The following is a 121,911-nucleotide window of genomic DNA, read 5'->3' as shown; positions in this document are numbered from 1 at the left end:
ACTAAATATTTTGGACAGACGTCTCTTACGAAAGAGAAGTCTTTCCAAAATTTTTAGTGTCGACGAATCTCGCTGAGATTACTCTGTGACAAGTTTACTTGAAACTGACCCTGTTGTTTATTGAAATGATTACCCAGCAAACTTGAAGAAGAACAGACGACGGACAATCAAAGAAATTCCCACCAAGTCCAGTTCAAAGACTATTAATTTTCTACCTACGTAGCTATTAATAGCTTCTTAGGTATTTAAACCTACTAGAGGTAGCTATTTTTACCTACTGTTTGCTTCATTTTCATTTCTTGGCCATGCAAACTCTGGAACGGCGCAATATGGTGAGCATCAAATTTCTTAATACAGTCACACTGATGATGAATACGACAAAAGTTTTGGCCAAAAATGATAACTTATTAACTTACCGATTTTGCATTAAAACTGCATCCAGTTTCATTTTCTGGTAGCTAGGGATCAAAACTAAGTACAAATGTACAGTATATTACAAATCTGTATCAGTTTTAAAAAACTATCTTCATGCATTCATAGATTAAATGTTTTTGGGATGATTTTTCATGCATTTCCTCTCCATTCTCCCCTGTCGTAAAGTTTTCAAATTAACATCCTGAATTTTGCTGTGTAAGTGCACAAGATGATAAACAACAAGCTTGACCTGTTTTAAAGATGCCCCTTATAATTTTTATTTAATCTTATTTTCAAAGATAGGTAAAAGTAGGTAGAAGTAGCTACTTCAAGTAGGTTTAAATACCTAGGTAGTTATTAATAGCTACGTAGGTAGAAACAGTCTTTGGACTGATCCTGTCCACACATCTACCTTTAGATAACTAGAGTGACTAAAAGTACCGGCATTTGGACTGAAGTAGAAATGAGAATGAGTCGATTTTCATTAGATCGTGGTACACTGTAAAAATGATGTTTAACTTGTGTTTAATTTTTAAACAGTCGTGTTTTACAATTAAACATAGTGTGTTTAAACACAAAACATTAGCGTTTTACATATAAACACGACTATTTAAACTGGTGTTCAATAAGTAGGATGTTTAATCATCCATCTTAAACACGTAATGTTCATATGCATCAAATCAAAAAATAAATTAGGTGTTGCTTCTCAGTATTATCTGTGTGCATTTGCCATTTGTACAATGTCTTAATTTATGAAGTAATTCCGCACATAATAGTAGATATTTTTCGACACAGAAAAAAATACGAATAGCCAGGCAATACGTTGACTTTAGATCATACTTAAAGCAATTACAATTAACATTAATTTATAGTAATTTTGTGCCAAAAATTCAATTTGTTTATAAACTGTTAAAGGGGAAAGAGAAACAAATATCATGATGATTTTTATAATTGTATCAATATTTTAATCACCGGTGTTTAACACGAGTGTTCATTTCTTAACCATATATATCTATAAATTAAACGCATGGTATTTATATAGAAGTTGCAAATTAAACACCAGTGTTTAAAACGTTATGATAGAAAATGACGCAGTTGATTATGTCATAAAATGCCATTTGAACGCAGAAGATGCAGAATCACGCATATACTGACAAGAAACACCATATCTAACAAGGAACACAGGAGGTATTTATACATTTCTTTATATAAAATCTGATAAAAAAGAATGTAAAATACGTTAATTAGAGATCTATAATGCTTTTCATTTATGTTTCCAATCGTTAGTAATCGTCTGAGTGCAATGCGGCCATGCGCAGCTGTATAGACGATAAAATACTGTAGTCTTTTTAATACTTTGTGATATCTAATTAATTTGCAGGGACATTCATCTATTATTGTGAATCCTGAGAAGCATACATTACCTGATAAAGGAAAGGGATTTTATACGAAGATCATACATAACCTTGATAGGTGAGTTTAAAAAGCATTTCAAAGAAAAGGGGTCCCCCCCCCCCCCACACACATACACCAACACCATTGATTCCTGGTAAGTAAATGTAATCGAATTACCCGCCCTTGGTAAACCTTATGCTCCCCATCACGCATTGTTATGATTATTTGCTGACCATACACAACACATAAACGTTAACAACATGCAATGATACTATAATCGCGCATATACCAACAATAATTTTCACCTCCAGCCCGCGCACGTACATGTATTCTTTAAGGAAACTTTACATTTTTTGGGTGTGTCTTGTTTACATAATAGAAAACCTTGGGTAGCCCCCCCCTTAATTGTTGCCGTTGGGCTGCACCTTCAGGTACATGAATATTTAAATTTTTTAGTGTATACACTGTTTGTACGCTTATATGATTTATTTGTATTGCAGATTTTTATTCCAAACTTGTTTCTCAGTATGTATTATATAAATAAAATTGGCTCAAAGAATAACAAATTACTTTTTTTTTTTATCTCAATGTATTCTTTTACAGATAATTTTTTGAATTTGCATAGTGAATATTTTTTCATCTTTCTATTTTTCAGGATATTTCTGATGAGAATAAGGAACTAAAACTACTTGGGTGAATACAGTTTTGGGGAATGGAAAGCTAGAGATCATCATCCGTTGCAGAAGAACCTGAATTTTCCACACAACCAGAAGAGCTATAGACTGTTTAACTTGGTTAGAATATTACATGAAATTTAGTGAGTGATACCCCGGCAGCTCCTGTCTAGTTGCAAGAATATTTAATGAATTAGTCCTTTATAGGTCAAAACTGGAAAATTTCTTCATTTGGTTAAAACTCTGAATATTAACATTTACAACTGGATTTATTAGTGTAATACATATATATCCCATACCCAGACAACAAATAACATTTTCAGTCTTTTTGCATTATATTTATTTATGAATTTGTTTGTTTTATTTAAAAAACAAAAGGATGTAAAGGACGACCTGGCCCTTTTTAAATAATGTTTCAAAATTTTACTCTTGAAAAATATTTCATTTTACTAAGCGATAATGTATGTTTTTTTCCTATTTCAAAGACCCCCCCCCCTTCCCACCACCAATTTTATTGGATTTTAGTTAATATGCAGGTTTTACATGTTCATGCTAGTCTGTTTTGATATCATAATTCTGTTTTTCAACTTGAATTGAATTATGTATCTATGTGTTAGCAAATGCGTTGATTAATGTTATAATTGTTTATAAAGTTTGAATACCTATTCAGCATCAATTCATTTATTAATTAAGCTTTATGTACATGTTCATCATCAAGCACAGTGTGTTTTGTACTATTTTATGTTTGTTTCAAATAAAAATCTGAAAACTAATAAACACGTTTAAGTGTTTATTAATTTGGTAAATTAAACACTTTGAAGTGTTTAAAAATTGACGTATAAACATGTTTAAGTGATTATTATCTGTTGCATGGAATAAACATGTTTAAGTGTTTAAGTGTTTAGGTTGAATGTGTTTATTTATAAAACATGAAATGTTTAAATTTTAAACACGTACAGTGTTTATTTAGTAAACTCTTTGTGTTTATTCAGTGTTTAATCTTTAAACATATTGTGTTTTTGAAGTGTTTAGTATTTAAACAGAATGAGAAGGAAGTATTTAAATATTAAACCTCATGTGTTTAGAATTTAAACATTTTAATGTGTTTATTTCTTAAACATTTCACGAGGTGTTTAAATTTTAAACGTGTTGAAGTGTTTATTATCTGTGGCAATTTGGTGTTTATTTTTAAAACACTTATTTTTTACAGTGTAATCATAACTTTGTTTTATGTCCCTAAATTCTTTGAAAAAATGTCCTCCAGTCCCACCTAGAAACAAAAACGTACATACTGGATTACAATTTTTCTGTAAAATACAGTCTCTGGAAAAATTGTTCGTCAAAATATGATAAACCTGTGTTTGCTTTTTTTTTGAAAACCTACCCGCCCAGGGACGTAAAACAAAGCGTCAATTTACTGCGGCCTTTCTAAGCCCGTAGTGTCGTTTTTGACGGGGGGGGGGGGGGGGGGGCAGAAAAAAATATTTGACAACTTACCTGAAATTTTTTTTTGACAAATAAAAAAGGGGGATGTCCAAACTCAAAAATCCTAATTCGGGGGGGGGGGGGGGGGGGATTCCAACTTTTTTCACAAACAAATTTTACCATGGGACGATTTGACTGTACTGAAACAAAAAAGTAGAGAGGTGGAACCGGGCTTTCAAAGAACATTTTCAACAGTAAAACGTTACCTTTGAAAAAAAAGCCCCCCTCCTTTTCCAGATACTAGCGCCTGATTACTACTAAGTTCTATTTGTTCATCTTGGCATAGTGTTGGTGTAAGGAGAGTGCATCGTATGTATAACTGATGACCCCAAACCATCCCAATAACATGATCAAACCGCCCAGCTGAAAATGAATCCATCCATAATGGGTTTTTTTGTGTGTCCCATTCTTGGACAACAAGAAGAAAAATAGTTCACACCAAATCCTAATTCGTAAAAAATTAGCTTGTTCTCAAATCTAGTATACTTTCAGTTTACTGAAATGATCGAAAGGGATCCCCCTTCTGTTTTGAATTAGTTTAAAAACATTATTTTTATTGTATCGGATTGAGTGTATATTTATGTAAAGCATCTTAACGAAAAGCTTGCAATTTCACTTGTTAACATTATTCATGCGTAAATAATTTTTAATTAAGACATTTGACTAAAACAAAAGCCAAGTAAAAATTTTGAGATTTTTTTTTTTTTTTTAAATTTTGGAAAGTCTATAAGGAAATGAGTTATTTTATTGTTTTCAAATATTACATCAGCTGTAAATCCAGGAGAAAATTTTTAAGATTCTTCACACCGTGGATGTCGTCAGGGAGACCCACTGCCACCATACTTGTTCTTGATATGTGCTGAAATCCTTGCTTTTAAAAGAGGAAATTAAATAATATCAAAGGGATTCATTTCATTGATGGGGAAAAGAAATGCTGTTGATGATACTTCTCTTATATTGGATGGCAGTGAAAAAATCAAGTTCATGTACCTTTATAAGTATTTGCAAAAATGTTAGGTTTACATATAAACTACAACAAACACAAGTGATATGAATAGGAAGCAATAAAAGTGATGGTATTTTATGTACAAATGAAACTCTTGAGTGGAGAAAGAAAATTTTCAAGTCACTGGGCATTGAATTTGATACAGATTTGCAATATACACTGTATATATATATATACAAGGAATTTTAGTTCAAAGCTCGAAAATATAAAGAAAACAATAAGACGTTGGAAACGTAGGAATCTCACAACACTATAGATCTTTTAACAGTTTTGAAAACTCTTATTGTCAACATTAAACCGTATTTTTACCTCTCTTCCAAATCCCTCTGATTCACAGCTAAAAGATTTAGAAAACACCTTTTATATTCTTTTGTGATGGGAAGACTGAAAAAAAGGTGTTATTACTTAGGATTTCAAATATGGCTTTTTTCAAGATGATTAGTATTAGAGTTTATTATGTAATTAAAACATGTATTGATGAAAACTATTATACTACAACGTAAAATTTCACATTTAGCCTTACAGTTAGTTATAAAGAAAATTGTCTTATGTCAAAAAGAATACACCCTGAGGAAAATAAGAGACATAGAAATATGTTTTGGGAAAATGTTTTAATGGCCTGGTATCCTAAGATATTTTCCTTTCTTCAGACTAATGTGTTACTGTATAAATCAGAAATATGACTGAGTTGATTGTCTTATCAAAGAGGTTTAAGAAAATTTATTCATTATAATGTTTGACAACGCATTTTTGTAGGAATTAAGATATAGCAGTTGCAAAGGTGTGAGAGAGAAATTGTACATGCTCAGTGCAATTAAAAACTAAACACACAACATGTTGTGAAGAATTTTTAACTATATTTACGTCACCAGTAATAACAAGTCCAGCAGGACTATAGATATAGAGCGGCGAAGAACATGAACACAATGAAGGATTATGTTTCAGATATGTGATATCAAGACCCTGTAAAGTTTTCTTGTAAATACAAAGTTTGAAAGCAATAGTCGATGTATATTTGTAGGAAATTCAAGGTATCGTCTTTAACTTGAAATATGGTTGAATACAAGACTGGACCCTTTTGTGATTAAGAATATTACTTATATTAACCGCTTCAATTCCATTGTTTGCATATTGAAGTATAAGGAAAAAACGGATTGTTTTAGCTGCATTTTCTTCAGTAAACTTGGGGGTTTAAAAAGCCTATGATTTGCAATATCCATATTAACAAATCCGAGCTTATACTCTGGTGTCGAGGAATCAAAAATGGACTTTTCTTGACCATCTATATAAGTAAAGATGTAAGCCCTATATTGACCAAACTTGCATGGATGATATACCTAAGGATGCACACTACTAGTTCTTACTTACTCCTCTAAGAATACACTTGATACAAGATGATGTCCGTAAACTATATTTAGATTTCACTCGCATAGTAAGTATCGCACATTAAATTTAAAGTCTACTTTCATTTTCAATAAACAGCCATGAAATAGTAAAAACGTGAGTACGGTGGCGGTTCCGGTTGGAGGATGTAGATCTAAGTTACTGGCAATTTTCAATGAAACTGACAACAAGTAGTCGTTTATTTATTTCATAAAACGTCATCAGTTAATTATTCAATCAACAATGTTAACAGGAAAAAACGAGGCGATTATAGCTGCATAAACATAAAAAAAAAGCTTTTGTGTAAATGGTCATTGAAATAATGGTAAATCATTGATAACACTATAAGTTGTGAAAATATTGATATATCAAAAGACAATTAGTAGGTTTTTTCTAATAAATTTCTCGGTAAAATTTGTATATTCCTCACTTAGACCATCGTGGCAACGACCCCAAAGTACAATTTGTACTTCGTAATAAACTTGCTTACACGAAAAGAGAAAATTAATGAATAGAGTATTGTTCAAATACAATTAAAGCTGTTAAAATTTTGTGCTTTAATCAATACTTTTCAGTTTTTTTTCTGAAAACAGTCTTTTGTATCAAATACGCATCCTATTCATAGGGCATTAAAATTTAAATTAAAATTCTAAAATGACGGGATGAGAAAATTTCAAAAAGAAAAAAATACCGTGTCCTGAAGGTTAAAAAAAGTTTTTGAGGCGGGCCATTTTTAGCCAGTCTGTCGGGAGAGGGCAAACAAACGATTTTTTAAAAATGGACCCATTAAAAAGAATATGAGGTGTTTAAGTTATTCAGAAAATAAATGATTACAGTGTTGATGAGGTCTGAGATTGTTGATAACTTATCAAACTTCACGCAGAAATTCCGCAAAAGTTAAGATTTTAAGTGTCAGTAGTGCCTTTGACGAATTGCAAATTATCAATGAATGGGTTGTCCAACATGTATCTTTTGAACATCCTATCTAGAATACTTCGGTAAGATGTACCTAAAGAGGACGGAGTTTCTATGAACTCAAGGTAAACAATATTTTTAAATGTGTCATGCGATTGAAAAAATTAATTGTAACTGAAATGAAATCGGAATAGAAAATTGAATGTTAACAGTCTATATGATTTCTCTGATCAGTGTACCTATTAAAATTAATAACTGTGTGTAGTGGCCTGAGCTTTGTCATTAACGTTTCTTTGAGTTTGATTAAAATCTGTGATTTTGATTATTGTACGTATTAAGTGGTTAATTTAAAGCTTTAAAATCTGCATTAGCTTTATTCTATCTTTGTTAACCTTCAATGATTGCACGTTAGGTTAATTTTATTTACAACAGTCTGTCGAAAGAGGAGGAGCAAAGATACAGTCATGTTTATTTGAAATCACTCAATATTAATATGTTTAGAAAAGGTTTATATCTAAGAAACAAGATGTTAGAATCTGATACAAGACAAATTTATTTTGCCTTCATCCAGTAAGAAACATGATCAACAGCAGCAAAAATAGTAATAAACTGCTAATTTCATTATGCTTTTTATAAATGAGTTTTCAGTTTTCATTCATCGATAAAGATTTCAGAAAATTTAACATAATTATCGCAAGAAAATAACTTCAAGGTATTTTAAAGGAAGAGACATAAAGATAGTGCAAGATGATAAAAAGTAAATATCGCAATTTTCAGGCAACACTTGGAAATTGGATTTAAATCAATTTCTACTTACGGAATTACTAAAAATAAAAATGTGCAATTAGGTGGTTATTTTTGAGCTACCATAATCAATGAAATGTGAAGATAACAAAAAGTCATCCTGCTCAAAATCTTTTGCAACAACCTTAAACAGTAATTTGACATACACCTCTCATTTATTGGTTTTTCTTCGCGTTGTATTTCTTAATCAGCTTTTAACAGACATTATTCCTATATGTACCAAATGAAAGACAGTGCAAATCAGAAAAATAAACACAAATTTGAATGGTTGCCATCAATACAATACATTTCAGTTTTACCATGAAAATGCTATAACACTTTTAAGGTAATACGAAACACCCATGAAATCTGTTTTAACTTATTTCTTATACGTATACTTGAAAAAAAAGAATAGTATTACTATAATGCAATAATTAATGACCTTGTTAGAAAATTAATAATTTGTGACATGTTTTTCGCCATACTTTGTAAAAAAAAAAAAAAATAAGAGAATCTTATATATTGGTCATTCGAGAGCCTACATTTTAGGATGTGTTTATGCCATCTACATGCAATATGACAGTCTGTTAAGTAACTTTTGATCCATTTTTAGTAGAGACCTGATATTTGGAAATATTTATAAGAAGTCTCCATTCTTTCTACACAACAAAGGTCAAAGTCATATTTGGAGGTCAATGGTCAAATATTGTGACGTCATCTACTGATTCTTTTAATTTTTTGCATTAAATATTTTTTTTAAATCGCCAAAATATCTGAAACTGTCGGTTCAATGTTATTCATTTTGACTCATTTTAATTTGGGTTCTATTTAAATCATTCTGTTGATTTTTTGTAAAAAATTGAATTATACGTTTTCTCTTAAGAGAACTTAAAGTGTATCATACTTACATGTGAATTTTCAATTCCTTGGCTTTATATGTTCTTTTTTTTTTTTTATCACATTTTACTCAGATATACTAGTATCACTATAATTTACTGAAATTTAGTTACAGAAAGGTTGTATTTATAAAAAGCATCACTCAAATTTGCAATAGATCGATCTGTATTTTTTTTTTTTTTAAAAAGCTGCATATTCTAGAGTGCAATGTCTGATTTCACAATCTTTACTGGGGGCTGATAGGCCATATTTCAAGCTACGTGGGCAAAGATTGTTCGGTTGAATTTCTTTCAAATTACATATAAAGAGAAATTTTGTATCCTAGAACAAAATTTCAAAGTTCCCAAAAAATTGAATTTGAGGAAAGATTTGGCCTATCGATTGTGTACTACCTTAAGTAATTGCTCTAAATAATTAAAGTTTCAGTTGCATTTATTGCAATTTTCTTTTATTCCTTTTGTCGATTTTGTTGGTTTTTTAAAGATTGAAAATAAATTGTTAAGTCGTACGAAAATATGACCACCAGAAAATTATATCCCTTGCATTGATCAGCATTTTAACCAATGAAATAATTGAAAATTTTCACATCATGCATTTTCTACCAAAGGCAAAAGATTGAAAGAGCATAAGCCGAAGACTGTAAATACTTCAACTCTGTATATACCGTCTTCCAAGGAAGATGGTTATAAGAAATTTGCAATCACTTTAAGGTCTGACTCATCATGTTTTTAGGGGGTGGGTTCAGGGTGAGTACAGTGCATATTAACTGATAATTTAAAAAGGAATCAAAGAAAATCAAAAACCAACCACAATAACCAATATTTGGCTTCGACCATACAAATATATAACAGCGTCGACCTAGTGGCACATCGGTTAGAGTATTTCGTTCTAGAATTGCGGAAGGAGTTGATCCTCAAGTCGTGGATTCGCAATTCCATTGCGTGACATGGAAACCTCTGATAAGACCTTATAACCCTAGGCTCCGTGTCACAGGAGATGCTAATACAAAAAGATTCCTCATTGATGAACGGCTATAAACTACCGTGTACAGGTCTAAATTTGCACCTCTCTAGTGTAAAATTCACGAAGAGACGTTAAACAAGCAGACAGGCATACATACAAACATTTGTGTGTGTGTGTGTGTGAGGGTGTGTGTGGATCAACATATTAATATATCACACAATATCTTAAATTACTAGAATCATATTTTTGGAGGAGCTCGGTAACTCTGATAAATAAATTGTACCGTTGCTTTACATACGTGGCCATGGGGAAACTCAAAAGTACAACGCCAATTTTAATCTAACTAGTTTCCTCTGTACATTTTAAACATCCGATTTGAAAAGCATGGATATATATTAGGGATGGCAATCGAATACAGAATTGCTAATCGAATAACCACAAGACGTTCTGACCGATTAACCGGTTAATCGTATCAAAATACATATTTTCTTGACATATTTTTTTTCAAGTACATGTAGCTCTATTCATATAAATAAGAGGACTAAAAAAGACTTTAAAAGTTAAAAACATTTTGTTTATCTTGATCAGGAAATTACACTTACATATAGTTTATTTCAATTTCAATAGACAAGAAAAAGTTAAGAAAACCATTAATTAGATATTGATAATTTTTCAGAGCAGATGTCACACACGTTCGTTCTGAATTGTCACCATAATCAAAACTAAAGTATGTCTGATCTTTCACGTAATGCACAATTTTTATCTGATAAAATAATTTAATAGGTAACAGCATAAAACGAGACATACCAATTCACAGTGCTCAACGGTGATTATCAAAATATCGTTTAAAAGAATTACAGGACAGTGGGGGAAACAACATGTGTTTTTAAAAACAGCAATTAAGACAATCATCCCGCGATCTCAATCTGAAGAGCCATAATTACCTATAAATTGGCTTAAATAGATATATGAAGACAGTAAATTATTAACTTTTATGCAGAAGTTTCTTTTTAGAAAGAAATTTTAAGAAAATTGCGTTCAAATTTACATACATGTATATTTTATTTTTTCCAGCTAACCGATTACAAATTTCCTAACCGAACCATCGTTCCGACCGAGTAATCGGTTAACCGGTTACAAATTGCCATCCCTAATATATATATATATATATATATATATATATATATATATATATATATATATATATATATATATATATATATATATATAAACGCATACTTCAAAACTATGTATTCTTAACACATAAGTTTTCACTGAATCGTTACATAAAAACCCAGAGGGGACATCTTTATCATTGATAGGCCTATCAGTATAAAATAAATGTATGGTTAAACAAGTTAAATAGGTTATTAAACACCCGCGCAAAGAGGAAGGAGTGTTTGTATCATAGTTGTTTATTAGAACCATTAATTTTTTGTAGCAATTGTTCAGCTGTTTGGTAAAGAGTAAGATTAGATTTCTATTTCAGAGAAAGACAAATGAAGACTTTTTTGTTGCTTGTACTGATCCAAAACGTAAGTAAAAAATAAAAAATGGGGGAAGGGCTACTTTATACTATATTATGTCAATTGTTGAAACACACAAAAATTTAATATACTTGAAAACAAAATGCATGATTGCTATGTGTATACGGAGACGGGAACGGACTATATAAAGGACGTGAGTTACACATAACTTGTGCGAATTATTACTTGCATATTTTTCAGGGGTAAATATAAGATTACAAGAACAGGATTTTAGATACAACTTTTTTCACCTTTTTGGTACTGGCATTTGATATCTTACTCGTGTTAACCGCTACGTTAACGCCTCAAAAAACGTCTGACGATATGCGATTGATCTTGTCTTAATATCTTTGCATAACACACTTGCATCATTCTCTTCATTTACTATCCCAAACTTAGATAGAATCATTATGTGGTGGGAATGTGACAATATGTTCTCATGTATGCGTGCAATTATTATATCAATGGTGTCAAACGTCATTGAAAGTCATTTCGACGCACTAGAATAAAATATTTCTTAGTAATTTTAAGTTTTTGATAATGAAAATTGTTCCTTTAAAATTTTATGCATTTAGTTTAATTCTGTTTCACTTTTTTTCAATTTCAATCAAAATTTTTTTTTCAATTTTAAAAAAGAGGGAGGCTTAAATCGCTTGCATAAAGAACAAGATTTCCGCACCTATCATTTCCTATCATATCTAATGCATCTCATCTGAAGGACAGATGATACAAACAAGCTTTTATCAAAAATCTTGAAATGAACAACTTAAGTCATGTTTATAGTAGTAAAATGAATAAGTTTAACCGCACAGATTTTAACTTTTTTATTCCAAGTTTCACAATGATGGGATTTAAAGTGTCAAAAAATTGTATAAAGTAATACGGATGGTTACAGAAAGGTGGAATTTTTAAAATCCTAGAAAGTTTACAATTTCTTAATATTTTAGAAATTTATTATTCTAATCATTTACAACCAAATTACATGTAGGTCCAAAATATATACTAATCCAGGAATCAAGTTTTTGGTTTGTATCATTTGTCCTTGATCAGTTCGTTCCTTTTCGGACTTTTACAAACGATAAATTATATATCGGTTCAAAATATACGGATTTCCAAAAGTATGTTGAAAGATCTGGTCTCCAAAGACTACATAAATGTTGTGACCGTGGAACTAAAGCATCCTTTTAATATCAACTTCAGAGTACTTGTCTGTAGAATCAGAGTGATTTTAACAAAGTAATTTTGTCAATGACTAATCACAGATATGTACATGTAGTTCCGTTTTTGTTGAAGAAGCAGTTGTCTACGATATTAAGATGCCTTGTTTTTAATTTATCGTGAAGAATAGTTGTATATAGAAGTTATTTGTTTTGATGTTGCTGACCCTTGAAAAGGAATTTTTATGAAGTTTAGGAATCAAGGATAGGTAGAGTAGATCGAACCCACCTTCGTTAACTAGAATGTTAAAACTATTAAAGACTAAAATGTAATTTTAGAGACTTTTATCCTTTGAAATTGAACTTTAGGATTTCCAGACATAGAATTTAAACAAGTTCCTTTAAAATACAGTTGTAATAATGATCCTTACAAAGACGACATTGTTACAAGCTTAGTCTGCTGGAACCATAACATGTTGTTCAAGTAGTTTTTCTGATTCTTTTAGCACCTCCGATTAATATTTAGTGAATACGGAAGGAAAGGGGGTTCACGTATTGCCTTTTGACTTTTGAACACAATTCTTTAATATATTTTTAATCGCTTAATGCATTCTGACAAAGTGTTCAGATCTTCTCCTTCATATTTCACCAAACGTCTGTTACATGTATCAGAGACCGTCATTTCTTGCTATTTATTAAGACTAATTTAAAATCTGTCATTTTCTTATCTCACTTTATAACTGAATATATAGTTTTATAAACAGAATGTAATATCTTTGTGATGTACTATATAAAAAGGTACACATATAAGCATTTTGCTATGAACCAAAGGATTAATTGTTATCTACACAAATTGTTTTATTTTCATTATTTGATGAATTTCAATGAAATCAGTTAACTCTAAGCATCTACAACATATTATATAAATGTACTGTAACAAAAATAAAAATTTTAATAAAAGTAACGTACTCTACAAAAAAGAATGTTGGGGCATGTTTTTAATCACTTGTAATTTTCTAGTTTGTTTATTTAATTGAAGATGCTTAGGGCAAAGAAAGTGAAAAAGAAAGTATATCAAATGACTAGAAGCTGATCCTAGCAAGGCTAATAATATGAAACCCAGCTGAGGATAAAGTGAGATTCAATGGACAAATTGCGGCAATTGAAGTAAATAGACAAAGACCTTCTTGAAAGAGACTCAAAATCTTGAAATTATCAAATTATTATATCCAAAAGATGATTAGGCTTCTGCGCAAAACGTAAGGAGAGGTTTGGAAACCAGAGACATTTTGTATTTAAAAAAACGTAATTTTCCGACCCCCCTGTGACCCCGAGGGTGAAAATGGAAATTCCGAAAACCTTATTGCACATTTAAGAGGAGTTTTGGGAACTAAAGGCTTTTTGTATTTAATAAATCATTTTTGACCACCCTTTGACCCCCAGGGTGAAAATGAAAATTCCGAAACCTTATTGCACATCTACAGCACACCACCAATCACATTCCAAAAGGTGATTAGGCTACTGCGTAAAATGTAAGAGAAGTTCTGGGAGCCACGGGTTTTTGGTATTAAAAATAAACGTTATTTTTCGATCCCCATGTGACCTCGCGGGTGAAAATGAAAATTCCGAAACCTTATTGCACATCTATACGACACCCCCAATCATCTTCCAAAAGATTATTAGGCTACTGCTTAAAATGTAGGAGGGGTTTTTGAAACCACGGGCATTTTGTATTTAAAAAAATGGTTTTTGAGATTGTCCCCAATGAAGCAAATATTAATTAGCATAATTCTAATTGATTTGAAATCGAATATATGCAAGTCTACTGTAAAGATCTTATAATATCTTTTATTAATAAAAATCAATCTCTTTTTGAAATAAAAATTATATGTTTGCATAATATACATAATACTGTAATGACAACAGAACCCCCCTCCCCATGGTTTCAATGTTCTATTTATAAATGTATGTAGTACAAGCTCTATTCGTGGATGCATCGAAAATAACAATATTATAAAAGTGACAATTGCTATGTAAACTATGTAAATTTTTTATGTTTTGTCACCATGTGGTTAACATAGGATCCGCCACATAAACATGAATCCCACACTGTTGACAGCCCCTCCCCACTCAAAAATATAAACAGTGAATCATGAAAGAATATCAGATAGAATGTCAATATCTAACTTCTTATTACTTATAATGATATAATAGCATAGGTTTTGTGTCTTAATCCCGAGTGAAGTGACGGTTCATTAGAATTCCCGCTCCCGTGAACTTAATTCAGGAATAATATTTTGTCACTTTTTTCCCAGAAGTTTTAATAAATTTTTATCGACAACAATACACACACCCAAATATATATATATATATATATAAATAATTTAATTTTAGTTGTAACAAGTTATTTGATTGGATAAAAGATTTCGTTTATATCGCATAACATAAGTTGCCTACGTCACAATGAGTTAAATCAAAAACGTATTACTCCGCTTGACGTTACATTTAAAATATGCTCAATTACAAGCCATTTTTGGAGGAAAAAATGTCTTATTGTCTACATTGAAATTAAATTATAAGGAATAAAGCTTATTTTAAGCTATGTTATACGATATAACATAACTTGGGGCAGTTGACGCTTTTTTATAAACCGCTTCGCGTTTTATAAAGGTAAAATAAGCTTCATTCCTTATATATATATATATATATATATATATATATATATATATATATATATATATATATATATATATATATATATATATATATATATAATATATATATATATATATAGCTACATAACGACTTAACATTTAATCTCTTGATTTGATCAAAATTTTCAAATCAATACTTTTTAAAGTCAATATAATTTATAGCAATAAAATCAATCAAATAAAAGAAAGTGCCTAAAATCATAATCAAACACCTAGATACAATTCAAAATATGTGTTATGAGTTTTAACACTTTATTTGTTGATAAAACATAAATATGTTTTACATATTAACGTCATAAGGTTACCTCTTATTTGTTATCTATATTATATACAGATATCCTGTAGTGACTATGCATTATTTTTGTCCTGACTACATGTATCTCATCTTGTCGAGAGTGTTATCGCAACAAAATGCACTTTTCTTGACTAGATAGACGAAATAGATATTGAAGTTATCTTGACTTGACTTTACAAAAAATTTATTATCTGGATAACATAAATATGCCACCTAATTTTCATATTTATTATATACTGGTACTATTTACATTAACATAACTGTGTAATTTAAGTTTACACATGTATAAACTAGAATTGTATGGCAACTTTTGGTTAAAAATTTTGTTTAGGAAATCATTACTAAGTAGGCGAAAATGCCTTTCAAATGCCTTTCAAATGCGCTATGGCTCTGTAGTAATTTTTCACTTTTTTGTCCAACTCTAGGCAATTTTCTCTCTTAAAAATAAAATATCAAAAATGACATCGATTCTGTTGCAGAAATTACACTTGTCTTTGGCGGATTGGGAGCACCCTCACTACAGCTACAGTTATGTATCATTATAATTCAGCATAATTTTTCTCTTTTGTATGTTTGTAAATGTACATGTATTTCTTTGTGTGTTTTTTGCACATCGGCTTTCATCAATATATAGCGAGGCAATGTTCAAATCATTAATTTAACTTTAACTTGTTGGATTTTTTATAGGATGTTTAGAGAACGACGGAGTGGAATTTTTTGGAGTGCATTATGATAACGTTAGCAGCATAGGTGTAGAGGGAAAAAACTGCAGTTCAATGAGAGGAAATCATAATGCTGCCTACCATTTTATCCCATACACTTGTATGGTATGCCATCGCAACGCATCTAAAATAATTAAGCGTTTTATATTTTTACATATTAAACTTTATGTCCTAAAAATGAGCACATGTATGTACACATGTAACAAGCAACAATGATAAAATACAGGTATACTAATAGTTCAATTTGCATTGATTTTCTAGATTATTTTGCAATTACAGAATGTTACAATAATGAAATGACAAATACTTGTATATATTTAATGAAATAGATTTTATTTGTTATATATATTAGTGTCTCATTTCACTTCTCATTCAATTTTTATCTGTACAGTTACTGCACAAAAAATATAAACAATCATTTAATCAGGAACGCTCACACTCACATAGTGTAAGATACTGAGAACTCAACAATAATTTTTCAATAAAACTTTTCTGAATGTTTTTATTATATCTTTGCTCTTGAAAATAGATTCTTCGTAGACAAGATAGCCGTGAGTGAATATGTTGTCATGTAAAGTTGTAAAATTAAATTCATTTAAAAATACTTCGGTAACAAAAAAAATAATAGTAATAAATTGGATCTCTCCAATGCTTTGCTGTTATTCTTAGAATAAAACTGATGATGATCTTACCGCAACGATAATGGTTTACGACAAAGAATTTGACGGTACTCAAAATCCTGTGCCTACACCTAAACCTAACCCTAAAACGACATCTACTCCTTCCATATTTCAAGGAGGACTAGGTTTACATAAATACGTCATTACGTGTCACAATATTCCAGACGAAGGAATAAATAAAACTGTCGCACACGTATTTCAAGAAAAGTAAGTACTTCTTTTTATTCCTAGTGACCGATTTATTACTTTTGATTGTTCGTTCAAAACTCTTCCGCAGGATAATGTTCGTATGTTGTCTTTAAGTTACAAGATTTGGCTGCAAAGCTTAAGGAGGTTGGATCCTGTTTTCAAAAGTATTGAGAATTTTTTATCAAGTATATTTTTTAAATCTATACATATAGCTTAACTAAAATTCAAAACCAAAAGTTGGGGTCAATGTGCTTCTTTTGGCGCTTCTGAGCAATTAATTTGAACTTTATGCACTGTAATTACGTCTAACACATAAATCAATGTTTCAAAGTTTTTTCTCTCATATTTTTTATCCAAATAAATTATGGGAACAAAGACAGTCTTTTTTCATCTTGAATAGACTCTTTAAAATTTGTGACAACAAAAAAAATTTCAAATTACTTTGCATAGTCAATTGTTTGACCTTTTTGCACTCAAAAAATGTCATTTTTCTGGCAGTAAAAATTTAACAAGCAATAAAATCATTTGAAAGTAATGACATTTTTCTGAATTTAAGCAGAATGGTAAAAATTATCTTGTATATTCAGAAAAGAAAATTAAAGGTTGGGGTCTGTGATGTTAATTTTTAGATATAACTAAAATAGTGTTAATTTAGTGCTACTTTTTCCCCAGGACTTTCACAATATATTTGCTATATTTGTCCAATATGATGAGAGAATTCATGATGGTCAATTTAATATATTATTTAGGACCAGCATAAAGCATTTCACTGTGCAAAATGACTCTGTGTGCAGGCTGCATGTAAAAATAGGAATCCAAACTTAACAACTCTGTAAATATTTCGAAAGAGAAAAATTGGTCATTTTCTTCTAAAAAAAACCTTCCGCCACGAAATATAGTTCCTCGCTTAATGCTTTCGATATTTCGATATTAATCATGTGGTTTTAATTGAATATAGTTTAATTAGCATTGTAGAATCCAAATCTATTGTAAGAACTAAAACATTATGCAGACTTCTTTAAACAGAGGTCAAGACAAAAATCTGCTCAAAAGCTCAGGAACGAACCTCGTTAAGATTTTTTTTAACGTTTGAATTCTCATTATAATCTGTAATTTTCTTCTCCTTATTTTAAAGAAACAATTCAAGTCAGAATATATATTTGTCTGTGTTCTTATCTTATATAAAAATTTTCTTCAGTGGATATCACTAAATTATCAAAATTAAATTTTATATTCCACGTGTTCATTCGAAAGTTGGCATTAGATCGTGTAAATATTAATGTTTTCATTTGTTCTTGCATTGATAATACATTTGATAAAATTACTTTTAAGTGAAATATAGTAAATAAAATAGCATTTATTCATATCTAAGTGAAAATTTTTTTTAACATTGTAGAGGAAGTTTAAAGTCTAATTACAAACTACACCTAACCAAAATTTATTTGAATTTGTAATGTAAATACACATGTATCTTAAAGGCATAATTTTAGTAATCATGTAAAAAGTTTACTGAAGTTGAATTCAGGAAATTCTTATTAGTGGTAAATATTGGTGAGTAATATTTTATATCCAAATACATGTTTTTCCTTACTCACAAAAAACGTACTTTCTTACCACTGCCTGCCGCGTTTTTATCGTTTTCCAAAGTTGTTCAGCCTTAGATATGTTAACATTTATTTGATTTTGTAAAAAAAAAAAAAAAAAAAAAAAAAAAAAAAAAAAAAGGGGGGGGGGAGAGAGTTTGTTGTGGTTTAAAATGTCATCATGCTTAAAAATCACAAACATTTTTAACATTCATATTGAAAGACAATGATACCGAAAGCCATAATATCAAATACAGTAAATTACACGTATGTATATGTATTTGATATCAGAATATGAAAAGTATGAATATACTTCAGAGAGTACAAGGAACTTCCAATAAACTATAAAGAAGTTGAATCTGTTGAGATGCGCTTTAAAGCAATCAATGATTTTGCTGCTCCCGACATCAGTTCTGTGTACATTGGAGACGAATTCTACATGTTCATCAAATACATGGGAGGTAAGGAAAATAGACAATTGATTAATAAATAAATAACTTAAAAGAATCCTAAAAGGGGTATTCTGTTAAAATTTTATTTCAATTTTGAAAATTCAAATAAACTTTACTGAACACTGCTCTGAGATTAAGATTGTAGGAACAATATAAATTAATCTCTCTGTACAGATTTATACACTATACATTAGAAAACTGAACTTGTGCTTGATTGACTTGAGCACAATTCAAATTAAGGTTCCTAAATTTTTGGCATATTTATCTGACATTTTCTGCATTTGTTCTATAATGTACGGATATTGGAATTTTTTTTGAATAGCATCTTAATTTTTTCCATAGAGCAGAATTATTCAGTAATTCCTGAGATGTGTACAGCCTTTGGGGAAACGTGGATTTCAAAAGGATTCAAAACAGACCCAAAAAATTCAGTGGAGTTGTGGAACATTAATAAAAACAAGTAAGATTTCGATTAGGAATGTGGTTTAATTTTATTAAGGCATTAAAAAAAACTTCTTATATAACATGGATGGGGTCGATTACTTTTAAAAGTAATCGATTAAATTACGATTACTTTGGATTTTAAAAGTAATCGATTACAAGCTGATTACAGCCATTTCTTAAGTAATCAATTACATCTGATTACTTTTTCAATCCTGTAATCATGATTACTTATGATTATGAGAGATAACATTATTTTTAAAAAGTTTTTCTTATAAGTTCTTTGTTTAATGTTCAGGAAAGAAACCTTTTTTTAACAGGGCATTATATTCTAAAATCAATACTCATTTTACATACTTTTTAATTGCATTTAATCATCATTTACATTTTAAAACTGAGTTCAGATCCGACTCGTCCGATTCTCTTGAAATTTTACCGTCTGACAGTAAAAATCTATCGATCTTTGTTTCTATCTTGTTTCAGACGTCTTGGTGGATTGTTTACTCATTCCTTGCACTAATTATTCAACTCTGGCATCTATCAAATATTTCATAAAATTCTCTTGATACCCTAGCCACTGAGCTTCTAAATTCCCCAGCATAAAGGGTAAGCCACCCATTTGTGGAGGGAAAAACGTGTGCCAAGTCATCAAGTTATGCTTGTATATATTGATTCACGTCCGCCCGTTTTTCCTTGAATATGCAAATAAAGAGAACCCTTTTGTAGTAGTCCAAAACGTATTCAATTTCTTGATTTCAGCAATTTTAATTAAGTACGTATATTGAGGCTTAATGTCAAACTCCCATATTGTAGTTGTGTCTTGCAGAAGTTTTACCATTTTTTATAAAACTTTGACCCCATTTGAGTCCCATCCTAGGCACAAAGTCATGATTTGAGGCATGGGGACCACGATTTAAACAAACTTAATTTTTTTACGACATAAGGATGCCTTCGTTTAAGTTTCTTCTCTAGTAATTCATGGATTCTTAAAAAAAATCTTAAAATGACTCACCTTATTTTTATTTATTGATTGCATGTATCTCTTCCTGGAATTCAATTTTTATCTACAAATAATTATAATAATAGATATGAAACTCTTAATTTCAGATGCACATGCAGTTATTTTTTTTTTTCGCTGTTTTAATAAAATTTTGAAGAGACAGGAACTCGTTTCAATGAAATTAGTTTTGTGATCAACACTGACAGAGGGAATTTTACCCAAAATATTCTCCAAAGTGTATACCATGCCTTAAAATTATAATTTAGTAAATTAAAACAATTGGTCAATTTGACCATATTAAAGGTAGATTCTGGGAAAAAGGACAATGTTTATCTAAACTATTTTTACTACACATACTAGTATCTTGAATGACAGATCGGTCAATATGTTCATCTTTTGTAGACATAAGGGATGATAATCACGTCAGGTGGTAAGAGCTGTCAATAGGTATTTGATAAGTTATCTTGACTTGTTATAAAAATGGATTATTCTTTGATAAGTTATCTTCACTTGTTATGAAAAAGTGATTTTCAGGTCACCGAAATGTATTGTTTTTGTCTGTCCTTGTCCCTCGAAAATATTTTTCTCTCGCATTTTCAAGCTCTTCTTTACAACCAATCTAAGTTGCCACAAAACAGGCGTTGGTGATTAAGTTTCAAATTTGCTCAGATGTAGGGCCATGCCATTTTTCGAAGTGAGATAATTAATAAATAATGAAAATAAGGTCGAGCAATTAAAATCTATCGAATCATATATGTTCAAATTTATATGGAAGCTTTCATATGGTGAAGACTGAAAGTTATTCAAACCATGTACCTGGGAGAGTCCCAAATTTTGCATTAAAATCGGAAAAAGCCTTTTAATATCAAGTCCGCAGGAAATGCATGACTGATATTCTCCAACTCATTTGCAAGCATTCCCATGGGGCCTAGAAGTAAGATCAAACCATTGGCTCCTTGGGTAGGTATGGGAGTTTGAAATTTAACATAGAAAAAAAGAAGAAAAAATCTTTGAAAATCTTTTCTCAAGAAGTACACGCCCTACCCTATAAATCTTCATGCACTGTGGATCAAATAATGGCCTATCGGGAATGAAGATGGCCAGTCTATTTAAAACCAGCCCCCCTTCTCAGTCCTGACGAGTGAAAGGAGAAGAGGGGCTGGTTTTAATCAGACTGAGGAATTCCCAAATTTTTACAAAGAAATGTAAAAGGAAAAAACTTAAAAAAAAATTTAAATCTCAAGGGCTAAAAACCATATATTGTCAAAATAGGTCCCTAGGAAAGGGATGCGCCACAAAATGCTTCCAAAATTATGCTTAAAATGAAAAGGGAAGAAATCTTCAAGTATTATGAGGCTATTATGCTGTTCCTGAGAAAAAATATTTTCCCTTTATATATGCATTACATGTATATAAAATTTGATCCCCGATTTTAGTCTAAATCCACGCCCAGATCCTTCTTTTTTTAAAAGAGCCTATACAACTTAAGAATGTTTGTGTATCAAAATGATTTATTGTGGCCCTGCTACTTCAATTTCCTCTAACGTCGTTTTACCAAGAGAAAATCTTAATTCCTCTTTTAACACCATCCTCACCCAGAGGTTCTTCATATGAATAAATATGAGCTTTCTCTACATTTTGATACTCGCAGATTAATAAATAAGTTCTCACTACACATTTTCATGTAAAACTTTTATCTCCTATTGAGTTCCTCCTTCTATATTTCATTAGGCCATTGTTTTAAAGGGAAAAAATAAGCAGCATTGCCAGAGGATGCTTGAATATTAATGTAATTAATGGTCCAATGGATCTTGAGATTTTTCCAGGCATACCATTAACATGGAATTAATTTGTAAAACTTTGATTACATGTTGCTGCCGCACCCTAGACCCTTGATTAAAACAAACTTGTATCTGCACTACCTGAGGATATGATTAATCATAATTTGTAATTTTCAAAAATTATTTCTTAGATTTTCCCAAGTACAATTTTGATCCCTTTGTGGTCCCACTTTACCCACTTGGGCCATGATTCAAACAAAATTGAACCTGCACTACATGGGGATGCTTGCATATTAAGAATATGGCATACATTTTCTGGGTAAATTTTGACCTATAAATGGATATGTAACATTTCTTGGTAAATTTTTACCTATAAATCAAAATGTAAAATATTTATCCCATATTGTTGCCGCACCCTATCTAAAGGGCCATGATTCCAATAAAATTGCGTTTGCATTATCTGAGGATGATTGCATACCTAAGACCATATTCATCAATCGATTTTTAAAGAAATTTCCTTTATATTGAATATTCTAACTTTGATTGATTAATTGTGACGTATCCTTAATTGTGACCCAACTTAAACCCCCAACCCACCTCCAATACGTCCTGATTTGAACAAACTAAAAAATGCACTACCTTTGAAGGTTTGCATATCAATATGATTAATGATGGCAATGCAGTTCTTGGGAATAAGAATTTAAAAGGATTTTTCCAATAAAGATTTTTTTTCTAAATAAAATATTGTTATCCCTATTGTAACCCCATCCTGCCCTCGAGGTCATGATTTGAAGGAATCTTAATCTATACTAAATAAAGAAGCTTCCATATAAGTTTTGTCTTTTTCTGGCCCATTTGTTCATGATAAAAATATAAATATCCTATTATACGAGGGCCGTTCAAAAATTACGCGGACTTGTTGCACAGAAAATATATTTGACGACATAATCAAGCAAAAAGTCGCAAACAATATAAAAGAATCTTTGCATATATGGACATCAAAATTTCATATCAAAATATTGTAAATTGGTATCAGTTTTAAGTTATTTAACAGGACATCCCAAGAAGTCACGGCGCAGTAGAACTTTCAACGTCACGGGCATTTTAAAAAATGGGAGCTTTTATTTTCTCAATATTTGCCCTTAGTATTTGATACTGTATAGTTTTGGTTACCTTATCCACTCCGAATAAACATCCATATACCATTTCCGATTCAGCTTAAAAACTATAAAACTATCATTGTGTGTTTTAGTTTGTGTTAAACCCCAAAACTGCAGATATTTTTGAAGTGAAATTTGACATCAGTCGATCTCAATCACATTCTTAACAGCCCAGATCAGTGTTTTGTCGATGAACTTCTTTCATTCCTCCCGGATTCCCTTTTGACTAAGGTCTATCACTATCAGTCTAAAATTCTTTTTTTTACATTTTGTAGAGATGTGTCGGATATTCCGCTGGTTTACTACATGTCTCATTAGGATTATTTTGGGTCTCTATTGGCGTTTTCCCAGCATGATTCATGATTTGATAAAAGTCCGCTGCTCCGTCAAATCACGAGACGTCATTTTTGCAGTTGATTTCGTAGGGTCACATAGGAGAAAAATTACAATATTTCTGTTAGTACTTCAAATATTACGCCAGAAATCTAAATATTAAATGATAAAACAATAAAAAGAAATTTAGAGAAAATTGTTGAATAATATCGTGAAATATGGAAAATAAATGAATAAATTTTTGGATACCGCATGTTTGTTTTTTCAACATTTATGTCGTGCTCCGTATATCACCATCAGCAGTATCAAAACGGCAATAATTTTATAACATATTAAATAAAATCAAAAGAATTTATTGGAATTTTTAAGAAATATGTTCCTGTGAAATTTCAGTTCTATATGACGTCTGTAAGAGTAAATAATAACAGAGTCCGCGTAATTTTTGAACGGCCTTCGTATATATATATATATATATATATATATATATATATATATATATATATATATATATATATATATATATATATATATATTCCTTTTTAAAAGAGGACATGATTTTAACTTTGTACAAACTTCAATTCCCTTCACCATTGAATGCTTTGTGACAAGGTTGGTTGAAATCGATTCCACGTTTCTGGAGAAGATGTTGAAAATGTATAAATTAACCATGTTAACAGACAGACGAAGAATATACAAATGTTGATCAGAAAAACTCATTTGACTCCGGAGAGCTAAAACAGTTTCTTTGCTCGTTTCCAGATGCAAAAAACAACAACAATATTTTGCTGTAAAATTATATAATGACAAACAATATCGAAAGGGCAAGTGGGTGACCGGTAAAGGCTGTCAGGCTTAACACTAAACATGATATCCAAAAATTTCTGTTTGTTATTCGTGAGACTGACAGTCAAAAGGTTTGTGCCTCAGTATAGCAAACTGTCTGTTGACAGGTTTTAGACTCTGGGGCATGAATATTTGCCGAAGTTGAGGTTTAGCCACACAAATAACAATAACCATTAACTTCTAAAATTCTTTCTTAAGAACAGCATTGCCATGTTTAATGATATTGATATGCAAACCTCTACAGGTAGTGTTTTTAGTTTGTTAAAAATCAGGGTGGGTTGGGTTGGATGGGGATTTAATTAAGGATAGGTCACAATCAAAGTTAGAATATTCAATATATAGGTAATTTCATAAAAATCGTTTGATGAATATGGCTAAGATATGCAAAAATCCTCAGATAATGCAGACGCAATTTTATTAGAATCATGGCTCATGTTAATGCATAAACACAAAGTGTGGTCCAAAACAAACTTGCATTCTCACAGATGACCATAAAGGCCCATAGAAATCTTGTTTGTCGGCTTAACTTGAAAATTGTGTTGATTTGTATTTGTGATATCTATAGCGTTTTGACGAGAAAGTTACTTGACCTAAATTAATTGGTGGATGAAAAAATTGCACTACCATAGCTGAGAGATTGTCACACCTGTCTATTTAATTCAACTGGTCTAAGGTCAAAATAAAAAATGCTCATTTTATGTAATATTTATATACTTACATTGAATTCACACCCAAACTTTAGAAAGAACCTCTTTGACCAGGGAGTATCAAGATTTCAACAAAATTCTTTAACACTGCTCATTTTCTTTGTACATGTCAATTTGGCAAAGTGTAACCTCTTTCTTCTTTGAAGCTTACGATTTTATTCTATACACATGATGTGTAAAACTTGATTGCTTGATCTTATAGTTGATCCTTAATTTTGGGTCTTGATTAGGACAAGCTTGAATCTTCAGTACTTACGGAAATTTAGGTAATTTAACAAATCATGCGTTTTTGCAATTTATGCGAAACTTAAAACTCACATGTGCCCAATCTTTCTACACATTTTCGTTGATTTGGTTCTTTGTTAATTAAAAAAAATACCTTAAAATACATAAGATATATAAAATAAGATGCCTTAAAATATATTTATTCGTGGTATTACAGTGACCAAAGCTGTGCTGAACACGTAGATCTCTTAGAAGGATTTAGCAGGTACAATCAAACCCTTGTTTATGCAAAAATGTATGGGTTCCGATTTGCAGGAAAAGACAAAGACTATGTAACCATTGCATGTCACGTGAAGATTTTCAATAGTATCACCGTTAGTAGAAAAACAGTAAGTACCTATTATAAAACTACTTTTTAATTTGAAGAAAAAAGAAAGAAAATGATGCAATAGTATTATATTTAAAAAAAATGTTTATTTAGAATTTGTGTACGAACATTCGCAAAAAACGACACATTGAAAATGAACCATTCCAAACTAAATCTTTGACCAAGAAACTTCGGGTGTTCGACAATAAAGATGTATATCTTGCTGAAAATACCAGCCAGCGAATTAAATGTAAGTATCAGCATTTCATTGTCGAAATGATGATTTTTGTCTAATAAAAAAGAAGTTCACACGACAATCTAAAACTTGATTCATGCAATGTGGTGTTATTTTTTTCGCAGGGGAAACTTCGCTTTGGATGACGATTTTTGCCATAGTTACCCAGCATGCCTGGTTGACCTAGTCAGGACGCTGTTTTTTAAGAGCCATTCTCTGTAATGACTTGAACTTTTATATAGGAGCTGTGGCACGCATAGTCTCAGAATTTTTCCGAACTCTCTATGATAAGAGTCTTTGATACCACAAACTCAAATCAGGCAAAAATTGGTTGCTATGTGTCATGGTTAACATAGCAACATGTCCTAAAGTTTGAAAAATGGCGTTTTTCAACATGTTCAGAGTCCCACAGTTAACGTTTGCAGCAAAGCAAACAAGTGGCAATGACTGTTTCTGAAAGTTGAAGGCCTGATGTCTTAAATGCATGATAAACATGTTTGGTAAATCAACTGTTATATACGTTACTATGGAAACAAAGTATTCAAAAGTAATAATTTTGTTCATTTAATTTTAAAAAGTCATACACTTGAGAATAAAAACAATTATAGGTTGAAATGCAAGCAAATAATAGACAAAAGATCCTTGTAACATACCAAGGAAGAAATATGATATTTCTTGTAGGTTGGTAATGGTTGCCATGGTTTTAATACCACGAAGGGATTTTAATTTAACTCACTTAGTGTTTTAGGACCGTTCACGGTAGCTCAGTCGGTAGAGCGCTCCCTCCGTGATCGGGAGGTCGTGGGTTCGAATCTCGGCCGCGACAGACCTAAGTCGATAAAAAATAGGTAGCAACTGTTCCTTCGCCATGCGCTCGGCACTTTGAAGTGAAAGTTGCGGGTCCTTCGGATGAGACCTTAAAAACCGAGGCCCCGTGTCACGGCAGGCGTTGGCACGATAAAGATCCCTCACTGCTCAATGGCCCTGAGTGCCGAGTAAAGGTCAAAATTTGAAGCCCTTCACCGGTATATGGTGACGTCTCTATATGAGTGAAAAATTCTCGAATGGGACGTAAAACAGTATACAATCAATCAATCTTAGTGTTTTAGTCTTATCTTATCTTTTTAAAAAGCGTATTTTTATATATATCTGGTGATCAATTTTTAAAGGCGTTGGTGTGACCCTAATTTTCAAATTTCAAAAAATTCAAATTCAACTCTTTAAATAGAGCGTTGCTATGGAAATTAACCGAAAAAATATGCATAAAAATCTGAAAAATATTCTGTTTCCTTGGATACGTACCCTTGTATGTAGATTTCCAAAACTTTTATGATTGATATTTATGAAAAACTAACCTGACTTCCAATTTGGACTATCACCCAATCTCTAACTGGATGCAATAAACTGGCACATAGGGTTTAATATTGATATAAAATCAACAAAATCGAACACGTTCGCTTCTTGGTTACCATAGCAACAGTGTTGTATTTTTCAACAAACTTTATCAATATATGATATTCAACTTTAGTTCTACCAGATAAGTACTATTCAAGGTGAGTCAAATAATATGTTTCTTGATTAGAAGGTAAGTATATTCCTAAGGCAGCATAAAAATATCACTTTAAACAACTGGTACGTTGTTTCCATGGTTACACTGCGAAGTAACAATTCATCCCAATTTTTCTTATAGTGTGGGTGTTGCAAGGTCCTAAGGATGTATATGTGCCAGTCATGAATTTTATTGCTTTTCCTCAAGATAGTGGCATTAACCCAATCTTAGCAACAAATTTTGCATGGTTACACTGTATGAAATTTATTTTTAGAATAATATTGCCAATACCTAATTACTTAAGGTCAATAATTTTTACTGTTTTTCTTAGGTTGTTGATTGAGTTTGATCATGTAACACCTATCATTAGTGAATATTGAGCGTTTTTCAGCATCTAAAATGTATTCCAAATGTACCCATGGTTACCACTTACTTAGAGATAAATTCTAAATAGTTTCTTTATGCATAAGTGGCAACAAAGTGTCACGTTTTTGTGAGAATGGTTTGCTTGTTTTTCTTAGTCTTCATTAAGGCTTAATAAAGATTCAAAGTAGCTGAAAATCTCCATTTTTCCAACTTTTCTGGCTGTTGCCATGGCAACCAAGACACATAGCAACAAAATTTTATGTGATATATGTTTCTGGTGTCAAGTTGTAATAATGGGCAAAGTTTCAACAAAACGGTGACCATGCGTGGCAAAGAAGTTTAAGTGGTTACAGAGAATCGTTATTAATACTTTCAAATTATTATAGTCTCCTACTAATGAAGCTTGGATGGGACTATAGGTTTCCTCTTCGTCTGTCTGTCATTTATATTCAATAATAAATAAGATCTTCAGACTAATCAAAAATAATATGGAAGTTTATATCTATTTATTCTGAATTGCTGGGATGTGTTGCTCTCTCTCTCTCTCTCTCTCTCTCTCTCTCTCTCTCTCTGACTTCATTCTCAAAATTTTGCCTTATTCCAAACAAATAAATGTATACATGTGCACAGAATTAAATTAATTTGTTCTAGAAAGAACATGACAAATGTCGAGTGATATCAACTCCCTTTAAGTAGGAATACCACACCAAAATTTTATTTCCTAGATCTTTAATACATCCCTGTTAAGTTATGGTTTCAGCATTGAAAGACCAATATTAGCTCTTAATTATTTTATAAGAATTCTTTCCTATTTTTTTTTTAATAGAAAATGAAAAAAATGTTTTATTTGCAAATAAGATCTTTTAGAATTTAAAAAATTGCTGTTAATAAATTCATAATATGAATATCTAATAAAATATGTAAAAGAAAAACCAGATAGACATTTTAATGTTTTTTTTACTAAAAAATTCTTTATGAAAATAAAACACATTATTTGTGAATATTTTCAAAACCTATGGATAACATATTCAAAAACAAGTCACAGAAACAATGGATATGTTAGACAATCATATTTTAAAAAGAAATTGAAACGAAACTGCTAAATTTTAGAGAAATTAAAATTTTTAATTTTGGCCAATCAAGATCGAAAATAAACTGATCCCAACAAGAATTTTAAATTAATTGGAAATAGATAAAATTTTTACAATATTACCAGTGTGTTTTGTGTAATTCGTGTTAAAAAGTAAATGAACTTGACAATTCAATAGATTTCTTAGTAGTAAATACATAAAGAAGGCAATAAATTATAATTTAATTTAATTTGTGTTAACTTTGATCGAGATCAGTTTAATTTTTATCGGGATTGGTCCAAATATTCAAATAATTATTCTCCCTGAAATTTCGCAATTTCATTTCAATTTCTTTTTAAAATATGATTGAATCATATGTTCTCCCTAGTTGTGACTAGTTTTATGAAGCTTTTATCCAAAGGTAAAAAAAAATATTTACAAATAATGTGTTTTATTTTCATAATTTTTTTTATTTAAAAAATTAAAATGTACATGTATATCCAGCCTTTCTTTACATATTTGATTAGACATTCATATTATGCATTTATTAACAGCAAATTTTAAAAGCATAAAACATCTTATTTGCAAATAAAACTTTTTTTTTCATTTTCTCTGAAAAAGTAAAAAAAAAAATCATATAAAATAATTAAGAGTTATTACCATAATTTAAAAGGGATGTCCTAAAGATCTATTAAATAAAATTCTGGTGTGGCATTCCTCCTTAAAACAATTCGAAACAAAACTAGGGGGTCCTTTCGGTCCTGTAACGGAAATGCATTGCAATGTATCTAATATCCATGCAGAAATACAATGAGAGTTATCTTTGAAAATTCATTGATCTTAATAAATCAAGGGAGTCGGTAAGAGCTCTCATGCTTTCGGAAAGCGGTAAACGGTTACTGGTCACATGATGACTAGAGGTAAGCTCACAAGAGTTACTTTTCAAAGACTACAACAATGACGTTGTATTAAATTCTTCAAAACAGAAAGAAATCGGGAATTTTTTTGTGTGTTTAGTTTTTAATTGCACTGAGCATGTACAATTTCTCTCTCACAACTTACTTTGCAATTGCTCTATCTTAAAACTACAAAAATGCGTTGTCAATCATTATAATGAATAAGTTTTGATCCAAGACAATCAACTCAGTCAATTCTGATTTATACGTGTAGCACATTAGACTGAAGAAAGGAAAATATCTTAGGATTGATATATCAGAAGTTTAAGCTTAAAAAATCTTAGCAATATGTGAAACTGAAAAGTGAGTACAACTAAATTGGTGCACATATACACGGGTTTCATTGTGCAGATACATGTACGTGCATGTGTCTTTAATACTTGAGCATTCAGCCACCTTTAAAATAATGTTTGTTTGCCCTCTCCCGACTCAAGATGAAAATATTGGGTCGGTAGGTAGGTAAGAAAAATTTTTTTCTCAGAAAATTTCAATTTCAATGCTTATTTTTTTTTAATCTATTGTCCAGAATACATAAAAAAAAACTTACTGCTTCCTGGAGGTCAAAAAATGTTTTGAGTCGGGCCATTTTAAGCCAGTCGGTCGGGAGAGGGCAACCAAACATTTTTTTAAAGATGGCCCTAGCAGAAGATGATTTAAGCCCTGATATATATATATATATATATATATATATATATATATATATATATATATATATATATATATATATATATACTAGCAGCATTCTGTAGAAATCTCGAATTTATACTTATCTCTCAAAAGCTTAGACGTATTCTTGTGAAATTTGCATAAGGTAACTCTGGACAAACTCAAATGATCTACCTTTGAACGACGTAAGTACAACGATCAATGGAATAAAGCTAATATATTTATTCAAGGGCTCAGTGAAGAAATATCGAGAGTTCATCTTGCAAAACAAAACAAATGTTGTTCAAAGACTACAAAACTTACCTGATATCAAACCTTCCATAACGGATAGAGATAAGGTACTTTATTCTTGGCGGAAAAAAATTAATCCATTCTATTAATGCAATTTAGTTTCTACAGTTTAATGATACGTTGTCACTAAAGATAAACAACACGATTTTAAAAATTAAATTTTACGATAAGCTTAGGGCAATCATTAAAAATTTGTTTTCCCTAACCCGACCCTAAAATCTCAAGTTGGGTAATATTTTTTTTCCTGACAGCAGCTTTGAAAATACATTCTGCAATTTAATGGAATATTACCTTTATATATAAAAAAGTACAAAAGAGAGTAATTTGTAGACAGAATATCAAACAATTGCCGTTTAAAAGCAAAAATTTAAGGTAAATTTATTCACAACCATTCTTTTGAACTTGTAAAATATCTCAAGCTAGTGTAAATTTATTGAAATCAAATGTTTAAAAAGACTTTAAAGATACTTAGATACACAAAGACTGGACATCCGAGTATATTTTTCAAATCTATTCTATCAGCTTCAAGTGCTTACATATGCCAAGTACTTTTTCAAGGGCATCGAATTGTGCAGTTGTTCTAGAGAATTTTAATTTGGAGTCCCGAAGTAAGGAGCTAATTCTAAGACGCAGGTTCAAATCACACTGCGGGACGTTGAGAACGGTCAGACTGTAAAATTTAGGTCCAGTGTTGCAGTAGATGCTGGTACAAAAATGATCCATCATTGCTCGATGGTAAAAAGTGTCTAAATTTGGAGCCCTTCACAGGGCAAATGTTCAAACAATTCTCAAAGGAATTCAAAGCAAAGAAACAACCTATCATCAAGGGCCTAATTAAAGAAAAATACACTGGACGTATCAGGAAGCTGTATCACAATTTCAAAACTATTTGGAAAGAGTTTGTAAGCAATATTCAATTGAACCAAACCATTATCTAAAATGATAAAATGTCATACACAATGTCATAATCATGAAGCTTAACCCGTGAATAAAAGGCATGAAGAAAGAACGTCCGAATTCTATTTATCAGAATGAAATATCATATGCACACAACTCCTATAGTCCCATATAGTAAACATAAGAACTTAATTCGAACTGTCTCAGATTAAATAAAATTTAAAATTGATTGATGAGTTCAGAAGGTGGGACCCTTGTCTGCTTATGAGGCGACTACTACGTACCTTAATTTTAAAAGATAGGTTTGAAAATATCACCAAACCACAATCAGCCAAAGTGTAATTTATTAACGAAATGTTACAAGTGAGTAGGATTCTAATAAGCTACAGACAAAAAGTGAATACGTCGCCGGTGTTTCATAACAAGAACCCACTGTGACCACAGTGTTATGGGCACCATTTTGTTTCCAACAAAAGCTTGAAAATCACAGTTAAACAAAATCGGTCATTCTGATTCAAACCGGATTTTGATGAAATTGTATTTTATAAAAAGTTGATGAACAATAAAAAAAAATTTTGAATAATTTTATTTAAAAAAACTTTTCAATCGGCGCGATTAAATTGGGTCGGTCGAGTTAGGGGAAACAACATATTTTTTTTTTATTTTGGCCTAGTCAGAAATCTTATTTTCAATAATAATAAGATCTTCTGACTAGTCAAAAAATGTACGGAATTTTATTCTGAATCGCCAAGATGTATTAAATTCTCTCTCTCTCTCTCTCTGACTTCTCGAAATTTTGCCTTGTACCAAACAAATAAATGTATATATGTGCACAAAATTAAATTTATTTGTTATAGAATGAATATGACAAATGTCAAGTGATATCAAATCCCTACAAAATGAAGTTTGAGTATAATGCCGCATTGAGTTTTGGCAATTCAAGATTTTTACTAGGCTTTGCTTTATGTCTAAAGTATAGTTTCTGGATTTTAAAAATATTTACGCACGAATGATGTGGACAAGTGAAATCGCAAGCTTTTCGTTAAGATGCTCTCCAACTTTCATGAATATACGTACACTCGATCAGATACATCGAAAATAAATTTTAAAACAATTCGAAACAAAACTAGGCGGTCCTTTCGATCATGGGACGGCAATGCATCTAATTTCATGCAGAAAAGAGTCGGTAAGAGCTCTCACGATTTCGATTGAAAGCGGTAAACGGTTACTTGTCACATGATGATTAGAGGTAAGCTCACAAGAGTTACTTTTCAAAGACTACAACAATGACTTTGTATTTTAAAGTACAGCTATTTATAAGAACCAGGCAGGGGGTGATTCATGACCATCTCAGATTTTTTGGAAATTTGGATATGTTGCTTTATGGACCAATGGAACATCATTGGATGCTATGATTTTATTGGCCAACCTTTGTTGCCATGGAAACCAGACGCCATGTTATAGTAAAAGGCTAGCAAGCAACAAATAGCAAAACTGGTCAATTTAGCTATAATTTAATGAAGGAACAGTGCTTCTTCGATGAAAATAACACAAATGAATCTTTTTTCCCAGGAAGTAACATAAAAAATATTCAATTATTACCATATTGTTAATCATTTCTAAAAAGTGTTAAATTTGAGTTCATTTTGCTGTGTTTCATGAAATTCACCTTTTACATTTTTTCTTAAAATCTTGCACATTTTAACAGAATATTATGAAAAAATCCCACAAATTCAGAAATTCTGATTATATATGTTAGAAAGTGCACATTATGAACAATTAAAAAATTAAATAAAAACCCATGGGTTTTCTTAATATATTTTGTTACCATGGCAACAAAATCTCCCGAAAAATTCATTTTTTGACAAAAAAAGCATAAACCATCTCATTTTTGTTGTATGTTAAAGAAGATATACCACTTATCCAAGAATTTTGGGAATATAAAATAGGGAGTACACATCTTATATATTGCAAAATTAAGTTAAACCAATTAGTTTTATAGATAATTTGCTACCATGGTAACGGAATATGTCTAAAATGCATTTTTATTGAAAATAACAAAGATATATCCATACAATGCCAGAAAAAAGAATAACCGCTGTATATGTCACCTAGCACATTTAAATAAGCATAATTAAAAATTCATCTTAAATAATCATTATATATGTCAAAAACAATCTTTGGTTACCATGACAACGGACTATAATTTACTTTTAAATATATATAAAGCAATGTTTGATAACCATATATAACAAACATGATTTTTGATGAATCTTTTTTTTTTTAAATAAAAGAACACATCATCTTTTTTCTGTACCAGAACTACTTTTTTAAACAAATATTTTTGTTATCATAGTAGTTGATAATATCTATTCATTGCAATAAACTTAATAAATTTATGCTATAACATTGTTTTTAAAACAAAAAATTCATTGAGTCTTTTATTTATTTGGACATAATTTTTTCCCCTTCCAAAATCAAACAAAGCTACATGCTTAAACAATTATGTTTCCCTAAAATCAAACTTTGTACAAAAAATTGCCTTTTTCTTCCGAATTCAAGCTTTACAAAATTTGTTTTTCAAAGTTTTAGGCCATCCAAAGTTTTTTATATGTTTAGCATCCTCATGTGCTTTGGTTTCAAAAATCAAGATCAGAAAAAAAAACAAAAGCAGGAGTCCTGAAATTGATTCTTTTGGTATAAACCTTTGAATTCTGTCAATTTCTTTATATATTTTCTATAATCTGTCAAATTAGGTATATAATAATCATTTAATACATTGATTTTCCTACAGAATAATTCAATGAGAAAAATAGATTAATATATCATATCCTTTAAATGCGTCATTTTTCCAACTTTAAAATCTGTGGTTAATTTTAGACTGCATTTTTTTGTAAATAGGTAGGTAAGTTTTTGAAAGATGGGTGGATGCTAAACAGAGAAAAAACTTGGAATGACCTTATGCAGCATCACAAATTGTTACCATGACAAACTTGAAAAAAAACCTTCAGCAATAAATTATTTGATTGGTACAAAAAGTTTAAACATCATAAAATTTATGAATATTTTTTGCACACGCACAGACACATAATATACATGTATATTCCCTAAAATGCTAACAATCTCAATATACAGACGTCTTTACCTGTATGCAGTTATATCATTCACATCACACAGTGCTGCTATTCTCAAACAAAAGTGTATTTCTTATGTTTTCTCTTTCTTCTTCCTCTTCTATTGACTGCAAGATTTCTCTCAGGTGTTCATCATTCTCTAGTTCCTCCTTGAAACCACTGACCTTTCCATTCAGAGAAAGTCTACCAAAATAAGAGTTAATTTGAGAAGGCTGCAGCCATTCTTCAGAACTGAAAAACTTCTCACCATTGCTATCTCTCAGAGATCTCATACGCTGAGCTACTTCAATCGGAATTGCTTTCCTTCCAGATTCTTCACCTTCATGATACACTCTTTGGAGAAATTCTTTTACTCTGGTAGAGAAGCGAGCAAATTTTCTTGCTTTTTTTAGTGCCCATCCTTGTGGAAGCTTTTTTCCTGATAAATTGGAATCTTCCAAGGAGTGGTACTCTGCACCTATTTGATGCAACTGTTTAGACTTGAACAAATTTGAATGACATGTCTCTGACCAAAGATGTCGAATTTCATCGAATGTAGAGGTTTTTTCTTGCACATGTCCATCTAGATCCATATGTTCTTGCAGAAGCTCATAAGAGGAGAACTGCTGATTACAGCCTAATTCGGAACAGTGGAAAATCCTGGTTTCGGGTCTCTGTGGATCTGAACAGTTTTCTTTTCTCTGAGAGGAGATCATACCATACTTGGTTGGTGGCTCTTCAAAGTCTGACAGTATGATGAGTCCTGTGTCAAGTTGTTCAGATTTCAAGACATCTTCTCTCTTTATCTTCATACCAATGCCCACATTGAAACTGTGCCATGCAAAGATTTCTTCTCCATCAAAAGCAAGATTACTGATGGAAGTAACTCCTTTGATGCAATGACTCATCATAGTCTGTTTTTTTCTTGTCAACTTCCACAACTGCACACTGGCATCCTGCCACACCACTTCCATCCATTATTGCCTTCTTCATGTCAAATGGTGTTGTTACATTCTTCCCTGATGAAACAAACATCCTTAATTTGGAGCGCATGTGTGCAATTTTGGCATCACAATAGCTTTTACCTGCCTGAGCTTCACTGAAGTCATAGCGTACTATGCTGATACCTAAAAAAAGAAAAAAAATAATGCATCAAATAGGAATATCAACGAATCCATAAAACAAAATCTTTGAGTAGCACTTCATCATGCAATTTTGAATAAGCATTATTGTCATAGACATATTCAGTTAGTAGCATTTAATGTTCTAACTAGCTATTTTAAAATACACTATGTGCAATGCAAATTGAGGACCATCAATCAAAACAAGAAATCCACGGGCAACATTGCTCACCTGAACCAAACAAGAAGCCCATGTGCCACAACACTCACCTGAGTCACTATGGCCCTGCTGTTCTTAATCAGAAGATTTTTCCCAACTTAATTAGTATTTACTAGTACTGTAGATTCCTTATTTTTCGTGAGTACTTATTATCGCGAAATGGCTCTTTCACGTCAAATCGCGAGAACAATTATTCGTGAGTGGACGGTTGATCAAAGGATTTTACATTGATTTCAGCACCATAAAGAAAAGCGAGTAATTTTATTTCACGAGTGGTGCTTCTCACGTAATTACGCGAAAATTAATTCCTCGCGTATATTTAGGAATCTACAGTATGTAAAACTTTAATATCCAATTGTGGCCCCACCTTAACTAAAAGGCAAGCGGCCATAATTTGATCAAACTTGAGCCTACACTACCCGAGGATTCTTCCATATTAACATGACTGATCAGGGCTTTTCTTTGCCCCTTCACCCTTGTTGGAAGTGATAGAACTTTAACTGTTTACAGGGCAAATTCAAAGATGACAGAATTATATTTTTAACACAACTGCGTCTAGGCAAATTTAAGGCAGGACAAAATTGTTTGTAAGTGTGATATGACAAAAATAATACGAATGAAAAACTGTAAACAGTTTATAGGAAAGAACAATTCATGCAGGCAATCGATCGTCAACTCACCTGTTCTTTCACTAATTCCATGTAAACTCAGCCACAGGCACCCGCAGTGGTAGCAGCCAGCATTGTCGCTCCTTAAAAACACCTCTTCTACTCCAGGCAATTGTACCCTTACACTCTGAAGGGTATGCTCAAGAACTGATGCAACAGCAAACCAATCTTGTTTGACTGTCCCAAAAATATGAGTGAATGTCTTGTGCTAAAAAAAATAAGATCAAACATTTTTATACAAATTCACTTATTAATATATGACAATATAGAATTCTAAAAACAGAGTCTGGAATGTATGATGTAAAAATTATCTAAATATTTTTGAAAAACTAGATAAAAATTTATAGTTAGTTTTTTTTAGAAATATTTCATCAATCAGCAACCTTGTGATATTTTGCCATCAATAAACCCACAGCCACTGTGTAGATTTTGGTTCTTAAAGTTGTAAACCATTAAACCATAAGTCTACTAAAAAAGCTTTAACCTTTGATGCAGACTCAGATGCCCAAGGTACATAAGCCCTCCCCCCCCTCCAACTATGTGATCAACTTTCAGTTCATTTAAAATAAATGAACAATTTATTCAAATTTAAAATGTGCATATTGTCCTCTTATCTTAATTAAGTTTATGAGTATTAGTCGTCATCTTCTTGAAATGTTCCAAAATAAATACATTCACAAAGTAAAATATGTGTCTGGCTAATACAAATACCTTCAAAGATCCATCTTCTGCTCTGAATACAGCAACAGAGATGTGCCAGCTCATGCCTTTTTGACCAAAAAAGTCCGACTGTTTTTCTCTGTACATGGCTGGCAGAAACTTCATGGCCCAGTCCATGATAATCAGAAGTTGGTGAGGCTGAAGCTCTTCCAATATCTTGTATTTTCCCTCTTCTTGATTCTGTGTTCTAAGAATGTGAGCTTTCCAATCAGAAATTTTTTCAATTGCCTTCTACACTCTTACTGATGATTCTTCCACTATTTCTGATGCTGTAATTCAAAAATGGCAAACCATCAAAATGACATTTGATAATCAAACTTGATGTTTAAAATTTATAGAAACCCATGCAAAGATAAACAGTTTTACAGAAATTTTCTATTAAAAACTTACATCTGACTTTCTGGAGTTCGTCAAAAAAGGCACTGCTTATTTCTTCAAGGATGTCGCATTTTCTACAGTGTTCCTCATGTAAATGATCACACTCTTCTTGCAGCAAGACATTGCTTGGATGGCTAAGAGCGAATTTCATACAGTGATCTTGGCATCCACGGGACAGTCCCACACTAAATTTATACTCTGATTTCAAGTACATCTTTAGATTTTTTAAATCAGAGGTTAAACTGGTAACTGTGTTTATTTCAGATCCTAATTCTTTTAAATGCTCACACATGTGTATTAGGTCATCAATGGCTGCTGCACCATCAGTGGCAATGTTATCTAGACCACATAAGCTCGTTCTTTTACTAGCAGAGCAGGTAGACATAATTTTGTACAATGTGGAATCAGATAATGGAACAAAATCCATCTCAGAGCAGTATGATTTACACATACTTAGTAAAGAAGAATGACAGGTTGTTCTCACTACCTGTGGTATTGTGATTGTCTTTCCATTGTCACAATGCAGATCTCTTGTTCCATATGAACAAATTTGAAAGAATTTGGGATCTAAAAAAAATGACAATGCATGTTCCAGTTTTTCTCTATTCATGCGGTGTCTAATAGCTGGTCCCACACTGACTGGTAAGGTGCCTGCTCCATGAGATGCTGCATGCAATCGACTTTGATCAATTTCCCACTTTATTAGTCCAGGAATAAGTTTCTGGAGTTCAGATTTACTGTGTGCATTTGGTAAAGATAATAGAGACAGGAGTTGACGCTTAAGGGCATTATTTTCAGCCTCACAGTAGAGTTGTAGAATTGAATCTGTTATTTCAAGTTCCGTTTTAGTATTTTGTTCATTCTCCTCCGGATGGTTTTTTCTAGGAGTAATCCAAGCAGTTCTCTCGATTGTCCAGGGGCCATCTGATCTAGAATCGTGTGCACTGCATCTGTAGCCTTCCTTTTCAAATATCTCCTTGTGCTGGCTTGTACTTCATTCAAGGGTGTTTGCAGCTGATACTTAATTGGACTCATTTGGCCACCATTTAGAGATGTAAGAGCTTTGTTGAGGTTATCTATTCCATCAGTTAGATGTATATGACCCTCTAAAGTGGTGCTCCAATTTGATTCCTGTGACAAACTGCAGGTGGTTGATTCGTCTGTCTAGAAATACAAAATTTAAAATTTGAAATCATTCATAAAAAATAAATCCTATTCTTTTTTCAAAACAATTAGTGTTTTTCATTGTTTCATGAAGAACATATGTGTTACTTTTTTATGGTCTCTTGGGTGGTAAAGCTTGTTTCACATCACCCATTGTAGTCTCTGGCGAGTCCCAAAGGTAATGATTCAAACAAACTTGAATCTACACTATCTGTGGATGATTTTTTATGAATATGACTAATCATGACTTCCTGAGAAAAAGATTTTTAAAGATAATTTTCCATGAATTTCTATATAAAACTTTGATTGCCCATTGTGGCCACACCCTACCACCGGGTGCATGATGTGAAAAAAACTGAATTTACACTATGTCAGAAAGCTTTCACATAATTTTTATCTTTACTGGTCCAGTGGTTCTTGAAGAGAAGAAGATTTTTAAATGATCCCACACAATTTTTACTTTTCTTTATTATCTCCCCTTGAAAAAGGATGTGGCCCTTCATTTGAACAAGAGTGAATTCCCCTTAATCAAGGACACTGTGTGCCATGTTTGGTTGAAATTGGCCCAGTGGTTCTGGAGATGAAGACGAAATTGTAAAAAGTTGATGACAATGATGACGATGACAGACAATGGATAAATTTTAATCAGAAAGCTCACTTGAGCCTTCAGCTCAGCCAGGTGAGCTTAAAAAAAATGAATCAGAATATTCACATCTTCTCAGATGTCTACACATAATGTCCTTATATAATTAATACAAAGTTTTATGAAATTCTTTTGAGTAAGTAGTTTCATAGGAGTTGCACTGAAAAAAACAGATGATCTGACAGACTGATGGACGGGTGCAAGCCTGTAACAATGTTTCAATTCAAAGACGGAGGGGGGAGGGGGTCTAAAAAAATGAAAAGTAAAATAATACTTATTAAATAGAATTAAATTTTAAAAAATACACTACTGTTTAAAATAAACCAGAGGTCTGGTATGAGACTGTAGCTCTACTGGTCTGTACATATAACAAAGGAAAAGTAGCACTTGGATTTGAAACTTTACAACAAGCAGTAATAAATAGAATTATGTATCTTAATGTAGTCTACTTGTGTGCCAAGTTATATTGAAATCAAGGAAAAACTGTAGGAGGAGTAGTGTTTTGAAAGTATTTCACAGAAATTTCTATTTTTAGTAACCATGGAAACACCATTTACTAAAATCAAAATCTGATATAAACTATCATGTATCATAGTGTAGTCTAATTGTGTGCCAGATTAGATTGAAATCAGACCAAAACTGTAGCCGGAGTAATGTTTAAAAAGAGTTTTACAAAAAATTTCTATGTTAAGTAACCATGGCAAAACCATTCATCAAAATCAAAAACCAATTCATCAAATTATGTATCTTAGTGTAGTCTACTTGTATGCCAAGTTATATTTAAATCAGACTAAAACTGTAGGAGTAATTGCGTTTTAAGGAATTTCACAGATATTTCTATTTTTAGTAACCACGGAAACACCGTTCATCGAAATCAAAAAAATGATGCATTGAATTATGTATCTTTGTGTAGTCTACTTGTGTGCCAAGTTTTAAATCAGACCAAAACTGTACGAGGAGTAGCGTTTTGAAAAATTGTTTACATATAGACAGACAGACGACGGACACCTTACTATCGCATAGGCTCTTCTGGTCTCTGACCAGTAGAGCTAAAAATTCTATTGGGTGGAGAGGAGGGAGAGGAGGGTTGTTGTACCTTTTTCTATTCCTTACATTTTTTTTAAATGCTGGAATTTGCCAGCGATCCACTGTAACATACAGAAATGGGGGGGGGGGCAGCTTCCAAATGAAAATTTACATAGTTAAACTACATCAAAAAATTATCCTCAAAAAAAAAAATAGAGACCAGCAGCCCCTTTTGCAGAGAATCAATCTTCAAAATAAATACCTGTGACAAAGTCTCTGAATGGCAATTTTCATCATAATTCTCTGCCCTTGGCCGGAGGCTCCTGAATTGCTGAAAAAACGTTTATTATGATGATAGATAATAAAGATATTAGAACCATTTCAAATGAATGCCAAGTCATCAGCATTTTACATGGAAATATAAAGTACATATGCATTAATGTTTGAATATTGAGATGTAAATTGAGAGTAAATTGATAAATATTTTACTTTGTAAAAAATCCTGTATTTTAATTAACATTACCTCCGCTGTGTCATTCAGGGTCATTTTGCAGTTAGAAGGTACTTTTTGACAACACTGAAAATATATCATTATACTATGTTTATGTCATTTTACGAAAGAATGGTACATAGTTAAATGACTTAATGCTTTTAAACTGATAAATATATCCTAAATAAATTAAATATTTGAATAATGAAACATATTTCATTGACAGTTCATGTCAAAGGTATTAGACAGAAGTTCCAAATACTTAGATAATCCTCTCCCCAACTGATTCAGATAAGTAATTCTCATTCCATTATATTTCCTTCAAGTATCATGCAGTTACATAAACAGATAAAATGGACATCATTGGTAATCAAGATTAATAGATTTATGTTTTGTATGATGATGAGGATGATCTGTATGTATATGGGTAGGGTCAGATTAATGGTATACATTGTACATCCACTCTCATATGAATTTTCTCTTTGACACACTCCATCTTATAATAAAAATAAACAATGATAGAAACAAACACAGCATGATATCTCCACATTCTATGCTTATTTTGAAAATTGTTGAATATATAAGACTTCAAATCTATGAATGTTACTGCAATGTGATTATTAAGTAAATTTTAAGTGAATGCTTAAAACTAAGCAGTGTACTTGGGAGGCACAATATTTATAACTAGTAGATGTACCATTTACATGTATTAGACATCTGTTATATTCCAATGTGCTGAATTCAAGGCTTGGCATAGATGAACGTGCAGGGGTAGTTGACGTACTGACACTTGTAAATTTAATTTGTTTATCATTAGATACAATTTTATAGTATGAATGTGTATAAAATACAGTGATTGATGATTGAATTTTCATGAATGATAACTTACTAAAAATTTGACAGTTCAGAATTTAAGAAACAACATATGACATGTAAAAAGGGAAACATTAAGAATTGCAATGTACAGTGTTTGAGATAAAAGTTTCAGATCAATTAATTTCATATGTAGAAAAATGGATTGATACACAAATTTTCCATCTAACAAATTGTGAATTTATACGTGTATAGATTTTTAAACATGATCACCCTCCATATGAACCAAGGGAGTTTAAATTATTTAAACTCAGATATTTTTTTACCCTGCAGACTTTATTTAGTACTTAAATGGAGAACGCCTTGAAAAAGATGCCTTGTGTAAATCTTACCTCACATGATTTCATTTCATCACTGATACTTTTTCTGCATTTACTGCATAAACCTATTTAAATGAAATGTAACAGACATCTAGAGTTACATGTAAAATATATATCTGCTGAAAATAAAAATTACCCAGTCAATAAACAAAAAACGTAAAATAATCATAAAATTTCGAGGGGGGGGGGTGTTAAAAAAGTTCATACATTTATAATTAATTATATAAAAAAATAATTCATTGTTTTATGAATTATATTTGATATATTTCATATCACACCTTGTATCAGCCTGAGACAACAGTATGACCCTAGGCTGATAATGGTTGTCAATGAGATCTGATACACGGTGTGGCATGAAAAAGGGTATGTTTTGTTTTGTCGTATGTACATGTAGTACATACATGTATAAGTTATATACCACGTGTACAGCATGAAGCTACTAGAATTATCAAAGACTAGCTTTATTATATATCAAATACCAGTATTTTAAAATTAAACACAATAATTTTTACAGAGAATCATCATCGGAACCCACGGGTTTTCTCTCCGTTACACTACATGTTGAATGTAGTGTAACGGAGAGAAAACCTGTGGTTCCGACGATGACAGAGAATGTGAACAAACAATAGCCTATTGAATAGGTGTATGATCACAGGTACTGTTCTTAAAGGTTTAGTCTACAAGGGATGCAATTCTAAATGTAATACCTGAGCCGACAGGAACAACACTTCCATACACTGTATGGAGGTGCCGTGACATAGATAGCGTGATGCTCCTCCCAACCTCTGCTTTGGCCTTTGAATGGTGAGTGTGACTTAGGTGTGAGCAGGATGTTTTCTTCTTCCATCTTACACCAAGGGAGTATCGGTGGAAGGGACAGATAGAATAATCCCCTGCTAGTGTAAAAATACCAGCTCGAAGGCATATTAAGTGCCCCTCAGAAGGTATATCTCCGATGTTCAATGATTTTAGGTAGTTTTTAATGTCTTTATTACAGTTTTTTTATGAGAATCAAACTGTCTTCATTTGGGTAATAAGGTGAAGCTCCACACTTGTTTTTCTCAGACAAAAAAGAAGAAAAACTGCAGGAAAGGTGGTTTTCCATATAAAAGTCCTATTTTTGTTGGAATATTTTGCTTTACCTGTCCTAAGTATATATGAGAATCAACAAAACTTCAAAAATGGACTGCAACAATTCATTTTTCATAAATCCTCACCTTCTTAACAGAAGAGTGAAATGCTGCCTTTTCGACTCCTTCACAGAAGAGTGTCAAGGGAGATAACTAAAATTTCATGAAGTTTCATGTTTTATTATCATAATATTTATTCATAATTAAAATAACCCATGGGTTTTTCGATTGATTTATATTCTGTTATATAAGCTCTTCAAAGGCTTATAATTCAAATTCATTAAACATGTAGGATTTTTTAAAAAAATCGCCAGCACATATAAGCACCCTCTAAAGGATACTACTGATTGTTTCAGCACAGTTGGGCATTTATAAAATTCAATTTTTAATTACCCATGCAAAAAACCCATTTATATTTGTATTAAAACATTTATTTTGATGTTTTTTAATAAAATTGTGTTAATTAAAAAAAAAACTATTACTATCATGAATCATTTATTTTTACTTCTGCCTGGTTCTTATAAATAGCTGTACTTTAAAATACAAAGTCATTGTTGTAGTCTTTGAAAAGTAACTCTTGTGAGCTTACCTCTAATCATCATGTGACAAGTAACCGTTTACCGCTTTCAATCGAAATCGTGAGAGCTCTTACCGACTCTTTTCTGCATGAAATTAGATGCATTGCCGTCCCATGATCGAAAGGACCGCCTAGTTTTGTTTCGAATTGTTTTAAAATTTATTTTCGATGTATCTGATCGAGTGTACGTATATTCATGAAAGTTGGAGAGCATCTTAACGAAAAGCTTGCGATTTCACTTGTCCACATCATTCGTGCGTAAATATTTTTAAAATCCAGAAACTATACTTTAGACATAAATCAAAGCCTAGTAAAAATCTTGAATTGCCAAAACTCAATGCGGCATTATACTCAAACTTCATTTTGTAGGGATTTGATATCACTTGACATTTGTCATATTCATTCTATAACAAATAAATTTAATTTTGTGCACATATATACATTTATTTGTTTGGTACAAGGCAAAATTTCGAGAAGTCAGAGAGAGAGAGAGAGAGAATTTAATACATCTTAGCGATTCAGAATAAAATTCCGTACATTTTTTGACTAGTCAGAAGATCTTATTATTATTGAAAATAAGATTTCTGACTAGGCCAAAATAAAAAAAAATATGTTGTTTCCCCTAACTCGACCGACCCAATTTAATCGCGCCGATTGAAAAGTTTTTTTAAATAAAATTATTCAAAATTTTTTTTTTATTGTTCATCAACTTTTTATAAAATACAATTTCATCAAAATCCGGTTTGAATCAGAATGACCGATTTTGTTTAACTGTGATTTTCAAGCTTTTGTTGGAAACAAAATGGTGCCCATAACATTGTGGTCACAGTGGGTTCTTGTTATGAAACACCGGCGACGTATTCACTTTTTGTCTGTAGCTTATTAGAATCCTACTCACTTGTAACATTTCGTTAATAAATTACACTTTGGCTGATTGTGGTTTGGTGATATTTTCAAACCTATCTTTTAAAATTAAGGTACGTAGTAGTCGCCTCATAAGCAGACAAGGGTCCCACCTTCTGAACTCATCAATCAATTTTAAATTTTATTTAATCTGAGACAGTTCGAATTAAGTTCTTATGTTTACTATATGGGACTATAGGAGTTGTGTGCATATGATATTTCATTCTGATAAATAGAATTCGGACGTTCTTTCTTCATGCCTTTTATTCACGGGTTAAGCTTCATGATTATGACATTGTGTATGACATTTTATCATTTTAGATAATGGTTTGGTTCAATTGAATATTGCTTACAAACTCTTTCCAAATAGTTTTGAAATTGTGATACAGCTTCCTGATACGTCCAGTGTATTTTTCTTTAATTAGGCCCTTGATGATAGGTTGTTTCTTTGCTTTGAATTCCTTTGAGAATTGTTTGAACATTTGCCCTGTGAAGGGCTCCAAATTTAGACACTTTTTACCATCGAGCAATGATGGATCATTTTTGTACCAGCATCTACTGCAACACTGGACCTAAATTTTACAGTCTGACCGTTCTCAACGTCCCGCAGTGTGATTTGAACCTGCGTCTTAGAATTAGCTCCTTACTTCGGGACTCCAAATTAAAATTCTCTAGAACAACTGCACAATTCGATGCCCTTGAAAAAGTACTTGGCATATGTAAGCACTTGAAGCTGATAGAATAGATTTGAAAAATATACTCGGATGTCCAGTCTTTGTGTATCTAAGTATCTTTAAAGTCTTTTTAAACATTTGATTTCAATAAATTTACACTAGCTTGAGATATTTTACAAGTTCAAAAGAATGGTTGTGAATAAATTTACCTTAAATTTTTGCTTTTAAACGGCAATTGTTTGATATTCTGTCTACAAATTACTCTCTTTTGTACTTTTTTATATATAAAGGTAATATTCCATTAAATTGCAGAATGTATTTTCAAAGCTGCTGTCAGGAAAAAAAAATATTACCCAACTTGAGATTTTAGGGTCGGGTTAGGGGAAACAAAGTTATTTTTAATGATTGCCCTAAGCTTATCGTAAAATTTAATTTTTAAAATCGTGTTGTTTATCTTTAGTGACAACGTATCATTAAACTGTAGAAACTAAATTGCATTAATAGAATGGATTAATTTTTTTCCGCCAAGAATAAAGTACCTTATCTCTATCCGTTATGGAAGGTTTGATATCAGGTAAGTTTTGTAGTCTTTGAACAACATTTGTTTTGTTTTGCAAGATGAACTCTCGATATTTCTTCACTGAGCCCTTGAATAAATATATTAGCTTTATACCATTGATCGTTGTACTTACGTCGTTCAAAGGTAGATCATTTGAGTTTGTCCAGAGTTACCTTATGCAAATTTCACAAGAATACGTCTAAGTTTTTGAGAGATAAGTATAAATTCGAGATTTCTACAGAATGCTGCTAGTATATATATATATATATATATATATATATATATATATATATATATCAGGGCTTAAATCATCTTCTGCTAGGGCCATCTTTAAAAAAATGTTTGGTTGCCCTCTCCCGACCGACTGGCTTAAAATGGCCCGACTCAAAACATTTTTTGACCTCCAGGAAGCAGTTAGTTTTTTTTATGTATTCTGGACAATAGATTAAAAAAAAATAAGCATTGAAATTGAAATTTTCTGAGAAAAAAATTTTTCTTACCTACCTACCGACCCAATATTTTCATCTTGAGTCGGGAGAGGGCAAACAAACATTATTTTAAAGGTGGCTGAATGCTCAAGTATTAAAGACACATGCACGTACATGTATCTGCACAATGAAACCCGTGTATACGTGCACCAATTTAGTTGTACTCACTTTTCAGTTTCACATATTGCTAAGATTTTTTAAGCTTAAACTTCTGATATATCAATCCTAAGATATTTTCCTTTCTTCAGTCTAATGTGCTACACGTATAAATCAGAATTGACTGAGTTGATTGTCTTGGATCAAAACTTATTCATTATAATGATTGACAACGCATTTTTGTAGTTTTAAGATAGAGCAATTGCAAAGTAAGTTGTGAGAGAGAAATTGTACATGCTCAGTGCAATTAAAAACTAAACACACAAAAAAATTCCCGATTTCTTTCTGTTTTGAAGAATTTAATACAACGTCATTGTTGTAGTCTTTGAAAAGTAACTCTTGTGAGCTTACCTCTAGTCATCATGTGACCAGTAACCGTTTACCGCTTTGCGAAAGCATGAGAGCTCTTACCGACTCCCTTGATTTATTAAGATCAATGAATTTTCAAAGATAACTCTCATTGTATTTCTGCATGGATATTAGATACATTGCAATGCATTTCCGGTACAGGACCGAAAGGACCCCCTAGTTTTGTTTCGAATTGTTTTAAGGAGGAATGCCACACCAGAATTTTATTTAATAGATCTTTAGGACATCCCTTTTAAATTATGGTAATAACTCTTAATTATTTTATATGATTTTTTTTTAACTTTTTCAGAGAAAATGAAAAAAAAAGTTTTATTTGCAAATAAGATGTTTTATGCTTTTAAAATTTGCTGTTAATAAATGCATAATATGAATGTCTAATCAAATATGTAAAGAAAGGCTGGATATACATGTACATTTTAATTTTTTAAATAAAAAAAAATTATGAAAATAAAACACATTATTTGTAAATATTTTTTTTTACCTTTGGATAAAAGCTTCATAAAACTAGTCACAACTAGTGAGAACATATGATTCAATCATATTTTAAAAAGAAATTGAAATGAAATTGCGAAATTTCAGGGAGAATAATTATTTGAATATTTGGACCAATCCCGATAAAAATTAAACTGATCCCGATCAAAGTTAACACAAATTAAATTAAATTATAATTTATTGCCTTCTTTATGTATTTACTACTAAGAAATCTATTGAATTGTCAAGTTCATTTACTTTTTAACACGAATTACACAAAACACACTGGTAATATTGTAAAAATTTTATCTATTTCCAATTAATTTAAAATTCTTGTTGGGATCAGTTTATTTTCGATCTTGATTGGCCAAAATTAAAAATTTTAATTTCTCTAAAATTTAGCAGTTTCGTTTCAATTTCTTTTTAAAATATGATTGTCTAACATATCCATTGTTTCTGTGACTTGTTTTTGAATATGTTATCCATAGGTTTTGAAAATATTCACAAATAATGTGTTTTATTTTCATAAAGAATTTTTTAGTAAAAAAACATTAAAATGTCTATCTGGCTTTTCTTTACATATTTTATTAGATATTCATATTATGAATTTATTAACAGCAATTTTTTAAATTCTAAAAGATCTTATTTGCAAATAAAACATTTTTTTCATTTTCTATTAAAAAAAAAATAGGAAAGAATTCTTATAAAATAATTAAGAGCTAATATTGGTCTTTCAATGCTGAAACCATAACTTAACAGGGATGTATTAAAGATCTAGGAAATAAAATTTTGGTGTGGTATTCCTACTTAAAGGGAGTTGATATCACTCGACATTTGTCATGTTCTTTCTAGAACAAATTAATTTAATTCTGTGCACATGTATACATTTATTTGTTTGGAATAAGGCAAAATTTTGAGAATGAAGTCAGAGAGAGAGAGAGAGAGAGAGCAACACATCCCAGCAATTCAGAATAAATAGATATAAACTTCCATATTATTTTTGATTAGTCTGAAGATCTTATTTATTATTGAATATAAATGACAGACAGACGAAGAGGAAACCTATAGTCCCATCCAAGCTTCATTAGTAGGAGACTGTAATAATTTGAAAGTATTAATAGCGATTCTCTGTAACCACTTAAACTTCTTTGCCACGCATGGTCACCGATTTTGATGAAACTTTGCCCATTATTACAACTTGACACCAGAAACATATATCACATAAAATTTTGTTGCTATGTGTCTTGGTTGCCATGGCAACAGCCAGAAAAGTTGGAAAAATGGAGATTTTCAGCTACTTTGAATCTTTATTAAGCCTTAATGAAGACTAAGAAAAACAAGCAAACCATTCTCACAAAAACGTGACACTTTGTTGCCACTTATGCATAAAGAAACTATTTAGAATTTATCTCTAAGTAAGTGGTAACCATGGGTACATTTGGAATACATTTTAGATGCTGAAAAACGCTCAATATTCACTAATGATAGGTGTTACATGATCAAACTCAATCAGCAACCTAAGAAAAACAGTAAAAATTATTGACCTTAAGTAATTAGGTATTGGCAATATTATTCTAAAAATAAATTTCATGGTTGCCATGGTAACACAGTGTAACCATGCAAAATTTGTTGCTAAGATTGGGTTAATGCCACTATCTTGAGGAAAAGCAATAAAATTCATGACTGGCACATATACATCCTTAGGACCTTGCAACACCCACACTATAAGAAAAATTGGGATGAATTGTTACTTCGCAGTGTAACCATGGAAACAACGTACCAGTTGTTTAAAGTGATATTTTTATGCTGCCTTAGGAATATACTTACCTTCTAATCAAGAAACATATTATTTGACTCACCTGGAATAGTACTTATCTGGTAGAACTAAAGTTGAATATCATATATTGATAAAGTTTGTTGAAAAATACAACACTGTTGCTATGGTAACCAAGAAGCGAACGTGTTCGATTTTGTTGATTTTATATCAATATTAAACCCTATGTGCCAGTTTATTGCATCCAGTTAGAGATTGGGTGATAGTCCAAATTGGAAGTCAGGTTAGTTTTTCATAAATATCAATCATAAAAGTTTTGGAAATCTACATACAAGGGTACGTATCCAAGGAAACAGAATATTTTTCAGATTTTTATGCATATTTTTTCGGTTAATTTCCATAGCAACGCTCTATTTAAAGAGTTGAATTTGAATTTTTTGAAATTTGAAAATTAGGGTCACACCAACGCCTTTAAAAATTGATCACCAGATATATATAAAAATACGCTTTTTAAAAAGATAAGATAAGACTAAAACACTAAGATTGATTGATTGTATACTGTTTTACGTCCCATTCGAGAATTTTTCACTCATATAGAGACGTCACCATATACCGGTGAAGGGCTTCAAATTTTGACCTTTACTCGGCACTCAGGGCCATTGAGCAGTGAGGGATCTTTATCGTGCCAACGCCTGCCGTGACACGGGGCCTCGGTTTTTAAGGTCTCATCCGAAGGACCCGCAACTTTCACTTCAAAGTGCCGAGCGCATGGCGAAGGAACAGTTGCTACCTATTTTTTATCGACTTAGGTCTGTCGCGGCCGAGATTCGAACCCACGACCTCCCGATCACGGAGGGAGCGCTCTACCGACTGAGCTACCGTGAACGGTCCTAAAACACTAAGTGAGTTAAATTAAAATCCCTTCGTGGTATTAAAACCATGGCAACCATTACCAACCTACAAGAAATATCATATTTCTTCCTTGGTATGTTACAAGGATCTTTTGTCTATTATTTGCTAGCATTTCAACCTATAATTGTTTTTATTCTCAAGTGTGTGACTTTTTAAAATTAAATGAACAAAATTATTACTTTTGAATACTTTGTTTCCATAGTAACGTATATAACAGTTGATTTACCAAACATGTTTATCATGCATTTAAGACATCAGGCCTTCAACTTTCAGAAACAGTCATTGCCACTTGTTTGCTTTGCTGCAAACGTTAACTGTGGGACTCTGAACATGTTGAAAAACGCCATTTTTCAAACTTTAGGACATGTTGCTATGTTAACCATGACACATAGCAACCAATTTTTGCCTGATTTGAGTTTGTGGTATCAAAGACTCTTATCATAGAGAGTTCGGAAAAATTCTGAGACTATGCGTGCCACAGCTCCTATATAAAAGTTCAAGTCATTACAGAGAATGGCTCTTAAAAAACAGCGTCCTGACTAGGTCAACCAGGCATGCTGGGTAACTATGGCAAAAATCGTCATCCAAAGCGAAGTTTCCCCTGCGAAAAAAATAACACCACATTGCATGAATCAAGTTTTAGATTGTCGTGTGAACTTCTTTTTTATTAGACAAAAATCATCATTTCGACAATGAAATGCTGATACTTACATTTAATTCGCTGGCTGGTATTTTCAGCAAGATATACATCTTTATTGTCGAACACCCGAAGTTTCTTGGTCAAAGATTTAGTTTGGAATGGTTCATTTTCAATGTGTCGTTTTTTGCGAATGTTCGTACACAAATTCTAAATAAACATTTTTTTTAAATATAATACTATTGCATCATTTTCTTTCTTTTTTCTTCAAATTAAAAAGTAGTTTTATAATAGGTACTTACTGTTTTTCTACTAACGGTGATACTATTGAAAATCTTCACGTGACATGCAATGGTTACATAGTCTTTGTCTTTTCCTGCAAATCGGAACCCATACATTTTTGCATAAACAAGGGTTTGATTGTACCTGCTAAATCCTTCTAAGAGATCTACGTGTTCAGCACAGCTTTGGTCACTGTAATACCACGAATAAATATATTTTAAGGCATCTTATTTTATATATCTTATGTATTTTAAGGTATTTTTTTTAATTAACAAAGAACCAAATCAACGAAAATGTGTAGAAAGATTGGGCACATGTGAGTTTTAAGTTTCGCATAAATTGCAAAAACGCATGATTTGTTAAATTACCTAAATTTCCGTAAGTACTGAAGATTCAAGCTTGTCCTAATCAAGACCCAAAATTAAGGATCAACTATAAGATCAAGCAATCAAGTTTTACACATCATGTGTATAGAATAAAATCGTAAGCTTCAAAGAAGAAAGAGGTTACACTTTGCCAAATTGACATGTACAAAGAAAATGAGCAGTGTTAAAGAATTTTGTTGAAATCTTGATACTCCCTGGTCAAAGAGGTTCTTTCTAAAGTTTGGGTGTGAATTCAATGTAAGTATATAAATATTACATAAAATGAGCATTTTTTATTTTGACCTTAGACCAGTTGAATTAAATAGACAGGTGTGACAATCTCTCAGCTATGGTAGTGCAATTTTTTCATCCACCAATTAATTTAGGTCAAGTAACTTTCTCGTCAAAACGCTATAGATATCACTACAAATCAACATAATTTTCAAGTTAAGTCGACAAACAAGATTTCTATGGGCCTTCATGGTCATCTGTGAGAATGCAAGTTTGTTTTGGACCACACTTTGTGTTTATGCATTAACATGAGCCATGATTCCAATAAAATTGCGTCTGCATTATCTGAGGATTTTTGCATATCTTAGCCATATTCATCAAACGATTTTTATGAAATTACCTATATATTGAATATTCTAACTTTGATTGTGACCTATCCTTAATTAAATCCCCATCCAACCCAACCCACCCTGATTTTTAACAAACTAAAAACACTACCTGTAGAGGTTTGCATATCAATATCATTAAACATGGCAATGCTGTTCTTAAGAAGAAGAATTTTAGAAGTTAATGGTTATTGTTATTTGTGTGGCTTAACCTCAACTTCGGCAAATATTCATGCCCCAGAGTCTAAAACCTGTCAACAGACAGTTTGCTATACTGAGGCACAAACCTTTTGACTGTCAGTCTCACGAATAACAAACAGAAATTTTTGGATATCATGTTTAGTGTTAAGCCTGACAGCCTTTACCGGTCACCCACTTGCCCTTTCGATATTGTTTGTCATTATATAATTTTACAGCAAAATATTGTTGTTGTTTTTTGCATCTGGAAACGAGCAAAGAAACTGTTTTAGCTCTCCGGAGTCAAATGAGTTTTTCTGATCAACATTTGTATATTCTTCGTCTGTCTGTTAACATGGTTAATTTATACATTTTCAACATCTTCTCCAGAACCGTGGAATCGATTTCAACCAACCTTGTCACAAAGCATTCAATGGTGAAGGGAATTGAAGTTTGTACAAAGTTAAAATCATGTCCTCCTTTAAAAAGGAATATATATATATATATATATATATATATATATATATATATATATATATATATATATATATATATATATATATATATATATACGAAGGCCGTTCAAAAATTACGCGGACTCTGTTATTATTTACTCTTACAGACGTCATATAGAACTGAAATTTCACAGGAACATATTTCTTAAAAATTCCAATAAATTCTTTTGATTTTATTTAATATCTTATAAAATTATTGCCGTTTTGATACTGCTGATGGTGATATACGGAGCACGACATAAATGTTGAAAAAACAAACATGCGGTATCCAAAAATTTATTCATTTATTTTCCATATTTCACGATATTATTCAACAATTTTCTCTAAATTTCTTTTTATTGTTTTATCATTTAATATTTAGATTTCTGGCGTAATATTTGAAGTACTAACAGAAATATTGTAATTTTTCTCCGATGTGACCCACCGTTCACGGTAGCTCAGTCGGTAGAGCGCTCGCTCTGTGATCGGGAGGTCGTGAGTTCGAATCTCGGCCGCGACAGACCTAAGTCGATAAAAAATAGGTAGCAACTGTTCCTTCGCCATGCGCTCGGCACTTTGAAGTGAAAGTTGCGGGTCCTTCGGATGAGACCTTAAAAACCGAGGCCCCGTGTCACGGCAGGCGTTGGCACGATAAAGATCCCTCACTGCTCAATGGCCCTGAGTGCCGAGTAAAGGTCAAAATTTGAAGCCCTTCACCGGTATATGGTGACGTCTCTATATGAGTGAAAAATTCTCGAATGGGACGTAAAACAATATACAATCAATCAATCAATCCGATGTGACCCTACGAAATCAACTGCAAAAATGACGTCTCGTGATTTGACGGAGCAGCGCACTTTTATCAAATCATGAATCATGCTGGGAAAACGCCAATAGAGACCCAAAATAATCCTAATGAGACATGTAGTAAACCAGCGGAATATCCGACACATCTCTACAAAATGTAAAAAAAAGAATTTTAGACTGATAGTGATAGACCTTAGTCAAAAGGGAATCCGGGAGGAATGGAAGAAGTTCATCGACAAAACACTGATCTGGGCTGTTAAGAATGTGATTGAGATCGACTGATGTCAAATTTCACTTCAAAAATATCTGCAGTTTTGGGGTTTAACACAAACTAAAACACACAATGATAGTTTTATAGTTTTTAAGCTGAATCGGAAATGGTATATGGATGTTTATTCGGAGTGGATAAGGTAACCAAAACTATACAGTATCAAATACTAAGGGCAAATATTGAGAAAATAAAAGCTCCCATTTTTTAAATGCCCGTGACGTTGAAAGTTCTACTGCGCCGTGACTTCTTGGGATGTCCTGTTAAATAACTTAAAACTGATACCAATTTACAATATTTTGATATGAAATTTTGATGTCCATATATGCAAAGATTCTTTTATATTGTTTGCGACTTTTTGCTTGATTATGTCGTCAAATATATTTTCTGTGCAACAAGTCCGCGTAATTTTTGAACGGCCCTCGTATAATAGGATATTTATATTCTTATCATGAACAAATGGGCCAGAAAAAGACAAAACTTATATGGAAGCTTCTTTATTTAGTATAGATTAAGATTCCTTCAAATCATGACCTCGAGGGCAGGATGGTGTTACAATAGGGATAACAATATTTTATTTAGAAAAAAAATCTTTATTGGAAAAATCCTTTTAAATTCTTATTCCCAAGAACTGCATTGCCATCATTAATCATATTGATATGCAAACCTTCAAAGGTAGTGCATTTTTTAGTTTGTTCAAATCAGGACGTATTGGAGGTGGGTTGGGGGTTTAAGTTGGGTCACAATTAAGGATACGTCACAATTAATCAATCAAAGTTAGAATATTCAATATAAAGGAAATTTCTTTAAAAATCGATTGATGAATATGGTCTTAGGTATGCAATCATCCTCAGATAATGCAAACGCAATTTTATTGGAATCATGGCCCTTTAGATAGGGTGCGGCAACAATATGGGATAAATATTTTACATTTTGATTTATAGGTAAAAATTTACCAAGAAATGTTACATATCCATTTATAGGTCAAAATTTACCCAGAAAATGTATGCCATATTCTTAATATGCAAGCATCCCCATGTAGTGCAGGTTCAATTTTGTTTGAATCATGGCCCAAGTGGGTAAAGTGGGACCACAAAGGGATCAAAATTGTACTTGGGAAAATCTAAGAAATAATTTTTGAAAATTACAAATTATGATTAATCATATCCTCAGGTAGTGCAGATACAAGTTTGTTTTAATCAAGGGTCTAGGGTGCGGCAGCAACATGTAATCAAAGTTTTACAAATTAATTCCATGTTAATGGTATGCCTGGAAAAATCTCAAGATCCATTGGACCATTAATTACATTAATATTCAAGCATCCTCTGGCAATGCTGCTTATTTTTTCCCTTTAAAACAATGGCCTAATGAAATATAGAAGGAGGAACTCAATAGGAGATAAAAGTTTTACATGAAAATGTGTAGTGAGAACTTATTTATTAATCTGCGAGTATCAAAATGTAGAGAAAGCTCATATTTATTCATATGAAGAACCTCTGGGTGAGGATGGTGTTAAAAGAGGAATTAAGATTTTCTCTTGGTAAAACGACGTTAGAGGAAATTGAAGTAGCAGGGCCACAATAAATCATTTTGATACACAAACATTCTTAAGTTGTATAGGCTCTTTAAAAAAAAGAAGGATCTGGGCGTGGATTTAGACTAAAATCGGGGATCAAATTTTATATACATGTAATGCATATATAAAGGGAAAATATTTTTTCTCAGGAACAGCATAATAGCCTCATAATACTTGAAGATTTCTTCCCTTTTCATTTTAAGCATAATTTTGGAAGCATTTTGTGGCGCATCCCTTTCCTAGGGACCTATTTTGACAATATATGGTTTTTAGCCCTTGAGATTTAAATTTTTTTTAAAGTTTTTTCCTTTTACATTTCTTTGTAAAAATTTGGGAATTCCTCAGTCTGATTAAAACCAGCCCCTCTTCTCCTTTCACTCGTCAGGACTGAGAAGGGGGGCTGGTTTTAAATAGACTGGCCATCTTCATTCCCGATAGGCCATTATTTGATCCACAGTGCATGAAGATTTATAGGGTAGGGCGTGTACTTCTTGAGAAAAGATTTTCAAAGATTTTTTCTTCTTTTTTTCTATGTTAAATTTCAAACTCCCATACCTGCCCGAGGAGCCAATGGTTTGATCTTACTTCTAGGCCCCATGGGAATGCTTGCAAATGAGTTGGAGAATATCAGTCATGCATTTCCTGCGGACTTGATATTAAAAGGCTTTTTCCGATTTTAATGCAAAATTTGGGACTCTCCCAGGTACATGGTTTGAATAACTTTCAGTCTTCACCATATGAAAGCTTCCATATAAATTTGAACATATATGATTCGATAGATTTTAATTGCTCGACCTTATTTTCATTATTTATTAATTATCTCACTTCGAAAAATGGCATGGCCCTACATCTGAGCAAATTTGAAACTTAATCACCAACGCCTGTTTTGTGGCAACTTAGATTGGTTGTAAAGAAGAGCTTGAAAATGCGAGAGAAAAATATTTTCGAGGGACAAGGACAGACAAAAACAATACATTTCGGTGACCTGAAAATCACTTTTTCATAACAAGTGAAGATAACTTATCAAAGAATAATCCATTTTTATAACAAGTCAAGATAACTTATCAAATACCTATTGACAGCTCTTACCACCTGACGTGATTATCATCCCTTATGTCTACAAAAGATGAACATATTGACCGATCTGTCATTCAAGATACTAGTATGTGTAGTAAAAATAGTTTAGATAAACATTGTCCTTTTTCCCAGAATCTACCTTTAATATGGTCAAATTGACCAATTGTTTTAATTTACTAAATTATAATTTTAAGGCATGGTATACACTTTGGAGAATATTTTGGGTAAAATTCCCTCTGTCAGTGTTGATCACAAAACTAATTTCATTGAAACGAGTTCCTGTCTCTTCAAAATTTTATTAAAACAGCGAAAAAAAAAAATAACTGCATGTGCATCTGAAATTAAGAGTTTCATATCTATTATTATAATTATTTGTAGATAAAAATTGAATTCCAGGAAGAGATACATGCAATCAATAAATAAAAATAAGGTGAGTCATTTTAAGATTTTTTTTTAAGAATCCATGAATTACTAGAGAAGAAACTTAAACGAAGGCATCCTTATGTCGTAAAAAAATTAAGTTTGTTTAAATCGTGGTCCCCATGCCTCAAATCATGACTTTGTGCCTAGGATGGGACTCAAATGGGGTCAAAGTTTTATAAAAAATGGTAAAACTTCTGCAAGACACAACTACAATATGGGAGTTTGACATTAAGCCTCAATATACGTACTTAATTAAAATTGCTGAAATCAAGAAATTGAATACGTTTTGGACTACTACAAAAGGGTTCTCTTTATTTGCATATTCAAGGAAAAACGGGCGGACGTGAATCAATATATACAAGCATAACTTGATGACTTGGCACACGTTTTTCCCTCCACAAATGGGTGGCTTACCCTTTATGCTGGGGAATTTAGAAGCTCAGTGGCTAGGGTATCAAGAGAATTTTATGAAATATTTGATAGATGCCAGAGTTGAATAATTAGTGCAAGGAATGAGTAAACAATCCACCAAGACGTCTGAAACAAGATAGAAACAAAGATCGATAGATTTTTACTGTCAGACGGTAAAATTTCAAGAGAATCGGACGAGTCGGATCTGAACTCAGTTTTAAAATGTAAATGATGATTAAATGCAATTAAAAAGTGTGTAAAATGAGTATTGATTTTAGAATATAATGCCCTGTTAAAAAAAGTTTCTTTCCTGAACATTAAACAAAGAACTTATAAGAAAAACTTTTTAAAAATAATGTTATCTCTCATAATCATAAGTAATCATGATTACAGGATTGAAAAAGTAATCAGATGTAATTGATTACTTAAGAAATGGCTGTAATCAGCTTGTAATCGATTACTTTTAAAATCCAAAGTAATCGTAATTTAATCGATTACTTTTAAAAGTAATCGACCCCATCCATGTTATATAAGAAGTTTTTTTTAATGCCTTAATAAAATTAAACCACATTCCTAATCGAAATCTTACTTGTTTTTATTAATGTTCCACAACTCCACTGAATTTTTTGGGTCTGTTTTGAATCCTTTTGAAATCCACGTTTCCCCAAAGGCTGTACACATCTCAGGAATTACTGAATAATTCTGCTCTATGGAAAAAATTAAGATGCTATTCAAAAAAAATTCCAATATCCGTACATTATAGAACAAATGCAGAAAATGTCAGATAAATATGCCAAAAATTTAGGAACCTTAATTTGAATTGTGCTCAAGTCAATCAAGCACAAGTTCAGTTTTCTAATGTATAGTGTATAAATCTGTACAGAGAGATTAATTTATATTGTTCCTACAATCTTAATCTCAGAGCAGTGTTCAGTAAAGTTTATTTGAATTTTCAAAATTGAAATAAAATTTTAACAGAATACCCCTTTTAGGATTCTTTTAAGTTATTTATTTATTAATCAATTGTCTATTTTCCTTACCTCCCATGTATTTGATGAACATGTAGAATTCGTCTCCAATGTACACAGAACTGATGTCGGGAGCAGCAAAATCATTGATTGCTTTAAAGCGCATCTCAACAGATTCAACTTCTTTATAGTTTATTGGAAGTTCCTTGTACTCTCTGAAGTATATTCATACTTTTCATATTCTGATATCAAATACATATACATACGTGTAATTTACTGTATTTAATATTATGGCTTTCGGTATCATTGTCTTTCAATATGAATGTTAAAAATGTTTGTGATTTTTAAGCATGATGACATTTTAAACCACAACAAACTCTCTTCCCCCCCCCTTTTTTTTTTTTTTTTTTTTTTTTTTTACAAAATCAAATAAATGTTAACATATCTAAGGCTGAACAACTTTGGAAAACGATAAAAACGTGGCAGGCAGTGGTAAGAAAGTACGTTTTTTGTGAGTAAGGAAAAACATGTATTTGGATATAAAATATTACTCACCAATATTTACCACTAATAAGAATTTCCTGAATTCAACTTCAGTAAACTTTTTACATGATTACTAAAATTATGCCTTTAAGATACATGTGTATTTACATTACAAATTCAAATAAATTTTGTTTAGGTGTAGTTTGTAATTAGACTTTAAACTTCCTCTACAATGTTAAAAAAAATTTTCACTTAGATATGAATAAATGCTATTTTATTTACTATATTTCACTTAAAAGTAATTTTATCAAATGTATTATCAATGCAAGAACAAATGAAAACATTAATATTTACACGATCTAATGCCAACTTTCGAATGAACACGTGGAATATAAAATTTAATTTTGATAATTTAGTGATATCCACTGAAGAAAATTTTTATATAAGATAAGAACACAGACAAATATATATTCTGACTTGAATTGTTTCTTTAAAATAAGGAGAAGAAAATTACAGATTATAATGAGAATTCAAACGTTAAAAAAAATCTTAACGAGGTTCGTTCCTGAGCTTTTGAGCAGATTTTTGTCTTGACCTCTGTTTAAAGAAGTCTGCATAATGTTTTAGTTCTTACAATAGATTTGGATTCTACAATGCTAATTAAACTATATTCAATTAAAACCACATGATTAATATCGAAATATCGAAAGCATTAAGCGAGGAACTATATTTCGTGGCGGAAGGTTTTTTAGAAGAAAATGACCAATTTTTCTCTTTCGAAATATTTACAGAGTTGTTAAGTTTGGATTCCTATTTTTACATGCAGCCTGCACACAGAGTCATTTTGCACAGTGAAATGCTTTATGCTGGTCCTAAATAATATATTAAATTGACCATCATGAATTCTCTCATCATATTGGACAAATATAGCAAATATATTGTGAAAGTCCTGGGGAAAAAGTAGCACTAAATTAACACTATTTTAGTTATATCTAAAAATTAACATCACAGACCCCAACCTTTAATTTTCTTTTCTGAATATACAAGATAATTTTTACCATTCTGCTTAAATTCAGAAAAATGTCATTACTTTCAAATGATTTTATTGCTTGTTAAATTTTTACTGCCAGAAAAATGACATTTTTTGAGTGCAAAAAGGTCAAACAATTGACTATGCAAAGTAATTTGAAATTTTTTTTGTTGTCACAAATTTTAAAGAGTCTATTCAAGATGAAAAAAGACTGTCTTTGTTCCCATAATTTATTTGGATAAAAAATATGAGAGAAAAAACTTTGAAACATTGATTTATGTGTTAGACGTAATTACAGTGCATAAAGTTCAAATTAATTGCTCAGAAGCGCCAAAAGAAGCACATTGACCCCAACTTTTGGTTTTGAATTTTAGTTAAGCTATATGTATAGATTTAAAAAATATACTTGATAAAAAATTCTCAATACTTTTGAAAACAGGATCCAACCTCCTTAAGCTTTGCAGCCAAATCTTGTAACTTAAAGACAACATACGAACATTATCCTGCGGAAGAGTTTTGAACGAACAATCAAAAGTAATAAATCGGTCACTAGGAATAAAAAGAAGTACTTACTTTTCTTGAAATACGTGTGCGACAGTTTTATTTATTCCTTCGTCTGGAATATTGTGACACGTAATGACGTATTTATGTAAACCTAGTCCTCCTTGAAATATGGAAGGAGTAGATGTCGTATTAGGGTTAGGTTTAGGTGTAGGCACAGGATTTTGAGTACCGTCAAATTCTTTGTCGTAAACCATTATCGTTGCGGTAAGATCATCATCAGTTTTATTCTAAGAATAACAGCAAAGCATTGGAGAGATCCAATTTATTACTATTATTTTTTTTGTTACCGAAGTATTTTTAAATGAATTTAATTTTACAACTTTACATGACAACATATTCACTCACGGCTATCTTGTCTACGAAGAATCTATTTTCAAGAGCAAAGATATAATAAAAACATTCAGAAAAGTTTTATTGAAAAATTATTGTTGAGTTCTCAGTATCTTACACTATGTGAGTGTGAGCGTTCCTGATTAAATGATTGTTTATATTTTTTGTGCAGTAACTGTACAGATAAAAATTGAATGAGAAGTGAAATGAGACACTAATATATATAACAAATAAAATCTATTTCATTAAATATATACAAGTATTTGTCATTTCATTATTGTAACATTCTGTAATTGCAAAATAATCTAGAAAATCAATGCAAATTGAACTATTAGTATACCTGTATTTTATCATTGTTGCTTGTTACATGTGTACATACATGTGCTCATTTTTAGGACATAAAGTTAAATATGTAAAAATATAAAACGCTTAATTATTTTAGATGCGTTGCGATGGCATACCATACAAGTGTATGGGATAAAATGGTAGGCAGCATTATGATTTCCTCTCATTGAACTGCAGTTTTTTCCCTCTACACCTATGCTGCTAACGTTATCATAATGCACTCCAAAAAATTCCACTCCGTCGTTCTCTAAACATCCTATAAAAAATCCAACAAGTTAAAGTTAAATTAATGATTTGAACATTGCCTCGCTATATATTGATGAAAGCCGATGTGCAAAAAACACACAAAGAAATACATGTACATTTACAAACATACAAAAGAGAAAAATTATGCTGAATTATAATGATACATAACTGTAGCTGTAGTGAGGGCGCTCCCAATCCGCCAAAGACAAGTGTAATTTCTGCAACAGAATCGATGTCATTTTTGATATTTTATTTTTAAGAGAGAAAATTGCCTAGAGTTGGACAAAAAAGTGAAAAATTAATACAGAGCCATAACGCATTTGAAAGGCATTTGAAAGGCATTTTCGCCTACTTAGTAATGATTTCCTAAACAAAATTTTTAACCAAAAGTTTGCCATACAATTCTAGTTTATACATGTGTAAACTTAAATTACACAGTTATGTTAATGTAAATAGTACCAGTATATAATAAATATGAAAATTAGGTGGCATATTTATGTTATCCAGATAATAAATTTTTTGTAAAGTCAAGTCAAGATAACTTCAATATCTATTTCGTCTATCTAGTCAAGAAAAGTGCATTTTGTTGCGATAACACTCTCGACAAGATGAGATACATGTAGTCAGGACAAAAATAATGCATAGTCACTACAGGATATCTGTATATAATATAGATAACAAATAAGAGGTAACCTTATGACGTTAATATGTAAAACATATTTATGTTTTATCAACAAATAAAGTGTTAAAACTCATAACACATATTTTGAATTGTATCTAGGTGTTTGATTATGATTTTAGGCACTTTCTTTTATTTGATTGATTTTATTGCTATAAATTATATTGACTTTAAAAAGTATTGATTTTTGATCAAATCAAGAGATTAAATGTTAAGTCGTTATGTAGCTATATATATATATATATATATATATATATATATATATATATATATATATATATATATATATATATATATATATATATAAGGAATGAAGCTTATTTTACCTTTATAAAACGCGAAGCGGTTTATAAAAAAAGCGTCAACTGCCCCAAGTTATGTTATATCGTATAACATAGCTTAAAATAAGCTTTATTCCTTATAATTTAATTTCAATGTAGACAATAAGACATTTTTTCCTCCAAAAATGGCTTGTAATTGAGCATATTTTAAATGTAACGTCAAGCGGAGTAATACGTTTTTGATTTAACTCATTGTGACGTAGGCAACTTATGTTATGCGATATAAACGAAATCTTTTATCCAATCAAATGACTTGTTACAACTAAAATTAAATTATTTATATATATATATATATATATATATATATATATATATATATATATATATATATATATATATATATTTGGGTGTGTGTATTGTTGTCGATAAAAATTTATTAAAACTTCTGGGAAAAAAGTGACAAAATATTATTCCTGAATTAAGTTCACGGGAGCGGGAATTCTAATGAACCGTCACTTCACTCGGGATTAAGACACAAAACCTATGCTATTATATCATTATAAGTAATAAGAAGTTAGATATTGACATTCTATCTGATATTCTTTCATGATTCACTGTTTATATTTTTGAGTGGGGAGGGGCTGTCAACAGTGTGGGATTCATGTTTATGTGGCGGATCCTATGTTAACCACATGGTGACAAAACATAAAAAATTTACATAGTTTACATAGCAATTGTCACTTTTATAATATTGTTATTTTCGATGCATCCACGAATAGAGCTTGTACTACATACATTTATAAATAGAACATTGAAACCATGGGGAGGGGGGTTCTGTTGTCATTACAGTATTATGTATATTATGCAAACATATAATTTTTATTTCAAAAAGAGATTGATTTTTATTAATAAAAGATATTATAAGATCTTTACAGTAGACTTGCATATATTCGATTTCAAATCAATTAGAATTATGCTAATTAATATTTGCTTCATTGGGGACAATCTCAAAAACCATTTTTTTAAATACAAAATGCCCGTGGTTCCAAAAACCCCTCCTACATTTTAAGCAGTAGCCTAATAATCTTTTGGAAGATGATTGGGGGTGTCGTATAGATGTGCAATAAGGTTTCGGAATTTTCATTTTCACCCGCGAGGTCACATGGGGATCGAAAAATAACGTTTATTTTTAATACCAAAAACCCGTGGCTCCCAGAACTTCTCTTACATTTTACGCAGTAGCCTAATCACCTTTTGGAATGTGATTGGTGGTGTACTGTAGATGTGCAATAAGGTTTCGGAATTTTCATTTTCACCCTGGGGGTCAAAGGGTGGTCAAAAATGATTTATTAAATACAAAAAGCCTTTAGTTCCCAAAACTCCTCTTAAATGTGCAATAAGGTTTTCGGAATTTCCATTTTCACCCTCGGGGTCACAGGGGGGTCGGAAAATTACGTTTTTTTAAATACAAAATGTCTCTGGTTTCCAAACCTCTCCTTACGTTTTGCGCAGAAGCCTAATCATCTTTTGGATATAATAATTTGATAATTTCAAGATTTTGAGTCTCTTTCAAGAAGGTCTTTGTCTATTTACTTCAATTGCCGCAATTTGTCCATTGAATCTCACTTTATCCTCAGCTGGGTTTCATATTATTAGCCTTGCTAGGATCAGCTTCTAGTCATTTGATATACTTTCTTTTTCACTTTCTTTGCCCTAAGCATCTTCAATTAAATAAACAAACTAGAAAATTACAAGTGATTAAAAACATGCCCCAACATTCTTTTTTGTAGAGTACGTTACTTTTATTAAAATTTTTATTTTTGTTACAGTACATTTATATAATATGTTGTAGATGCTTAGAGTTAACTGATTTCATTGAAATTCATCAAATAATGAAAATAAAACAATTTGTGTAGATAACAATTAATCCTTTGGTTCATAGCAAAATGCTTATATGTGTACCTTTTTATATAGTACATCACAAAGATATTACATTCTGTTTATAAAACTATATATTCAGTTATAAAGTGAGATAAGAAAATGACAGATTTTAAATTAGTCTTAATAAATAGCAAGAAATGACGGTCTCTGATACATGTAACAGACGTTTGGTGAAATATGAAGGAGAAGATCTGAACACTTTGTCAGAATGCATTAAGCGATTAAAAATATATTAAAGAATTGTGTTCAAAAGTCAAAAGGCAATACGTGAACCCCCTTTCCTTCCGTATTCACTAAATATTAATCGGAGGTGCTAAAAGAATCAGAAAAACTACTTGAACAACATGTTATGGTTCCAGCAGACTAAGCTTGTAACAATGTCGTCTTTGTAAGGATCATTATTACAACTGTATTTTAAAGGAACTTGTTTAAATTCTATGTCTGGAAATCCTAAAGTTCAATTTCAAAGGATAAAAGTCTCTAAAATTACATTTTAGTCTTTAATAGTTTTAACATTCTAGTTAACGAAGGTGGGTTCGATCTACTCTACCTATCCTTGATTCCTAAACTTCATAAAAATTCCTTTTCAAGGGTCAGCAACATCAAAACAAATAACTTCTATATACAACTATTCTTCACGATAAATTAAAAACAAGGCATCTTAATATCGTAGACAACTGCTTCTTCAACAAAAACGGAACTACATGTACATATCTGTGATTAGTCATTGACAAAATTACTTTGTTAAAATCACTCTGATTCTACAGACAAGTACTCTGAAGTTGATATTAAAAGGATGCTTTAGTTCCACGGTCACAACATTTATGTAGTCTTTGGAGACCAGATCTTTCAACATACTTTTGGAAATCCGTATATTTTGAACCGATATATAATCTATCGTTTGTAAAAGTCCGAAAAGGAACGAACTGATTAAGGACAAATGATACAAACCAAAAACTTGATTCCTGGATTAGTATATATTTTGGACCTACATGTAATTTGGTTGTAAATGATTAGAATAATAAATTTCTAAAATATTAAGAAATTGTAAACTTTCTAGGATTTTAAAAATTCCACCTTTCTGTAACCATCCGTATTACTTTATACAATTTTTTGACACTTTAAATCCCATCATTGTGAAACTTGGAATAAAAAAGTTAAAATCTGTGCGGTTAAACTTATTCATTTTACTACTATAAACATGACTTAAGTTGTTCATTTCAAGATTTTTGATAAAAGCTTGTTTGTATCATCTGTCCTTCAGATGAGATGCATTAGATATGATAGGAAATGATAGGTGCGGAAATCTTGTTCTTTATGCAAGCGATTTAAGCCTCCCTCTTTTTTAAAATTGAAAAAAACTTTTGATTGAAATTGAAAAAAAGTGAAACAGAATTAAACTAAATGCATAAAATTTTAAAGGAACAATTTTCATTATCAAAACCTTAAAATTACTAAGAAAATATTTTTATTCTAGTGCGTTGAAATGTCTTTCAATGACGTTTGACACCATTGATATAATAATTACATGATAACATATTGTCACATTCCCACCACATAATGATTCTATCTAAGTTTGGGATAGTAAATGAAGAGGATAATGCAAGTGTTTTATGCAAAGATATTAAGACAAGATCAATCACATATTGTCAGATGTTTTTGAGGCGTTAACGTATTGGTTAACACTAGTAAGATATCAAATGCCAGTACCAAAAAGGTGAAAAAAGTTATCTAAAATCTTGTTCTTGTAATCTTATATTTACCCCTGAAAAATATCCAAGTAATAATTCTTACAAGTTATGTGTAACTCACGTCCTTTACATAGTCCGTTCCCGTCTCCGTATACACATAGCAATCATGCATTTTGTTTTCAAGTATATTAAATTTTTGTGTGTTTCAACAATTGACATAATATAGTATAAAGTAGCCCTTCCCCCATTTTTTTTTTATTTTTTACTTACGTTTTGGATCAGTACAAGCAACAAAAAAGTCTTCATTTGTCTTTCTCTGAAATAGAAATCTAATCTTACTCTTTACCAAACAGCTGAACAATTGCTACAAAAAAATTAATGGTTCTAATAAACAACTATTATACAAACACTCCTTCCTCTTTTCGCAGGTGTTTAATAACCTATTTAACTTGTTTAACCATACATTTATTTTTATACTGATAGGCCTATCAACGATTCAGTGAAAACTTATGTGTTAGGAATACATAGTTTTGAAGTATGCGTTATATATATATATATATATATATATATATATATATATATATATATATATATATATATATATATATATATATATTAGGGATGGCAATTTGTAACCGGTTAACCGATTACTCGGTCGAAACGATGGTTGGGTTAGAAAATCTGTAATCGGTTAGCTGGAAAAAAATAAAATATGCATGTATGTAAATTTGAACGCAATTTTCTTAAAATTTCTTTCTAAAAAGAAACTTCTGCATAAAAGTTAATAATTTACTGTCTTCATATATCTATTTAGCCGATTTAGAGGTAATTATGGCTCTTCAGATTGAGATCGCGGGATGATTGTCTTAATAGCTGTTTTTAAAAACACAATGTTGTTTACCCCACTGTCCTGTAATTCTTTAAAACGATATTTTGATAATCACCGTTGAGCACTGTGAATTGGTATGTCTAGTTTTATGCTGTTATCTATTAAATTATTTTATCAGAAAAAAATTGTACATTACGTGAAAGTTCAGACATACTTTAGTTTGATTATGGTGACAATTCAGAATGAACTTGTACATGTGTGACATTTGAAATATTATCAATATCTAATTAATGGTTTTCTAACTTTTTCTTGTCTATTGAAATTGAAATAAACTATATGTATGTGTAGTTTCCTGATCAAGATAAGCAAAATGTTTTTAACGTTTAACGTCTTTTTTAGTCCTCTATTTATATGAATAGAGCTACTGGGAAAAAATACATGTATGTCAAGAAAATATGTATTTTGATACGATTAACCGGTCGGAACGTCTTGCAGTTAACCGATTAGCAATTCTGTATCCCTAATATATATCCATGCTTTTCAAAATCGGATGTTTAAAATTTACAGAAGAAACTGTAAGCTTAAAATTGGCATTGTACTTTTGAATCCCCCCATGGCCACGTACGTAAAGCAATGGTACAATTCATTTATCAGATTGACGGAGCTCCTCCCAAAATATGATTCAAGAAATTTAAGATATTGTGTGATATTTTAATGTGTTGATCCACACACACACACACCCCCACACACACACATCCACCCACATGCGTGTCTGTCTGCTTGCTTAACGTCTCTTCGTGAATTTTACGCTAGAGACGTGCAAATTTAGACCTGTACACGGTACTTTATAGCCGTTCATCAATGACGAATCTTTCGTATCAGCATCTCCTGTGACATGGAGCCTAAGGTTATAAGGTCTTATCCGAGGTCTCCATGTCACTCAGTGGAAATGCGAATCCACGACTTAAGGATCAACTCCTTCCTTCGCAAATCTAGAACGAAATACTCTAACCGATGTGCCACTAGGTCGACGCTGTTATATTTTTGTATGTTCGAAGCCAAAAATTGGTTATTGTGGTTGGTTTTTTATCTTCTTTATGTTTCCTTTTTATATTATCAGTAAAAATGCACTGTGCTCACCCTGAAACACCCCACCCCCACCCCACTGAAAAAAAACATTATGAGTCAGACCTTAAAGTGATTGCAAATTTGTTATTCCATCTTCCTTGGAAAACGGTATACAGATTTGAAGTATTTACAGTCTTCGGCTTATGCTCTTCCAATCTTTTGTCTTTGGTAGGAAATGCATGATGTGAAAATTTTCAATTATTTCGTTGGTTAAAATGCTGATCAATGCAAGGGAGATAATTTTCTGGTGGTCATATTTTCGAACGACTTAACAATTAATTTTCAATCTTTAAAAAACCGACAAAATCGACAAAAGGAATAAAAGAAAATTGCAATAAATGAAACTGATACTTTAATTATTTAGAACAATACTTCAGGTAGTACACAATCGATAGGCCAAATCTTTCCTCAAATTCAATTTTTTGGAAACTTTGAAATTTTGTTCTAGGATACAAGATCTCTCTTTATATGTAATTTGAAAGAAATTCAACCGAACAATTTTTGCACATATAGCTTGAAATATGGCCTATCAGCCCCCAGTAAAGATTGTGAAATCAGACATTGCTCTCTAGAATATGCAGTTTTTTGGTGTTTTTTTTAATTTACAGATCGGTCTATTGCAAATTTGAATGTTGATTTTTATAAATACAACCTTTCTGTAACTAAATTTCAGTAAATTATAGTGATACTAGTATATATGAGTAAAATGTGATAAAAAAAAGGAACATACAAAGCCAAGGAATTGAAAATTCACATGTAATTATGATACACTTTAAGTTCTCTTAAAAGAAACTGTATGATTCAATTTTTACCAAAAATCAACAGAATGATTGAAATAGAACCCAGATTAAAATGAGTCAAAATGAGTAACATTGAATCGACAGTTACTGATATTTTGGCGATTTAAAAATCACTGTAAATAATGTAACTTGTAAGGTCAATTGAATAACAGAATTATACAAGAAATTTTATAATATTTAATACAAAAGTACTTTCAAAGTTTTTAATGGTCAGGTAAACTTTTAAATAATCAGTAGATGACGTCACAATATTTTACCTTTGACCTCCAAATATGACCTTTACCTTTATTGTGTATCAAGAATGGAGAGTCCTTATATTTCCAAATATCAGGTTTCTACTAAAAATGGATCAAAAGTTACTTAACAGACTGTCTTATTGCATGTAGATGGCATAAACACATCCTAAAATATAGGCTCTCAAATGACCAATATATAAGATTCTCTCTTTATATATATATATATATATATATATATATATATATATATATATATATATATATATATATATATATATATATATATATATATACAAAATATGGCGAAAAACATGTCACAACTTATTAGTTTTCTTACAAAGATCATTAATTATTGCATTAAAGTGATATTATTTTTTTTTCCAGTATACGTATAAGAAATGAGTTAAAACAGATTTCATGGGTGTTTTGAACTACCTTAAAAGTGTTATAGCATTTTCATGGTAAACTGAAATGTTTTGTATTGATGGCAACCATTCAAATTTGTGTTTATTTTTCTGATTTGCACTGTCTTTCATTTGGTACATATAGGAATAATGTCTGTTAAAAGCTGATTAAAAAATACAAAGCAAAGAACAACCAAGGAATGAGAAGTGTATGTCAAATTACTGTTTAAGGTTGTTCTAAAAGAGTTTTCAGAAAAGTTATACTCGTAAAATGAAAAAAAAAATGTTGTTGTGGCCTTCAGTTCGGTATTTAGATATATCGACGTCGCTTTTTCAATCAACAATGTTCTTTTATCATTTATACGAGGGTTGTCCATAGAGTTCGTTTACAATGACGTTTTTGTCACACCGAATGGTCCTAGATATTACATTTATTGTATATCACAAAATTTGTTATGAAAATCCAAGTCATAATAGTTTGGTTCTGATCGTTTGATTGTTGTAAAAATAGCGTTTTGAAATGAAGCAGATTGTGCGCATGGACCAGATTAAATTCTATAAAATTTGAAATAAAGTTTTCGGATTAAAAAAAATCTTCCTAAAAAATACAATTTGTCGTTAGGGGTCGCATGTTGACTGACTATTTTGATACAATTTATTTGATTATTATTTGCATACTGAATTGTCTACGTATACGGATTTCTTCGCTTATCCGATCAAGACAAGAAGCTCACGCCGGTCGACTGGGGATACTTACATGGACTCCTCCATGCTACCTGAACCCACCTTTGATGTTATCAGAAGTCTGTTTGCTCTGCTTACAATATTTTGTTGGACTTTGAGCATGATGACTTCTTCCTTAAAAATACTTTGAAGTTATTTTCTTGCGATAATTATGCTAAATTTTCTGAAATCTTTATCGATGAATGAAAAATGAAAACTCATTTATAAAAAGCATAATGAAATTCGCAATTATTACTATTTTTGCTGCTATTGATCATGTTTCTTACTGGATGAAGGCAAAATAAATTTGTCTTGCATTAAATTCTAACATCTTGTTTCTTAGATATCAACCTTTTTTAAACATATTAATATTGAGTAATTTCAAATAAACATGACTATATCTTTGCCACTCCTCTTTCGACAGACTGTTGTAAATAAAATTAACCTAACGTACAATCACAGGTTAACAAAGATAGCCTAAAGCTTATGCAGATTTTAAAGCTTTAAATTAACCACTTAAAAATCACAGACTTTAATTAAACACAGAGAAACGTTCATGACAAAGCTCAGGCCACTACAAGCAACTATTAATTTTGATAGGTACACTGATCAGAGAAATCATATAGTCTGTTAACATTCAATTTTCTCTTCCCATATTTCATTTCAGTTACAATTATTTTTTTCAATCGCATGACACATTTAAAAATATTGTTTACCTTGAGTTCATAGAAACTCCATCCTCTTTAGGTACATCTTACCAAAGAATTCTAGATAGGATGTTCAAAAGATACATGCTGGACAACCCATTCATTGATAATTCGCAATTCGTCAATTAAAGGCACTACTCACACTTGAAATCTTAACTTTTGTGGAATTTCTGTGTTAAGTTTGACAAGTTATCAGCAGTCTCAGACCTTATCAACGTTGTAATCATGCATCTTCTGACTAACATATTCTTTTCAATGGGACCATTTTTAAAAAATTGTTTGTTTGCCCTTTCCTGACCGACTAGGAAAAAAGAATTTTCCCACCCACCTACCGACCAAATTTTTTTTTACCCCGAGTCAGGAGAGGGCAAACAAACATTATTTTAAAGATGGCCTGGTAGAAAACAGATAATTTAAGGTTATTGGACATATATTGGTACAAATGCACGAGCTTGCAAGCCAATGAGATTGGATCGGTAGGTAGGTGAGAATTTTTCTTCTCAGAAAATTTCAATTTCAATGCTTAATTTTCTAAATCTTTTTTCCAGAATGCATAAAAAAATTGCTTCCTGGAGGTTAAAAAAAGTTTTGAGTCGGGCCCTTTTTAACCAGTCGGTCGGGAGAGGGCAACCAAACAATTTTTTAAAGGTGGCCTTGCTATAGTTAATTAAATTGTCCTAAAATTATGCTTTCTCTTAATGAGATTTTGTTGTTACTTTTTTTTTTACCTCATATAATTTATTTATGCTTTATTTCATTTTTTACTACATGTATACAATTTCTGTTGGAGTAAATTTGATATGCGGTCTCAATTTGTGTTAGATTGACTAGACTAATTTTACATATAACAAAACTTTATGTGAATTGATGACAAAAACAGTTCATTTCTAGAATGTGTAGCATTGAATAAAGGGATTTGAAATGGGTATTGTGTAGTATTATTATCTTCTGATCTGTTTCAATTGTGATACCGTTATATGTGAAAAAATATGTGTCATTTGGGTAATGAGGATATAGTGGGGTCAAATTAACTACAGGTTAACTTCAGTATTTTAAGATCGGACAACGTCGACTACCTGCAGGGATATGTTGACCTCCGTTGGTATTTCCTATATAAATGATTTGCAAACACTAGGAAACGCATATGATTCATTTGTTTCATATTGCAAGGATCTTTTTCTCTTGCTGATGATTTATGAACAATAATAAATTGAAATTTCATATAGCATATATGATTTTTTAGCTCACATAAACGAAGTTAGGGAGAGCTTATGTAATACCCTCGGCGTTGGTGTCGGCGTCCGAGGTTAAAGTTTTTGGAGCAGATTTCTTTTCAAGTACCTCAGTCTATGCCCTAAATTAATCAGAGATACATGGAGGGTACTTTTAGTGTGTTTTATTGTACCAGTCAAGGTTTCAGATGCTTCAATTTCAGCTAAAGAATGACCATGTTAATGTTTTGGAGCAGGTTAAAGTTTTTGGAGCAGGTTAAAGTTTTGGAAAAGGTCTCATTTCAAAGTAACTATAAGCTTAGCCCTATTTTAACCAAACTTGCATGGATGATACACGTAAGGATACACACTACAAGGCTTGCTTCGAGTGCTGGATCTGACCTACATTTTCCAGATGAGTGACCAGCTTAAAGTTTGTGGAGCAGGTCCATTACCAAGAAACTATAAGGCCTATTTTAAGGATACACCAAAGGTTTCTAATTGTCAGAATTTAATTTGCATGGAATTCTTTCATTATCAAGGATAACATAATGAAAGCATGTAACATTTGAAAGTTTGTTTAATTTACTATTTAATTATCCTAATTTTAACTTTAACCAATGACTAATTAAAACAAATATTTCAATTTTAATATAAGTGCATAGTTAATGCATAAATATTTTATATAAACAACTTTTTTGTATTTCACCCCTCAAAGTGGTCATTTTGCCTCAAGGTAGATTTAAGATTAAACTTAAAAACGGTATCTCAGATTTTTGATAAATACTCGAATTCAAAAGCTACAGCCATTTGTCCTTCAATGTTACCAATTTATTAGCCTAATTCAATGTTTCTCTCAAAAATTCCAAAACTAAGCAAGATACCAAAAATCTGAGAACACACATTTGAGAAGCAACCCATCCATTTTTCAGAGAGATTGGTCGATTAATAAGGGAGGTGAATCCTATGAAATAATACCACAAACTGTCTGATCTTACTTTACAGTAGAGGGCAAAAAACTTCACACAACAAAATCTGCCAAAGCCAGGAATATATGACACCTTGGAGATTCAGCTTTGGATACCTGTCACTTATCCATTTTTCCTATGCATATTCACAGTAAAAGTAAAAAAGGTATTCTGAATCAGAAAGATTTCCTGGCAAAATGGCAAGAACTAAGCACCACCTCCTATTATATGGTTATCAGTGATCTGTTAGATCTAGAGTTCCTGTAATTTAATTACTGATAACCTCTGTGTGCCTAGTGAAGAATTCCCCAAGTGGTCACACTGATTAATTGCGTCTTTCATGAGCAGGCAGTCACATCTGATCAAATCAGAAGTTTTAATAACGGAACATTCACATGTGATAGTGTCCATGTTTCATTATTGAAAAAATAATTAGAAAACCATTTTATAATTTCTAAGAATTTTTCATGCATTATAAAGCAGTGGTTAATATAACTTCTTTTTCTTAGCCAAAAATCTCAAAATTGTTGAAAATCTAAAAAAAAAAAAAAACAAAAAAAAAAAAAACAAAAAAAAAAACAAAAAAAAAAAAAAAAAAAAAACAAAAAAAAAAACAAAACAAAACAAAAAAAAAAAACAACCTTTGGTGTATCCTTAACCAAACTTGCATGGATGATGCATCAAGGAATGAACACTCTCAAACTTGATGCTGGATTTGACTTACATTTTCTTAATGAGTGACTAGCTTAAAGTTTTTAGATAAGTCCATTCCCAAGTAACTGGAAGCTCTATCAGATCAAAATTGCATAAATGTTGAATCTAGGGATGCACACTACGAGATTATTAGTTGTGGGACTTTGCCTTACTTAAAGAAAACATTTGTTGAGGCGAGCGCTGTAATTTCTGATTTCCTATGTTTTTTTAAATATATTTCATATTGATTCAAATAAATTGATGATGCTTTTCAAACAAGCATTCTGAGAGTATTGCATTAGCAATAATAGTCCCCTACCGGCAAGTGGTTCCCGTTAAAAATTGAAAATGCCATAATTCCGTCAAAAATCAATGAAGCGGAACGAACTGCAAACTTGATCTATAACACATCAAGGTAAAGTCACATACCAAAAATCAGCTCAATATCTGCAAGCGTTTAGAAAAAAAGTGCGGAAAACCCTGAAAAATTGAGGAGGTCGTAATTCCGTCAAAAATCAATGAAGCGGAACGAACTGCAAACTTGATCTATAACACATCAAGGTAAAGTCACATACCAAAAATCAGCTCAATATCTGCAAGCGTTTAGAAAAAAAGTGCGGAAAACCCTGAAAAATTGAGAAGGTCGTAATTCCGTCAAAAATCAATGAAGCGGAACGAACTGCAAACTTGATCTATAACACATCAAGGTTAAGTCACATACCAAAAATCAGCTCAATATCTGCAAGCGTTTAGAAAAAAAGTGCGAAAAACCCTGAAAAATTGAGAAGGTCGTAATTCCGTCAAAAATCAATGAAGCGGAACGAAATGCAAACTTGATCTGTAACTCATCAAGATACACTCACATACCAAAAATCAGCTCAATATCTGCAAGCGTTTAGAAGAAAAGTGCGGAAAACCAAGTGGGACAGACTGACAGACAGACAGACAGACGGACAGACAGACGGACGGACAGACTCAGAGGAAACCTATAATCCCCTCCGGTTTCACCGGTAGGGGACTAATAAAGCAATCATATAATATATTTTAAACATTCATTTATATTTTTTCGGCCATGCCACAAATGAATGATTCTTGAAATCAAGAGGAATAGAATGAAACTTCTATTCTGATTAACAGTACCCAAACATCATTTGAGCTTGTGAAGGATGTAAAACAAATGGTTAAAAAGTTTTCTTTATATCTAAATTTATCAACTTGTGCCCTCTAATTTACAACTTCATTGAACATTCCATTGTCTTCTACTTGCTGTGGTCAATTTCTTGTAAATAAAAATGAATACATGCTGTTTCCTCACTTTGTCATTTTTTTTCTCTCTGAGTCCTAATTAGTCCCCTACCGGTGAAACCGGAGGGGACTATAGGTTTCCTCTGAGTCTGTCTGTCCCTCTGTCTGTCCCTCTGTCTGTCTGTCAGTCTGTCCCACTTGGTTTTCCGCACTTTTTTTCTAAACGCGTGCAGATATTGAGCTGATTTTTGGTATGTGAGTGTATCTTGATAAGTTACAGATCAAGTTTGCATTTCGTTCCGTTTCAATGATTTTTGACGGAATTACGACCTTTTCTGGAAGATATCTATCTACACATTCAATTAATATCATGTTAAATGAACAAAATTAAATTAAGCTAAACAAGCATTCTGAGAGTATTGCATTAGCAATACTAGTCCCCTACCGGCAAGTGTAATCTGGTTCCCGTTAAAAATTGAAAATGCCATAATTCCGTCAAAAATCAATGAAGCGAAACGAAATGCAACCTTGATCTATAACTCATCAAGGTTAAGTCACCTGCCAAAAATCAGCTCAATATCTGCAAGCGTTTAGAAAAATATTGCGGAAAACCCTGAAAACTTAAAAAGGTCGTAATTCCGTCAAAAATCATTGAAGCAAAACGAAATGCAAACTTGATCTGTAACTCATCAAGATACACTCACATACCAAAAATCAGCTCAATATCTGCAAGCGTTTAGAAAAAAGTGCGGAAAACCAAGTGGGACAGACTGACAGACAGACAGAGGGACAGACAGACGGACAGATAAACAGACGGACGGACAAACTCAGAGGAAACCTATAGTCCCCTCCGGTTTCACCGGTAGGGGACTAATAAAAATGCTTGAGTTGTCTTTCTTTGTGGAAATAATTTTCTGTTGCAATAGAATGCTCCTTATGGTTCATGACCCTGAATATTAATAAGATGTGAATGTTCCCTGATCGGGATCGAGATTCGCTGGTGAAGTTGATTAGGTTTTCGCTTGCAACAGTATGAATCGCTGATTTCTTTAAAACACCTTGTGATTGTCAGTAATATGCATTTTAAGTCACCCGAGTCACTCAGGTGTCTTTTTGCTATCTGTTTTCGTCGTTCGTCGATCGTAAATTTTTTAACATTTTCAGCTTCTTCTCTGGAACCACTGAACCAATTTCAACCAATTTTGGCATATAGCATCTATGGGTGAAGGGGAACAAAAAGTTTGAAATTCATTGCCCCTGCCTTTCTGGGGCCTACATCTATGGGTAAAGGGGAACAAAAATTTTGAAATTCATGGCCCCTGCCCTTCTGGGGCCTGAGGGGTGGGCTTAAACCATCAAAATTAATGCAATCTTTAAAGCTCTTCTTCTTTACTCCTGAATACAGTAAAACACACTTATAGCGAACACGCTTATAATGAATAGACGTTTATAGCGAAGTGATTTACATTCCCTGTGGACTTTATTTTGAAGCTAACGGATATAACGAATTACTTTTATAACGAAGCAAAATCTTCCGTCCCTGGCACTTCGTTATAAGCGTGTTTTACTGTATCAAGAAATCAAACATGATTATAATAAGCAATATTTACATTTGTTGTATTTTTCTACAAAGCCAACTGTGCAATTGATTTAAATGTCATTTTTGTGTGTATTCACGCGTAGAAATATACACAGTGAAACTCGCGCTAAAGTGAAGTCACAATGAGGCTAAAGAGACGTAAATAAAATTGTAACGATATATTGCAACAAGAAATTCAAATACTGAATATATCATTGGTGCTTTTAAACTTGTAAAATGTAAATATAAGGAATGTTTTTAAGCTTAGTGTGAATTATTGGTGTGTAAATCACACAGACTTGCACGTAGACTAGCGCGCTTCATGAAATATGCCTACGTGACAAGTCTGTGTGATTTACACATCAATAACTCACACTAAACTTAAGAACATTCCTTAATTGAGCCCTCTATAAAAATTGTATAATTCATGGCCCCAGCGTCAGGGGTTCTGGTGCTAGGGTGGGGCTCTGTTTAGTATATAGTGAATATGTATCATTTATAAAAAAAATCTTTTCCTCTGCTCCAGGGTATTAAGCAAAAAAACTAAATGCATAGTTATGATATGCAAGGGTGCTTCTTACAAAATTGTGAATTTCATCGCCCCTGGATCCACCTGGTATTTTATTCACCTCCTAACCCTTTATAGTCGTCTCTACAGACCAATAAACTGACTTGTGAATTTGTTGTCGGATGGCATAAAATTCACAACAAGCGAGTTTATTGGTCTGTATAGACGACTATAAAGGGTTAGGAAGTGGATAAAATATACAGGTTGATTATAGAATATGTCTAGAATTAAGGAATGATAGGTCGTTGATTGACCAATGCTGGAAAGTGGCGAAATACATCAAAGTGCGCAGAAAATCTTGCGCCGTAAATTGTACTTTATTTACATTACGGGATCTGTAGCGTTATGGTCAAAGACTACAATATAAACCATAACGCTACAGTTCTGCAGCTAGAAACTCTCCCCCCCCCCCCCCTAATAAATATGATGAATGTTGATTCAAAGGACTATATTCGGTAATGGCCATTATATGCTCACTAATAAAGCTATAATAGGGCAACCTTAAATTATGTTCTAAGCAGAAGAATATATGCAGACATCAATATACATTAAGCATTTTTATCCACGTGACTTCATACGTTAAATATGACGTCAAAACTGATGCAAATTCATCATTTCAAGAAATAATGTATTTGTCTTCGGTAATTTGAATGGAGATTATCAAGCGCAAGTCTGCACATACCCCATCTTTTAATATAATCACTTGAATGTGTAAAATGAAAATATCAATGAAATATTTAAAAATATTCCTGAGCAAGTATGTGCTCTATAAAAACTTAGGTCAAAGTTGAACAAAATATGTGCCCTTTTCCTCTTTTTTAAAAGATCTCAATAGTAGTTTTTGACATCACAGAGACAAAAAGTTCAAATATTTTCCCTAATCAATAATTTATTCTATTATTTCAAGTTTATATTATACAATACAAATGTATATACAATCGTGATTATTTCATAAGGTTTTCAAATTGTGACTTTTGACTGAGGACCGGGATATGCCTTTGCCGTATATAGTTTTTGAATATTGAATATATACATGTAATATTTATTAGACTTTTTAAGGAATGAATTTTATAGCTACCGTAGATATTCTATAACCTTGGTTGGGACAGTTTACGCTTCATAAACTTCGAAGCGGTTTAAAAAAAAGCGTAAACTGTACCAACCCAAATTATACAAGTATAACTTAAGTAGCTTTTAAATTCATTCCTTATAATTTAATTATTTTATCACCTAATGTAAAAAATAAGACAATTTTCCCTTCAAAAAAGCACTCATATTCTCTAAATTTTAAATGCAACGTCAAGCGGATTGATACGTGTTTGACTTAAGTAATTGCTACGTAGGCAACACAGGTTATACGACATTAATGATTTTTTTTATCCAATCAAATGGCGTATCACAACCAGAATTAAATTTTATGATTGTGTGTTTATAAATACAAATATTTCTTTTGATAATTCATATAACGAAACATTTCAATTACCGATTACATGAAATTTCATGTACAATACGTATTTTTGTCTCATAATTATCAGTGTCGGAGAATAAAAACTCGTGGGGTTCTTGATCCCCCTCCTGCTAACTAATATTGATTTTTTAAACAGACATCGATTCAATACATTTGATTATATTCACAAATATGAGGTCAAATTACCGTTACAATTCGTTCAAATTTTGTTGAGTTATCCTCTCTGATTTCAATATTTACATAATATTATATGCACAAAAATTAAATTAATAAGAAAGCAAACATAACACCATTGTATTTTGGGAACCACCAACTAGGCGTGCAGGGTAGCAGTGGCAAAAATCAACATCCATAGCGAAGTTTCCCCTGGAAAGAAAAACATTTAAAAAAAGGATTAACCAAGATGTGTTTGTGAAACACCGATGCCCCCGTATGGCAGCTCAAAGCCGAGATAAAAGTTTTTTCAGATGTAGATCAAACTCCAAGGTCAAGAGTTCAAAAATGTTGATATCCAAAGAAAGGTCTTGTTACTATGTATACACGTGTGAAATATAATAACCCTAGTACATGTACCAACCATTTAGAAAATATGGCCAAGGTTATAGTTTTTCAAAAAGGAGGTCATACTCTAAGGTCAATATGTCATGAGGTCACAAAAATGGTACTGAAGGAAAGGAATTGTCACAAGGAATGCATAAGTGAAATATGAAAACCATAGCAGCAACTATTCAGAAGTTATAGGCAAGGTTAAAGTTTTTCAAAAGTAGGTCAATCTCCAAAAAAAAAAGTCATGAGGTCAAAACTGTTGGTAGCCAAAGAAAGGTTCGTCGCAAGGTATACACGTGTGATATACGAAAGTCCTAGTAGCCACCGTTCAAAAGTTATGCATGAGCAAGGTTAAAGTTTTTCAAAAGTAAGTCAAACTCGGAGGTCAAGGTCAAAATGTCGGTACCCAGAGAAAGGTCTGGACATATAAAATACACTTGAGAAATATAAAAGCCAAGGTTAAAGTTTGGTAAATTTTGCAAAAGTAGGTCAAACTGCAAGGTCATGAAGTCAAATACTTAGTATGTTGGTACTCAAAGAATGGTCTTGTCACAAGGTATACACAGGTGAAATATGAAAATCCTAGCTCCAAGCATTCAAGAGTTCTGGGAAATGTTGAAGTTTTTGCGGACAAACAGACTGAAACAAAAATTATATGCCCTCGAATTTTCGATTGTATGGGAATAAAATATTGAATGTTCTTGATTCCAGTGAGAAATCTGTCTGAGATGAAAATTGTGATCTCGAGAGCGAAATGCTAATACTTACATTTGATTTGCTGGCTATTATTTTCAACAAGATGTACATCTTTACTGTCGAACACCAAAAGTTTCTTGCTTAGGGCATGAGTTTGGAATGATACATTTTCAATGTTTCGTTTTCTTCGCCCAGCTTTACTGTTTGCAGGAATTGTCATACACAAATTCTAAATAGGCAGTATTATATAGTTAAATATAAATTCACACTGCTCAGCTTACAAATAACAGAAAAAAGATGAAAACGTTTAGTAAAGCATTAGCGCTTTGATTTCAAACCTTTAGAAGCTTTACAATGATTACAAGCGCTAAAGCTTTACTAAATGTAAAAAGTCCAAGGCCTTTAACGGTCACCTGAGCATAATACAATACCTGTAAAGGATTTACAGATGTATAAAATGAAACAAATGAAACAAAATAAGCTGGTATATGAAGCTTTGTTGCCCAAAGGCAAGAGAAATTGGATGATCAGGGATCACCATAGATCATCATAATAATTAGTCTAGTATACTCAGTTACAAATCTTAAAGTAGTTATATTTACTTGCCAACATTTTTGTCACTATCAACATGCTGACTTTGTAAGAAGCCCATCTTATTTCCTTTCAAATCGGCTGTTCTCGGTCTTTGAAGAACATTTAATGTACAAAGATAGGGTATTTTTGTCTCATTTTATTTATCTAGTATTTATAAGTCTATCTGACCACTAAAAAGATCGAAAGTACTTTTTGTATTATATATTATCAACTTTCTTGTATAATTCTCATCCAATTAACCTTTCAAATATATTATTTACAGTTATTAATTATCATAAGCGAATAGATCATAGGAGAATAACTTCTCTCAGAAGAAAACAAAATAGAGACCTGTCTAGCACCAGAACATATGAACCAAGTGGTCCAGAATTTCAAAAATCTGGTAAAAATAACCTTGCTTATGATAGCTTAGTACTTTGTTTCCCCCTAGATGTCCAAGAACAAAGGGGATTTTCAAAGATTTAATGCATTTTCACTTTAGATTCAACTGAGCCTCACCCTGACACTATTCAATAGTGCCTCCCCAACATCAGAACCCCTGACCCTTGGGTCACAAATTTCACATATTTTGGAAGAAGCAGCCTTGTCACAACTAAAAACTTAGTTTATCTGCCAAAAACCAACGAGTAGAGAGGATCTTCAAAGAAATAATGCATTTTCACTATAAGAGTGGTTATCAAAAAGTTCGTGGACTAGCGCCATAGAATTAAAATCGCTTTAGGTACATCAATGATTTTTTTTTACATAGTTATCATCATTTTATCTATCTATAGAATAGAATATAAGTCACAAGTTTATTTTTTTTAAAAACTATTAACGTTTTTTGTGCGCAATGGTATGACCAGGCGGCGCAACCTAAAAAACCCGATGTATTTTCTACCCGAGTCTGAAGGAGAAAAACTCTTTTCATATGAGCATTTGTCATCCAATAATGACGTTAATTCACTCGTGTGGTTCGACACAATTTGCAATTTTTACCTCATTCTATAAATTTTAAGAAATCGTATCCTGAATTTTATATGGAATGCCCAAGCAATTAAAGGGTTAAAAGTGACTCCAGAAGGGGGAGGCATGCCTTTTCCCAAATCACATAAGGTTTCACCCCTGGAAAAACTTACATTGACCTAGGAAATGTTTACACAAGCTACAGAGAAATAAAATGCATTCAGATTATCTTCTTTTAAATGCCGAAAAAAAATCATAGAGATGAATGACGCAGACTTAATGTCGATTTGTAATCCGGGTCTCCAAATGTCAATCCAGCCTAGGTCACGCAAGTCGTTTGACCCCACTCAAACGCCTTGGAGCATACTGTAGATAAAATTTACACCACGGGGTGACGCTGTTAAAGAATGTTAACTCTAAATTTTAATGTGTGACACTATCGATGCGGCAAACGTGTAAGTGAGGCTGATGTCAGTCACGTCGAAAAGTTACGTTGCTCATGGTAGACATTGAACTCCGTTAAGCAAATTATGCTGGCATAATCAAGTGAGGATCTTTTCCTTTTGTAGAAATCCATTTATAATATTATGCATTGAAATCAGCTGGTTATGACATTGTAAAGTCATATAAACAAGATGAGTTCCAGTCTTTACTTAACTCTGGAGAATCTCATCAAGAAAAGTGTATTGAGACGGAGGGAGCAGACATTGAGAAACAATGACGTTTTCGGACGTCATAGAACTCAACGGCGACAGCGCCGTGTTATCATATAATGTCTTTTGTATTTATGGATAATTTGGCACACTATCTAGTACGTAACAAGCTAAAATTTTCAATTTCTTAAACTTTTGTTGTTTTATCTTCCTTACAAATTGACTACATAGTATTAATTTTACCGCATTAATTCCAGAACCCCTGACCCTCGGATCATGAATTTTGAAAGAGGGCTCAATGCTTTATCACATGTACGTTGAAGCTACAAATTAGACGTCAGGAACGTCCACTGAACAAATATGTTGAACTTCCTAAATATTGCATAAAATATTAATTGAGTAAATTCAACCATCTGACATTCATTCTGACCGTTTGGATTAGCACATTATGAACATATAATTAATTTTGTAATCGATGAAAAAAAAGGAATTTAACCCCTCGAAAAAAACCCGGCTTGATCCTATTTTTGCTCGCCATTTTAGACATTTTTGTTGAAATTGTAATCCATTTATTTGCTACAATGCAGTTTAGTAACAACCTTAATGAAATACTTCAAATCTATAAGAAAAGCACACTATTTTGATGAAATATGGAGATAACGAACGGCAATCAAGCTCAAAAGTTGACATAATTTGTTTTCTATTTAAACGTTCTTGTAATTGAGTAAATTTAGTGTTTATATTCATATGCACGTTTTACATTAATTGCGTTACAGATTACTTTTCCGTAAAAATTTTTAACTATCGCTTTGTTTTTCTTAACACCATTGAATGCAACATCGCAAACGACGTCACAAACGAAATAGACTGCTCCTGCTGTGTGAGAAAAATGAGAAGATCATTTTTGAACACTGTATCCCAAGCGTTACACGCTTAAAATATTTAATTTGGGCTGTAAAATTCTCTATTCTGCATAAAATCAAATTAAATGTTATTTTCTGACTGGAATCGGGTAAAGCTTTTCAAAACTTGTTGATTCATACCAAAATCATCCATCTTAGTATTATTTTGAAATTACTGATAGTGCGAGTCAGCAACCTTTTTTCTCAAACTCTCCTTCTTCATTTTGTTTAATTTTCAAGAGACACGAAGCTTTACAAATGTCTCTTGAAAATTAAAGAAAAAAATAGGAACGAGAGTTTTGGTTATTACATGTAACTAGCAATGGTTATGGGACCTGTCTATTCAAACATGGACTTTTGTGTTTTGGTGAAATAAACATGACGCTGAAGAAGTACGTCCCTGGTAATATACCTCGATGATTTGTCAAAATTGTATATACAAGGGGAAAGTTCAAAGAATAAAAATTTAATCGTAGATGTTTACAATCATACACTGTTCCAAATTTTATGACACCATGCAGCTAGACATGAACTTGGAGAATAGACCCTAAAAACACCATTATAAGCAGCCAATCAGAATCGTATAAAGTGTCTCATAGCATGTAATAAACATGAAAAAAGAACAACTGCCAAGGAGTAATTGTTCATTGTTTGTTTATGTAACGTCCCTTCGAAAATTTTTCAGTCATATTGAACCGCTATCACTTGCCGTTGGAGGGCTGCAAATTTAACCCTGTACTTGGCACTTAAGGCCTCTGAGCAGAGAGGGATCTCTTTCGTGCCAGCACCTACTGCGGCTCGGGACCTCGGTTAATACGGTGTCATCCGAAGTATCGGTCTCCACGTCTCGCGGGAATGATGAACCACAGTTGATAATGAGAGAAAAAAAAATTATGAATTTCACTCACTGAAATGTTTTCTTACTTACTGTTTTGTCAGTGACGTTGAGACTATTAAATATCTTCACTTCACATGTAATTGTCACATAGTTCCCCTCTGCAAACCGGAACCCATACATCTTGGCATAAATAAGGGTTTCATTGTACCTGCCGAATATTTCCAACAGCTCTTTTTGTTCAGCACATTTATCCTTTCCATTTCTGTATTAATCATGCATAAAATTATTTTAAAGAACATTGTATTAATATGATGTTTAGAAATATATTTAATGTAATTATCAGTTTAGTCATGTGACTGAATATTTTTTAAACACTTAAAATTTTTAACATAAAATACATGTATATTGATTCCCGTCTATGTCGTCAAAATAAAATTGAAGCTGACTTTGTTTAAAATAAAACCCATATAAGGAATGGAAAATAAAAATCACCTTTTCAAAAACGCTTACAGATTTTTTAACTGCATATTTATGAAATTAGACATAAAATATTCTTCTTCTTTTTTTTTATAAGATTACAAGGGTGAAAAAATGCTAAAATGAAATGAATGAGCTCTTTCGTCGAATTATAACATAGCGTACCCTGTCACTACAAAACTATGTAACGAATTTACCCCATCGATGCACAGGCACTTGTTTCGGTAATAAATTTTTAACCCATAGTATAATAATAACACAAGGTATCTAACTCCGAATTACACGGAGTACCCCCTCCCCCAGAATCGCACTCATTTACACTTTCAGAGGAAATACACTGACAAATTGTTTATACCGCACAGAGAACAAAATTAAACAAGAGGCCCATCGGCCACATCGCTCACCTGAGTAACTTTGGCCATGCTGTTCTTTACCAGATTCCCCCCTTTTAATATACCAATTGTGGCCCCGCCCTACTCCTGGGGGTCATGATTTGAACAATTTAGATTCTACACTACCCCAGGATGTTTCCATATAAGTTTCAGCTTTTCTGGCCCAGTGGTTCTTGAGAAGAAGATTTTTTAAGATTTTTCTTATATATTTCAATGTAAAACTTCGATTCCCTATTATGGCCCCGCCCTACCCCCCGGGGGTCATGATTTGAACAATTTAGAATTTACACTACCCCAGGATGCTTCCATATAAGTTTCAGCTTTTCTGGCCCAGTGGTTCTTGAGAAGAAGATTTTTTAAGATTTTTCTTATATATTTCAATGTAAAACTTGGATTCCCTATTGTGGCCCCGCCCTACCCCTGGGGGTCATGATCTGAAAAATTTAGAATCTACACTTCCCAGGATGCTTCCATATAAGTTTCAGGTTTTCTGGCCCAGTGGTTCTTGAGAAGAAGATTTTTTAAGATTTTTCTTATATATTTCAATGTAAAACTTCGATTCCCTATTGTGGCCCCGCCCTACCCCTGGGGGTCATGATCTGAACAATTTAGATTCTACACTACCCAGGATGCTTCCATATAAGTTTCAGCTTTTCTGGCCCAGTGGTTCTTGAGAAGAAGATTTTTAAAGATTTTTCTAATATTTCAATGTAAAACTTCGATTCCCTATTGTGGCCCCGCCCTACCCCCGGGGGTCATGATTTGAACAATTTAGAATGTACACTACCCCAGGATGCTTCCATATAAGATTCAGCTTTTCTGGCCCAGTGGTTCTTGAGAAGAAGATTTTTTAAGATTTTTCTAATATATTTCAATGCAAAACTTGGATTCCCTATTGTGGCCCCGCCCTTCCCCGGGGGGTCATGATTTGAACAATTTAGAATTTACACTACCCCAGGATGCTTCCATATAAGTTTCAGCTTTTCTGGCCCAGTGGTTCTTGAGAAGAAGATTTTTAAAGATTTTTCTTATATATTTCAATGTAAAACTTCGATTCCCTATTGTGGCCCCGCCCTACCCCCGGGGGTCATGATTTGAACAATTTAGAATCTACACTACCCCAGGATGCTTCCATATAAGTTTCAGCTTTTCTGGCCCAGTGGTTCTTGAGAAGAAGATTTTTAAAGATTTTTCCTTCATATTTCAATGTAAAACTTGGATTCCCTATTATGGCCCCGCCCTACCCCCGGGGGTCATGATTTGAACAATTTAGAATCTACACTACCCCAGGATGCTTCCATATAAGTTTCAGCTTTTCTGACCCAGTGGTTCTTGAGAAGAAGATTTTTAAAGATTTTTCCTACATATTTCAATGTAAAACTTGGATTCCCTATTATGGCCCCGCCCTACCCCCGGGGGTCATGATTTGAACAATTTAAAATCTACACTACCCCAGGATGTTTCCATATAAGTTTCAGCTTTTCTGGCCCAGTGGTTCTTGAGAAGAAGATTTTTTAAGATTTTTCCTATATATTTCAATGTAAAACTTCGATTCCCTATTGTGGCCCCGCCCTACCCCCGGGGGTCATGATTTGAACAATTTAGAATTTACACTACCCCAGGATGCTTCCATATAAGTTTCAGCTTTTCTGGCCCAGTGGTTCTTGAGAAGAAGATTTTTTAAGATTTTTCCTATATATTTCAATGTAAAACTTCGATTCCCTATTGTGGCCCCGCCCTACCCCCGGGGGTCATGATTTGAACAATTTAGATTCTACACTACCCCAGGATGTTTCCATATAAGTTTCAGCTTTTCTGGCCCAGTGGTTCTTGAGAAGAAGATTTTTTAAGATTTTTCTTATATATTTCAATGTAAAACTTGGATTCCCTTTTATGGCCCCGCCCTACCCCCCAGGGGTCATGATTTGAACAATTTAGAATTTACACTACCCCAGGATGCTTCCATATAAGTTTCAGCTTTTCTGGCCCAGTGGTTCTTGAGAAGAAGATTTTTTAAGATTTTCTTATATATTTCAATGTAAAACTTCGATTCCCTATTGTGGCCCCGCCCTACCCCTGGGGGTCATGATCTGAAAAATTTAGAATCTACACTTCCTAGGATGCTTCCATATAAGTTTCAGCTTTTCTGACCCAGTGGTTCTTGAGAAGAAGATTTTTAAAGATTTTTCCTACATATTTCAATGTAAAACTTGGATTCCCTATTATGGCCCCGCCCTACCCCCGGGGGTCATGATTTGAACAATTTAGATTCTACACTACCCCAGGATGTTTCCATATAAGTTTCAGCTTTTCTGACCCAGTGGTTCTTGAGAAGAAGATTTTTAAAGATTTTTCCTACATATTTCAATGTAAAACTTGGATTCCCTATTATGGCCCCGCCCTACCCCCGGGGGTCATGATTTGAACAATTTAGATTCTACACTACCCCAGGATGCTTCCATATAAGTTTCAGCTTTTCTGGCCCAGTGGTTCTTGAGAAGAAGATTTTTTTAAGATTTTTCTTATGTATTTCAATGTAAAACTTCGATTCCCTATTGTGGCCCCGTCCTACCCCCGAGGGTCATGATTTTGACAATTTAGAATCTACACTATCCCAAAATGCTTCCACATAAGTTTCAGCTTTTCTGGCCCAGTGGTTCTTGAGAAGAAGATTTTTTAATGACCCCACCCTATTTTTGTCTTTTCTTGATTATCTCCCCTTGTAAGGGGACTTGGCCCTTTATTTTAACAATTTGCACTCCCCTTCAACCAAGGATACTTTGTACCAAGTTTGGTTAAAATTGGCCAAGTGGTTCTTGAGAAGAAGTTGAAAATGTGAAAAGTTTACAGACGGACGGACAGACGGACGGACGACGGACAACGGGTGATCAGAAAAGCTCACTTGAGCTTTCAGCTCAGGTGAGCTAAAAATGAGTGGGTTTAAAAATTCAATTCCAGTGTTTAAATATTGCATGAGTAAATAGAACTTGTTTATGTCTGATTTTCCCTGAAAACGTTACGATGTTTATCCGATGTAATTTTAGAAACAGATTTTTAGCCAATCGAAATCTCTGTGCGGGATTAGCACATACCATTTCATGGTTGAATTCGACTTTTCCACTCGACGAGCAGAGTTTTGACGCTGTTTACGGAGACTAAAGAAAATAAAGACAAGCATGCCATATATGGTTGTGTAGATAAATTATCGTAGAAAACATAGGTATAAACAGTTTGTCAGTGTATTTCCTCTGAAAGTGTAAATGAGTGCGATTCTGGGGGAGGGGGGTACTCCGTGTAATTCGGAGTTAGATACCTTGTGTTATTATTATACTATGGGTTAAAAATTTATTACCGAAACAAGTGCCTGTGCATCGATGAAATGTTTGTGGTCTGTGGTTTGTAAAATTGTTTTTCTCCGCTATATGTTTCTTCACTCATACAATGCCTATTATGACGTCACGTTGTGTTACGTAATGTTGTTTTGCGAGAGTTTCATAACGTACTGACAGTTTCGAAGACTTTAAGTAAAGTGAGAAAAAGGTTCCATCTCGTTACTTACGTTGATTAACTTTTCACTTATCAACAGACACCCGCAAACCTCGTGAACTCGAGTTGTTCGAAGTGTTACAAAAGAACGATAACTCCGCATCAACCATGCATTGATTTTCAAGCGACTTTAATTAAGAAATAAGGTATCATTTTTAAACATCTATCGGGATATAAATACGGGTTGGTCACGAGATCAAATTCCATAAAGCCCGAAGGGCTTTATGGTAAATTTGATCTCGTACCAACCCGTATTTATATCCCGATAGATGTTTTAAAATGATACCTTATTACTTATATTTACCTTTGTGACTTCTTCATATTATATATTAGCCTGATTATAACTTTAACGCGTGAAATGTTTTATTTTTTCAAACTCAACGGCACGAGTTTGATCTTTTGATTGCGCGTCGATCCTTTATGACGTCACTGAGAAATTACGTCGAACGTTTATGACGCGAGGAATCTGTGTTTATACGGATATAGATACGCGTTGCTTTTAATAGTGTTATATAAAAGAAAACATTTGCAAATGTAAATATTAAGTAATACACCCCCTTCACGTGACAGACTTCAACCAATCGGAAGCCAGGATTTCATCGAAAAATCATCAGAGGTGGGGTAAAACGAATTACGGATATAGCGAAGTAAATTATCATGTCCCCAGAACTTCGCTCTAACCAAGTTTTACTGTATATAGAAATATATACCGTAGGTTGATATTAAGAACACTAAGGCTAGAAACCATCAAATTCCAATCATATAATTTAGTTTCAGGTTTGTTAAAGTCACAGTTCCGGGCTCAGGGTTAGGGTTAGGAAACACTCTTACATAAATGTATTGCAAATACTTTGAACAATCTTCTCATGAAGAACAAGGTTAAAATCTGCCGAATTATTGCGTCAAACGTTATTATGCATGAATGGTAAATTCGAATGTATTGTTTATTCCCACAGGACATGCACGGACAGAAGAGATGTATGCAACAAAGAACAGTCATTCTATGACAAAAGGACCAATTCTGGGTATATAACATGAAATATAATAATCTTTCTGCTGTTGTTTTTTTTTAATTCTATTGAACTTATGTTCAACATTACATGTATCTCGTCACGTCAAGCTGCGATGAATATATCTCTGCGATAAGTAGTAGTTGTTAAACTTAAGAGACTTAATACCTTCGTCTGACCCAAATTGAGACAAACTTATATCTACAATAATTTGACAATCTTAACATTTAATTTGGGAAGATTTTTAAAGAAAATATAATACACTGTAAAGAATCAAACCTTTTCACTAGGGATGGGTATCGGCAAAAATTTTGTATCGTGATATATCACGATCCCCCCCCCCAAAAAAAATATCACGATAAATCGCGATATTTTTACACACAATTTTTACTACAATTTCAAATGAATTTCTTTTATATTTCTTAAGAATATGCTATAAAAACATAATTTTACTTTTTAAATTTTCAGTTATTTATCTAATATATAGCATATTTTGATGCCGTTGTTTAACTGTTTTCAACCTTTTTTTACACTTCCTATAATTGTCATTCAATAGTTTGAACAAATAAATGAATAATTTCCGGAATTTGTAGTTATGTACCAAATAAAGGTATTCTAGTCTCCGTATCACGATACGTATCACGCAATGAAAAATCGCGATATACCGGTATACCGATAAAATCGCGCATCCCTACTTTTCACTTAATTCTGCATTGTAGAAAATGAATCTGTTTAATAGGAATTTTTTTTTTTAATTTGTAGCCCTGAATTATGAAGAAAAAAGATGTTAAGAGTTTTTTTGGTAAATATATGAACCCTTTTTTTGGAGCTCCTTCCCTTCCGGGATTGGAAATGGGAAATAAATTGAATAATATTGAATCACATGCAAACAACATTTGAATAATTAAAAGCGCGACAGTTCTTTAGAAAAAATTTTATGATCTAGAGTTCCCAAACATTTCAATGGACAAATTGTGGATTTCTGATCCCTGCGAAGACTTTTCAAGGTTTTCCCCATTTCTTTCTTGGTAAAACGTTACACTACATTTGTTACTCTATCCCTGCCCCGGGAGCTATGGTGTGATTAAATTTGAATTTACACACTCAAAGTGGGTTTGCCTGTATGCAAGTTGAAAAATGTCTATAGCCTACACTGTCTTGTCGGGTGTAGACGAAAGGAAATAGCATAAGGTCACCTTATTTCATCATTGTAAGTTAAGATAATATCAGCCAAAAATTATAACCATTTACACTTTGTCCTGATTACCACCTTGTGTTTCGACAAAAAGATTAATGTATTTACCGATGCTACACTTTACATAAATTTTGGTCAATATATGCTTAGAAACAGATTTGTTAGACGGACTCCTGTTTTACAAAAATCGAATAAAATACCCGGTATGAGAATGTGCTTTAGTTTATTATTCATACGGCGAATGTTATATATGATATAGAATGCAGGTACAGCTGCCTTTTGTGCTAAAATTGTTTCTCTAACAGACAAACTTTACACTTTTAAACATTTCTATATTGTTGATAATTGCTTAGGACCGTGACTCGATCTCTCCAACATAACGATTCTTTTTCCTCAAGTATGGATAAACTTAATACAAATGTTAAAATCAAGGTTTACATTCTAAACTTCCTATATTGCAAAGGTTTGTCAAAGACAAGATCTTTGTAACATTGACATGGTGCAAGATGGCATACGAATTAAATCTATATGCACCCTTAAATCATTTTATCTCCTTTATGTCATGTATACCCTGTACTGAATATTTTAATTTCTTCTTCTTACTTGTCTGTTTGTTTATTGTTTAACGTCCCTCTCGAGAATTTTTCACTCATATGGAGACGCCACCATTTGCCGGTGGAGAGCTGCAAATTTTGACCTATACTCGGCACTTAAGGCCATTGAGCAGTGAGGGATCTTTTTCGTGCCAGCACCTAATGCGACACGGGACCTCGGTTTAAACGGTCTCATCCGAAGACCCGTCTCCACGTCCCACAGTGGGATTCGAACCTGCGACGTAAGGATCAACTCCTTACTCCGCGACTCTAGAGCGAACGCTCTAACCACTTGTTTTCGTATTTTATATATTGTAATCAAAGAAATAAAAGTCAAACAAAGTAAAAATGATATGCAGGAATCTGAGTTATAATTCTTTTCCTTCAATGAGAATACAAGTTGTGTGCAATAGGGTCCGTAATTCCTCTTTCCTCGACTCGAACTTCAGGAGGTATGCCCCTAAAGGATGGGACCAAAATACTTGTTGAAAATGCTGACGAATCGTTCAAACTTGGCCTCGACAACGTGGACTTTGCTAAACTCGGACTGGCTGACCTCTAGGAAATTAAAGAAAGAGTACGGATACTCTTATCAATAATCCTGTCAACAACCCCAACTTTGTTCATGTACATAGCTTAAATGTTTGTGGCATTCTTATCAAATTATGAAATCCCGATTTTATATTGAATCCATAAATAAATATCATATAGTTTGCCTCATTGAAACGAAACTGGGTTTTTACGAAAACTTTAATATAGATGGATACAACTGTTATCACAAGTTAACCGAGTCACTTGTAAATTAAGAACATTCCAGTGGTACTCAATTGCGTTTTTATACGTGAAATTCTCTTTGATTATGTCAGTGACATACAAGTTAAAATATGCACGATCTGAGCGTTTTATTTTTTTCTGTTGATTAATATTCTCAAAGGAATTTTTTTTTTTTTGTGTTGCTTATATACCATCTGAGAGTTGTGTTTATAGTAATATGATATTGAAACTTTTTAAATTAAAAAAATGTTGACATAAATGATGCTCAGATTTGTTTATTAGGTACTTAAATGTTTATAGAAGCTCATGTAAAGAATTTGTTGATGTAAATATGGATATTCTTGACTCATGCAATATCACATTGTATGATGTATCCAACAATGATTTTCAAATTTTAGTCTTTTAACATACCGTTAAAGGCAAGCATAAGTTCACCAGACTTGCATCAGATAGATAGTTACGGCAAACGTCTATTACAACTTCTTTTGTGAATGGTCGTGTTGGTTCTGATCAAGGAATTGGTCGAACTTCTTGTATAAATTCTTATAAGTTATACATATATATATATATTTGCATTCTCTATTTGCATTCTCTCTGTTTTCTCCCATTATGAACCTGCACTCACCAGCTGCATTCATAGCACCATGAAAGCAACTTCTGCTATGAGTGCAGTTCATATCTTACACTGGCCGTACAAGGTACTCCACTTATAAAACACATTCGGAAGTATATATATGAAATGTTGTGTAAAAGGAATAAAATTTAGTTTGTAATGAAATCCTCTGAGAAAAAATAAATTCAAAATGATTAAAATTGCTGATTGAGGTGTATTTAATTTAAAAAAAAAATTAGTCAACGTGTTTAATTGTATCATAAAGCTTTCTACAAATTTTAAAATAGAGCTCTTTATATATCTTTAATTTATTTGTTCATTTTACGCATATAGTTACAAAGAACGATAACTCTTCAGGCTAGGGTGTTTTACGTTCAGACAAAGCGAAATATCTGTAATAGTGTTTCTATTTCAAGAACGATCAAGAACAGAATTTTAAAAACTTAAAGAAACATAAGAAAACATTCTTTAGTTAAAATCAATATAAAAACATTCTGTTTTTTCTTAATATTTTTATTAATAATTTTTCTCAAAGAGTTTCGATAACAATGATGTCATGACGCGTCACAACAGCATCAACACAAAAATTTTGAAGACGGCGCGGTTTGTATCCAGATATTAACTGTGGTAAATAAGCAAATACCATATAATTATATTCTATTTGATTTATTGGAGATAAAGTGGATTAATTATTAATCAGGTCTACTGATTTTATTGTCATGTTTTTCTTCACTGGAGACAAGCATGCACCCGTGCCCTTATGTAGGTCAGGATTTCCTCTAATATTCTTGACATCACAGAATGCAAATATACATGTATGTAATAAACAAGGACTATTCAGTGAACATGGCGCTAGCGCATCATGGAATATGTCAGCAGAGCAATTGCTATTCATAACGCCATGGTCACTGAATAACGCGTTGTTTATTTCTTAAGAATATGCAATTAGCTAACCTATTATGTTTAAGAAGATTTAGGGAATAACTATCTTCTTAATTGCTTTTTGCGACCGTTAATGCTGATTTAACGGTCGCAAACAGTTTTACCGGCGACGCGTCTTATTTTGTTGCGTTTTGTTATATGAAAGGTTGGCAAGTGTTTTTGCGACGTTTTATTATGACGTTACAATCAAAAGCCTTCGTTCTCGTTAATACTCATATTTAACTGCTTCAAACATCAGCCCTTTATATAGCCAATCAAAATACGTTTTACAAAACAATTGCATTAGAATTTAAAATTGTTCTTGATTTTGATCCAATTTTAGGTGATGTTTAAAGTCCACTCAGCTTAACTTTATGTACATTGTTCACTCCCAGCTACAGTTAATGTAATACACGTGTTGATGATCCAGGTGAAACTGAGAATTCTGAGGTAGATAATGGTTGAAATCCACGTTGGGTAGGGAATAATGCACCAGCTCTTATAGAGAGCAATAGATAAAGTGGATTCTATGGAAATAGGAGGTGGTTGACCCCCCAAAATATTAATTATGTTTCAGTTAACAGTCTGGTTGATGACTGTAAAAGTATCATTCCAGCTGCGGGTAATAAAGCTAGTGTGATTTTTTGAGAACAGAAAAAATCACAGAACATGTAACTGAGTGACTCAGGTGACCTAAAAATGTAAGCCCTTAGGATCTCTCTGAATGTTTTACAAAATTATCCATAACCTTGAAAAAGAGGATGTTTTTTTTCAGTCTAACTGGTTGTAACAATTCAGAAGTGTACTGTTTGTTATAAGCATATTCAATAAGGAAATAAAAAAAAGTTAATATAACGCTCTGCATATCTAATCAATAAGACTTATCACCTGCAAAGCAAAACTTGAACACAATCATAATTATTTTACCCAGCTTTTTGAATATTCCACAAATCCACCGATTTATCCGCTGGTTTTGTTGCAGGTCCTTTTGGAATCCATGTCTCACCAAAGGCTGAACATTTCTCAGGAATAACATTGTAAGATTCCTCTATGAAGAAAAAAATAGATTTTTGGAAATAGAGTTAAATTTGAATTATTAGAAAAAATTATTAATCAATATGTGCTTTAAAAGACTCCTTATTATATAGCCATTTTTTTTTTTCATTTTCTAATACATGTATATGCTGCAATGGTAAATAATTATGTAATTGAAATAATTAAGAACAAAGAGATTAATTTACATTTATTTATTCCGGAATCAAAAAATAAGACAAACATATCTTTACATAACACGCTCCATTTTAAGATTCCAATACACTGAATTTTACATTAATTAAGTCCTGAAGTGTAACTCTGAAGTAAATGCCTTTAGTTTATTTGGTAAAATAAGCATCGTCTATGTCAATTTAGATATCAGTTTCTGTATACATTTTGGATTGAATTGCATCGGGCAAGTAAAAGGTAAATTTGTATTAAGTAAACATGTATTTCAAAATTGATAAAATTCACCAGAAGCTTACTGGATTAAGATTAACATGTGCAGACAACTCTGTAATTTCTTTGTTTATTATGATATTAATTTTTTCTAAAGGATTATTCACAATAAATTATAATGTAACAGAAATATAGTATTCTTTGTGACCTACTTTAGCTAATATGTGAACATGTTTGTCTTATAGTCGTAAGATATTTTGTGAAAAGATCTACTGGCACTTTTGTTCACGTAGCACTTTATACTTACTTCAGCAACTGATATAAAACTAGGGGCCCATAGACTACATCGCTCATTTGAGCACATTGGCTAGAAAAAAGCAGAAATCAGTTCAGTAATTAAAGGTAAACGAGGGGGGGGGGGAGAGCTAAGTTAAATTTACACTACCACAGTATGACTAATCATGGATTTGCTGTTCTTGAGCAGATTTTTTCAATATGATTCCTACATATATTCTTATGTAAAACTTTTACCCTCTGTTCTGCCCCAACCCCTGGGCGTCATAATTTGAGCAAATTTGATTCTACGATACCTAAGGTTGCTTCTGTATAAATATTACTATGACTTACAATGGCTTAGTTGTTCTTAAGAAGATTTTTAAAGATTCCGTTTGTAACATGTATGACTAGATTCTTACAGGAATATATAGGTTTTCCTTTTACTCTGTCTGAGTTAATGATTGGAATGATAATTAAGACTGCTCTGTCTGAGGGTAACTCACACAGTACTAAAACTTTTCTCTTATCTGGAGACGGGGACTGGGTAAGGTATATGTATTACTTGTACCGTGTTTCTCCCCTGGATTCCTATTGATAGATAAGAACCGGATGTCTTAATCTCCTTCATTTTTACTACAAGGAGAACTTAACATCAATTCCCTACGATACTGCCACTGGTACTTATTATTTTTATTTTGCTCTTACCATTAACTTCCCCAAAGCATTTATGGACAAAAATTGAGAAATTACACATTTAAACCCTATTTCCATACAATTTTCCAGTGTCTGCTGAAGGAAAGCGGCACAGTACCCCCAAAAATTGCAATTAAAAATCGGTATGTTATATAAAATTTTAAGAAAAAGAATTCAATACTCTGAATTTCGAAAATAGAATCAAACATTATTCAAATTGCAATGTAAACAACCTTTCCTCCAATTTTATTGCATATTCCTTGATTAATATGAATTCTATAACTTTTTATATGCACCGATTTGAAATCTAACCAGTTGAAAATTGGACTCATCACCCCTGACGTTGTGAGGATGAGTAAAATGTTATATTTCCATTGAAATACCTTGTCAAATTGTAGTATTTAAGTCCGCTTATCTTAATAGTTACGATAACATAGTATAACGCTTCAAATAAATTATAAACTCGTATAAGATAATAGAGTAAAGTAAGTTGGAAGAAGAATTGTTTTCGCTCTCGTTACTACTGAACCAAAATTTATCTATTTCAAAATTTTTCATAAATCAGTACATAAAATTAACCTGTCAAACGACTTGATTGTTTGATTGAAATAAAATAACGCTCTATGCAAGGATCGAACCAAAACCAAAAATTTCTCGATTCCTGCGTGCTCTGGATTGTTAACGGATACTACTGATCTATCATTGCTACACAAATATTATAGATTAAAAAAACAAGAGACCATTGGTTTTTAGGGGGCAAACGTTCATTTTCTATGGTCTCTGGGTTTTTCCCTCTCTCCCCCTTTTTTTTAAAGAAATGTTTGCTCCTTTCTTTGAATTAAAATGCACACAGATAACGTTTTAAAATCATGGAGAAATGACCACCAGATAACAAATTTTTAGAAAAACGATTTAAAAATTATAACATTTTTATCAATTGAATGACCCTTCTTGACAATTTTCAAGTTATGTTTTATTAAATCATAACATAACATCGGAAAAATATTCCTTTTCCTATTTCACAGCAAAAGATTTCTATAATTTCATGCGGCAGATCAATGAAATTTTCACTTTTCAAGTGCTTCCAGATTCCAGCCAAATGCCACTCTTTCTTTATAAAATAATTTGGAATAAAAGTTAATAATGGGTAATTACAAATTAAGAAAATGGACTGATTAATGAAATCCTTCAAGGCTTCGTACGTAATTGTTTTTTTCCCAATGAATTATTTTTCCTTACTTCCCATGTATTTGATGAACATGTAGAATTCATCTCCGATGTAGACAGTGCTTATGTCAGGAGCAGCTGTATCATTGACGGCTTTAAAGCGCATCTCAACAGAAGCGACTTCTTTGTAGTTGTCTGGAAGTTTGTTGTAGATCCTGAAGCAAATTCATAACTTTCTTTATGAATGGTTAAGTTTGTATGACTGATTACTTACTTCAAGATTTATTCATGCTGTCAAAACAATAAGCTCATTAACAATATTCCTACCTAACTAGAGTCATCGAAAAAGATTCATTTATTAGTATCTAATGAGTTCATAATGTGAAAAAGAATAAAAGTGTCAAAATAACTAAAGTAATTAAAAAAAATGTAATGTTGCCTAAATAAAAAAAAATATAATGTTGCTTAAAACATTGATTTTAAAATATGATACTTAAGTCAAAAAAAAAAGAATTTTCAAAGTGCAGATCAATAACTGATATACCATTTAAAAATTAAAAATGTTATATAAATCACAAGTAGCATTAATGAGCATCAAGTATCTGTGCATATCCATTGATTTCAGGAGTGCACCATTTGATTTTTTGCTCCTCAACATGGAAAAGCTCTAATATATATATATATATATATATATATATATATATATATATATATATATATATATATATATATATATATATATATATATATTATATATATATATATATATAAAGATGCAAGTTCAATGATGACATGATTTCTATTCGTACTAAAAAGTATTTGTTGATCTATGAGGATCTATTTGAATAATTTAGAACTAAATTATTGACAGTTTCAATATTGCAAGTTGAAAGATGTCTCTTTTTCAATTTTGTCACTCCAGATGTGTTTTTATCTTTTTCCTTTAATTTTTATGAAATTAAAGAAAAACTGAAAAATTGTTATGAAATTCAAGTAATTCCACAACTACTTCAATGAAACAGACACGTTCTGGTGTAATTCATGCTTCACAATTCTCAGTAGATTCTCTTGTCAGGAGTGTAACAAAAAAGTTAGAATTATCGATGATCAAATATGAATATATATAAAGAAAAAATTGATGAGTAGAATGTTTCTGGTTTACCTCATTTGATTACAGTGTTTGCCACATAACGAAAAAATTCCTATAAAATATACTTTTATCTTCAACATATATTTTAGCTAGTTTTGCGACATAAGTACATATAGGGAATAATTCAAGATAAGATCTAAGTTTAAACAATTTTTTGCATTTTATGAAGTATTGAGACTAAAAATATTGCATAATTTCATTGCAACTTGATGTTGACAAACCTTTTGTTGTGTTTTATGGTTTTAATTTTAAATTTTACTACAGTCAGAGTGCAACAAAACTGTTTTATAATTTTGTGCATTTCGACAAATTATGTCTCTTCAAGCTTTCAAAGACTAGAGCCAAATACGTCGAAGAATTAGAGCTATGCATGCATGAGGGAGATAATCCTTAAGTTTGCAATTAATATATCAATTTTAAACAGCAGTTAAATATATATATCTGTATTCTCTAACGAGTACCGAAATACTCAGCTACTGGGCTGTGGAGACCCTCGGGAACTAACAGTCCACCAGCAAAGGCCTCGACCCAGGGGTCATACATAGGTACTTGTGGACAAGACCCCCCCCCCCCCCGGGTCGAAATATTTTTATGTTTTTTTTCATAAATTATTCTTCTAGTACACATTTACAATGTATTTCATATGAAAAATCAAAAATATTACGCAGATATAACGTTTCATTAAAAAATCATACCCGCGGTATAATACCGCTGGTATGATTTTTTTTTTAAAAAAAAACGTTAATTCTTCGTTTTTTTAACTTTTCAAATGGAATACACGGTAAATGTGTACTAGAAGGGGGGGGGGGGGATACTGTCCACAAGTCCCTGTGGGGTCATAATGTAAATCATATACGGTACCAATTATTATGCACCAGATGCACTTTTCGACAAATTATGTCTTTTCAGTGATGCTCATGCCAAACGTTGTAATTGGAAAATATTTACATAAAAAGACTGAAGTGCTGAAAAAGGTGCCAAAGACTGGAGCCAAATATGTCGAAGGATTAGATCTATGCATGAGGGAGATCATCCTTAATTTTGAAAATAATTTCTAAATTCTAACACAGCAGTTAAATATATATCCGTATTTTCAAGCGAGTGCCGAAATAATTAGCTACTGGGCTGTGGACTAACAGTCCACCAGCAGAGGCCTCTACCCTCTTTATTGTATTCATAATCTTAATTTGTATTCTGTAATTTTTCATTTGAATTGTATAATTTCTTATTTATATTCTATATTTTCCATTTGTGTTACAAAAAAAAAATCATTTTAATTATATATTTTTTCATTTGCATTCTATATTTTCCATTTGCATTGTATAATTTCTTATTTGTATTGTAAATTTTCTTATTTGTATTGTATAATCTCTTATATGTATGCGATAACATTTCATTATATTGTATCCGAGGGATTGTTTATTTTTGTTCGTTACGAAGGATTTTATTGATCAAGATCTAGCCTGCATTGTTCTGAAAATGAGCGAGATGTTCCAGGTGCACAAAACAAACTGGGTTCCAGTATGTATCTGCGTGCACGGTACCAGAGGACGGCCATTTAGATGAAAAGAGCGCGCTGGCATATGGCAAATAAATAAGTTGTCCTTAATCGGAAATGTCTGAGAAAATAAATAATTTGATCTTGACTGGTGGTACCTCACCCACCCAACCAACGAAATGGAGTTTGGGCAGATTTTATATCAGATTTTAAATCATATGTTCAGTAGTAAATACACCGATTCCGCACTGTGCGATACGGGTGAAGTCACAATACCCCATATCAAGGACCAATCCGAAAATCCATATCACGTATCGGATCGGCGTTCAAGAATCCATATCAAACCAGAAGTAACGTTAGTATAAGGTTTAAAAGTTAATTAACTTGATTTTATTTAAATATACATGTAGCATAATTCTTTGCTTAAATTTGTCGACTCAATTTTCCAAGACCTAAAATTGGCTAATTTAGATTTTAAAGAAAAGAGTCATAAACATGCACGAAACATTCTTAAATGACTTTCTGTGAACTCGCATATTAAGTATTTTAAATAGATAAATAGAATACTACACGCTGAATTCCATATCATATGTCATATCAGCGCTAGCCCTCGGGCTGATATGGGGCCACTCGGGCTGATGTGATATATGATATGGATTTAGTATGTAATATTCTCTATATAAAATGCAAATGGAAAACAAAGAATACAAAAAAAATTACAATACAAAAGATTTTTACAATACAAATGGAAAATATAGAATATAAATTAAAAAAACAATTCAAATGGAAAATTATAAAATACAACTGGAAAATAATACAATGCTTATCAAAAATTATACAATATAAATGGGAAATTATAAAATAATAATATACAATACAAATGGAAAATTATACAATTCAAATCAAAAAGATCGTATATTGCAACGTTTGACATGCCATACTAATGTTCTAATGTTATGCATTTCTCTTCAATGTACCCCCCCTCCCCCTCCCCCCCCCCCCCAAAAAATGAAAAGATTAAATATTTCTAAGTATGACAAAGAAATCAATAAATATGGTATTTACTTTTCTTGAAACACATGTGCTACCGTTCTAATTATTCCTGTTCCCGGAATGTCTTTGCATGTGATGACAAATTGATGTCCACCATGTCCTCCTACTATATTAGGAGCAATAGTAGTAGTAGGAGTACCAGGGGGCTGAGATACGCCATCAAAGTCGAAGTCGTAAACACTGATATTGGCGTTATTTTGTACTGACTAAAAAAATTATTGAAATAAATTTTTCAAATCTGAAAGTTTATTTCTATGTAAAAATAAAAATGAATGAAGTCCTTAAATTGAAACATTACGAAAAACTGGTATACCAGACATGTGGACTTTATCCAGTAGACATGTGTAGTTTGTTCATGCGAGTGGTTACAATTTTGGGGGTTCCCTTCTACTTTTATGCTACTTTTCGCATGCACTCCAAACAATTCCACATCACCATTTTCCAAGCATCCTTAAAAAGGGAAAGATTATAGTCATTTTAATCTTGCTCATTGTATAAAGACAGTCTATTTTTACATAAAATCCTCTTCATCGTCAATGTACATGTATTGCTCCATTGTTCTGGAGGCGAAGACTTGGAATGATAATTGATTTCACTTGACGTACATACTCTAACACGTAAAAACATTTTTGCTACCAAATGTGGAGAACAAAACAGAACATAAGCAGAATATTTTAAATTGCACATTAATCGAAACTCCCAACTCAAAATACAGCCTAGGCGCAAATATGATTCAACACCTAAAATGTTAGTTAATGGAGAGTATAGAAAGACAAAAAGATAATCAAATTAATAATAGATATCTAGGCATAAGCTACGAAAACCTATTAGTATCAAGTGAATAAAATAAAGTCACGTTCCTACGATCTCATAATTACGTGAGAAGATCATGTAATTACGAGCAAAGATCTCGTAATAACGAGAAAATTCTCTCTTAACTACAAGAAAAGACCTTATTATAACGAGAAAAGATCTTCTAATTATGGAAAAAAAGATCTTGTAATTACGAGAAAATTTTGTAGTAATTGCGAGAAGAGATCTCATTATTACGAGAATAGATCACAAAGAAGAATCAATTGTATTATTTTTTGAAATCTTGATTTTTCGGCAGGTCAATCGCAAATTAAGGGCAAGAACCCCACCCCCACTCCCACCCCCCACCCCCCGTAAAATTCCCCCGTAAAATTAAGAAAATCTTTGAATCCACAAGTACGGTGAGTACTGTTAGTTTTTGTTCATGCTTTTTAACTTTCTTAAATCCCTGTCAACTTGAATTTCTGGGTCTGTATGCCATGATAGCAATAATGATAATTATAATATTGGTTTTAAAAAATTCAATGGTAATATATTCTTTTGTTTGTTTGTTTGTGTTTTTTGTTTTGTTTTGTTTTTTGTTTTTGTTTTTATTTTTATTTGTATGTTTGTTCGTTTTTTTTTTTTGTTTTTTTTTTGTGTAATTACATGTTAAAGGGCCAATCGGACTCTTAATTCCCAATAAACGCCGTTATTATCGGCCGCAGGAGCGGCCGATATATTTGTGGTTGTGTTAGGAAGTGCACATGGGGAAATGAGACGTTATTTTTATTAGTTCGGTAAATAATTCGTTAATGATATTATGTTTAAAAATAACGAGTAAAATATTTTATAAACTTGCTTTAAACCAAGTTTTAATAGCTGGTATATTTGTTCATTTTATTTTCATTTTTTATCAGATAATTATTAATTTATGACTTTACGAAAAGAGTTTACAGTAGATACTCCCCAACATTTGAGTGTGTAAGATATGATGGCAAATCGTTAGATTTTCCGGATAAAAATATTACAATGGCAAAAAGTGAGGAATAAAAATTTGAAAGTTGGTAAACTAGTAAAAATTGATTTAAATTAAATCAGTAGAAGAAAACAGATAGATACAACATTCCCCAAATAGTCAAAACCTTCCAGAACTGCAGATGTAAACATAAATCAACTAACAGGTAAATAACATTAACTCACGGTAATGTTGTTTCCGCGTTTGAATGGTGTATTTAGCTTCAGAATAATAATTTTCATTAAAAACATACAAACGAATTACTGTATTTCTGTATTAAATACCTGTAGAAATGAATGCATGTCTTTCATTTCTTTTAGTATATACGCATTGTGGCAACGCACTTTGAAATTTTTTTTAATAGATAGATCCGTCTACCTGATCAATACATAGGTCACGGCGGGTGTGACCGGTCAACAGAGGATGCTTATTCCTCCAAGGCACCTGATCCCCTGGAAATCGTAGGGGTCCGTCTTTTATGCCCTCTTCACATATTTGTATTGTTTATGGATTTTTTGAGATCGATCGATATATCTTTACCTTTTACATTCAAAGTGCCTTAAATTTGGGACAAAATCAACACACTTCGAATTTTTTTTTCAAAGTGCGTTTAGAGTGTACATCAACATATTTTTACCATGGAGACACTTAACGCACTTTGAAAAAATATGTATAAAACAAAACTTCTGGACTTAGATTTTAGTAATAGACAGCATTATTTTCTTAATATATTTCTTTCGAAAAACTGATGAATTGATCTACCCTCATCGAGAACGAGAAGACAGGTAGAAGGTCCCTCAGCCCAACTCTTTATCTTTCTTACCCAAATATATGTATTTACGTAAACTACTGATCTTGTTAGTTATACAACCCGTTGGTTGTCTGTTGAATATTCCGCCGAGCTGCATAACCTTTATTCAAAATGTATACACAATAATTCCTTAGAAAAAAGGCATTAACAAGGTAATTAAAACATGCTATTTGACATGTGTACCCTTTTTATGATATCATATTACAGATATAGAAGTAATCTGACTGCATAACATTTGTTTGTAAGATTTCTTTGAGAAAAAGTTATTAGTGAACGAGGTCGAGTGAGAAATGTTGCTAAGGTTTATTTTTCTTACTATCAAATAAATGAGTCAACCAATGTTTCATATATATTCAAAATAGATAGTTAAATGAATATGAGAGAGAGAGAGAGAGAAAGAGAGAGAGAGAGAGATGGATAGATAGATTAAAGAGAGAGAGATAATTTTCATGGTATGGAAAATCATAATTGCTCCCTCTCCCCTAAGAAAAATGCGATGCTTTAAGTCACCTATCGACCCCTACATATACCGATCATATTTCAGACTGGGTAAAAAAAAGAAAGAATCGAAATTGAGCTATTGAACAATCATTCCTCCATTATTTCTAAAAGACCCATTTCCCTTTCATAACATTGACGAGAACCTTTGGGAACAAGACAACCCCTAAAAATCTTTTAAAAAACCCGTCTATATATCAGATCCTGAAGTGACGTCATCACCGAAAAGTTATCCAACCAAGTTCAAATAGTTATTTATCATACCTAATATTTGCAAGAATACTGACCGAGCCGTGCACTTTTTTTAAAAGTGCGTTAATACATGTATGGTCGATATTAACGCACTCCGAAAAAAAATCAAAGTCCCTATATTATACATTAACTTGGTCCCAAATTTAACGCACTTTAAAAAAAAATTCAAAGTGCGTAAGTTTTCAAAGTGCGCTGTAACAATGCATATTTTAGTGGTTAAATTATGACTTTGATGTACTTTGGTCGACAATTATCTTCTATCGTAAATTCGAGATAATTTTGTCGTAGTTACATGATAATTTTTTCGAAATTACGAGATCTTTCCTCGTGATTACAAGATTTTTCTCTCGCAATTACGAGAAAACCTCGTTACTACGAGAAAATTATCTCGTACTAATATTTTTTCCTGTATTGACAAGATTTTTCCCCCTCATAATTACGAGATACCTTTCTCCCAATTCCAAGATGATTTTCTCGTAATTACGAGATAATTTTCTTTTTATTACGAAATAGTTGGCGTGATTTTTTAAAAAATTGATACTAATAGGCTTTATTACTAAGCGGAATAATATGCATAAAGCTAAAGCAATTTGTATGAAGTGGATCTAGTTGGAAATGAGGTGAGGGTTGTTCTGGAACTTCCTTCTATGGAAAATCAATGTTACCAATCTTGCATGCATATAAAACTAAGCTGAATCAAATTTACTTATTTATATAGCAATATTCCAACATCACCTGCATATGGTGTTTCTGTTTTTAAGAGCATGCATTGAGTACGATTAATTTTTAAACTGAGGCAAGCAACTGACAAATAAGTTGGTGTTACAAGGATTTCAATATCCCTCGTTAAAAGTCAGCTTTTCGCAAATTCAAACTGTTGTTATAATGACCTTGTTTGTAAAAATAACTTATAGCTGGATGGTATTTTGTCTGACTTGTTTAATGTCATTTATTAGTCATTGCTTTTATATACTAAATCTGACTACGGAGTACTTCGTCTACATGATCAACACGTAGGGTTCACGGCGGGTTTCATCCAGATTCATCCAAAAGACCCGAAACTTTCACTTCAAAGTGCCGAGCGAATGGCGAAAGAACAGTTCCTACCCTTTTTTTTCGACAGTCGCGGCCGAGATTCGAACTCACGACCTCCCGATCACGGAGCGAGCGCTCTACCGACTGAACTACCGCGAACGGTCACCTTTGCGAGAAAACCTAAATAGAATGAAGCACCTGACCTAAGTTCCCTACCCATCAAAATATTTTCTAAAGGGGGCATATTCACAGGTGTTTGTGGAAAGGACATTCCCCCAATATATACCCCGGTTCCAAGGATATCATTATTTAAATTCTGTCATAAATTATTCTTCTAGCACAAACATTTGGGAATTCAATAAAATAACTCAGAACAAACGATTTACTTAAAAAAATCATTCCAGAGGTATTTCATAACACCGCGGGTATGATTGGTTTTTGTTTTTTTTCAATGAAACATTTTTTTACATTATATTTTTTGTATTAACAATGAAACAATGCAATCTTTGCTTTAACGTATTAATGAAGCAAAAAAAAAAAAGATTCTGAAGATTTTTTTTTAATTTAAATGAAAGAAAACAAAACTTACTGTAGCTGTAGTTGGGATGTTCCCAGTCCGCAAAAGTCAGATATAAATTCTGAAGTATGTTAAATTATCATTGCTTATTTTCCACCATATTTCAAGAATTTCTAAACGTTCATAAAATGGTGTACATACTTTTTTAATTAACGATTTGATAGCAAGAATTCTTACTTAAATGAAACACTTCGATATATGCAGTGATAAGATAACAAAGGGAAATTTTTAAAATTTATTCATTTAGTAAAACTGCAGACTTAAAATCCTTAAACAATTTTGAATGCATTTATTGCAGCAAACAGTAGTTATTATAATAAGTAAAGTTTCAATGTGTTTCTCATTTCATTAACATTTTTTAACAGTAAGTAAAATTTTGTCTTTAAAATTTAAAGTGCTATTTTTTATTTATTTTTAAAATTTGTTTTAAATGCCACGTTAGATGAGAATTATTTTCCAGATCATTATAATTGATTTCAAGTTCGGGAGATATCATTGCTCAAAAAACATCGTAGCATAATATTACTTAGTGGCTATTATAATTGACCCTTTCCTTTCGCTAACATTGTACTTACGGATAGTACGAGTATAAATGCAAACTCCAAGAGTGTCTTCATCTTTCTTTCTGAAAAGTGAATAATCAAATAAATAAAACTATTGTTTCGGCAAAAACAAAAAAAAAAAAAAAAAAAAAAAAAATAAAAAAAAAAACCCTCATATATTCCATAATCATTGTGAAGACAACAACGATATACACCTTTCCCGTTGAGAGAAAAATTCCCTTTTTGATGAAATGTTTATTCAGATCAGTCCTATCAGTAAATTAGATACTGATATTTCTCGGAATATCCATATCTAAAGCTTCGTAGAAATACTCAGAATAGAACTCATATGACTGCATATTTGTATAGTTTATCTAAGATACCATTCAACGACCTACGTTTGCGATAAACTTCAGCTGTTTATACAGTTTTTCATGAAATCAACATATATATATATATATATATATATATATATATATATATATATATATATATATCAAAAAAAAATCACAACACCGAAATAAACTCTACCAGTTTCACTTTCAATCTTCAGGAGTTTGACAACATATTGCTTAGTTACACATAAATACAAAATCAATATTCTTACTGTGACGTCAAAAAGCGCTAATGTGAATTTACGCATTAGTAAAGTTAATTATGACGTCATGACATAACGTAAGAAATTTTAATACGGGAAATTAAATTTTCCCTACAAATAATACAGATATAAATTGCGGGAAAAAAGTATATATCTGATACAAAATATAATTATGTAGCATTTAAAACAGGTTTATATCTGTTAATAAAAAGTTTTTCTTTGGTTTCACGTTCTTTTTCTGTTTTGTTATATATATATATATATATATATATATATATATATATATATATATATATATATATATATATATATATATATATATATATATATATATATATTGTTTGTCAAAAAAATGAATATTCAATTTTTTAAAAGACGTAAATGATAACATTAAGATAACCTGCTGTCGATTTAAGATGTGCTTGTACGAGGCTTATCGAGTGTCTCTTGAAAATTAAAAAAAATAAGTAACTCGACTTTGAGAAAAACCGGTTACTAACTTGTACTGAACATGGCGCCATTCCGTTAGTATGTATGTCCCTGGTAATATACCTCTTGATCTGTCAAAAAGAAATATAACAAGAGGCCCATAGGCCACATCGCTCACCTGAGTACATTGGGTAGGGAAAAGCACAAATCAGTTCATTATTGAAAAGATTACCGGGGAGGGGGGGGGTGAATTTTAAACTACCTTCCATGTCAATTTAACAAATGGCTTTGTTGTACTTGAAAAGATTTTTAAAAAAATTTCCCATATATTCCTTTGTAAAAATTTGATCCCCCATTGTGGCTCCTCCCTATCCCAGGGGTCATCATTTGAACAAACTTGAATCTACACTATCTGAGGATGCTTCCATATCAATATGACTAAACATAGTTTTTCTATTCTTGTGAAGAAATATTTTTTCTATATGTTTTTATGTAAAACTTTCCATCCCCCATTGGACCCAACCCTACCCCCGCAAAGGCGGCTCCAGGGCCGGTGCGCCCCCGGCTTGAATTTTTTTTATGTAGAACTTATATGTCCATTATCCTAAAATCAAGGAAAAAACATCTCTTTTTTGTAAGAATTCGTCATCTTCCCAGACCCCCACCAAGGCCTTGCTCTAGACCCACTGGGGGCTTCAATGCAGCCCCCAGACCCACTGCCTCTACTGCCCCCCCCCCCCCGTTACGAAATTCCTGGATCCACCACTGCCCCGGGAGTCATCATTTGAACAAAATTGAATTTACACTACCTGAGGATGCTTCCATATCAAAATGACTAAACATGATTTTCAGTTCTTGAGAAGAAGATATTTTCCTATATGTTCCTATGTAAAATTTTCAATCCCCCATTTGGCCCCACCTTACCCCCGGGGGTCATCATTTGTACAAAATTGAATTTACACTACCTAAGGATGCTTCCATATCAAAATGACTTATCATGGCTTTGCAGTTCTTCAGAAGAAGATATTTTCCTATATATTTCTATTTAAAACTTTGATCCTCCATTGTGGCCCCACCCTACCCCTCGGGGGTCATGATTTGAACAAAATAGAATCTACACTACCTGAGGATGCTTCCACATAAATATGACCAATCAGAGCTTTGCTGTTCCTGAGAAGATTTTTTGAAGATTTTTCCTATATATTTCAATGAAAAACTTTGATAGTCCATTGTGCCCCCGCCCTACCACCAGGGGTCATGATTTGAACAAATTTGAATCTACACTTCCATATAAATATGACTCATCATGGCTTTGCTGTTCTTGAGAAGAAGATTTTTTCTTTATATTTCTAAGTAAAACTTTGATCCTCCATTATGGACCCGCCCTACCCCCGGGGGTCATGATTTGAACAAACTTTAATCTACAATACCTGATGATGCTTCCATATAAATATGACTCATCATGGCTTTGTTGTTCTTGAGAAGAAAATTTTTAAAGATTTTTCTTTTATATTTCTAAGTAAAACTTAGATCCTCCATTGTGGCCCTGCCCTACCCCCGGGGGTCATGATTTGAACAAATTTGAATCTACACTACCTGAGGATGCTTCCATATAAATATTACTCATAATGGCTTTGCTGTTCTTGAGAAGAAGATTTTTAAAGGTTTTTCTTATATATTTCTATGTAAAACTTAGATCCTCCATTGTGGCCCTGCCCTACCCCCGGGGGTCATGATTTGAACAAACTTGAATTTACATTACCTGAGGATGTTTCCACATGAGTTTCATCTTTCCTGGTCCTGTGGTTCTTGAGAAGAAGATTTTTAAAAGATGCTATTAATTTTTCACCAATTCTCTATTATCTCCCCTTGAAAGAGGGCGTGGCCCTTCATTTGAACAAACTTGAATCCCCTTCACCCATGGATGCTATGTGGCAAGTTTGGTTGAAATTGGCTCAGTGGTTCTGGAGAAGAAGATGAAATTGTGAAGAGTTTACAACGACGCCGACGACTACGACAACGACAGACAACGTACAAATTTCGATCAGAAAAGCTCACTTGAACCTTCGGCTCAGGTGAGCTAAAAAGGGAAAAAAAAAAAAAAAAAATAACCGTAGATGTTTCCAAACATACACTGTACCGGGCCTTCATTGTATGTTATCATACTAGGCATTAACTTGAGAGGTTATTTCTTGGACTGATGATGTAATATCAAATCACAATTTATTTCAAAAAACTTAAAAGAATATTGTTGTGACCATGTGAATTAGAAGAAATAAGAAAAAATAAATAATTGTTTAACATGTCAATATTGTTCACATTATAATGTTCAATGACAGGTATATTATATTTTAAAAAGTTTTTGAAATACAGGAAATGATTCTAGAAAATAACTAGAGGTACTGTGAGCACTGAGCTCACTAAATGAAACCCCCCGCCTCCCATATGATTATAGTGACAAAGTTCATGTTTTGCTCTGGGAGACCCAAAATAAGTGACAGATCAAAAAGTAAAATAGGAGGTGCACAATGGCATTATGGGACGTCAAGAGACACGCGCAGTGGTTAGAGCGTTCGCTCTAGAGTCGCGGCGTAAGGAGTTGATCCTTACGTCGCGGGTTCGAATCCCACTGTGGGACGTGGAGACCGGTGTCGCATAATATTTGGTCCGCCTCGTTTAAAGGTCCAGGGGAACCTTAAGGTCCGCCTTTTATAAGAAAAGGTCCGGCCCGTATAAGAAAAGGTCCGCCGAAGTTTAAAGGTCCGGGTGGTGCAAAATGTTTTAATCTTGACTTAAACACATAAAATTAATTTACCCTAGCTGTTGTGTTTATTTTTTTTGTACAATATATCTCTTAGGGCAGGAATTGCTACTCCATGTTTAGTGTGCTTTTAGCAAAACTGTTTAGGGCAATGATTTAAAAAAAAATGTCGCATTTATTGGGCTTGTGTTTGTTTTTCCCCAGCATTTGCATTGTGTAAATTAGGACGATGAAAGGTGTGAAATCTGCCGGTGTGTATAGGCAATAAAACAATGGGGGTGTGAAGTATTCGTATACCTGACAGGTACCCGCAGGTAGAGCCCGCGGCAGATAGCAATGACAATGTATTGGTCATGTGTTTGCTTTAAATCAATAGATATGAATTCTCTATTTTAATAAATTATGCTGAAGAACAAATACTATTATGATATTCATGCGTACACATCAAAATTGTGATATAATTATATATAGTCTATTTTTATTACAATATTTAAAGAAATTTCATATTCCAAGTGTAGAGTTTAATACTAAGACCGATAAAAAATAAAAGTATGTATATGCTTCCCTTTAGTTTTAACGATTAACTTGTTTTCAGTTTATAATAATATTTTGCCCTTTATTTGTGGATAGGGTAATATATAGCCTAATGTTGTATTCGATCTGTATTTACTGCAGAAACAAAATACATGTAATGTTATTAAGAGGGCTGGGTGGTTGTGGCCATTTTCATACTATATTGATCTCCTTTAGAAGAAGAGCTCCATATAAAGATATACAAAAATGATCAAATTTTAAAACTAAAATGTATGAAATTTTTGTTTGCCAAATGATAGTTGACAGCTTAAGATATTATATCTAAAAAATTAAGTTATATCTGATGGTTAATTTGTTGACCCCCAGCCTCCTTAAAGCTCAAAACAGGTAATTCAATATTGAAAACAAAAACATCAGATTTAAAGTATAATCATGGTTTGGGTTTAATTCTTTCTTATAAAAATATCACTCTTCCTCGTCATAATGAACTACATATGAAATAATATTTCATTTTTGTATTTTTTTTTTGCCAAAAGAAAAGGAAAGAAAAAGAAATTACACATTTTACTGTGACTATAATAGACAGACTGTGGGATAATCTATCAGGCTGTATTGCATGACCGATTAAAATTTGAAATCATTATTGTAAAATATTTTCTTTTATTACCGACATGAAGCATTTTGGGCAAAGTTGAATGTCCAGTTCTATATACAAGTCATTTATGTATCTAACGTCTGTATGAACGGGGGAAGGGGGAGGGAACATCAGTTGATCCTCTTCCTTTTTGTTTTGCGTATCAAGGAATTTCTATTTTCTACATTAATTTGTGCTATAACCCCCCCCCCCCCCCAAATGCACCCAGAAATATACTGACTGATTGTTTCTGGGGACGTTGTCAAGCGTGCGTCATATTTCCCATTTCAAGATACATGATATGTACATTTTCGTGATGTCGACTAGAAGCGTTTCAGTCTAATTTTAAATCAAAAATATATTTCTTTTATAAAACGCTGATTACGTATGATTATTTATTTCATTCATTTATGGAAAGTGGCAACTCACGGTTATCCGGAGAAAAAAGGTAATTCATGGGGTTTTCCATCATGAGAGTCCAAGCTGCAGACAACTCAGTATTGCATTACGCTACAACTCCATACCAAGTAGTGCCGGAGAATTGACACTGTATGGAGTATGACTGAGAGTCATACTCCATACTCTCCGGGACTTCTTTCCCTACGAATAATGATATGGAGTAATACTGAGCTGTCTGGAGCTTGATTGAGAGTGATCTCCCGTGTAGAATTTTCTACGCGGTGAAAACTAATAAAGTGTATTGTTTAGTACCACTACACCTGCTCAAGAGTTTTTGAAAAATTCTTTACGAAAGCTAGGAACTTTGCCAATCTCCTTAAATTATGCTTTTCGAAATCCTCAGTCATTCTCCGTGGTAACCATGGAGGAAATAATTCAATCGGTCTCATGTAGTCATGACAGAATTTTTGAAGTTCGAGTTTCATAAATGCTTTATATTGCACATATGTTGTTTCGGATATTACCTAACAATTTTGAATAATGATTATACAGGCGCGGATCAAGAATTTTTCCGGGGGGGGGGGGGGGCATCCCAGTCAAAAAAATTTCTAACCCAAAAATTTCTTGACAAGGAAGAAAAAAAAACGTAAAATCCAATTCCATTTCCAAAACGTGAAAAACACCTATTTCGTGGTGGTGATGGTAGGGTCCACGTTTTCTAAGGGGGCCCAAAGTCATTTTTTATTTACTTCAGTATATACTTTTAATAACTCTGCAAATTCCAGCTGGGGGGGTCCCCCCGACTCCCTCCCCCCCCCCCCAGATCTGCGCATGTTATATGAATAATTTCGGTAGTGGCTGGAGAAATTTCTGGTAATACATTGCATCTCAGGTGAGGAAGAGGGGGAGGGGTGGCAATAACACCTTTAAATTTCCATCTGCTCCTTGCGTATCAAGAACGTAGAAAATAAACACCATCTGGTGTATTACAGATTTCTTTTTACTTGTCACACAAGGCATTTACCACATACATTATGTACGTAGTGTTGATGAACCCCTTTCTTATTTTTAAGGTGATTATTTTCCCAATTCATTGAAACAAATACTCCCTCTTTTTCATGCTATATGAATCAAAGTCTAAAGATACGGATACAGTACAACTAATGATCATTCTAACATAACATTTTTGTGAAATGGATAATAAATCTGAACATATCTTTTGATTGTATGTGGTGAATATATTCTAGATACATGTAAATATACATTGTACTACCATTATACATTCAGATTCGTCACTGCCTTTTATAAAAGAATCGTCCTACGATTTTCCAAGACCTTGACATAAAATAAGAGGCCCATAGGCCACAACGCTCACCTGAGTCAATAAGGCCCTGCTGTTTTTCATCAGCAAATTTATTCTAACATATCTTCCAATGTAAAACATTAATCACTATTGTGACCCCACCCTACCCCAGGTGTCATGATTTTTATAGATATAGCGCTAGCCCCACCCTACCCCTCGGGGTCATGATTTAAACAAACTTGAATTTACACTACCTCAAGATACTTCTATATCAATTTGACTAAACATGGCTTTGTTGTTCCTGAAAAAAAAGGTTTTAGAATTTTTTTTCCTATACATTCACATGCTAAACCCTGATAGTGCATTGTGGCCCATCCTACCCCTAGGGGGTCATGGTTTGATTGATTGATTGATTAGGGTTTAACACCGAGTCGGCTATATTTCAGCCATATTCCGGCGTAAAATTAATTTTATATGACCTGTTATCATGGTTTAAACAAATTTGAATCTACAATACCTGAGGATGTTTCCATATCAATCTGACTAAAGATGGCTTTGCTGTTCTTGTGGAGAAGATTTTTCGATATATATATCCTATGTAAAACTTTGATACCCCATTGTGACCCACTCTACCCCGGGGGTCATGATTTGAACAAACCTACATCTACACTAACTGATGATGCTTCCATATTAATATGACTAATCATGACATTGTTGTTCTTAAGAAGAAGATTTTTGAAGACTTTTTCCTAGATATTCCTACGTAAAACCTTAATCCCCCGATTTGATCTATCTATTATAAAGAGAAAATTATAGACAAGGTTTTTTCTGTAGCATGAAAAATAGAGAAAGGGGCAGGGCGGACCTTAAAACGCAGTATGTTTAAAGGTCCGCCCTCTATAATTTAGATGTCTTACTGTTAGAAAGCAAACATTTTGGGCAAGGTTTTATTTCCTCAACATAAAAACTAGTCAAAATGACAGGGCGGACCATAAAACGCAGTATAATAAAAGGTCCGCCCTCTGTTTTTCAGATATCTTACTATTACAAGGCGAAAATTTTGAACAGGGTTTATTTTCGTAGCATAAAAATTAGAGAAAGAGACAGGGCGGACCTTTAAAACGCAATATAATAAAAGGTTCGCCCTATATATTTCAGATATCTTACTATTGCAAGGCGAAAATTTTGAACGGGGTTTATTTTCGTAGCATACAAACTAGAGAAAGAGACAGGGCGGACCCTAAAACGCAGTATAATAAAAGGTCCGCCCTCTATATTTCAGATATCTTACTATTACAAGGCGAAAATTTTGAACGGGGTTTATTTTCGTAGCATACAAACTAGAGAAAGAGACAGGGAGGACCTTAAAACGCAGTATAATAAAAGGTCCGCCGTCTATATTTCAGATATCTTACTATTACAATGCGAAAATTTTGAACAGGGTTTATTTTCGTAGCATAAAAAATAGAGAAAGAGACAAGGCGGACCTTAAAACGCAATATAATAAAAGGTTCGCCCTCTATATTTCAGATGTCTTACTATTGCAAGGCGAAAATTTTGAACAGGGTTTATTTTCGTAGCATACAAACTACAGAAAGAGACAGGGAGGATCTTAAAACGCAATATAATAAAAGGTCCGCCCTTATATTTCAGATATCTTACTATTACAAGGCGAAAATTTTGAACGGGGTTTATTTTCGTAGCATACAAACTAGAGAAAGAGACAGGGAGGACCTTAAAACGCAATATAATAAAAGGTCCGCCCTCTATATTTCAGATATCTTTCTATTACAAGGCGAAAATTTTGAACAGGGTTTATTTTCGTAGCATAAAAATTAGAGAAAGAGACAGGGCGGACCTTAAAACGCAATATAATAAAAGGTCCGCCCTCTGTATTTCAGATATCTTACTATTACTAGGCGAAAATTTTGAACGGGGTTTATTTTCGTAGCATACAAACTAGAGAAAGAGACAGGGAGGACCTTAAAACGCAATATAATAAAAGGTCCGCCCTCTATATTTCAGATATCTTACTATTACAAGGCGAAAATTTTGAACAGGGTTTATTTTCGTAGCATAAAAATTAGAGAAAGAGACAGGGCGGACCTTTAAAACGCAATAGTATAAAAGGTTCGCCCTCTATATTTCAGATATCTTACTATTACAAGGCGAAAATTTTGAACGGGGTTTATTTTCGTAGCATACAAACTAGAGAAAGAGACAGGGCGGACCTTAAAACGCAGTATAATAAAAGGTCCGGATCCGCCCTCTATATTTCAGATATCTTACTATTACAAGGCGAAAATTTTGAACAGGGTTTATTTTCGTAGCATAAAAATTAGAGAAAGAGACAGGGCGGACTTTAAAACGCAGTATAATAAAAGGTCCGCCCTCTATATTTCAGATATCTTACTATTACAAGGCGAAAATTTTGAACAGGGTTTATTTTCGTAGCATAAAAATTAGAGAAAGAGACAGGGCGGACCTTAAAACGCAGTATAATAAAAGGTCCGCCCTCTATATTTCAAATATCTTACTATTACAAGGCGAAAATTTTGAACGGGGTTTATTTTCGTAGCATACAAACTAGAGAAAGAGACAGGGCGGACCTTAAAACGCAGTATAATAAAAGGTCCGGATCCGCCCTCTATATTTCAGATATCTTACTATTACAAGGCGAAAATTTTGAACGGGGTTTATTTTCGTAGCATATAAACTAGAGAAAGAGACAGGGCGGACCTTAAAACGCAGTATAATAAAAGGTTCGCCCTCTGTTTTTCTTTTTTCCCACATACATGTATCTCACTTACAAAGCAAAAATTATGGAAATGCTGTAAGTTCCTATTGTTTTTTTTTTCTTTGTTGGTTCGTGTGTTTTTCCAGGGTAAAAAGATAATTAGGTTTTTAATTTTAGGATGGACGCTAAATTAACTTAGAAAACTCTTGGAATGGCCTAATTGTGCATAAGAATTGCATATATACTACATGTAGTAGTGTACTTTTTTTCATTTAATATGCTGACAAAAAGACAAAACTTTAATGTCAATTAATTATCCACTCTACGTACGTTTGCAGAAGATGTGTCTACTGTATTGTATATCTATATGCAACCATAAACATCTGTCTGAAGGGACCAAGGATATATATTATTTAATTAGTAATGTTGATGACGTGCAACAAGAGAACTATAACCCCCATCACACACACATAAATAAAAAAGAAATAGCCGCTTAAAGTCGTAGAAAATCTAATTTAAACCAAAATCAAAATAAATATAAAAAATATTAACAAAAGAACACGACTTGGTGGTGTTTTATGAATTTTTATATCAGTCACGATCTCAACAGACACTTTCCTTTTTATTTTAGGGGGAAATGCATGTCAAGTTGCTCTGTAAAACCCCTCTGTAAATAGTACGTGTATGGGTGGATATGATTCTCCCTAGTAAGAAGGTGGAAAAGGAGAAAATTCTGCACTGAAGCGTACTGAGTATTTCCTATGGTGGATAATAAAGCCGGGGTTGTTTCTTCCAAGCTCGCTGCATGTCATTTCCGAAATTTTGCATTGCATTTCCGACATTTTTTGTTTTCATTTTACAATACAATCAACACTAAGTCTAGTAAAAGTACAAAGTTTAGTAATAAAATGCAATAATTTCAATAATAAAACATGCAATTTTTGATCACCAAATTTTAATGCCCACTGAATTATATGTGTTTGAAAGCACCGAAAAACAGAATCTCCTCAACTTTGATTACTTTTTTCCGTCAAACATAGTTTCTGTATGTCATAAATTCTATCTAAACCTTTCTGATCTCAAATTCAGTATGATTATCTTGATTTGAAAAGATGAACAAAAATTCACAACCTACACTTACATGTGTCCGAGGATAAAATCGTCATAAGATTCTTTTAAATATAAGCAGAACTTATTATTTGGAAATCAATGAATTATTCTTGATTTATTCTTAAATTTTTTTATAAAGGGAAATTTCAATTTTGTTTTCATTGCCGGAAAAGTACTTTATGATGATAAATGTCAGAGATGAAAATTTTAAAACGTCAGAAATGAAAACTACAAAATGTAGGGAATGAAATAAACAATATTTTAAAAAAAATTCAGGAAATAAAATCCTTTGCTAGGCTCATTTTCCAAAAGGGGAGGGGTCTTTAAACCCAAGCTCGATTTTTGGGGGAAAAAATATTAATGCTGGAGGAAAGTCTACAACATCAGTACTTTTTAAACTATTTGACATGTATCAGCATAATTTTGCTATACCCCACCCACCAAAAATACAACAACACCATTTATAATCTTTTCCTTTTTTTGGGGAGGGGGTGTTTTATTGCTTAAAATGTTCAACTCGATTGACTTTGGTTTGATTTTGCCAATTAATGCACATCTTCCTTAACCAGTGTTAACCCCGGGGTAATATCAAGTAGAATGAAATAATCGTTAGGCTTTAACTGGATAAGAAACGATGGTGATAAAAACACGGGGGATATGCGACTTCAAGTTTCGTCAGGTGAGACAATAGGCCTACCCCCCAAAGCACAGACATGTTGTTTTAACAACAACGGGATAGGCTAGTACACCGTAACACAAGTCCCTGTCAAAGTGACCCTCCAATTATTTTATAGTTAGGTACAATATGAATCGTAAGAATTATGCATAATTATTATTAATGCTTTCGAAAGATATGAAAATTCTTTTTGTGAAGTGGAAGTCGAACGTTGTTAGGAAAGAGAATGTAATGAAATGATCATTGTTGGACTTACGAACACCATATACTGAACAATGTGCCAGTGAAGGTATGCGTATTATATATATACGTATTTTTTTTATTTTGCAATGATAATATTGATATCGCTTAAACTATAAAAGACACATGTCGTACATGATTTTCCCATAAGGTAACTCGATCAACAGATCTTTGCATCTTTATATTTTTTGTTTTGTGCACTACCTGGGAGGTATGTACTACGATAAAGAGCTAACAGTTAACATGGTTAATCAGTGCTAACATCAAATTTTGAATAATTTTTTGATAGATAATTTGAGGTTTTGTACTGAGATATATCATAGTATTAGAAATATAATTAATTAAAATAGGCTAACGAAATCCAGCAACTAGCGAGATATCGCAAGACTTGATCCTTTTAGTATATATACAATGTACATACATGTACGTCCCTGGAACTCCATTTTGCTGGGAGGGACACTTTTATAACAACTATACCTTAAATAATTTAAAAAGATTAATAAAGCAAATTAATTTCGATTCAATAAAGGAGAAAAATCTGCATATTAAACCGAAGGCGGACCTTTTATTATAGAGGCAGGCCTGACCTTATATGTTATCGTATTAGGTCCCCACGGACCTTTAAACGAGGCGGACCAAATATTATGCGACACCGGTCCTTCGGATGAGACCGTATAAACCGAGGTTCCGTGTCGCAGTAGGTGCTGGCACGAAAAAGATCCCTCACTGCTCAATGGCCGTAAGTGCCGAGTATAGGACAAAAATATGCAGCTCTCCACCGGCAAGTGGTGGCGTCTCCATATGAGTGAAAAATTCTCGAGCGGGACGTTAAACAACATACAAATAAACAAACAAACAATGGCATTATGTAATAAAGAATCCGTGTAAGTGTCATTAAATTTTATTCAGTGGTATAGGAGGAATTGCGGATAAGAGATGACCTTCATTATTATAGAAAGAATGGCAGTGTCCATGTTTTGCTATAAGAAACCCGAAATATGTGTCCGATCAAAATGTAAAATTAAAGGTGCGCAATGGCACTATGTCACAAACATTCTACGTAAGTTTCATTAAATTTCAATCAGTGGTATAAGAGAAGTTGCGGATAAGAGATAGGTACCCCAAAGCGTAACAGACGGACGGACATCACCGATCACTGTATACCCTCCCACTTTTCAAGCGGGGTTGTAATTAGAAGCACACGAGAATTGAAAGAAAATAGACTTGAGGACAAGGAAGGTCGGTCAAGGGAGATTTTTCCTTTGAATTTTCATTGTAAGTTTTAATGAATTACCCCAGAATGATTTTAAAAAAAACGTCACCCTTAAAAGGGATTTTCCGTAATCTGGTAAAAGCTCTCTACATAAAGCAGTGTCACAATGAGATACATGTACTTGGGTTATCAATGCAGTTTGTACGGGACTTTTGTGCTGCTTGACGTGTATTATATTAACATGTTCTTATTTCATTCAGTCTTTTTTGAACATTCGCACTTTTATATATCGTGCTCATTCTTTTCAGACAGGATGCTGACGAATCGATATTGTATAAATGTCCCTTATATTGGTATATTAGAAGTTTAATAGATCGTTTTCCTATCCTTCTTAAAACTGTAGTACAACTTGACTTAGAATGGCGAACTGAGTTTATAATTAAACGGGGGCAATATTTTTGACGAGGGAACTACTGTGTTAGAAAATATCAGATGATTTGCATTTCAAATTAAAAACTAAAATTCAAATATTCTAAACAAGAGGCCGAAGGGCCTTAACGGTCACCTGAGTATAATGCAACACTGTAAAGGCTCCATAGAAGTATAAAATGAAATTAACTGATAGACGAAGCAATGTTGCCCATGAATTTCAAAAATCTGGGAAAAATACCCTTGCTTATTGTAACGTGCTAGACTCGAGTGATCTCCTTGGGATCATACTTGGTTTTCCCAAGTCTTACAGGGATGATAATGAATGCAAAATATACAAATACAATGGGCAATTGCCTATTGTGCAAGGTATTCAATATATATACAGATATGTTTTTTGTCACTTGCCTTAAGTGCTACAATTAATTCAGTTCACACAGACTTGGGTATACATTTGGCCATTTGCCACTTGTCTAATTACAACAAGTAATCTGACTCTCTGGGATTCTTTGTTCACTTTGATAAAGCATAAAACAACTTTGTCCAGTCTCTTGTCAACTTTGATTCTACCAGTGATAAAATCTCATCTACTGTCAAACAGATCACCACAATGTAGACATATTGTGTACAATTACAACTTTTGCTAAGTATATAAATAATCTTTATGTCAATCTTTTATATTGCTTTCCAGGCAAGAATCTGATTTTGAGCATACTTTGTTCATTTAAACCAAACATTAATTTTTATTTTGTTTTTTATATATAACATTTTTTTCTTGTATTCTCAATCAATCAAAAAACATATTAATTAAATTATACACAATGATTTCTTGATTAACAATATCTAGCAAAGGGGAGTAACTCTTATTTGCTTAACTTATTACAATTTTGAACTCCGTTTGCCTCAAAGATACCCAGGAGCAAAGAAAAGGCAAATTTAGTTATAATTATATTTAATACATTTACATTGATATAAATGCATTTAGTTTGTTTGCTTAGTACTCAGGGACAGAGGAGAAAATTTTCAAAGCATTAATGCATTTTTGCTAACTAATTAATAGAACCCCACCCAAGCACAAGAACCCCTGAGCCAGGGTCCATGATTGAAATTCACAATTTTGGAAGAGAAACTCTTCCTCATCATAACTATGTACTTAGTTCATCAGCTTAATACCCAGGAGCAGAGAGAAGATTTTCAAAGAATTAATGCATTTTCACTATATAATATAAAAGCCACACACACCCGGAACCCCTGACCCAGGGGCCATGAAATTCACAATTTTGGAAGAAGCACTATTCCTCATCATAACTATATACTTAGTTCATTGGATTAATGCCCAAGAGCAGGGGAGAGGATTTTCAAAGAATTAATGCATTTTCACTATATAATCATTAGAGACCCACCCTAACACCAGAAACCCCGACCCAGGGGCCACGAATTTCATAATTTTGGAAGAAGCAGTCTTTCTCATCATAGCTATGTACTTAGTTCATCGGTTTAATACCCAAGAGCAGAGGAGAAGATTTTCAAAGAATTAACGCATTTTCACTATATAATCATAAAAGCCCCACCCTAACACCAGAACCACTGACCCAGGGGCCAAGAATTTCACAAATTTGGAAGAGGTACTCCTGCTTATCATAACTAGGAACTTAGTTCATCGGCTTAATATGCAGGAGCAGAGGAGAAGATTTTTAAATTATTAATGCATTTTCGCTATATAATCATTAGAGCCCCGCTCTAACACCAGAACCCCTGACCCAGGGGCCATGAAATTCACAAATTTGAATAGGCACTCCTGCTTATCATAACTAGGTACTTAGTTCATCGGCTAAATACCCAGGAGCAGAGGTGAAGATTTTTAAAAAAATTAATGCATTTTCAGTATATAATCATTAGCGCCAGAACACCTGACCCTGGGGCCATGAATTTCACAATTTTGGTAGAGGGCTTAATGCTTATTACAATAATGTCAACAGTTTGACTGTTTGATGTCCAGGAGTAAAGAATTGCATTAATTTTGGTGGTTTTAGCCCCACCCCTCAGGCCCCAGGGGGTCAGGGACCATGAAATTCACATTTTTGTTCCCCTTTACCCATAAATGCTATGTGCCAAAATTGGTTGAAATTGGTTCAGCGGTTTCAGAGGTGAAGCTGACGCGGACGGACAAAAACGGATAGCAATAGGTCACCTGAGTGACTCAGGTGACCTAAAAAATCTTCTGAAATAAATGAAAT

General features: G+C 32.4%; 1 protein-coding gene and 3 long non-coding RNA genes across 4 annotated transcripts; 1 reads left to right on the top strand and 3 right to left on the bottom strand.

The window, feature by feature from the left end:
• The first annotated feature begins 17,124 nt into the window (after nt 1-17,124).
• On the top strand, nt 17,125-19,693 carry LOC133201644 (uncharacterized). Its single transcript, XR_009723121.1, has 3 exons — nt 17,125-17,220; nt 19,104-19,242; nt 19,576-19,693. It is a non-coding gene; the product is annotated as an uncharacterized LOC133201644 (long non-coding RNA).
• A 21,738-nt stretch (nt 19,694-41,431) lies between these two features.
• On the bottom strand, nt 41,432-42,932 carry LOC133201573 (uncharacterized). The gene is made up of 3 exons (XR_009723120.1): nt 42,869-42,932; nt 41,697-41,750; nt 41,432-41,504 (listed from the first exon to the last, which is right to left on the bottom strand). It is a non-coding gene; the product is annotated as an uncharacterized LOC133201573 (long non-coding RNA).
• A 15,660-nt stretch (nt 42,933-58,592) lies between these two features.
• LOC133201507 (uncharacterized) lies at nt 58,593-61,164 on the bottom strand. The gene is made up of 3 exons (XR_009723108.1): nt 61,058-61,164; nt 59,044-59,186; nt 58,593-58,710 (listed from the first exon to the last, which is right to left on the bottom strand). It is a non-coding gene; the product is annotated as an uncharacterized LOC133201507 (long non-coding RNA).
• A 23,196-nt stretch (nt 61,165-84,360) lies between these two features.
• LOC133195867 (uncharacterized) lies at nt 84,361-107,730 on the bottom strand. Its single transcript, XM_061331838.1, has 7 exons — nt 107,710-107,730; nt 106,082-106,130; nt 101,400-101,536; nt 101,099-101,292; nt 97,458-97,600; nt 94,743-94,863; nt 84,361-84,556 (listed from the first exon to the last, which is right to left on the bottom strand). Exons 1-7 carry the CDS (start codon nt 107,728-107,730, stop codon nt 84,361-84,363), a joined length of 861 nt encoding a protein of 286 aa, XP_061187822.1.
• Between the last annotated feature and the right edge of the window lie 14,181 nt (nt 107,731-121,911).

Source organism: Saccostrea echinata, unplaced genomic scaffold, assembly GCF_033153115.1.
Source record: "Saccostrea echinata isolate AGI-Se365-2 ecotype Australia unplaced genomic scaffold, CSIRO_AGI_Sech_v1 ptg000001l, whole genome shotgun sequence".
NCBI classification, from domain to species: domain Eukaryota; kingdom Metazoa; phylum Mollusca; class Bivalvia; order Ostreida; family Ostreidae; genus Saccostrea; species Saccostrea echinata.
The sequence above is the reverse complement of the archived record's forward strand: the minus strand, read 5'-3'. Positions and strand labels throughout refer to the sequence as shown.

Bases quoted from the DNA above. Each gene is read 5' to 3' on its own strand.
- LOC133195867 (XM_061331838.1), bottom strand. From the start codon at position 107,730: ATGGCGCCATGTTCAGTACAA. The intron at 94,864-97,457 runs GTAAGGAAAAAT...TTTTCTTCATAG, and splicing joins GTTCATCAAATACATGGGAA to AGGAATCTTACAATGTTATT. The intron at 84,557-94,742 runs GTAAAATAATTA...TGATTAATACAG, and splicing joins TGGAATATTCAAAAAGCTGG to AAATGGAAAGGATAAATGTG.